Source organism: Bos mutus, chromosome 2, assembly GCF_027580195.1.
Source record: "Bos mutus isolate GX-2022 chromosome 2, NWIPB_WYAK_1.1, whole genome shotgun sequence".
In the NCBI taxonomy this organism is placed as follows: Eukaryota; Metazoa; Chordata; class Mammalia; order Artiodactyla; family Bovidae; genus Bos; species Bos mutus.
The window spans coordinates 70444153-70588331 of record NC_091618.1 but is presented as its reverse complement, the minus strand read 5'-3'; the positions used below and the strand labels follow the sequence as shown (position 1 = coordinate 70588331).

Here is a 144179-nt window from a genome sequence, read left to right as displayed (position 1 = left end):
ACTCTTTGCAACCCCATGGACTATAGCCCACCAGGCTCCCCTGTCCATGAGATTTCTCCAGGCAAGAATACTGGAGTGGGTTGTCATGCCCTCCTCCAGGGTATCTCTCTGACCCAGGGATTGGACCTGCATCTCCTGTGGCCCCTGCACTGCTGGCAGATTCTTTATAAAATAGATAACCAACAAGAACCTAATGTTGTAGCACAGAGGATGCTACTCAATATTTGTAATAACATAAAAGGGGAAAGAATCTGAAAAAGAAAAAATTATATAGATAGATAGATATTCAGCTATATATATACTGTGCTATACACTTGAAACTAACACATCATTATAAATCAACTACAATTCAATTAAAAAAATAAAAAATACTACCTCCCCCCAAAAATGGTTCAGATGGTAAATTTTATATTATATGCATTTTACCACGACTTTCAAAAGGGGAGGGACCCAAGGGGAAGCCAGCATTGGTACAGCCACTGCAGTCACCCTGTGACCGGGTGGGGATGGGGCAGGGGCAGTGCCTGGACAGAGCAGAATGCCCAGATAGCAGAATGAGAGGCTGGGAGCCAGACAGACACCCCTGGAAGACTCCAGCAGGAAGCAGCCTGGAGCCTTTCTCCCTTCAGCCTTTCTATTGTTTAAACTTGCTAAGTAAGATTTCTTGTTTAAGTGAAAGGGTCCTGGTAGACACAGCACTCAGTATGGGCTCTCCATCATGACTCTAATATGAGCTTCTCTCCTGTCCTCCTCTCCCCACAGGTTTTTTCATTCCTATTTACCTGAACTTTGGATACCCCCCTTCCAAATTTACGTGCTTTCTGATCTCATTTGAAGGCTCAGCCTTTGACCTGTGCCTTTTACAGGAAGAGAAGAGTGGTGGCTTTGTCCCCCATATCCCATTCTGAAAACCTTACCCCCACTTCCTTGCTAAAGAGTCCCTTCCACCCATGGTGTCTGACACAGCTGCGAGCACAGGATTCAGGCCCAGTCAATCAATACAGTTCCTCGGACTCAGAGTGAAACTGTCAGAGAAGAGGCATTCATCTCCTGGCATTTCGAGGGATGCACATCACATCACACCCCCACAGAAGCTTGGGGGTGGCTCTTGACCCGTCCAACTCTGCCAATCTGATGGCCAAGTGCCAGACCCTGCCACTCCTTTCACCCTCCCTGTTCATTGCAACAACGGTGTCTGTACACAAGTGAACTTGTGTGCAAAAAGAAACAGACTCTCAGACATAGAGAACAGACTTGCGGTTGCCAAGGAGAAGGGAGTTGAGGGAGGGAGGTGGGGTGGGAGGTTGGAGGTAGCAGGTGTAATCTAATATGTATGGAATGGATCAACAACAAGGTCTAACACAGAGTACTATATTCAGTGTCCTATTATCAACCATAATGGAAAAGAATATTAAAAAAGAATGTATATATGTATATCTGAATCACTTTGCTGTACAGCAGAAAGGAATACACTGTAACTCAACTATACTTCAATAAAAAACATAATAATTCTTAAAAACAAACAAACAAAACAGTGGCATCTATAAGCTGCACCAGCACAGAGCCTTAACTGATAAGAGTCATCCTAGGAGCCCACGACCCACAATCCAGTGTAATAGGACACTGAATACAGTACTCTGTGCCAGACCTTGTTGTTGATCCATTCCATATGTATTAGATTACACCTGCTAACTCCAACCTCCCACCCCACCTCCCTCCCTCAACTCCCCTCTCCTTGGCAACTGCAAGTCTGTTCTCTATGTCTGAGAGTAGGAGTAGAAGCTAGAAGAGTTCATTGCTCCGAAACTAAGTAAATGTTCCTGGGGAGGGGAAGGCAATGGGGCTGCGGTCTCTCATTTTCACCAAGTGTGTGAGGCACCTTTCTCCACTGACCCAGTGTCCCCCACGAGTGCCCTTTGAGAATGAAGTCTAGTACCAGACCTCAGGTGCCTGGCAGAGTTCTGATGCTTTCATCTGGTTTCTGTCCATCATTTTCCCCCAGAGACAAACTTTAAATCTAGTACGTATTTTTTCAGTAGGTTCTACAGAATGACAAGGAAGACAGACAAAAGCTGGGGCCATTTCTCTCTGCCCGGCCCATCCTGCTTCTTATCCCCTGGTCACCAGTCCTGGCTGGAGTCAGTCCTGAGATGGCCACACCCAGCACAGCTCCCAGGCCTCCCACCTCGCTCAAGGATATGGCCTTTCAGCACAAATGAATGGAATGAGAATTAATTTTGATTTGCAACTATGAGTTCAATATCAAAGTTCCCTAAGGAATTAGCTGCCTCTAGCCAAGAATACCTGCCAGCTCAGGAAGAAATTTCACACTTGACTGCAATTCTCTTATCAATTCCATTAAAATCAGCATAGCCATTTGCCAAGCCTGTTGATTCTACCCTTAGATAAATAAGGAGAGGATAGGAAAAGAAAAGAAAGAAATCCCAAACTTGGAGTAAAATGAGCTATATCTACTTCTCACAAAAGTCTCCTCCCTGACATCAGTCCAGGCCCTCTGTGAAGAGGTTTATTGGAGGAAAAGCTTATGAAGAATAACCTTCTTGCAGGCCTGACACCTCTACACAGCCAGAGGGAAGACAGGGCGGGGTGAAAGGAGCACGGCACTGCGGTGCAGTCCTCAGGAAACCTCATCCAGGCTGATGAGGAGGCCCTGGGGAAAATACTCCCACCAGAAGGGTCCTGTACTGGGAAGGAACGGCCCAGGTCTGGGGCTCCTGTCGTGCTCAATACTGACTGGGCGTGTGAACTAAAATATTGCCTGCCATGTCAGTAAACAAAGGATGTTACGGCCATCAAGTGGCCACATAACAGCTGCCCCAATAGACAGCAAGCCCTGAGGGAACCAGAGTGGAAACAGGATGCCCGCCATCTAGCAGTCAGTCACCGCAGCCACCCTGGATATGCACCCTGAGGAGACTCAGGATGAGGAAAGCACAGGATACTAGACCCAGAGGGCTGAAGCGCATGTCAAAGGAATGATCCCAACGAGCCCGGATGCTTGCGTCTTCCCGTACACAGAAAAGTGCTAAGCTCATTAACTTTGTGTGTGTTAGTCTCTTAGTCATGTCCGACTCTTTGTGTGATCCTGTGGACTATAGCCCGCCAGGCTCCTCTGTCCATGGGGATTCTCTAGTAAAGAATACTGAAGTGGGCTGCCATTTCCTTCTCCAAGGGATCTTCCTGACCCAGGAATCGAACCCGGGTCTCCTGCATGGCAGGAAGATTCTTTACCATCTGAGCTATAGGAACATCCCTCATTAACTTTAGATATCTGGTTTTATTTGATTAACAGCAATCTTTGATGTGCCAACCACCTGAATTTTTGCTGCAAAAACTCCTATATCCTGGCTCCAAGCTTGCCTCTTTGGAGCAGTCACTCAGAGTTCTCTGGGATGCACTGTTCTGGGTTTAAGTTCTCAGTTTTGTTCTCCAAATAAAACATAACTCTTGACTTTTTGGTCATGCTCCTTTATTCTTCAGCTGACAGGAGTAGCCTGTGGAGAACATGGCTCTAGCATGAAATCTCAAAGTACATCACCTGGTGACTATCTACCATCTACCCTCCCCACAGAAGCTTCTCTGGAATGGAGGTGAGAATGGTGTACTTCCATGGCCATCAAAGCCCCCCAACACCCCCGCCTGCCATGAATCCCAGATTGCTGCTCTGTCCCTCAACTCTACCAAGCATAACCTGCCCTGCTCCCTAGATGTCTTATTTACTAACCATTTCAATTAACACCCATCAGCAAGGAGATGCAGGGCATCATTCTGTGTGCAGCCAAAGTTGAGAACTTCTAGCCTATACTTAGAGTTTCTTGAACCAAAGACCTAGAAAAGATAAACTCATTCAAACTTCATCAACCACCTGCATACCATATAGTGATACAGTGATGAATTAGGACAGTTGTTTGAGAAACTGAAAGTTATAAGCTAGGGGTTCTCAATCTTGGCTGCACATAGGATGAGCTGGGCGCTTTAAATCAGGGGTCATTGAACTGTGACCTGCAAATCCAAAGCCAAATCCAGCCCACCACCTGTTTCTGTATGGCCCACAAGCTAAGAAAGGTGTTCACATTTTTAAATGTTTTGAAAAAGTGAAAAGACTATTTTAAACATCTGAAAATTATATGAAATGCAAATTGCAGTGTCCATAAATAAAGTTTTATTGGAACACAGCCATGCTCATTTAGTTACATATCCACTGTGGTTACTTTCACAGTACAACGGCAGAGTTGAGGAGATGCAACAGAAACCATAGGACCCATGAGCCTAGATAGAATATTTACTCTCTGGCCCTTTATGGAAGAAGTTTGCCAATCCCTGGGCTAAGGCGATAAGAATGTCCATAAGGGGACTTCCCTGGTGGTCTAGGGTGGTCTAGTGGCTATGACTCTGTGCTTCCAATGCAGGGGGCCAGGTTTAATCCCTGGTCTTGAACTTGATACCACATGTTGCAACTAAGAGTTCTCATGCAGCAACTGAAGACATTGCATACTGAAACGAAGATCCTCCGTGTCGTAAGACCCAGTGCAGCCAAATAAATAAATATTTTTTAAAAAAGAATGGCCACAGGATTTTACTATTAGAAGTATGCTGGGACTCTGGTGTGAGGAGTGTCAAAGAGACCTCAGAACAGGTCCAGAAACCAGACTACATTAGGGACCCCCAGTTACCTGATACACCAGAACCTGAGAAACACTGAATCCTACTGACCAAGAAGAGAGGACATAACAGATTCCATGTTGGCAATCCTGTTTGTGGCCTGCACTTTAAGGAAAGCCTAGCCTTTTAAGGAATTTAGGATGAAAAATACTCTGGATTGCCTCTGCAAAAGCATGTTTATACAACTCACTTTGCCAACTTCACTTTCTTCCTTGTTCCTAGATACTGTTCCTCAAGCCTCTAGCATTAACATCCTTCTCGCTGCCAAGTCTTTCACACGTATCTCCTTTTTCTATCTTTTCTGTCTTTGCTCCTCAGGTTCTATCTGATACATACATTTGGAAAGAATCTTTGACAATATGTAATGCTGACATAGGTTTGAAATCACAATGTATTACCTAAAAAGAATAAAAGGAAGAGCCTTGTTTGGTTTCAATCAGATGTGGATCAAGCCCCCAAGAGTACTGTCTATTTGGGAAAGCAAGAGATGTACAAAAATTATGGGTATGTCCAAGAGGCTTAAAATTCACTGTATGGAAATACAGGATCACTCAAGCTTGGAGAGAATGATGCTCAAGGAAGAATGTTTTCAATTCTGTCCCTTTTTTTCTGTGTTCTAAAAAAGGACTTCCAGGTTGAGCCATAATTGTCTCTAATGCTAACAGCCCATAACTACCCCTTTCATATCGTAACTGCCTGCCCTGGTTTCCTTTGTTTTCCTCAGAAAATGCTTTGGAATTCTCCCCACCTCAATCTGCATTTTCTCTTGGTGACAGTTTTTCATTTTGCAAAACTGAAAGTCTGTACCCATTAAACAAATCTCCATTGCCCCCTCCTTCCATCCCCTGGTAACTACTACTCTCAGTATCTTACGTAAGTGGACTCATATAGTATTTGTCCTTTAGTGACTGTCTTATTTAACTCAGCATAATGTCCTCAAGGTTCATCCATCCTGTAGCATGTGTTAGAATTTCTTTCCTTTTTAAGGCTGAATAATATCTCATTGTATGTATATACTCATTTTTTTCATCCATGCATTTGTTGATGAATTCTTAGGTTGCTTCCACATTTTGACTACTGGGAATAATGCTACTATGAACACAAGTGTACAAATATCTTTTGGAGATCCTGCTTTCAATTCTTTGGGGGTACATACCCAGAAGTGAAATTGCAGGTTCATGTGGTAAAACTATGTTTAATTTTTCAAGGATTCACCATACTGTTTTTCACAGCATCTGTACCATTTTACATTTCTACCAAGAGTGCACAATGGCTCCAGTTTCTCCACATTGTGTATGAATTCTTGAGGAGGTATCTGTCTTTCCTTTAGTCAAATGTGAAATGTAATAGAAAAATTCACATTTTGACATATGGATATAGGAGGTTGGAAGCACTTTTAAAAGGTACCAAGAAAACTAGAATGCTTGGCTTCCTCAAGGATTTTAAAATCTTAATTGTTGGCAGTAAATATAATGACATATCAAGAAGTCTTGGAAGAGAAAGATGAACCCTGAAAAGGCCAACCTAAGATGTCTCTTTTTTTAAAAGTCTAGATGCTCTTCATTAGCAGGTTATGGAAGGAAATTGAGGTGTTAGAGGAGACTGGAGAAGGTGGGATACAAGTTGGCAGGGCCCATCAACAAATGTTTCTCTAACCAAGCTTGAGTCAGCGTCTGGTGTCATTAGAAACCATGACATCAACAAAATCTACAGCTTGTGGGTCAGGCTGTTTTCTGTCCAAGAAATCAACGTTGAATATTCATTGGATGGACTGTCACTGAAGCTGAAGCTCCAATACTTTGGTCACCTGATGCAAAGAGCCAACACATTGGAAAAGACCTGACACATTGGAAAAGACCCTGATGCTGGGAAAGATGGAAGAGAAAAGAAGAAGGGGTCGACAAAGGACGAGATGGTTAGATAGCATCACTGACTCAATGGACATGACTTTGAGCAAACTTCAGGAGAGTGGACAGAAAAGCCTGGCATGCTGCAGTCCGTTCCATGCTTAGTCACTCAGTTGTGTCCAACTCTTTTCGACCCCATGGACTGTAGCTCACCAGGCTCTTCTGTCCATGGGGGTTTTCTAGGCAAGAATACTAGAGTGAGTTGCCATCCCGTCCTGCAGGGGATCTTCCCAACCCAGGGATCAAATCCAGGTCTCCTGCATTTGCAGGCAGATTCTTTACCATCTGAGCCACCAGGGAAGCCCATGAACACTGGAGTGGGTAGCCTATCCCTTCTACAGGGGATCTTCCCAACCCAAGGATCGAACCAGTCTCTCCTGCATTGCAGGCGGATTCTTTACCAGCTGAGCCTGCAGGGAAGCCCTGCAGTCCATGAGGTTGTAAAGAGTCGCACATTGAACAATGACAACATTTTCCATAACCAAGGGGGCCAAGCCTATAAAAAGAAGGATGCAGCGGTTCTCTTACCAAAAATAGTAAAACAGAGTAGAAAATGAGCAGTGTATAGAAGGAAAGCAAATTACTAAAGGAAAACATTTTCTGGGGCTATCTCTGTGCCATACACCATTTGAGCACTTTTAATATTCTTAATTTTATTCCTCTCACAACTGCAGGAAGTAGACACATTCTGTTCCTATTATGATGAAGAAACTAAGGCACTGATTGCTGAAGTAACTTGCTCAAGGAAAACATAGGGTCCAGGCAGTACCCAGCTGAGCCCAGGTGTTTAACATTACTGCACTGCCTCCCAGTAAAGTGCTGGTAACATATGGAGAAAAGGACCTTACTTCTTGCTGGGGCGTCAGAGTCTTCTTGGACTGTGGGCGATGAATGACTTGCAGGCTTTGTTAAGAATTAGGAAGGAAAAACAGTTTCAATGAAGGGATAAACATAAAAAAGTTAAGCCATTATCTTTCCTCTTTCTCTCCAGTTTCCTTTGGAATGGAAATGGGATCCCTTCCCCAGCGCCCACAGTTCGTTCCTCACAGCGGGCACTTGGATGACAGGTGAGGGTGCCAATAGGGACAGACATGGATAGAGAACTCATCTGAAAAGAGCTTGGGAGTCTCCCTCTGGTCTTTCCAGTTACCTAAGCCGATGTATTTTCCTTTTTGGTTAGGTATAAATAGTTTGAACTCTGTAGAACAGAAGCCTGAAAGCAAGTGGTTAGGATAGAAAAATTTCATACCAGAACCTTTGGGGCAGAAACTGAATCTTCATTCCCTTCGTGCTTCCCTCACCTTCCCTAAAACTAGAGCCCGACAAAGAAGATGCTTTGGGCATGGCAAGCAGAAAATGTCAGGATTCTTGGGACGTCCCAGTAATGGCTGGGAAGAGAACAAGCACACCATCCCTTCCTTAGGCTTCTAGTGTTGTCTTGCTGCTGCTGCTGCTGCTGCTAAGTCGCTTCAGTCGTGTCCAACTCTGTGCGACAGCATAGATGGCAGCCCACCAGGCTCCCCCATCCCTGGGATTCTCCAGGCAAGAACACTGGAGTGGGTTGCCATTTCCTTCTCCAATGCATGAAAGTGAAAAGTGAAAGTGAAGTCACTCAGTCATGCCCGACTCTGGGACTGCAGCCCACCAGGCTCCTCTGGTGGGGTCTATTTGTCAGCCATGTCCCCAGACCAGGCAATCTCAGGGCAGCCACATCCTGGCAAGCAGTCATGCAGATGTTTAATATGTGCTAAGTTGCTTCAATCGTGTCCAAATCTTTGTGACCCTAGGTACCATAGCCCACCAGGCTCTTCTGTCCATGGGATTCTCCAGGCAAGAATAGTGGAGTGATCTGCCATACCCTCCTCCAGGGGATCTTCCCAACCCAGGGATCAAACCCACATCTTTTATGTCTCCTACACTGGCACATGAGTTCTGTACTACTAGCGCTACCTGGGAAGTCCATGATGTTTAACATATTAATATTATTTTTATGTTAATGAAAGGAAAAGATATGCCCTTGGGGAATGTTTTCAGAAGCCCTTAGGAAAACAAAACATTTGATGGGTTTTGTTGAGAAAAGAAATTGAGAGGAACCTACAATCTTTTTAATGTCTTGTTCTCAAAGTGTGATCCATGAATCATAGCATCAGCAAGGCCTGGGAATCTGCTAGAAATGCAAATCCTTGGGCCTCAGCAATCTTTCTTTTAATTAGCCCTGTGCATGACTTGAGGTCCATTTTAATGCATTTGAGAACCACAAGAAAAGAGTGTAAGAATTGTAATCCACTCCATTCCTTGTTGGAGAAGGAAATGGCAACCCACTCAGGATTCTTGCCTGGAAAATCCTATGCACAGAGAAGCCTGGCGGGCTACAGTCCATGGGGTCACAAAGAGTCGGATACAACTTGGTGACTATACAACAACAACCACTCTTTCTATGAAAGCATCTTTGATTTGTGACGCTCTATGTTTTAGCATATACTAACTCTGCATCAAAAAGTTGAGCAGAATTAAATTTAACAGAAGGAAGTGATAAGGCTGTTTGGCAGCAAAGGAGTCCAGCAACTCTCTCAGTTTATTCCAATGTGACTGTTCTACAAAACAGGAGCAGCTCCAGGAATTCCAACACCTTGGGAGAACAGTTCTAAACATCTGTCTCTCTGTTCAAAGCTTCAAAAGCAGGACTATCAGTCACTTACATTTTAGAGAAAATTAAACATACCTTCTCCCTGATGGTAGAAACATTAAATAATCTCAGTGACTACATCAACAAGAAAAAGCATGATATTCTTCCAGGGGGCTGTGAAAGGAATGTGGAAGACTGGGAGGGATTGTTTGATTCTGAAATTGAAGAAATTCACTTTTTTAACTCCTTCCCTGTTATTCAATAACAACTCTCAATCCCTCAGTTAAGGGGGCATTGGAAGGGTAACCCAGGGGAGCCTAACAGGCAAGCAAAACAAAGCTGAAGTCTACCTTAGGGTATTAGACTCTCGGAGGGAGGGAAACCCAGTCAGGATGCCCCACAGCAAAATGGCAGCTCTCTCTGACATAACACTGGGTTGGGGGCTTTGCTGCCTTCTACCAGGACTATCCCCTATACCTGTTGTCTGTGATGCCCTTTCTGAATGAAACCCAAGCTCCCATTCTCATTCTGTTCACTGCCTTCCTTCCTGGGAGCAGCGCCAGCACTTTGCTATGGAGACCAGAAGGTACATCCTCAGCGTGCTCTTCGAACGTGGGGAAAACAACAGCAAGGGTAGATGGCTGTTTGGCAGGTTGGTATCCACTTATTGCCAGGTAACCTGGCACACAAATGAATAGAAATCTGATTGTAAAGAGGAAGACAATACATTTGAAATGCCTTTTTGAAAAATAACATAAGTTTAAGGATAAAAGAGGACACCTCTGATTGACTCCCAACTTCCAGCCTGTTTCCGTCACACCTAAATGCCCTTGGGCTGACTGCAGACAGAACTTTAATCAGTTAGCAAAGGTTAATGCCAGACACACATTCCCACAGCTGAGCTAACTGGGGTGGGCCCCTTAAGGGTCCTTTCCACTGATACTTCTGAATTGTGGTGCTGGAGAAGATTCTGGAGAGTCCCGTGGACAGCAAGGAGTTTAAACCAGTTAATCTTAAAGGAAATCAATCCTGAATATTCATTGGAAGGACTGAAACTCCAATACTTTGGCCACCTGATTTGAAGATCTGACTCACTGCAGAAGACCCTGATGCTGGGAAAGATAGAGGGCAGGAGAAGGGGAAGACAGAGGATGAAATGGTTGGATGGCATCACCAACTCTATGGACATGGGTATGAGAAAACTCAGGGAGATAGTGAAGGACAGGGAAGCATGGCGTGCTGCAGATCATGGGGTCACAAAGAGTCAGAAATGATTTAGCAACTGAACAACAACAAAGAGTGATCAAGGAATCCCATTCATGGAGGAGAGGAGGGGCTCCATGACACAAGCCCCACCAATGAGGTGTCATGGGAACAAGCACTCCTCCCCGAGTAAAACCGTCCCCTCCAAAATCAGATCTGGACAGCCTGCACACTCACGAACTCTAGTCTCCTCTGCTCAAATCGTCAAGCTCTCCACCTCTCAAAGCTTCTCTGAGACTTTACTGTGCACACATGGGCAGAAATTGCCACCTTTACCATCATTGTTGCTGGATCAAATGTGTGTGGTTATGACAGTCTCGGTGCCACTCACTCCCTCTTGCCTCCTACTTCCTGTCAAAATGACTGTCTCCCACTCCAGAATGAAGAGAGTTCCCTAGAGAGTTCCCTAAAGCGTTCCCAGGTCTTTCCTGCCTTGGCAGAGGCTGGGCGCACTCCCAGGGGCATGGAGGATCCAGCGTAAGGAATTCTTACGAGAAGTGAGTGGAGCCAGAGTTCACAGGTAAGGCCATATGCTGCTTCCACCAGGTTGCCTGGGTCACTATGACAGGGTAACAGCTGCCCCTCCCCACAAGATTTCCTTGTTCAGAGGTGGGATCCTGGCCCCACCAGCTTCTCCCAGCTCGCGTCCCATCTCAGGTCCAGGCCTAGACCACCAGAGGGGCACTCTCTGCCCTGTCTTCAAGGATGCAAGACATTCAGACTCCAGAATGTGAGACAAATTCTTAAGAAGAGATAAACAAAAAACAGAACGAACCCATACATGATTTTCATCCTTTGCCACCACTGAACTGTATAAAAATAAGGGGACCAAATTCCTAGACACTGTGAATTATCACAACTTGCCTTCTGCCAGGATGCTCCACTTCTAGAGTAGAGAAAGAACCATCCCAAACCCAGGCTGCTTCCTCTGCAGTGGTTCCCAGAGGAGGAGGGGGCTGTCTCCAGATGGCTCTGGGCAGGCAGTGAAGTTGATGGGTGTTGGAAGGTGCTGTTGAGAGGCCCATAATTGCCCCAACCAGATTCCTGTCTGAGCTGGCAAGGAGAGCCGCTCAGCTCCCTATTGCACTGTCATCAATCATGGACTTGGAAAAAACTTACGTTGTGAGAGTTTATTATCAACTCTTAATGAAAATATATGGGTTTCACAAATAGTCTGAAAAATACAGAGTGTCTGAGAATGTGAAATGGCAAAATTGTTTGATCAAGATACGAGGGCAGAAGTGATTGCCTGATTATAGCTGAGAGCAGAGTGAGGAGACAGGCCATGGGACCATCAACACACAGGAGATAACGATCCCTGTGCAGCTCCAGTGTGGATGGGAGAAGCCTGCTCCAGGAGGTACCAGATGCCTTTGCATAAATAAAAATCATGGAAATAAGTGGGATTTCCCTGGTGATCCAGTGGTTAAGAATATGCCTTGCAAGATGGGGGGTGCAGGTTCAATCCCTGGTCAGGGAACTAATGTCCCACATGCCACAGAGCAACTAAGTCCACACACCTCGGCTGACAAGCTCACGGGCTGCAACTAGAGCATCCACGTACCACAGTGAAGACTCAGCACAGCAAAAAAAAAAAAAAAATCGGAGATGCTTGGCTTCTATATTAGTTGTTTGAGGAGGGCCCTGCCAACCCAGTTTCATTCATCATGCCTGAGAAGCTGGAAGCATTATCCTCATTTTACAGATAAGGAAATTGAGGCTCAGAGATGTGAAGTGGGGTCTTACTAGGATTCAAACTCTGGTTCTAGAGCTTGGGCTCTTAACTAATAGTTGACAAAAAAAATTTTTTTGTATGTACTGGTGTTCATTGCACCTTTTTTTAAAAATTGTAATTGACTTCTAATGCTATATTAGTTTCAGGGGCACAGCAAAGTGATTCAGCTTTATACGTATATTCTTTTTCAGATTCTTTTCCATTACAGGTTACGACAAGATATTGAATATAGTTCCCTGTGCTATAGAGTAGGTTCTTCTTGCTCATCTACGTCATACACCATAGTGTGTATCTGTCAATCCCAAGCTCCTAATTTATCCCTCCCTCACTGTCCCCTTTGCTAACCAGCAGTTTGTTTTCTATGTCTGTGAGTCTGTTTCTGTTTTATAAATAAGTTCATTTGTATTATATTTTGGATTCTACATAAAGTGATATCACAGGATATTTATCTTTCCCTGTCTGACTTACTTCACTCAGTATGACGATCTTTAGGTCCATCCATGTTGCTGCAATGCCGTTATTTCATTCTTTTTTTTGGCTGAGTAGTATCCCATTGTGTATATGTACCACATCTTCTTTATATAGTCATCTGTCAGTGAACACTTAGGTTGCTTCCATGGCTATTGTGACTAGTGCTGCTATGAATATAGGGGTGCATGTACCTTTTTAAATTAAAGTTTTTGTCTTTTCTGGCCAATATTTTTTTTATATATATAAATGGCTGAAGAGTACCTACCTTTGGCTTTGTGACCGAATATAACCTGTGTCTTTGTGTTTTTTTTTTTCTTTTTCTTTTGGTCTTTGTAATTATTTAAAAGTGTGGAAACCACTCTTAGTTCTCTGGCAGTACCAAATCAGGTGACCAACTGTATCTGGCTATGAGCTAGAGTTTGCCAACCCTTGCTCTTCATCATTGTACCATACTTTCATCTAATTTGTGAACTTCAGCAAACATCTCCTCTCTCTGTTGCAGAAATGGGTTTAAAAGCAACACAAAAAGGGAAACAGGGAAATGGAAGGCAGCCTTAAGTCAAGTTCCCAGCACCCTAGGAATTTTAATATATACTCTAGTTACTACTCTTGGAGAAGGAAATGGTAACCCACTCCAGTTACTACTCTAGTGACTTCTCTGTGATTTTACTTTAGACAAATCCTTCCAAACTCTAACGCTGTGATAACCAAATAACAAGCTACTTCAGATCCTTTTTGGAACAAGGTGAGTGTAATTAAATAAACAAAAGAACAGTGCAAAATCACACCTAATCATTCACGGGAACTAGATGTGCAAAGGGTGACATCATTTGCTAACTTTAAAGCTTCTCCCCTTTAATGATTTTAATGGACAAGGCTAATTTTAAACACATGAAGCAGAGGATAAAGAAATAACTCTTACCACGTGCATTTTGTCTTAATTAGAGCTCTCTCTCCAACTTTGAGGGTGGTATTATTCCATTTATCCATTAGAATGTGTTGGACTTTAAGTAACAAAAGGCCAACTTCAAAGTGGCTCAAGCAATAAAGACCTGGCTCCCTTCACAACCAAAAGGTAAAACACCAGGCAGACCCCAGGGGTCGTTGGTCCAGGTCCTCTAGTCTCCTCAAGGATCCCAAGGACTCTTAGCTCTGTCTTCTAAAATATAGGCTGAATTTTTTATTTTAAGGGCGATCCCCCTTAAAATTCATAGGATTCTTTGATTTATAGAATCTGTGTTCTCAATAGATGGAATACAGATGGAGAAAGACAGAAAGAAGAGAGTCCTTCTTCCCCACCCATCAAACTCACTCTGTTCCTTTAGTCTAAAAGAGCCAATTTAGAAAAATAGGTGGTTTTGGTAGGTCCATATTCCTGAACTGGCAAGAGGGATGGAAATTCCAGGTTCCTCTGAAACCCAGGTGATTTCAGAATGTGTTGGGTTTGCTCCAATAAGAGACAGTCCCAACATATCCATGCTTTGCTCTTGTCCATTAGAGTCCACAGAGGGCTCTGCTCAATATCACCCACACTGCAGGACTCAGAGTGTAGAAGCCACCACCCTCTGGAGCACTGCTGATCACTGTAAGAGAGAGAGTTCTGTAGAGTCAAGCACTGGCAATTCAATTCCCCAGCCTGAACATAACACACACCATATCCATTCACAACATATTCTTCAGGACTGATCATACTGCTTACTCAACCACCATGTGCCCAGAAGGAGGAAGAACCAGAAATACCTGGAAACAGCATCAATAACCACCATGGGAGATGATCTGTGCCACTACACAAGTGACGGAAGAGGAAAGGAGTTTTGAAGAGAAAAGCCAAACATATACTACATTACCAGTTACAGAGAAACAAACAGAGGTTCGGAGCGAAAAGTAAAATCCCAAAAGAGAGCAGAGACAACAAAAAGACCAGTCTAGCAGATCCAACATTTGAATATCAGGAATTCCCAGAATGAAAAAAGAAAATGGAGAGAAGGAAATTATCTAAGAATTAATTCCAGAAGATTTCTAAAAATTAAAAGATATGTCTTTCTATATCAAAGGGACTTAGCAAATGCTAAGCATAAAGATTGAAAATGGTACCACAGCAAGATACTAGCATCATAAAATTCTGAAACACCAGGGACAAAAAAAGAGATCCTGCAAGTTTCCAGAAAGAAAATTTCAAAAACTAGAAAATTGTCAAAAAAAAGAAAATTGTCAAAAAAAAGAAAATTGTCAAAGTTTTCACAATTCAAAGAAAAAACTATTTCCAACCTAACACTGTATAAACAGTAAAATTCTCAGTCAAGTGGGTAAAAGAAAACATTTTCAAATGTATTCAGCAAGGATGATGAAGGGAAGCTTCAAGAGGGCAGCTTAAGAGATGGCAACCAAAGCTAGAGTGTGGCCAATCCAGAACAAAGAAGGAAAGATTCTGATTCTGAAAGAAGATTAAATTAACAGAATGTCTAATGTGTTTGAATGCATGGAAAGAGATTTACACACCTGGGGAAATGTTTAGCATTGTATTAATATTTGCATAAAATTATACTAAGTTTTTAAAGTCAGTTATTTGGTCTAGGCAACACAAGATGTTGGGCAAAAAGGAAAAATAATCGCACAGTTACTACATGAATTGGATATGATTAGCAATTACATTGGGCTTCCCTGGTGGCTCAGACGGTAAAGTCTGCCTGCAATGCGGGAGACCCGGGTTTGATTCCTGGGTCGGGAATATCCCCTGGAGAAGGAAATAGCAATCTACTCCAGCACTCTTGCCTGGAAAATCCCATGGACAGAGGAGCCTGATAGGCTACAGTCCATGGGGTCGCAGAGACTCGGACATGACTGAGCGATACCAATGCAAATCCTGCATGCAGCTTAAACATAAATCACAAAAGAATCATATCAGGAGGAAAAAGGGATGGTGGGTGTTTTGTGTGACTGGGACAAGGCAGAAAAATGATCATAAGCTAAAACTTTTTCTTATCTAACAAGAAGTCAACAATGGCTAAAACTGAAAGAAAAAAAAATCAAGAAAGTAATATAAGCATGTTACTTAGAGATACACCAGTAGATACCAAAAGAATCAACAACAGTTGAAATATTTGCTCAAGTAGCAGGAAATGGTGGCAGATACACAAAGGGTGGCTATTTTTTACAGCATGACAAACTATTTGATGGATGTGCATGTATATTTTGATAAAATAACACCAAAATTTAAAAAATAACTTGAGGAGAAATGAGAGACTATTCAATAAATAGTGTTGTAATGACTGAGCAACTGAACTGAACAACAGAGGAGAAATATAAATTATTTACAGCCTCTGCTGCAGCAGCAAAGGTTTCCATAACACCAATGAGCTCAATTAGGTTGCCATCATCTTCATTACCTTCACCATAGTCTGGCTTCATGTCAAACAACAAAGAGGGAACACAGCTCCACCCATCAACAGAAAATCAGATTAAAGATTTACTGAGCATGGCTCCCTCATCAGAATAAGACCCAATTTCCCCTCAGTCAGTCTCTCCCATCGGGAAGCATCCATAAGCTTCTTATCCTTATAAATCAGAGGGCCAACAGAATGAAAACCACAATCACATAAAACTAATCAAACTAATCACATGGACCACAGCCTTGTCTAAAAAAAACTATGAGCCATGCCATGCAGGGCCCCCCATCATGGATGGGTCATGCTGGAGAGTTCTGACAAAATGGGGTCCACTGGTGAAGGGAATGGCAAATCACTTCAGCACTCTTGCCTTGAGAACCCAATGAACTGTTCAGTTCAGTTGCTAAATCGTGTCTGACTCTTTGTGACCCCAGAGACGGCAGCACGCCAGGCCTCCCTGTCCATCACCAACTCCCGGAGCTTACTTAAACTCATGTCCACCGAGTCGGTGATGCCATCCAACCATTTCATCCTCTGTTGTCCCCTTCTCCTCCTGCCTTCAATCTTTCCCAGCATCAGGGTCTTTTACAAAGAGTCAGTTCTTCGCATGAGGTGGCCAATGTATTGAAGTTTCAGCTTCAACATCAGTCCTTCCAATGAATATTCAGGATGGATCTCCTTTAGGATGGACTTGTTGGATCTCCTTGAAGTCCAAGGGACTCTCAAGAGTCTTCTCCAACACCACAGTTCAAAAGCATCAATTCTTTGGCACTCAACTTTCTTTATAGTCCAACTCTCACATCCATACATGATTACTGGAAAAACCATAGCTTTGACTAGATGGACCTTTGTTGGCAAAGTAATGTCCCTGACTTTTTAATATGCTGGCTAGGTTGGTCATAACTTTTCTTCCAAGGAGCAAGCATCTTTTAATTTCATGGCTACAGTTACCATCTGCAGTGATTTTGGAGCCCCAAAAAATAAAGTCAGAGAGTGTTTCCACAGTTTCCCCACCTATTTGCCATGAAGTGATGGGACCAGATGCCATGATCTTAGTTTTCTGAATGTTGAGCTTTAAACCAACTTTTTCACTCTCCTCTTTCACTTTTATTGAGGCTCTTTAGTTCTTCTTCACTTTCTGCCATAAAGGTGGTGTCATCTGAGTAGCTGAGTATTGATATTTCTCCCGGCAATCTTGATTCCAGCTTGTGTTTCATTCAGGCCAGAGTTTCTCATGATGTACTCTACATATAAGTTAAATAAGCACAGTGGCAATATACAGCCTTGACATAATTCTTTCCTGGTTTGGAACCAGTCTGTTCTTCCATGTCCAGTTCTAACTGTTGCTTCTTGACTTGCATACAGATTTCTCAGGATGAAGGTCAGGTGGTCTGGTATTCCCATCTCATGAAGAATTTTCCAGTTTGTTGTGATCCACAAATCAAAGGCTTTGGCATAGTCAATAAAGCAGAAATAGATGTTTTTCTGAAACTTTCTTGCTTTTTTGATGATCCAATTGATGTTGGCAATTTGATCTCTGGTTTCTCTGCCTTTTCTAAATCCAGCTTGAACATCTGGTAGTTCACAGTTCACATACTGTTGAAGCCTGGCTTGGAGAATTTTGAGCATTACCTTGCTAGCTTGTGAGATGAGTGCAATTGTGTGGTAGTTTGAACATTCTTTGGCATTGCCTTTCTTTGGGATTGGAATGAAAATGGACCTTTTCCAGTCCTGTGGCCACTGCTGAGTTTTCCAAATTTGCTGGCATATTGAGTGCAGCACTTTTACAGCATCATGTTTGAGGATTTGAAATAGCTCAACTGGCATTCCAAAACTTGCACTAGCTTTGTCCGTGTTGATGTTTCCTAAGGTTCACTTGACTTCACATTCCAGGATGTCTGGCTCTAGGTGAGTGATTACACCACTGTAGTTATCTGGATCATGAAGATCCTTTGTGTATAATTCTTCTGTGTATTGTTGTCACCTCTTCTTAACATCTTCTGCTTCTGTTAGGTCCATACCATTTCTGTCCTTTATTGTGCCCACGTTTGCATGAAATGTTCCCTTGGTGTCTATAATTTTCTTCGGGAGATCTCTAGTCTTTCCCAGTCTATTGTTTTCCTCTATTTCTTTGCATTGATCACTGAGGAAGGCTTTCTTATGTTTCCTTACTATTTTTTGGAACTCTACATTCAAAGATATATCTTTCCTTTTCTCCTTTGCCTTTCACTTCTCTTCTTTTCTTAGCTATTTCTAAGGCCTCCTCAGACAACCATTTTACCTTTTTGCATTTCTTTTTCTTGGAGATGGTCTTGATCACTGCCTCCTGTACCCTGTCATGAACATCCGTCCATTGTTCTTCAGGCACTCTGTTAATCAGATCTAATCCCTTGAATATATTAGTCACTTCTACTGTATAAGGGATTTGATTTAGGTCATACCTGAATGGTCTCATGTTTTTGGAAGTGAGTGTTTGCTATGACCAGTGCATTCCCTTGGCAAAACTCTATTAGCCTTTGCCCTGCTTCATTCTGTACTCCAAGGCTAAGTTTGCCTGTTACTCTGGGTGTTTCTTGACTTCCAACAACACAAGAGAAGACTGTATGCATGGACATCACCAGATGCCCAACACCGAAATCAGATCGATTATATTCTTTGTAGCTGAAGAAGGAGAAACTCTATACAGTCAGCAAAAACAAGACTGGGAGCTGACCGTGGCTCAGATCATGAACTCATTGCCAAATTCAGATTTAAATTGAAGAAACTGGGGGAAACCACTAGACCATTTAGGTATGACCTAAATAAAATCCCTTATGATTATACAGTGGAAGTGACAAACAGATTTAAGGGACTAGATCTGATAGAGTGCCTGATGAACTATGCATGGAGGTTTGTGACACTGTACAGGAGACAGGGATCAAGACCATCCCCAAGAAAAAGAAATGCAAAAAAGCAAAATGGCTCTCTGAGGAGGCCTTAGAAATAGCTGAGAAAAGAAGAGAAGTGAAAAAGCAAAGGAGAAAAAGCAAGATAATCCATTTGAATGCAGAGTTCCAAAGAATAACAAGAAGAGATAAGAAAGCTTTGCTCAGCAATCAATGCAAAGAAATAGAGGAAAACAATAGAATGGGAAAGACTTCAGATTTCTTCAAGAAAATTAGAGATACCGAGGGAACATTTCATGCAAAGATGGGCTCAATAAAGGACAGAAACTGTATAGACCTAATAGAAGCAGAAGATACAAAGAAGACGTGGCAAGAATAGAGAGAAGAACTGTACGAAAAAGATCTCCATAACCCAGATCATCACAACGGTGTGATCACTCACTTAGAGCCAGACATCCTGGAATATGAAGTCAAATGGGCCTTAGGAAGCATCACTATGAACAAAGCTAGTGGAGGTGACAGAATTCCAGTTGAGCTATTTCAAATCCTGAAAGATGATGCTGTGGAAGTGCTGCACTCAATATGCCAGCAAATTTGGAAAACTCAGCAGTGGCCACAGGACTGGAAATGGTCAGTTTTCATTCCAATCCCTAAGAAAGGCAATGCCAAAGAATGTTCAAACTACTGCACAATTGCACTTAGCTCACACACTAGTAAAGTAATGATCAAAATTCTCCAAGCCAAGCTTCAGCAATACATGAACTGTGAACTTCCAGATGTTCAAGCTGGTTTTAGAAAAGGCAGAGGAACCAGAGATCAAATTGCCAACATCCATTGGATCATCAAAAAAGCAAGAAAGTTACAGAAAAACTTCTATTTCTGCTTTATTGACTATGCCAAAACTTTTGAATGTGTATATCACAATAAACTGTGGAAAATTCTGAAAGAGATGAGAATACCAGACCACCTGACCTCCCTTTTGAGAAACCTGTATGCAGTTCAGGAAGCAACAGTTAGAACTGGACATGGAACAACAGACTGGTTCCAAATAGGAAAAGGAGTACGTCAAGAGTTTATATTGTCACTGTGCTTATTTAACGTATATGTAGAGTACATCATGAGAAACTCTGGCCTGAATGAAGCACAAGCTGGAATCAAGATTGCCAGGAGAAATATCAATAACCTCAGATATACAGATGATACCACCCTTATGGAGGAAAGTGAAGAAGAACTAAAGTGCCTCTTGATGAAAGTGAAAGTGGAGAGTGAAAAAGTTGGCTTACAGCTCAACATTCAGAAAACAAAGATCATGGCATCTGGTCCCATCACTTCATGGCAAATAGATGGAGAAACAGTAGACATAGTGGCTGACTTTATTTTGGGGGGCTCCAAAATCACTGCAGATAGTGATTGCAGCCATGAAATTAAAATAAACTTACTCCTTGGAAGTAAAATTATGACCAACCTAGATAGCATATTAAAAAGCAGAGACATTACTTTGCCAACAAAGGTCCGTCCATCTTGCCAAAGCTATGGTTTTTCCAGTAGTCATGTATGGATATGACAGTTGAACTATAAAGAAAGCCGAGCACTGAAGAATTGATGCTTTTGAACTGTGGTATTGGAGAAGACTCTTGAGAATCCCTTGTACTGCAAGGAGATCCAACTAGTCCATCCTAAAGGAAATCAGTCCTGAATATTCATTGGAAGGAATGATGTTGAAGCTGAAACTCCAATACTTTGGCCACCTGATGCGAAGAGCTGACTCATTTGAAAAGACCCGGATGCTGGGAAAGATTGAAGGCTGGAGGAGAAGGGGATAACAGATGATGAGATGGTTGGACAGCATCTCTGACTCAATGGACATGAGTTTGGGTAAACTCTGGGAGTTGGTGATGGACAGGGAGGCCTGGCATGCTGCAGTTCATGGGGTCCCAAAGAGTCATACACGACTGAGTGACTGAAATGAACTGAACTGAACTGAACTGAATGATCTAGTGATTTCCCCTACTTTCTTCCATTTAAGTCTGAATTTGGCAATACGGAGTTCATGATCTGAGCCACAGTCAGATCCCGGTCTTGTTTTTGCTGACTGTATAGAGGTTGTCCATCTTTGGCTGCAAAGAATATAATCAATCTGATTTTGGTATTGACCATCTGGTGATGTCCATGTGTAGTATCTTCTCTTGTGTTAGAAAAGCATGTTTGCTATGACCATTGCATTCTCTTGGAAAAACTCTGTTAGCCTTTGCCCTCCTTCATTCTGTACTCCAAGGCCAAATTTGCCTGTTACTCCAGGTATCTCTTGACTTCCTACTTTTGCATTCCAGTCCCCTATAATGAAAAGAATATCTTTTATGGGTGTTAGTGCTAGAAGGTCTTGTAGGTCCTCATAGAACCATTCAGCTTCATCTTCTTCAGCATTACTGGTTTGGGAATAGACTTGGATTACTGTGATATTGAATGGTTTGCCTTGGAAAGGAACAGGGATCATTCTGTCATTTTTGAGATTGTATCCAAGTGCTGCATTTTGGACTCTTTTGTTGACTATGATGGCTACTGCATTTCTTCTAAGGGGTTCTTGTCCACAGTAGTAGATAAAATGAACAGTATGAAAAGACAAAAAGATAGGACACTGAAAGATGAGCTCCTCAGGACAGTAGGTGCCCGATATGTTACTGGAGAACAGTGTAGAAATAACTCTAGAAACAATAAGAGATTGACCAAAGCAAAAATAGCACCCAGCTGTGGATGTGACTGCGGATGGAAGTAAAGTCCAATGCTGTTAAGAACAATATTGAATAAGAACCAGAATATTAGGTCATGAATCAATGTAAATTGGAATTGATCAAACAGGAAATGGCAAGAGTGAACATCAACATTTTAGGAATCAGTGAACTAAAATGAGTTGGAGTCGATGAATTTTACTCAGATGACCATTGTATCTACTACTGTGGGCAAGAATCCCTTAGAAGAAATGGAGGAATCCTCAAAGTCAGCAAAAGAGTCTGAAAAGCAGTACTTGGATTCAATCTCAAAAATGACAGAGAGATCTCTGTTTCCAAGGCAATCCATTCAGTATCATGGTAATACAAGTCTATGCCCCAACCAGTAATGCTGAAGAAGCTGAAGTTGAACGGTTCTATGAAGACCTACAAGACCTTTTAGAACTAACTCCCAAAAAAGATGTCCTTTTCACTATAGGGGACTGGAATGCGAAAGTAGGAAGTCAAGAGATACCTGGAGTAACAGGCAAATTTGGCCTTGGAGTACAGAATGAAGCAGGGCTAAGGCTAACTTTTTCCAAGAGAATGCACTGGTCATAGCAAACATGCTCTTCCAACAACACGAGAGAAGATGCTACTCATGGACATCACCAGATGGTCAAAACCAAAATCAGATTGAGTATATTCTTTGCAGCTGAAGATGGAGAAGCTCTATACAGTCAGCAAAAACAAGACTGGGAGTTTACTGTGGCTCAGATCATGAACTTCTTATTGCCAAATTGAGACTTAATTTGAAGTAAGGAAAACCACTAGATTATTCAGGTATGACCTAAATCAAATCCCTTACAATTAGACTAGATTCAAGGGATTAGATCTGATAAACAGAGTGTCTGAAGAACAATGGACAGAGGTCATTACATTGTACAAGAGGCCTTGATCAATACCATCTCCAAGAAAAACAAATGAAATAGGCAAAATGGTTGTCTGAGGAGGCCTTAGAAATAGCTGAGAAAAGAGGAGAGGTGAAAGGAAAAGGAGAAAAGGAAAGATATACCCATTTAAATGCCGAGTTCCAAATAAGAAAGTCTTCTCAGTGATCAATGCAAAGAAATAGAGGAAAACAACAGAATGGGAAAGACTAGAGTTCTCCTGAAGATAATTAGAGACACCAAAGGAACATTTCATGCAAACGTGGGCACAATAAAGGATAGAAATTGTATGCACTAACAGAAGCAGAAGATGTTAAGAAGAGGTGGCAACAATACACAGAGAATTATACACAAAGGATCTTCATGATCCAGATAACTACAGTGGTGTAATCACTCACCTAGAGCCAGACGTCCTGGAATGTGAAGTCAAGTGAACCTTAGGAAACATCAACACGGACAAAGCTAGTGCAAGTTTTGGAATGCCAGTTGAGCTATTTCAAATCTTCAAACATGATGCTGTAAAAGTGCTGCACTCAATATGCCAGCAAATTTGGAAAACTCAACAATGGCCACAGGACTGGAAAAGGTCCATTTTCATTCCAATCCCAAAGAAAGGCAATGCCAAAGAATGTTCAAACTACCACACAATTGCACTCATCTCACAAGCTAGCAAGGTAATGCTCAAAATTCTCCAAGCCAGGCTTCAACAGTATGTGAACTGTGAACTACCAGATGTTCAAGCTGGATTTAGAAAAGGCAGAGAAACCAGAGATCAAATTGCCAACATCCACTGGATCATCAAAAAAGCAAGAAAGTTTCAGAAAAACATCTATTTCTGCTTTATTGACTATGCCAAAGCCTTTGATTTGTGGATCACAACAAACTGGAAAATTCTTCATGAGATGGGAATACCAGACCACCTGACCTTCATCCTGAGAAATCTGTATGCAAGTCAAGAAGCAACAGTTAGAATTGGACATGGAAGAACAGACTGGTTCCAAATTAGGAAAGGAGTACGTCATGGCTGTGTATTTTCACCGTGCTTATTTAAGTTATATGTACATCATGCAAACCAGGCTGGAAGAAGCACAAGCTGGAATCAAGATTGCTGGGAGAAATATCAATAACCTCAGATATGCAGATGATACCATCCTTATGGCAGAAAGTGAAGAACTAAAGAGCCTCTTGACGAAAGTGAAAGAGGAGAGTGAAAAATTTGGCTTAAAGCTCAACATTCAGAAAACTAAGATCATGGCATCCGGTCCCATTACTTCATGGCAAATAGATGGAGAAACAATGGAAACAGTGAGAGACTTTATTTTTGGGGGCTCCACAGTCACTGCAGATGGTAACTGCAGCCATGAAATTAAAAGACACTTGCTCCTTGGAAGAAAAGCTATGGCCAACCTAAACAGCATATTAAAAAGCAGGGACATTACTTTTCCAACAAAGGTCTGTCTAGTCAAATCTATGGTTTTTCCAGTAGTTATGTATGGGTGTTAGAGTTGGAGTATAAAGAAAGCTGAGCACCAAAGAATTGATGCTTTTGAACTGTGGTGTTGGAGAAGACTCTTGAGAGTCCCTTGGACTACAAGGAGATCCAACCAGTCAATCCTAAAGAAAATCAGTCCTGAATATTCATTGCAAGGAGTGATGCTAAAGCTGAAACTCCAATATTTTGGCCACCTGATGCGAAGAACTGATTCCTTGGAAAAGCCACTGATGCTGGGAAAGATTGAAGGCTGGAGGAGAAGGGGACGACAGAGGATGAGATGATTGGATAGCATCACCGACTCGATGGTCATGAATTTGAGTAAACTCTGGGAATTGTTGATGGACAGGGAGGCCTGGTGTGCTGCAGTCCATGGGGTCGCAAAGAGTCGGACACAACTGACTGACTGAACTGAACTGAGCTGAATTATGTTGAACACTATTGGTAAATAAAGACGTCAGGTCACTATAATGTGGAAGCCATTTTTACTGTGAATGTTTCCCAGCAAGATCAAGTTTTTGCAGTGTAAGAATGGCAGCTGATGCAAAATAGGCTAAAAGAGCTCAGTGCAAAGGAAGATAATTGTGTAACAGAGTTCAGTTCATATTTCCCTCTTGGCTTAATTTTAACATGCATGTTGTGAGGGTTCCCAGTCTTTGCACACCTTCCATTACTGCTGTACTTAGCAACCTCCATCATTTCTTGCTCCTATATTAGACAATGCTCATTTTTTTGTTTGATAGAGTTCTATATTTGTTGTAATATATCATCATTTATTGGGCATTTGAACTGCCTTTTAACTTAGGCCAGCTTTACCAGGATTCCTATTGTCTTTTTAGTGCTCTGGTAAAAAAGTATCATAGGTTTTGAGTGGTCGTCCCTTGACTTAATTTTTTTTTCCCCATGGTCCCTTTTTAGTTTATGATTTTGCAGAATACGAGGGTTTTCAGGAAAACCGTGTGTTGTAATGGAAATTCTTGTTCCTACTTACTACCATATACAAATGATTTAAACTCTAAACATTCTCTCAACAGTTAGAAAAATACAGTGTAGTAGAATGCTAAGATAACATTTAAGATTCCGGCTGCTAGTATACAAACCCTGTATAATGTACTCCCCTTGAGTGTGAGTGGGATCTGTGAATATAATGAATGTCACTCCTTTGATGAATTTATATTAAGTGGTAAAAGCAAAGGGATTTTTGCAGATATGATTGAGGACACAAATCAATGACTCTGAGTTCATCAAAATGGAAATGAGCCTGGTGGGCCTGATCTAATCAGGTATACCTCAAGAAATGAATCTAGAGGTCAGAGACTTGAAGTCTGAGAGATTATTCTGTTGGCCTTGAAGAAGCAGGCCATCATGAGTTCCACAGCTGCAAGAAAATGAACTCTGCCATGGGAGCCAAGTAGAGGATGCTAAGCTTCAGATGAGACCCTAGAAACCAGGGTTGCAATCCTGTGAAACCCTGAGTAGTTCAGTTCAGTTCAGTTGCTCAGTTGTGTCCGACTCTTTGCAACCCCATGAATTGCAGCACGCCAGGCCTCCCTGTCTATCACCAGCTCCCGGAGTTCACTCAGATTCATGTCCATCAAGTCAGTGATGCCATCCAGCCATCTCATCCTCTGTCGTCCCCTTCTCCTCCTGCCCCCAATCCCTCTCAGCATCAGAGTCTTTTCCAATGAGTCAACTCTTCGCATGAGGTGGCCAAAGTACTGGAGTTTCAGCTTCAGCATCATTCCTTCCAAAGAAATCCCAGGTCTGATCTCCTTCAGAATGGACTGGTTGGATCTCCTTGCAGTCCAAGGGACTCTCAAGAGTCTTCTCCAACACCATAGTTCAAAAGCATCAATTCTTCGGCACTTAGCTTTCTTCACAGTCCAACCCTGAGCAAAGGGCCCAGCTAAGCTTTGCTTGGAATCTAATCCAGGGAAGCTGAGTAATAAATTTATGTTCTTTATTATTTTTTGCAGAGGTATAGTTGATGGATTGGGAACTTGGGATTAGCAGATGCAAACTATTATATGACCAGCATGCATGCATAGTCATGTCTGACTCTTTTCCACTCCTGGGACTGTAGCCCAATAGGCTCCTCTGTCCATGGAATTTTCCAGGCAAGAACACTGGAGTGGGTTGCCATTTCCTACTCCAGGGGATATTCCTGATCCAGGGATCAAATCCATATCTCCTGTGTCTCCTGCAGGCGGATTCTTTCCCACTGCACTACCTGGGTTACAAACTATTGTATATGGGATGGATAAACAACAAGGTCCTACTGTATAGCACAGGGATCTATATTCAGTATCCTGTAATGAACCATAATGGGCAAATATGAAACAAGTTTAGAGCCCATTTACTGTTATTATAAAATATTGACTATGTTCTTGTGCTGTGCAATATACCCTTATAGTTTGTTTATTCTATATATATTGGATTGGTCAAAAAGTTCATTTGGATTTTTCTGTAAGATGTTATGAGAGAATCTGAATGAACTTTTTGGTCAACCCCAATAAGCAGTTTGTACCTCTTAATTCCCTTTCTCTGTCTTGTCCCCAACCCCTCTCCTCTCTCCACTGGTGACCATTTGTTTTTTCTATCTATAAATCTATGTTCTTTAAATCTACTATGTTGATGGTAATTAATTATACATCAATAGAAAACTAATACATGCAAAACTGAACAAGGAGTTTGGGACTTCTGACCATTATCTTCCTGTACTCCCAGCTTGGCGCCTGCAATAAATGCTGCACTTTCCCTCACCACAACCTGGTGTCAGTAGATTGGCTCTACGATGCACATGGACCAGAAGACCCAAGTCTGGTTTGGTGACAGGACGAGACATTGGAGCTACATAGCCATTTGACTTTTCTGGACTACCTACAACTGAGTAACACTTAAATTCACTGAAATGTACCTGATATGGGACCCTCAGTTAACCAGAGATTTGGCATTGTTTCTATTCAGAGGAGAAAGACATCTATGCTGTGCTTAGTCACTCAGCTGTGTCCGACTCTTTCTTTGCGGCCACATGGGCTGTATCCCACCAGGCTCCTCTGTTCATGGGGATCCTCCAGGCAAGAATACTGGAGTGGGTTACCATGCCCTCCTCCAGGGGATCCTCCCAACCCAGGGATCGAACCCAGGTCTCCTATATTGCAGGTGAATTCTTTACCGTCTGAGCCACCAGGGAAGCCCAAAAGAGATCTAGTAGAAAACAAAAGCTAATACGTAGGCTTGATTGCTTTAAAAGTGCCTAACAAAATCTTGCAGAGAGTATGCATTCATCCCGGTTTCCACTCCTATTCACAGTGATAGCCTGAACTGTGAGATTTAATGATCAAGCCAATGACCCTGGAAGATTGGACAAATTTAATCAGTAAAAATTAACTTCTGTCCCATGGATTATATGTATGTTGGCAGGACACCAGACATAAATATTTTGGAAAGATTTTTAACGTTAATATTTGGAACACTTTGGCATGATTGAGTTATCTTTGGGAAATAAACTTTGAGGGTGATATTTAGGAGTGAACAGTCACACTCCCACATTCTTCCATATAAAGCAGAGTCCTGGATGCATGAGAGCCTTTCCGGTGGTTTCTGAAGTCTGGGCCATTATACATGTTGAATAAAAAGGGGAAAGTAACTGCCCAAATAATTTAAGCTGTTTCCACACCTCTCACCTGAAATAACCAGATAATTACAAAAGACTTATTTTGTATTCCGGCAGCATTTAAGGTGTTTGTTTGACTCATTGCTATGAATTCTTTCATTGTCTACTTCAGTTTTCTTGTGTGGAATTATTCCAAAGCAAAGAAGATACCACCACAGATAAACACACCAATAAAGTGTGTTGGCAATGCAGCCCTGGATTACAGATCAAGGCCCCAGAGTTAGGAGGAAGCAACATCAACCAACTGGACAGCCAGTGATTCCTTCATTTAAAGACCAGGCAGATTAAATGCAGCTCTTTCTGGCCCTGTTGGGGGCACTGTTTTGTAGAGCTCAATCAAGAAATTAATGGGATTCTGTAGGATGTCTCAAGTCCAGCACTTTGCTGCACACAGGGCAATAATCATGCTCAATTACAGCCTAGCATGTGCTTTCTATTCCCATAAAAATCTCTCCCACTTCAAACCAATCTTCAAGGGAAAAAATAATGTTTTGGTATTGTTCTGCACTGCTAAATACCAGCCCCTAATTTAGTCTCTAGAGGGTTCCACCATTTCAGATCTATCAACAGCTGCCCTGATTCCTCAGGACTAACATGTTACATGATGACATCCATTTTTCCAGGGATCTTCAAGACCTATCCTGTCTCTGGGATGAACAAAGAATTCTAACTGCCCTCGTCTTATGACATGGATCCCCACTGGGGTATTAACAGAAGCAAAGCTCAAAGGCGACCACACAGAAAACAGCCCACATTCAGGGGTGGGTTCATTTCAATTTTAAGGTTTTTGCCAAGCCTGCTTATTTTCTCTTTCTTGCAAGCATGCACCCACCAGGTACTTTGGAAAACAATAGAGGAAGCCAAGCCAAAGAAATAAAAAACAAGAAACCTAGGGACAGCAAGGCAGGAGATGCCCAAAGGTGGCACTTCAGATAGCTGCAGCTTTCTCCGGGCCTGAGACTCCTGGCTGTAAGGATGAACTCCAAAGGCTGAGAGCCCTTGGAATTCATGTGAGATGGATTTTAAGAATTTGTCCATTTTTGGTGATATTAAGAATGTCTCAAAAATATCAGTTTCTTGGTTTCTGTTGTTCAAAATGCACTACTTCTCATGTATTTCAAGGGATCCCAATTTGGACTGATTATCTAGGAAGTCCTGATTTCATCCTAACACTAACACTAGAAAACAGAATTTAGCTAGATGGAGGAGAGTCTGATATGGAGGAGAGGGAGCTGGAGGGTATCATGCTTGCCAAGAAATTGATATCAATTAAATTTTATATATAATCAGCAATATATAATGAAATAGCTATAAGTGTCTATAATATTAAAAGATCAAAATTAAGCTTCTATCCTTATAAATCTATCATAAATGAATGCAACATATTGACTATCCAAAGGGCTCCAATGTTCTATAAAATGCTGTAGAGTATAACAACTCTGTTGTAAATTTGATATAAAAATAAAACATACATGCAACTTTAAGCATTAAATATTTGATTTGTCTTTGCGGAATTAAGAATCAATTGGAGGATCAATTTAGATGTCCTGAAATTAGGGGGAAAATGTCAATTTAGAATGTTCAAAACATACCTTACTTTTTCTTAACTGTCCAAAGCAGATACTTAGAAAAACCATACCATTGACACAGTAGTGTTTTCAAAAATACACCCTGCAGTTTCACTTCTCACCACTAGGTGGTGTGTGGGGGGGGGCAGTTGCTCAGAAAACTGAAAAGTCAGTCTAAATTTAAAAATGTAATTTGAGTTTGAGCCTGAAAATAATTGCTGGTGGAAATATCAACACTTCACATATTACTTGTATATAAAGTAAGGTTTGTCTATAATACAGGGCCTACTGCAGTTGGCTAGCACACCAGACATTCTATATGAGGGGTCTTCAGATGACCTCTGTTCCGGGACATCTCTGGTAGTCCAGTGGCTAAGACTCTGTGCTCCCAATGTAGGGGGCTCAGGTTCTATCCCTGGTCAAGGAGCTAGACTCCACATGCTTCAGCCAAGCATTTATATGCTGCAACTAAAGATCCTGCATGCTGCAACTGAGACTGAGCACAGTCAAAAAAAAAAAAAAAAAGACAACCTTCTGTTCAAGACTACAATCATGCAGTTAGGGAGATTGGCTGGGTCAGCCAAAATGCATCTTTGGATGCATCTGAACAAAGCTTGTTAATCAGAAAGGGCCAGAAGACAGATGACTCGGGGCAGGGAGCGGGGTGTGGACACTACACTTGATCCTGTGTAACTTGGACTCTCAAAAATCCATGTTTCTGAAGGGAAACTGACTCCAGACTGCATCAGACCAAGTTCAGAAAGGCTGGTGCTAAGTAACACAAATAGTTTCACCCCAAGCAAATCCGAAAACTGGTGAAATTGGTCTGAGTTCTCTCTTCATCTCTTTTCTATGTCCCTAAAAAGTCACCCATGCCATTTCCTTTTGGCTTCCCTAACTTATCCACATGCCCAGCTTCACCCAGGCAGAGACCATTTTCTCATCTGCTCCCATTCAAATCTAGCTGCCTCCATCCCCTTCTGCTGCTGCTGCTGCTGCTGCTAAGTCGCTTCAGTCGTGTCCGACTCTGTGCGACCCCATAGACGTCTGGCAGCCCACCAGGCTCCCCCGTCCCTGGGATTCTCCAGGCAAGAACACTGGAGTGGGTTGCCATTTTCTTCTCCAGTGCATGAAAATGAAAAGTAAAAATGAAGTCGCTCAGTCGTGTCCGACTCTCAGCGACCCCATGGACTGCAGCCCACCAGGCTCGTCCATCCATGGGATTTTCCAGGCAAGAGTACTGGAGTGGGGTGCCATTGCCATCCCCTTCTAAGAGTGCTAATTCCCTCCTTGGACAGGAGGGGCAGCCAAGGGGCAGCCAGTTGTTGGTAAGGGCTCATTGGGAAGTCCTCAGCAAATCTCATTTGCATTTTAATAGAGGTCTTTTAGGCCTTGGTGGAGAAGTTTCAGGGTTTCCTGAGAAACCAGTGAGAAAGATAAATTAGGACACCCTTTTTTTAAAATTTTATTTTTTAACTTTACAATATTGTATTGGTTTTGCCAAATATCAACATGAATCCGCCACAGGTATACACGTGTTCCCCATCCTGGACCCTCCTCCCTCCTCTCTTCCTGTACCATACCTCTGGGTCGTCCCAGTGCACCAGTCCCAAGCATCCAGTATCGTGCATCGAACCTGGACTGGCAACTCGTTTCATATATGATATTACACATGTTTCAATGCCATTCTCCCAAATCATCCCACCCTCTCCCTCTCCCACAGGATCCAAAAGACTGTTCTATACATCAGTGTCTCTTTTGCTGTCTCATATACAGGGTTATTGTTATCATCTTTCTAAATTCCATATATATGTGTTAGTATACTGTATTGGTGTTTTTCTTTCTGGCTTACTTCACTCTGTATAATAGGCTCCAGTTTCATCCACCTCACTAGAACTGATTCAAATGTATTCTTTTTAATGGCTGAGTAATACTCCTTTGTGTATATGTACCACAGCTTTCTTATCCATTCATCTGCAGATGGACATCTAGGTTGCTTCCATGTCCTGGCTATTATAAACAGTGCTGCAATGAACATTGGGGTACACGTGTCTCTTTCCCTTCTGGTTTCTTCAGTGTGTATGCCCAGCAGTGGGATTGCTGGGTCATAAGGCAGTTCTGTTTCCAGTTTTTTAAGGAATCTCCACACTGTTTTCCATAGTGGCTGTACTAGTTTGCATTCCCACCAACAGTGTAAGAGGGTTCCCTTTTTTCCACATCCTCTCCAGCATTTATTGCTTGTAGACTTCTGGATCACAGCCATTCTGACTGGCGTGAAATGATACCTCATTGTGGTTTTGATTTGCATTTCTCTGTTAATGAGTGATGTTGAGCATCTTTTCATGTGTTTGTTAGCCATCTGTATGTCTTCTTTGGAGAAATGTCTATTTAGTTCTTTGGCCCATTTTTTGATTGGGTCATTTATTTTTCTGGAATTGAGCTGTAGGAGCTGCTTGTATATTTTTGAGATTAGTTGTTTGTCAGTTGCTTCCTTTACCCTTGACATTTACAAGACAGGGTCTTCTTCCTCGCTGGTCCCATTCATGTTCTGCTCTCAAGGATTTCCAGGAGAAGACATTTGTCACCTGTGGCTCTGAGCACTTTCCTCACCATTTTGTGTGGTGCCCCCTGCAGGCATACCTGGCACACTGGCCACCTCCTCTTAAGGGTCCAGCTATAACCCCTTAAGGGTCCAGATATGGAGTTATATGGAGGTGACCACCTCCACCCCTCCCAAGAGCACCGCAGCTCAGCCCAGTCCTCTTGCAATGCCGGCACCGTCCTTCCGTGATCTAGTGCATGGAAAACATGCAAAGGAGAAGGGCATGGAGAGAAACAGTTTGCATCTTAGACTCACTGTGCCAGGAATGAATACATATCTCAGGACACCCCCAGTGCCCCTCTCCCCAGCCACAAGGCGACCTAGGCTTGGCAGCCACCCCAGAGTGGCTGATGTGATCACGTTAGCATTAGCTAGCTCTGAATCTCCCTAAACTTTGAGCAAAAGTTGCACAGTCAAGAATTTCACTTCTTGCAGAATTTTTCTCTCCTGCTTGACACATTCCTGGAAACCCCTAGGGTGCATCTTACACATGCAATGAGTGAGTCTGGTGTTTCCACAATGAGCCTGTGTCCCTGAGCAATGCATCCTCTGCAGCTCTTTCTCTCCCCACAGGGCAGCTGCCAGTCACTGGAAGAGTTCAACTGGGCCTGTTGGGAGGGAAACCCTACCCCAGGGATCATATCTTTTCTAAATCACTTAGGAAGGGTGCAGAACACTCTAAACATTGTGGGGTTCAACATGATGGGACCTTCAGGACACATGTAGCTCTCCGTCCATAGCTAGTTTCAGGGTGACTCTCAGGGTGCTATCCTTGGAATAGGGTTTGCCACGCTATGTTCTTTCTTCCCAGGGCTCACCCACCATCCCTAAATCTGGGCTTCCATCAGAGCTTTCTCTGAGACATCATGGATGTTGACCTGCAAGCTAGACTTTACAGAATATTTCTGAAAAGGATGGATTTATTTCTAGAAAGGGATGTCAGGCTTCTAGAGTGACTTTATTGGAAGTTTTGGTCCAACCCAAATGCTACAGCAGATGCCCCCAGAGCTCAGACTCACATCATCTGGTAGACAGTGGGGTAGTGATCAATAATGCTTTGTGAAGCTCCTTCATGCCAAAAACTGAGACTCGTCTCTGGGTTTCCTTTCATAAAAATGGGAAGGCTTTCATCCCTGGCTGGGGTACCATAATACATGCTGCAAGGGAGGTGGGGCCAAGGCAGAAAGATGGAGAGAGTATCTTAGAGGATCAATGTGTGGGCTTGCTAATGGTCTCAAGTTAAATGGGGCTTTTTTGATGGGGACTGAATGCCTGAGATCTGCTGAGTGCTGAGAACCACAGAGCTGTGCAATTCAGATGTACAGAGGTAGAGTTCAAAGTCTTTGATTAAATAATGCAGCTGGTGACTGTGTTACAGAAACCTCTAGACACAGGAGCCTCCAACAGATCATTCTGAGCATCCCATTATGAAGCACTGGCTATAATTCCAACGAGTCTAGTGAAAGAGGGAGAGACCTTGTGATGGCAAGAAGGATACCAAACCATCCAAGGCCATGGCTGTGACGAAGATGCTCTCCCTGGCCAAATTTTAGTTAGGCTCCTCTGAACCCTCTTTTCCACAAAGTCTAGTTGTTGGGCTCTGTCCTTGGCAGCCCTGGTAAAGAATTATGCTAAATCATCCCCACACCCTTGGTATCTGATCATCCTTAATATTTGATCAAGTTTCTCATCAACTACCTTTGTGTCTACATTCTTGGCCAGTCTTTAGCAAGAATCCTGATAGTTCAGTTTAGTAAGAATTTCCCTACCCTTTATGTCTCCTCTTAGTAACTGCCCATCCACTGGCACTTTCACTCTGCTTGTTGACTCTAAACCCCACTTGTCCTTGTTGTGTTTGGACTTGAGCTCAGTCTCTCTTTTCCGTGGCAACAGAGTTGAACTCAATTGCAATAATCTTGAATATTACCATTTTAACAAGTGTAAGAATAATGTATCTTTCACAGCTGAGACCCCTGTCCAAGCTGCGCAGGTGAAGGCAGGAAGGACTCCTCCTTGGACCTTCAGGCTCTAATGACCAGGGCTGCTTTAGGCAGGCTCTCTAGGGGTGGGGATCTAGGATTCAGGGCCTGGATACTACAACTAGAGAAGAAGCTATTCCTCCTGGTCATCTTCAACCTCCATCTTCACTGCTACCAACAGTGAGATTATAGAGACTCTCAATGAAACCCCAAGGTTCAGGGTCCCAGCATGATGAGAAAAAGGATCAGAGTTGAGAAGCAGAGGTCCTGGGGTGAACAAAGGGAAAGATGTCGGGTTATGCTCAACAGGGAAGCTGCCCATCTTCAGGTGTGTGAAGCTTGGCATCACTTAGTGTGTAGAAATATATGGTCCTGGGGAGACTTCTGAGACACAGCACCCTGCAAAAGACTCAGTGGAAAGAGTACACTCTCTTAGCTCTTGGGAACAAAAGTTTAGGTGAGGTTGATAGAGAAAAGGAGAAAGAAAGAAATGTTCTTCACACACTCTGGGAAGCTATATTATTCAAGACTCATGGTTGCAACTAACAGCAACCCAGATGATCTGAGGAGAAAAGGAACTTCTTAGTTCAAAGAACTGAAAAGTACAGGAATAGTTTCCATTTCAAGCAAAACGAAATCCAAGGGTTCAAATGAAGTTGTCTGGAAATGCTGCTCTGCCCTGCTTTCCTGTCTGTCCACTGTGTTCTCTGGCAGGCACCCTCCCACCTCGGTGGTGAAGCAGGCCATTGCCTCCTTGCTCTGGGCTTACAGTCCACAGTCTAAGGATCCCAAGGAAAACAGCAAGACCTTTTTTTTTTTTTTTTAAAGCATTTCCAGCAAAAGCCCAGGCACTGATTCCAGTTGGTGCAGGTTGGTCACAAACCAGTCCCTAAGCCAATCACTGAGCCCAGGACACATGCTCTGATAGCCCACGTCTGAGTCAGGACCTCCTCCCTGAAGCCCGCGGCGGGAGGGATGTGGATTGTACAGTAGACACATGGGCTGACAATGGGTGGGGTTAGATCTCCTAAAAAGAGATCTGCTGTTCCTCAAAAAAGTATCCTGTGCTTGCAAAACAAGTGACCACTTTGTGGCCAGCAAAGGCTTCCCTCCCTCAAAATTGTATCACAGTTAAATGCTGGAACTCTGAAGACAGATGGAGATGGGTTTTGAGTCTTTATTAGTGTGAGCTTGGCAAATGGTTTCATTCCTGTGGGCCTCAGTTTTCTCACTGTGTGACAGGGATACAAGCTACACTATGGGTATGCTGGGCAGCATTAAATGAGACAATACAAAACGCTAACTAAATGTTACTTATGAGTAGCCCCTACTACTCCCAGTTTAAGATGAAGCTGAATGAGGTTAAGAGCTTATTTACTTTTAAAAAGACTGTTTCCCCACCCTTTGTATACAGCAGGCACCCAGTCAACATTTCTGGAATAAATCAATGATGACAGAATTAATAAATGTCCTGTAAATTTCTACTCTTTAAATGTCATCTCCCTAGCCTTAGCAAACAGAAGTAGTCATTTCCTTCTCTTTACCTGTTGGTATTTTTTATCAACTCTACTTACAGCCCTTAGCAGCAAGAATGAGAGCCAGGAATGTGTTTGACTCAACTTGGGATCCCATGCTGGCCTAGTGCCTGGCACCCAGAAGAATATATGTTGATAAATAAAAAAGTAAAAAAAATTAAAAAATAAAACACTTGTTCAAAAAAAAAAGATAACCTACTCAAACTTCTCTCCTTACAGATGTTGTCACAGAGACCCAGAGAGCTTAATTTTCCCAAAGCCACACAGCTTCCCAGCTGAGCCATGACTTCTAGTTTAATACTCTTCCCTCTACTTCATACCATCCAGACCCTGGTTCCCTTGTGCTACCAAGAGCAATACCTACTGCTAAGGATAAAGTGACATTCTTGATCTTCTATAATAGAAGGTATAACAGGAAAACAAGTCAGTCAGTTATTTCAGTTGCTCAGTCTTGTCCAACTCTTTGAGACCCCATGAACTGCAGCACACCAGGCCTCCCTGTCCATCACCAACTCCCGGAGTTTACCCAAACTTGTGTCCATTGAGTCGGTGATGCCATACAAGCATCTCATCCTCTGTTGTCCCCTTCTCCTTCTGCCCTCAATATCTCCCAGCATCAGGGTCTTTTCAAATGAGTCAGCTCTTCCCATGAGGTGGCCAAAGTATTGGAGTTTCAGCTTCAACATCAGTCCTTCCAATGAACACCCAGGACTGATCTCCTTTAGGATGGACTGGTTGGATCTCCTTGCAGTCCAAGGGACTCTCAAGAGTCTTCTCCAACAGGAAAACAAACCTGACTCCATATTGGGTCTGTTCTTTGGCTATAACCCTTGTTCTCTATTGCCTGTGCTTAGTCATGCTGGTTCTATACCTCTTGTTAAAGAATGTGGCCTACAGCATGAAATATACAAGACAGTCCATACTCAAGGCTCTGACCATTAAAGGTATAACACTGTTCTATTCATATAGAGACAAAAAGTTGCAGAGCAGAGGCTAACATCTGTCTTATTTGGAGGTTTACAGAAACATTGTGACTGGACTTAGGTGGGCAGCTGTAAGAACAAAGGATTCAGGGACCAAGAAGTTTGCAAACACCAGCCACACCCCCTCCCTTTTAGTATAAAAGAAGCCTGAATTTTAACATGAGTAAGATGGTTCTTTAGGACACTAGCCCACCATCTTGTTGGTCTGTGGGCTTTCTGAATAAAGTCGCTCTTCCTTGCCCCAACACCTCACCTCGTCTTTTGATTTATTGGCTTGTTGTATGGCGAGCAATATTGGACTCGGTAACAAAGGGGCATCTTCAAGAGGAAAAGTGACCAGTATAAAGAGCAGCATCAAGTTCCAAATGAGAGGTCAAGGATCATTCATTTGCTCCATCCCACATATAGAAGCATTTTAAATCTCATATTTTTCCCTTTTGTGACTTCCACTTCTTTCCAGCCAGTTCAGCCAGTCCCACACAGCTCCCATAACCAAAACTAATACCAAACGTAGCCACCGAGTACCAAACCACGAGAAGTGACCAACAGGCCTTATTTGGACTGAAGACTTAATGCTAAATTCCACAATGGGTTGATAAGCTCTCCTCCACACTATCCCATCCTGTTCTCCTTCTGAAGGAAGAGGCCTATGCAGAGGTCAAGCCAGTTTCATCCCAACCTAACTACCCCCACACCCAGTTTCCCAAGCCCAGGTGGTCTGCCTAGTTAATTTGTATCAAAAACAGAATCTACCATTAACACACTGAGGACAGTTTATGCTATTCTTATTGGAGATCATGAGAAGATATTTTATTCCTTTATTTGATCAACAAACATTTCAAGAGCTACTAAGTGCCAGGCACTGAGCATACCAAAACAAATAAGTGAATCATAAAAAACGTCTCTGTCAGCTAAGGCATCTGAGTAATCCATTAATAGCACTTATTTCAAAATTCCCAAAACCGGAAAGCTTTCTCATTCACCACCAACTCATTTCAACTGGTATTTAATTCAAAGAAATGCTTTGAAGACCATGTCATTATCAGCTTTTTAATTAAAAGGAAAGATCCTTTTAAGGTAAACTTGATCTTCTGACCAGCAAAAAGGTGTTTTCCATAAATATATATATTTTTTTAATGAAAACAGCAGGTGGGTTCAGACTGCTCTTTAATAGATAGAAAGAAGATTGAGGTGATGTGTTCACTGCTTTCTTAACACCAGGAAGAAAGGCTGCTTCTAAATTTAAAGTATGCTGAATGTTTTGATGTGAGAAGGAAGCAAAACACGTAATACTCCATTAAAAATCTCTTTTGGAAGAGCTCAGAAGAGCCGAATGAAATTTTTTCCAGGACTCAGGAGCACAGAAAATATATCTCAGTGAATTAACCTGGCTGAGCATAAACCATTTTGCTTCCACTTTCATTTGTAACAAATTCATTCATGTGGCAAAGTTAATGACCCTAACGTGTTAGTGTTAGCTGGGCTTCTGGAATGTTCCCCAGGATCCCAAAGCTCCTTCCTTATAAGGCATTAGAAAGTATTCTTTTTAGTATAAAAAGGGACATTTTAGTTTCTTATTTACCCAAGTATCTCATTTTTGAGTGAGGAAACTGAGGCCCAGAGTGTTTTGCTCAAAAGCACATAGCCAAACAGTGGAAACAGTCAGACTTTATTTTTGGGCTCCAAAATCAGATGGAGCTGCAGATGGTGATTGCAGCCATGAAATTAAAAGACGCTTATTCCTTGGAAGGAAAGTTATGACCAACCTAGATAGCATATTGAAAAGCAGAGACATTACTTTGCCAATAAAGGTCCATCTAGTCAAGGCTATGGTTTTTCCAGTGGTCATGTATGGATGTGAGAGTTGGACTGTGAAAGAGAGCTGAGCGCTGAAGAATTGATGCTTTTGAACTGTGGTGTTGGAGAAGACTCTTGAGAGTCCCTTGGACTCCAAGGAGATCAAATAAGTCCATCCTAAAGGAGATTCGTCCTGGGTGTTCACTGGAAGGACTGAAAATGAAGCTGAAACTCCAATACTTTGGCCACCTCATGCGAAGAGTTGACTCACTGGAAAAGACCCTGATGCTGGGAGGGATTGGGGTCAGGAGGAGAAGGGGACGACAGAGGATGAGATGGCTAGATGGCATCACCGACTTGATGGACATGAGTTTGAGTGAACTCCGGGAGTTGGTGATGGACAGGGAGGTCTGATGTGCTGTGATTCATGGGGTCGCAAAGTGTCGGACACGACCGAGTGACTGAACTGACTGACTGACTGAATGACTTAACTCCTGACTGACTGAACTCTTAACTCCAAACTGAGTTACACTTAAAGGAGCCCATTAAATAATTGTATTCCTAGTAATTTACTCAAGAGTCTACCTATTGTTAAGGGTCTGTGCATGCTCAGTTGCTTTAGTCGTGTCTGACTCTGTGACCCTATGGACTGTAGCCTACGAGTCTCCTCTGTCCATGAGATTCTCCAAGAATACTGGAGTGTGTTGCCATGTTCTCCTCCAGGGGATCTTCCTGACTCAGGGAACCAACTCACGTCTCCTGTGTCTTCTATATCACAGGCAAATTCTTTACTCCTGAGCCACCAAATTCTTTACTGAAAGCCCTGTTAAGGGTATATTATGTACCAAATACTTTACAGTTATATTTTTCTTTAAATCCTCCCATAAAACCGCCGAGATAGGGGTCATTAAACTAAACACTAAAGTGTTTAAATAATGCCAGTATGTAGCACTTACAGTAAACCACATACTTCCTATATATTATCTCAGATTTTAACAAAAATTCTGCAAGGTATCATCATCCTTGTTTTACAGATGAGACTTATTTCTCTGAGAGATGAAGCTAATTGCTAAGTTCACAAAGCTAGGGAATCATGGCGCTGGATATAAATCTCCCCCTGAAAGGCCTATTTTATCCCACACAACATCTCTCAGCATTAGGTACTCGACTATAATAACAGTCCAACTAGTCAAGTTGGCTGGGGCTTCCAGGTAGGGGCCAAGCACCCTAGTGTAGTGGTGGCACATGCGGTGACCTTGTATTATGGTCTACCTGGGCCTTAGCTGACAAAATCAAAAGCCTGACCCTACCATTTCATTTAGAGATGGCTTGTGTCCTTGAAGCAAATTCACATTAGTACCATCACAAAATAATAATCACATAATAATTATTATAACAATAATATTGATAATATCATTTACTGAGTATATGTTATATAATATGCTTCATGTCATTGTCAGGCTTCCCTGGTGGCTCAGTGGTAAAGAATCTGCCTATCAATGCAGGAGACACAGCTTTGATCCCTGGGTCAGGCAGATCCTCTGCAGAAGGAAATGGCAGCCGACTCCAGTATTCTTGCCTGGGAAATCTCATGAACAGAGGAGCCTGGCTGGCTGCATTACCTGGTATCGCAAGAGAGTCAAACGCAACTGAGTGACTAACAACAACAACAAAAAAGTCCATTGTCCCTAGTTATCATGGAGATAGACTTATCTGCCTAAGAGACAAACCCCATTTCCCCCCCAGGACACATTCTCATGTTGAGTCATGGTGCTTAAGTGTATCCTTATAAATATGAACAAAGAATTGCCACAGAAGGAGGGGAGGGTTTTTAATGAAAGATCATTGCCAAAAGTTGATTTTTCCTTACATAAGTATTAATATAAAGAGCTTCCCTGATGGTCCACTGGCTAAGAATCTGCCTGCCAATACAGAGGACATGGGTTCGATCCCTGGTCCTGAAGATCCCACATGCTGAGGAGCAAGTAAGACCATGTGCCCAACTACTGAGTCCACGTTCTAGAGCCCATGAGCCACAAATACTGAGCCTACATGCTACAACTACTGAAGCCCACACACTCAATTAGGAGCCTGCACACCACAACTACAGAGCAGCCCCCGCGCGCCACAACTAGAGAAAGCCCACGTGAAGACCCAGCACGGACAAAAATAAATACATCGTTTTAAAAATTTGTAAGAATTTGACAAACTTAGTCTAAAATCAGAACTGGTGATATGATAATCAGTACTCAAATATTGACTAAATCTAAATAATTATAAAATGTCATTAATCATTTAATGACAAAAATGTGTATTATGATGTCTAAGGTAATAATCTGGTAAGATTTTGAGAAATTTGTGTCATCTGTAGCTACATTTTTACAAATCTCATCACAATATTGTTATTCCTGGGAAGACTTAAGCAGTTAGGCAGTCTTCTACTGGGACTTGATTTTGACATTTTTTTTGTCCTGGTTTTTCTTTTTTTTAAGATTTATTTTATTCATTTTTAACTGTGCTAGATCTTTGTTGCTGCACAGGGGCTACTTTTCGTTGCAGTATGAAGGCTTCTCATCGCCATTGCTTCTTTTGTTGCAGAGCACAGGCTCTGGGGCCCAAGAGCTTCAGTAGTTGCAGTGCACAGGACCAGATGCTCTGCAGCATGTTAGCTCCTCCCCAACCAGGGATGGAACCTGTGTCCCCTGCATTGGCAGATGGACTCCCAACCACTAGACCTCCAAGAAAGCCCCTGTCGTGGTATTTTTGGAATGAAACTGTGTTAGGCCAAGAGAGATACAAGTCATTCAAACTATTAGAGACAGGAACTTATTTGGGAAGTGTCTCCAAAGCTACTCACTCTTTTTCAGCCTTTGGTCTCTTCTGGATCTCTCTGTAAGGCAAGATCATGACCATAAGAATTTTCAAGGAATCAAGTAGAAACCATTGGTCCTAAAAGATGGCTAAATAAAGAAGACTGAAGCCTCCAGTGTAAGTCCATCCTCCTATCCCCTCAAGAGAAAAAAAATATTTCCAAGTACTGGCTCTATTGAAATATTTCCTATTAATATATACATGGAGACATATAACATGATGACCAAAGAGAAGATTCAATGAGCATCAGGAATAGGTTCCATCACCATCCCACCCTGTTGGTGGGATTGTAAATTTGTACTGCCATTATGGAAAACAGTATGGAGGTTCCTCAGAAAACTAAAAATAGAAATACTGTATGATCCTGCAATCCCACTCCCGGGCATACATCCATAAAAAATTGTAGCTCGAAAAGATACATGCCATGGACAGAGGAGCCTGGCAGGCTACAGTCCATGGGATCACAAAGAGTTGGACATCACTTAATCAAAAAAACAAGTGATAGGGAGACTTGTTCCAACCCCCTGCCCCATCCTTCTCTAATCCCTGATTTAGATAATTTGATAAAGCTTTCCCAACATTACTGATACATTACAAAAATTCCTAGGCCTCAATATGTAAACTTAAAACTACAATTATGTAAAGTTTAAAAATAAAATAAAATTAAAAAAAAAAAAGATACATGCACCCCAATGTTCAGTGCAACACTATTTACAAAATCCAAAATATGGAAACAACTTAAATGTCCACTGACAGATGAATGGATAAAGATGTGATATATGTACACACAATGGAATACTATACTACTCAGCCATTAAAAAGAATGATGCCATTTGTAGCAACACAGATGGACCTAGAGATTATCATACTAAGTGAAGTAAGTCAGAAAGAAAAAGACAAGTACCATATGATATCCTTATATGGGGAACCTAAAATATGAACAAATGCACTTATCTACAAAACAGAAACAGGCTCACAGACATAGAGAACAGACCTGTGATTGCTAAGAGGGATGGGGAGATAGGGGAAGATGGGTTGGGAGTTTGAGGTTAGCAGATGTAAACTATTATATATAAAATGAATAAACAACCATACAGTTCCTACTGTATATCACAGGGAACTACAGTCAATGTCCCGTGATAAACCATGGATCACATTGTTTTGCATTGTGTGAATATATATATATATATATATAACTGAATTGTATACATATGTATATATATATACATATAACTGAATTGCTTTGCTGTACAAGACAAATTAACACAACAATGCAAATCAACCATGCTCTTCAATAAATTAAAAAAAAATAGACTCCATCTCATTCCTCTTCTTGAGCCAATAACTCATAGCTAGATAGCTGAGAAGGAGCTGCTGGATTCTCATGCTAAGGACCCTGCATTGTTGTCAAAAGTATACCCAGATAATAGAAAAGCTCAAATCAAAATGTTGGACTGAAGTTCTATGCCGGAAAAGATGTAGACAATGTCTAAAATCCAAATCAGTAGAGTCATAAATGGACCAAATTCAGACATGACACAGCTCCAAATCTAGTCTAAACAGTAGTTATTTCTGGGAAGTTTTCTGCAGATTACTTTCATTTATCATATACAGATTCTTTTATCTTTTACATATTGAGTTGACTCAGTTTGAGGACTTACGTGCCATTTTCTTCCACAATTACACCAACATACACAAACTCAAAAAACATTAGTCTCATTCAAAAATTACAAAATAACCAAATGAGAGTGGGTCTGGGTTTAATCACCAAAAGTTGTTTGGAAAATTGTCTATTCATCTGGGGGGAAACAATGAACTAAGACCTCTGTCTCAAGCTATAAACAAAATTAAAATTCCAGGAGGATTAACGTTTAAACAAACAAACAAAAAAAACTATAAACATACTACAGATGATACATCTAGCTATGTGGCCTGGAAAGGTTGAAAGACTCTCCCCCAAGAAACTGAAAAGTGTTTATTCATGAAAACCTACTCAAACATAGATAGTAACAGCAGGAATCTGAGGCTTCTTGCTGGAGGAGCTCTGATCCCCTACTGAGCTCACATGGCAGTAACAGTAGGTTTTACTACCAGGGCACTGCTGGGTGAGAAAGTATATAGCCTTGCTGCAGGCGGGAAGACTTGATTTGGGGCAGAGAGTAAAAACTCTTACTAGTAGTGCATACTTAGTTCTCAGTTGTTCCAAACTAGGCTCCTCTGTCCAAGGGATTTTTCAGGCAAGAATACTGGAGTGGGCTGCCATTTCCTTCTCCAGGGGATCTTCCCAATCCAGGAATGGAAATGGTATCTCCTGAATTGCAGGTGGATTCTTTACCTGTGGGCTTGCTGGTGGTTCAGATGGTAAAGAATTTGCCTCAAATGTAGGAAACCTGGGCTCAATTCCTGGGCTGGAAGGTCCCCTGAAGAAGGGTATGTCTACCCACTCCAGTATTCTTGCCTGGAGAATTCAATGGACAGAGGAGCCTGGCAGGCTATAGTTCATGGGATCACAAAGAGTTGGACACGACTGAAGGACTGACACTTTCACTTTCCCATTCACACTTCTTTACCCGCTGAGCCATTGGGGATGCCTCCTCACTAGTAGTATTGTTAGCTAAAGTAGTGAAATGATAAGAAAAAGAAAAAAGAAAGACAGAATGGAGAAAACTTACAGATTTTCTAGTCTGCACTTGTGGTTTCATTTAGGGCAAGTGTCAGGCCAGCCAAAGAGTTTATTGGAAGATCCCAGAAATGAGAACAGAGAAGGCGATGGCACCCCACTCCAGTACTCTTGCCTGGAAAATCCCATGGACGGAGGAGCCTGATAGGCTGCAGTCCATGGGGTCGCTAAGAGTCGGACACAACTGAGCGACTTCACTTTCACTTTTCACTTTCATGCATTGGAGAAGGAAATGGCAACCCACTCCAGTGTTCTTGCCTGGAGAATCCCAGGGACAGAGAAGCCTGGTGGGCTGCCATCTATGGGGTCGCACAGAGTCAGACATGACTGAAGTGACTTAGCAGCAGCAGAAATGAGAAAGCTTTAAGAGGGCTAAGTAAATGCTCCACATATGTTTGACTAACTAGGGAACTACACGTGAGCAGGGGAGACTTGAGAGAGCTTAATGCAAAGTGAAAGGCAAGGCAGACTTGAAAACTGGCTTAGCTTTGAATGTACTCTCCAACCCACAAACAGATTGATTAGCAGAGATAGAACATTTACAGACTCAACATAGGTGAGCACAACTTCTGCCTACATCTTTGGTTGATCACTAAGCAGACACTGTGGTGACCCCAAGGAAGCAAGGCCAAAAAAATTAAATTAAAAAAAAAAAGGACATTAGTGGCCACATTCCACAAAGAGAGACTACCATTTACAGGAAAAATACGAAAAAAAAAAGAAAAGAGAATCTCATGGGTGATAATCAGAAACCTCAGGGGGAAAAATCAATGTATTACCTAAGATGTCAGATCTCAACAAAAATTATGAAACAAAGTAATAGAAAAGTGTGATCATGGTCAGGAATAAAAGCAGTCAATACAAATTAATTCTGACTGTGCCCAGATATTTAAAATACCAGACAAAGACATCAAGGCAGGTATTAAAACTATGCACAAAGAATTAAAGGGAAAAGAATTATGTTAAAAGAATTAAAGGAAAATATAATTATAACTGATAATAGAAAATCTTAAAAGAGAAATATAAACTATAAAAAGAACCAAATGAAAATTAAGAGTTAAAAAGTTTAACAAAATGAAAAATGAGCTTGAGAGTAGATGTGAGATGACAAAAGGAAAAATTCATAAATTTTAAGATAGGTTAATAGAAATTATCTTTTGAGAACAACACAGAGAAGAAAGACTGAAGGAAAATGAACAGACTCATAAAAACCCTCAGAGAAGGCAATGGCAACCCACTCCAGTACTCTTGCCTGGAAACTCCCATGGACGGAGGAGCCTGGTAGGCTTCAGTCCATGGGGTCGATAAGAGTCGAACATGACTGAAGCGACTTAGCAGCAGCAGCAGCAGCAGCATAAAAACCCTTAGGACAACAGAAAGAACTCCAACATATATGAATTAGGAGTCCTGAAAGAGAGGAGAGAGAAAAAGAGGTAAAAAGTAATTTAAAGTAATAATTATTGAAAACTTCCCAAACTTGCTGAAAATCATTGATTGGCAGGTTCAAGGAATCCAACAAACTTAAGTAAGATAAACACAGAGATCCACATATTATAGTCAAATAGCTGAAAGCCAAAGACAATGAGAAAATCTTGAGTCCAGTAAGAGAAAAATGACTATCACATATAGGAGAACAACATGTACATCAGCTGAGTTTTCACCAGAAAAAATGGAGGCCACAAGGCAGGAGAATGACATATTCAAGATGCTGAAAGAAAGACTCTGAACTGATATATCCAGCAAAAGTACCTTTCAAAATTAAAGGCAAAATAAAGTCACTCAAAGATAAACAAAAACTGAGAATTTATAGCTATCAGAACTTTCTCCTAAGAAATACTAAAGGAAGATTTTCAGGCTAAAAAAAAAATTGATGTCAGATTGTAACTTGAATTCACAGAAAGAAATGAAGAGCATTGGAAATTATAAATATTGCATAAACATAAAAGACTGTATAAACAGGTATTATTCTCTCTCCCTGAATTTCCTTTAAAAAGTGATTGTATAAAGCAATAATTATAATTCTGTACTGCTGGATTTATATACACACACACACACACACACACACATATATATATGTATCATATATACCTGGCAATAATAGCACAAAAGAGGAACAACGAAATCGAGCTATATTGGAAGCAGGTTGTTGTGTTGTACCAAAACGGTCACTAAACTGAAGCAGGTTGTAATACATTTACAAACATATTGTAACCTAGAGCACCACTAAGAAAATTAATTTTTCAAATGGTTAATAAAACACAGGAGTTAAATGACACGCTAAAAATATTTGTTTAACACAGAAGAATGCAGCCAAAGAGGAACAGAAGAACAAAATATATATAAGACAAACAGAAAGCAAAATAGCATATAAAAATCTGAGTGTATTAAACATTATATTAAGTGTGCATGAATTAAACACTTTTAACCAAAAGGCAATCATCAACAACATGGCTTAAAAAAAGCAAGTTCCAACTACACACTGTCTTCAAGAACTTTAGATTCAAAGACACAAATATATTGAAAGAAAAAGAATGGGAAAAACAATATACTATGCAAAGTTATTGCAAATACCATCATTAATATCAGACAAAATAGAATTTAAGACAAAAAATACTACTAGAGATAAAGATGTATATAACATAATGAGAAAAGGATCAAATCACCAGGAATCTATAAGAATTCTAAACATATAGGTACCTAATAAGAGTGCTGAATACATGAAACAAATATTGACAGAACGTAAATAAATAATTTGTTAATTATAGTTAGAGATTTCAAATCCTTTTTCTCAGCAATTAAACTAGAAATAAAATGAATGATGATATAGAAGATGTAAATAACTATCATCCAACTGTACCCAAGTAACAAATATAGAAGATTACACAATGGTTTCAATCCACATGGAACATTTTCCAGGGTAAATTATATGTTAAATTATAAAATTTCAAGAAAGTTAAAAGGATTAAAATCATACAAAATACATTCTTCAACCATGATAGAGCTAACTTGAAAATCAGCAACAGAAATTTGGGAAACCTTCAGAACTTTGAAAAATATATTTCTAAATAACCCATGAGTCAGAGAAGAAATCACAAGGTTAATTAGGAAATATTTCAAACAAAACCAAACATACTAAAATGTATGAGTGCAGCAATGCAATGCTTAGAACAAAATTTATACTGTTGAATGCTTAAATTAGAAGATCTATAATCAATAATCTAAGGTGCAAAAAGAAGAGTATATCAATCCTAAAGTAATTGCATGGAAGGAAACAATAAGATCAGAATAGAAATAAATAAAATAAAAATAGAAAAACAAAATCAAGTTGATTCTTTGAAAACATGAATAAAAGTGAAAACTTTCACTAGACTGACAAAGAAAAAAGATAAAATGCATATTACTAAAATCAAGGCTCAAAGAGGGATATAACTGCTGATTAACAGAAATTAAAAGAATTATAAGAGAATATTATGAACATCTGAATGCCAGCAAATTACACAATGTCAATGAAATGGATAAACTCCTAGAAAGACAAAATTACTAAAATTGACCCAATAAGAAACTAAAAATATGAAAATATCAATAACAAATTAAAAATGAATTAGTAATTTAAAATCCTCCCACAAGAAAAGCCCAGGTTTGGGTGATATTACTGGTAAATTTTATCACATCTTTAAAGAAGAAATAATACCAACCCTATACAAACTCTTTCAGAAAATATATATTAGTTTGCTAGGGCTTCTATAACAAAGTATCCCAAACTGAATGGCTTAAACAACAGAAATATCTTGTTTCACAGTCTGGAGACTGGAAGTCTAAGATCAAGATCTCAGCAGGGCTCATTCCTTTCGAGGCTGAGGGAAGAGTCTGTTTCTGGCCTCTCTCCTTAGCTTTCACATGGCTGGTTTACAGCCTGTGTCTTCACACTGTCTTCAGTTCAGTTGCTCAGTCATGTCCAACTCTTCACAACCCCATAGACTGCAGCATGCCAGGGCTCCCTGTCCATCACCAACTCCCGGAGTTTATTCAAACTCACGTCTATTGAGACAGTGATGCCATCCAACCATCTCATCCTCTGTCATCCCCTTCTCCTCCTGCCTTCAATCTTTCCCAGGACCAGGGTCTTTTCCAATGAGTCAACTCTTCACATAAGGTGGCCAAAGTATTGGAGTTTCAGCTTCAGCATCAGTCCTTCCAATGAATATTCAGGACTGATCTCCTTTAGGATTGCCTGGTTGGATCTCCTTGTAGTCCAAGGGACTCTCAAGAGTCTTCTCCAATACCACAGTTCAAAAGCATCAATTCTTAAGCGCTCAGCTTTCTTTATAGTCCAACTCTCACATCCATACATGACTGGAAAAACCATAGCTTTGACTAGATGGACCTTTGTTGGCAAAGTAATGTCTCTGTTTTTTAATATGCTGTCTAGCTTGGTTATAACTTTTCTTCCAAGGAGCAAATGTCCTTTAATTTCATGGCAGGAGTCACCATCTGTCTTCCCTCTGTCCAAATTTCCCCTTCTTATAAGGACACCAATCATACTAGATTAGGGTCCACCCTAATAATCTCCAGTATTCTTGCCTAGAGAATGCCATGGACTGAGGAGTCTGGTGGGCTACAGTCCACAGGTCGCAAAGAGTCAGACAAGACTGAAGGACTAACACCTTCTTTCTAATAATCTCACTGATTACCTCTGTGAAGACCCTATCTCCAAATCAGGTCATAATCTGAAGTATTAGTGATTGGTACTTCAGTACATGAATTTGAGGAAGGGACACACTCAACCTATAGCAATGAATGAAGAACGAATACTTCACAACTCATTCTGAGTCCAGTGTTATCATCAAGATATCAAACACAAAAACATCAGAAGCAGAGAAAACTAAAGACCAAAACCCCTCATGAAAATTGATACAAAAGTTATGAAAAGAGTATTAGGAAACTAAATACATAAATATATGTATTTTAATTACACACATGACCAAGTGGGAATTACCTCAAGAGAATAAGGTTGGTTTAACATCTAAAAATCAATTAATATTATATAGCAGATTAATAATCAATTAATATTATATAGCAGATTAATAGAATTGAAGGACAAAAAAAAAAAAAAAAAAGCACATGATCATCTCAGAAGCTATAGGAAAAACATTTGGCAAAATTTAACACCCATTCATGATTAAAATACAAGCAAACAAAAAGAAATTTCCACAAAGTAGACAGAATCTAGAACTTCTTAAATCTGACAGAGTTTCTAAAAAATCCTACTACTGTGTTATACTTAATGGTGAAAGACTGAAGTCTTCCTGCCTCCCCTCCCCAAGATCAGGAACAAGACAAGGATGTCTGTTCTTACCACTTCTATTTAAAAAGCTGCTGAAGCCTTTACCCAGGAATAGGTTTGAGCAAGGAATAAAAGGCAACCAGATTGGAAAGGGAAAAGTAAAAGTGTCCTTCTTCATAAAATATGTATGTCAAAATTTTGATAGAATGTACAATAAACCTACTAAAAGTAGTAAGTTTACTAAAGTTGAAGAATACAATCAACAATCTAAAAATGAAAAAGAAAAAATTCCAGTTGTAACAGTCATAGAAAGAATAAAACACTTCGCAAAATACTAACAAAATAAGGGTAAGACCTATACACTGAGAACTTCAAAACAATAATGCTTTTAAAAGGTTTCAATAAATGGAAACACATATCATATTCACAGGTTGGAAAACAGTATTTTTAAGATGGCAGTTCTGCCCAAATTGATTTGTATGTTCAAATGCAATCCTTACCCAAATAGACCAGGGCTGTTTTTATAGAAACTAGTAAGTTGATCCTAAACTGTATATGAAAATTTAAGGATCTAGACATGCCAATAGAAGTTTGAATAAGAAAAGCAAAATTAAAAGATTCATATTACCTCATATCAAAACTTTATGAAATGTACTAATCAAATAGTATTGGATAAAGATAGATATATTTATTAATCAATGAAACAGAATAAAGAGTACAGAAATATCACCCTACAATTTAGTTTCAAAAAAGAAAGATGCCAAGACAATTTGCTGTAGAAGAGATAGCTTTTCTCAACAAACAGTGCTAAATAATGCATAGGCATGTACAGTTATAAATAGTAAATTTAGTCCTTACCTCACAGGGGACACAGGAATTAATAGATCATAGGCTTCAGTGTAGAGGTCAAAGCATAAAATGTCTAAAAGAAAGCACAGGATAAAATTTTTGTGGTCTTGGGTTATGCATAAAACTCTTAGAATTGACACCAAAACATGATTCATAAAAGAAAATACTGACAAGTTGCACTTGAACAAAATTTAAAGCTTTCACTCTTCAAAAGGTATCAACAAGAAAACAAAAAGATAAACCACAGGAAGAATATTTGTAAATCATGTATCTGATAAAGGATCTGTATCCAGATTAAGCAAAAAGTTCTTACAGTTGAATAATTAGAAGGCAAATTTAAAATATGCAAATCACTTTAGTAGACGTATCACCCAAGAAAACATATGAATGGCTCAGTATCATTACTCATTAGGAAAATGCAAATTAAAATCACAATAAGATACTACTACTACCCACTTATGACAACTACAGTCAAGAGACTGACAATATCAAGTGTTGGCCAGATTCTAAAATGGTACACTTAGGGGAATGGTTGGAAAAGTTCTTAAAAAGTTGAAGATACACCTTATAAATAATATAGCAGTTGTATTTCTAAATATCTACTGAAAAGGAACAAAGGCAGGCATATGTCTACAGGAAGACTTACATGTGACTATTCAAAGTAGCATTATTCATAACAAGCAAAAACCGGAAATAACCCAAATGTCCATCAACTGGCAAATAGATACACTAAGTGTGGTCTATCTGTATAGTGAAATGCTAGTTAGCACTAAAAAAGAACAATCTACTGATACTGCAACATGGATTAACCTCAAAGTCATTATCCTAAATGGAAACATCCAGACACAAAAGACAACATATTGTATGGTTCCATTTACATGACATTTCTAGAAAAGGCAAATCTATAGAACTAAAGCAGATCACTGCTTGCCTGAGTCTGAGGTTAGAGTGAGAAATAACTGCAAATGGATACAAGGGAACTTTTCGAGTTGATGGAAATGTCTTAAAACTAGATAGTTGCATGACTCTCTCCATTTGCAAAAATAATTGAACAGTATACCTGGTTGAATTTTTTGCATGTGAACTGTATCTCAAGAAAACCTTACAATGAATTAAAAATTTTTTTAATGCACTAGGATAGAAACAGAAAAAGTAATGTATGTTTATTAAATGCTGAAGAAAGAAGTGATGTGGGAATGAATGCAGAAAGATAAAAATAAAATAACGTATCAGAGGTTGGTAGGCTGAGTTGTTCTCAGGGTATAAAACATCACTAGGAAGTTTGGTTGAGTTTAACAGGCAATTAGAAGTGTAACCCTGAGCTCAGAGAGATGTCAGTTTTAAGGATGTAGATTTGGAAATCATGCACAGGGTTGAAGTCATGGGATTGAATGAGATCATAAGAAAATTAACAGCAAGTAGGACAGGACAGAACCTTGTATAGAACACCCATCCCCAAGGAGCCTGAAGAGGAAGAGTTAGAAGGAATTTAAAAGAAAAAAATAGGAGATTTTTCTGGTGGTCCAGTGGTTAGACTCTGTGCTTCCAAAGCAGAGGGCACGGGTTCCATCCTTGATCAGGGAGCTAAGATAACACATACTGCCTGGCATAGTTTAAAAAAAGAGAGAGAGAAATCTTTTCTATGCCTTCATAAGACTCACCTGCCAGAAAGATGCTGCTGCTACTGCTAAGTCACTTCAGTCATGTCCGACTCTGTGCGGTCCCATAGACAGCAGCCCACCAGGCTCCCCTGTCCCTGGTACTCTCCAGGCAAGAACACTGAAGTGGTTTGCCATTTCCTTCTCCAATGCATGAAAGTGAAAAGTGAAAGTGAAGTTGCTCAGTCATGTCCGACTCTTAGCGACCCCATGGACTGCAGCCTACCGGGCTCCTCCATCTATGGGATTTTCCAGGCAAGAGTACTGGAGTGGGGTGCCATTGTCTTCTCCCCAGAAAGATGCAGTGGTGGTCAACTCTCAAAGAAACACGGGCAACAAATCCATCAAGACTGCAGTATTTTTATAAAATAAAGATAGAAAACATGATAGATTTTGCCCTTTTTATTCACTCTTTAAAGTAGGCTTATTAACAGGTAGGATGTCTGGTTTTAGTAGTTTGGTTGTTATTATATATTGTCATATATTAATTGGGATTCCCAGGTGGTTCAGTGGTAAAGAATCCACCTGCCAATGCAGGAGATACAGATTTGATCCCTGGGTCAGGAAGATCCACTGGAGAAGGAAATGGCAACCCACTCCAGTATTCTTGCCTGGAGAATCCCATGGACAGAGGAACCTAGAGTGCTACAGTTCATGGTCACAAAGAGTCAGACATGACTGAGTGACTGAGCATGCAGGCAAGATATCAATATAACTTTAAAAAATAAAGACTATATTTTAAAAAGCCATAGAGAGCAAACTTTGTTCCTCACCTTCCCACCTTTCCATAGACAACTTTTAAGAGTTCCCAGGTTTTCTTAGGGAAGAAAGTTTCAAAGAAACAGAGGAATTTAGTAAAATGGTGGGAAAGTCTGTAAAAATAAAAAGCGGGGGGTGAACCAAGTAGAGGGGTCAGGGGAAGGAGAGACAACAGTAGAAGCCGGTAGTCCATCCTCATCTGTGCTTAAGCTTTCTGCAGTTCCAGTTACCTGCAGTCAACATTACAGAGAAAATTCCAGAAACAAACAATCCAGAGGTTTTAAAGTATGGCGCTCTTCTGAGTAATGTAATGAAGTCTCCTACAGTCCTGTGGTGTCCCAGCTGGAGGCGAATTTTTGTCCCTCGAACAGAGGGTGTAAACGCTACCTGCCTGTTACTATAGGAAAAAACATAGCATATGTAGGTTTCAGCCCTATCCGTGGTTTCCAGCATCCACTGGGGGTCTTAGAACTATCTCCTGTGGATAAGGGGGAACTACAGTGTTTGGAGAAGAGAAAGCAGTGGAGATGGGGAATTTTATGCGGGGCTAAGCTGACTGAATCGACTTAGGAGCAGCAGCAGCAGCAAGCTGACATTCGCTGGGTGTTGGGGCACATTCCCTGCCCCAGGAGGATTCTCTGACACCTCATCCCTGTCTCGACCCCAGTTCCCATGCAGAGCCTGACCTTGTTTGCTGGGACAGCAACATGGTCCTCCTCTTGTATCTTCACCCCTCCAGAGCAAGCGTCCAGTGTTTAGCCTGTGGCCTCCCTCCTGGGAGGAGGGGAGAGGGGTGGGCGGCAGGGGGAGGGGAGAGAGACCTGGGCAATAGCTGCTCAGCTCTTAAAGAGGTGCAGGTTTTCAACACAGTCCTCAGAAACCCAGTGGTAAATCTAACGTGTACCTCTCTAACCACAGCTTTTGGCTATAAAGGACATTATTGGAACGACTGAAAAAACCTGAATTTGGATGGTGGTAACATGTCAGTGTTAATTTCCCAGTTTTAATGTGTGTATCATGGTTATGTGGGAGGAGGCCCTTCTCGGCATTCACTAAAATATTTGGAATGATGGAGAATCTTGTGGGTGACTTATTCTAAAATTGTTGAGAGGAAAAAATGAAAAAAAAATTGTACTATACTTGCGATTTGTTGTTGTTGTTAGCTTTGCTAGGTCTTTGTGGTGGCATGAAGGCTTTCTCTAGTTGTGATGCATGGGCTTCATTGTTCCACAGCATGTGGGATCATAGTTCCCCCACCAGGGACTGAACCCACATCCCCTGCATTGGAAGGCAGATGCTCAACCACTGGACCACCAGGTAAGTCCTGTAGCTTTTTTATAAATTTGAAATTGCTTCAGAATTTTTTTAAAGCTGTGTATTAGTGGGTGGGTTGGTTTGACATTACATTTTTGGTTTATGGGTTAGCAGGACCAAACATAATGAAATGGACAAGACAGGGAGGGAGGGAGGCAGAATCACATGTTTCCCTTCCTGGTTTTTCTAGAACTCTGGATGGAAAGACTGGAAGTAACCCTGTTTGCTTTGCAAAATGTAAACAAAGACATTACCCTTAAACTGTGTAATAATGTGCTTTCCTCATCCCAACTAACAGCAGGGACTCCAGCAATCAGACCAAATACGATTAGTCACTGGTGCTGGAAAGGTTCACTCCCACTAAGAAAGGCAATTTAAGTAATTAGCCAGTCTTTATGGCAGGATCATCTCCTGGGCTCAGCAGGGGCCAGGGAGCACATGGCTATTAGGCAGGGAAAACTATCCTTCACTTTTACACTCTCTTCTTCTAATCCAAACTTTCAAAGCATGCTCAGAAAGGACACTTTCCCTCAGTGCTTCTAAATGTCCCAGATGGAAAGAGGTTTGATGGCTAAGCCAACCAGCACATGCTGACAATCTTTTGTTTCCTCTTTGGGTTTGATTGTTTGTTTCCCAATGAAAATAGCTTTGTTGTTTTTCCCAGATAATACAAGTAATCCATGTTTGTTATTGAAACAAATTTAGACAATAACAAATAAGGGTAGCTGTAGAGACTTAAAATTATCTATAATCTTCCCAATCAGAGTGAGCTGTGGTTTATAATTTAGTGTATTATCCTTAAACTTTATATAATTATAAGTTTAAAATGTGTGTGTGCTTAGTCATGTCCAACTCTTTGCAACCCCATGGACTGTAGCTCAATATTCTCCTCTGTCCATGGGATTTCCTCAGCAAGAGTACTGGAGTGGGCTGCTATTTCCTCCTCCAGGGGCTCTTCCCGACCCAGGGATTGAACCCATGTTTCCTGCATCTCCTGTGTTAGCAGGTGGATTCTTTACCACTGTGCCACTTGAGAAGCCCAAATTAAAAATATGATTTACTAAACCAGCTGCATTATAACCATTATAATCCTTGCTTTCCTCTTACTCTATCATGGGCATCTTTACAGGTTAATAACTATATATTCTCGATGTCACACCACAAAGAATTCTTTGCCCAGACAACCCAATAAAAAAAGAGGGCAGAAGACTTCAGCAATCTTTTGGGTGCAATGCCCAATAAAGATTAAAGGAATGCTTCAGCTTCATTAGTTATCAGGAAAATTTGCATTAAAACCATGACCACCCATCAGAATAACCAAAATGAAAGAAACGGATAGAAGTACATGGTGGCAAGGATGTGAAGCAATTAGAACTCACATACACTGCTGGTCGGTTACAAATTGATACAACCACTTTGCACAACTGGCAATATCTATGAAAACCAATCATATGTACACCTAGAGTTCAGTAGTTCTATTCCTAGATAAAGGGCCAGAAGTGTATGTACTTCTTCACTGAAACATAGGTACAAGAATGTGCATAGCTTCATTATTCAAAAGAAGCCCAAACTGGGAACAACCAAATGTCCAGGTATTGTAGAATAGATGAGACCCATTGTTGCAGTGCTGGCACCTTCACAAACATCTCCTTGAGTACCAGGATACAAAGAGACTGTAAAGGACAAAAAACATGCATGCATGCCCAGCTGGGGCAAATTATGAACAAGCTATAAAAAAGACCAAAAATCCAATTGCTACTTCTAAGGAGTCAGGAGCAAAAGCAGGGTACTGCACATGCCCCCTGCATACAATACCACCAAAGGGGTGAGTGAACCACCTAAGCCACCCCTCTAGCCCAATCCCTGAACACACCCCTACCCACATCCCATGTAAGGGACCAGCTGACCTCTTTCCCCAACTCAGGGAGTGAACAAGGGTAACTGTTACTTGTATTTCCTCCCCTCTGGTTCAGCACCAGTTCCAGTAAAGCCTTGCCTAAATTTCTTGTCTGGCTTCTTATCAATTCCTATTGATTAAAGAGTCCAAGAACCCTGGTTGGTAACAAACTGTGGTATATTTATAATGGAATACTATACGATAGTAAGAATGAATGGATCTCAACTACACAGATGACTCTCACAAACATAACATAGAGAAAACAAAGCCTGCCACTGAAGATTACAGGCTATACAATCCATTTACAAATGCATCGAGAGCAAGTTTACTAACCATGGTGAGGTTGATAGAGGTTCTCCTTCTCAGTGGATGGGGACTACAGGGGTCACCTGGGGACTTCTGGGCAATGGTAAACGTGTCTTTCATGATATGGTACTGGATTGTTTAGTTGCTAAGTCATGTCCAACTCTTTTTTGTGACCCCATGGACTGTGGTTTGGGCTTCCCTGGTGGCTCTGTGGCAAAGATTCTGCCTGCTATGCAGGAGCCACAGGAGATGCAGGTTTAATCCCTGGGTCAGGAAGATCCCCTGGAGGAGAGCTGGCAACCCACTTCAGTATTCTTACCTGGAGAATCTATGGCCAGAGGAGCCTGGCATGGTACAGTCTATAGGGTTGAAAAGAGTCGGACACAACTGAAGCTACTTAACATGCACACACGGACTGTAGTTCACCAGGCTCCTCTGTCTGTGGAATTTCCCAGGCAAGAATACTGGAGTGGATAGAGGAGCGCATTCACTCAAGTTTATCAAGCTGTGCCCTTAGGATCTGTGTATTTTTTTGTATGTAGTTTGTCAATAAATATACACAGTAATACTATCAATAAAATTAAATGCATTAACTCTCCAAAGTTTGGAATCTATTGAATTTTATTCACACATTTTTTTCTTACAATCAAGTTATAGAAATTTCCTAATTTTTAAGGCAAAAAGTTCATCCACACTGCATACAATATTAATGATATTTTTAACTCTCTTTAGCTGTTATGACCCATATCTGCCAGTCTCCTCTCAGTAGGCGCTGCTATGTTAAATTATAATGAATATCCCAATCCTCGGCCCCAAGAGCCACCTCCAAAGAGCTAAACAGTAGTTCTTACCAGGGGGTGCTTTGCAGTCACCTCAACTCACGTGTATCTGGGCAAGTGCAAACTAGGATGTTATTAATTGTACATTGCAGAGATGCTATGGATTGTCACCTAAATTCTGCCTCAGGGCTGGGGCACTCATTTCCCAGTTCCTGGAGTGCTTCTTCTTGAGGACTCAGAAATCGCTTCCCAGAAATTGTTCTCAGCAGAATGAAGCTGTCTGCTTGGCTTATGATTCTTCCTGGGACAGTTTACATTCAGTGACTGGTCCAGACAGGGAAAAAAAGGTTGCCCATGCCTTGGAAGGGGGGCAGGCCCACCCCAGCTCCATGATTTGGCTGAAGCCTCTGTTGACACTGCATCACAGTTCAACTTTTCCCTCTGTCTGATCTTTCTCCCCTTACTTCCTCCCAGTCTGAGAATATTCCCCATAAACTTCCTATACACAAATCTCCATTTAAAAGTTTGTTTCCCACAGGACCTTATCTGAGATGTTCACTTACAAGAAACAATTCAAAATACATGTCACAATTGTTGTAAACCAGTGTTGTCCAGGATGGGGTTTATGGAAAAGGTAAAACCTTAAGGTCACACAGAATTATGATCTCAGTTCAGTTCAGTTCAGTTCAGTCGCTCATCTGAGAGAAGCCAATTCGAAGCTTGCTGGATAACGGACCACCAGGAAGCCTCAGGTCAGAAGCACAGATGGCAGAGTTGGGGAACCACTACTCAGGCTGGCCTCACCAGAGCAGAATAACCTTGTTAAGAGACAGAGTCAAGAGGTTTTATAGACAAATGAGGGCTGGCTGGGAAAAAAAAACCTTGGCTTGAAATTGGTTTTAATAGAATAGGGACCCTGTGCTTATTTTTCAACAAGTGATTGATAAAAGTAAAGCTGCTTTTGGATAAATCTAGAAGTAAGTGGATTCTTTACCAGCTGAGCTACCAGGGAAGCCCAGAAGCAAAGTGCAAGACTTTAACTGCAGTTAAGACTGACAACTTGAAGACCAGCATGGCAGATGGGGCCACAATCTCGAGAAAAGGACCACTTGCCTAGGCTATAAATAGCTCACAGGGTGTTCAAAAGATGAGAACTGTCTTTCCTATCTGAAGGGCCATCATGAGAAGAAGCAACTGGCCTTGCTCAGTGGGGCAACACCAAGGAAGCAAATATCAGTGAAATGCAAGGAAATGCATTGAACCAGAGTTACCCAACAATGAACTGGACTTCCTCTGGCAGAGGTGAGCTCACATCTCTGGAGATTTTTAGAAAGAGTCTAGTGGTTTACTTATGAAAGATAAGAAGAAGCCTGCACTGAGCAGGTTAAACAAGAGTCCTTCCATTTCCCTCGTAAGTCCTCTGCATAGATAAAAATAAAGGCCTAACTCCACCAAGATAAAACTGGCTACATTTTAGTGACTTATGGAGATGGGGGCTTACTCAGTGGCTCAGAGGGTAAAGAATACACCAGCAATGCAAGAGACACAGGAGATACTGCTTCAGTCCCTGGGTTGGGAAGATACCCTGGAGAAGGAAATGGCAACCCACTCCAGTATTCTTATCTAGGAAATCCATGGATGGAGAACCCTGGTGGGCTACAGTCCATGGGGTCGCAGAGTCAGACATGACTGAGAGACTAAGCACACACCCATGGAGATAGGAGGTGACAAAATGTTTTCAATTGCCTCCAAGTTTCAAACACAAAGGTTGAAATGCAGTTAGTAAAATGATACCAATCTGAAAGTATAATGAATGACCCTTTTTTAAACAATAAAGTAAAAGTCTAACTCTATGTCCAGTTGAAGTAGAAGTGATGCCTGTGAGGTCTTAAGTCAACCATAAGATGGCAACAACACAGTGGGGTTACATGCTTTGTTTCCGTCTAAAGCTCACTCCTGATTTTCAGATGGGACCTCCCAACTGCCAGCTGTTTCACAGCGGGTCTCTTTCTCTTCATAGTTCTTGCAACATTGGAGAAGAAAAGGCACTTCTAGTAATAGCAAGCCAAGACTTCAAAGTCTCCCACTAGTCCTTTCACCTCGCTGCCACCTGAGCAGGGATGAACAGTACCTAGAACTTCCAGCATGAAAAGGTCTGCATCTTTGCACTTAGCTAGACAGCTTTCCTCTCGGTTGCTGGTTACAGTTGAGCTCACTCATCCTAGGTCTTTGATAGAAGCCATTCACTTGTAGAGAGCTTTCCTGATGACTCAGGTTTATTCTGGAGTTTGTCTCTTTAAAGATGTCTCTCTATCCAGAGTTAGAAAAGAACTGTGTGGTATTTTATTATAAATATAATATTTTATATTTATAGTATATTTTTATTATAGCTCTAAGATCAGTTTCTTTCATTTTGCTGGAGTTATTTTGCTTTCTCAAGTTTGATTTTATTTTACAGATCTGCCCCTCTTTTCCCCAACCACTTCTCTGAGGACTGTGATTGTTCATCATTTCCCACTTAACATTTTTGGTTCATACTCAAAGGAGAATAAAAATGGAAGAAATTTGGCTCACCCCTTCTTTATACTATGCACTTCCAACTTTTGCATGTATGACATCTGTTCCCAGAATGCCAATCCAATTTTCAGAATCTCTCACAATCACATGAGACCACAGGCCGTCTGGTCTACTACACATTGAAAGAATTAAAAAGCACATGGGCACCACTGTGTGTTCTGAGGTCTCCTGCCTCAAGTTCATGTGTCTGAGAGCAGTTTTGCTCCTGTTGCAGTACTAACCACAAGAGTCACAAAGGGGAAATGTATTTTCAATGGAGAATTCCACATTGAGGAGGAGAGCACTCTTTCAACAAAAACAGAATATGACCACAACTGTTTTTCAAAGAGCTGAGAAAAAATTGCCAGGAGACAATTTTAGAAATGTTTAAAGACAAGAGCAAGCCCTCCAATGAATTTATGGTTGCTGGGGGAGGTGGGTGAGAGAGATAGTTGGGGAGTTTGGGATATAAAAACATATACATATACATAACATATACACACTGCTATGTTTAAAAGGTATAACCAACAAGGACTTATTGTTCAACACATGGAGTTCTGCTCAGAGTTGTGTGGTGGCCTGGATGGAAGGGGAGTTTGGGGGAGAATGGATATATGTGTATAAATGGCTGTGTCCCTTCACTGTTCACCTGAAATTGTCACAATATTGTTTGTTTATCAGGTAATCAGGTATGCTGCTGCTGCTGCTAAGTCGCTTCAGTCGTGTCCGACTCTGTGCGACCCCATAGACGGCAGCCCACCAGGCTCCCCCGTCCCTGGGATTCTCCAGGCAAGAATACTGGAGTGGGTTGCCATTTCCTTTTCCGATGCATGAAAGTAAAAAGTCAAAGTGAAGTCACTCAGTTGTACCCGACTCTTAGCGACCTCATGGACTGCAGCCTACACGGCTCCTCCACCCATGGGATTTTCCAGGCAAGAGTACTGGAGTGTGGTGCCATTGCTTTCTCCAGTAATCAGGTATACCCCAATATAAAATAATTTTTTTTTTTAAAGAGCAAGTCCTTCAAAATTGCCATTAGAATCAATCTGGGTAGAACCTCAATTTAGTTCAGTTCAGTTCAGTCTCAGTCATGTCAGACTCTTTGCCACCCCATGGACTGCAGCACGCCAGGCTTCCCTGTCCATCACCAATTCCTGGAGCTTGCTCAAACTCATGTCCATCAAGTCCGTGATTCCATCCAACCATCTCATCCTCTGTCGTCCCCTTCTCCTGCCTTCAATCTTTCCCAGCATCAGGGTCTTTTCCATGAGTCAGTTCTTCATATCCGGTGGCCAAAGTATTGGAGTCTCAGCTTTAGCATCAGTCCTTCCAATGAATATTCAGGACTGATTCCCTTTAGGATTGACTGGTTTCGTCTCCTTGCAGGCCAAGGGACTCTCAAGAGTCTTCTCCAACACCACAGTTCAAAAGCATCATCTCTTCAGCGCTCAGTTTTCTCTATAGGCCAACTCTCACATCCATACATGACTACTGGAAAAACCATAGCTTTGACTAGATGGACCTTTGTTGGTAAAGTAATGTCTCTGTTTTTTAATATGCTGTCTAGGTTGGCCATAGCTTTTTTTCCAAGGAGCAATGGTTTTTAATTTCATGGCTGGAACTTCAGGGATGAGGTTTTTATCTCTGATTTCTCCAGGCTAAAGGATAGACATGAATGTGGTAGGGAGGGTTATGCTTTTCAAGGGCACCTACCACCCATTGCCTGGTGACATGAATGTAAGTAGTTTAGTGTCAAGGGCCTTACTGGTAAAACAATGATGCTGTGTATTCATATAGGTTTGTGTTCTTTCAGTGACAGAGGTTCCAGACAGCTTTTCTCTTTGGAATTGTCGATGTGCAAACCTTTTCTGTGATGTTGGCTCATTACTGGGTAAATGAGGTCAGTTTTTAGTTCAGTATCTTGGGGACCAGTATGCTGCTCGTTTCATGGCCACAGACCACAACTCTTACCTTAATCAGCAACAGTTTGACTGTATTTAATATGTAAGTAGTCACAAAAAAACCAGGTTAGAAAATGCCTGTGTTTCAACGGCAGGAAACTATATGCAATACTTACGACAATGTGGCTTTCTCACCCCATCCCCCTTTTCTTCAGAAGGTGCTTTCTATATACTTATATGTAAATAAATATATATTTACTTATATTTATCCAATCGCCTGGCAATACATTTCCATTTTTCAACAGTAAATCCAATGTAATAGGAATAAGTCTCCCTCACTTGCCTATGGACCCAATGTCCACCTTGACTGCGGGAATCTACTATTTTTTATTTTTATAAAAACTTTCAGAGTTTCTTTCTATGTATATTAGGAATATGCATATAGATACTTATCCCAATTTTTTACACACACAAGATATTCCGTTCTAAACCTTGCCTTTTCTCAATGAATACTATTTTTTTCGGAGAACCTTCCAAATTGTCAATTAAGAGCTTCCTTCATTCTTTCATGGCCTCATAATATTCTATTTGTTCCACAATTTATATAACAGTCTCTGTTGTTGGACATTTGGGTTAGTCATGAGGCTTTGCATAGTTTTAAAAAGGTTCAATGAATAACCTTATACACATATCCTTCAGGTGTTTCTGTAGGATAAATTCCTAGAAGTAGAAGTGGGAAGGATATGCATTTGTAATAGACATTGCCAAATTGCTTTTCATAGGAATTGCCTTATTTCTTTCAGAGAAGACGATGGCACCCCACTCCAGTACTCTTGCCTTGAAAATCCCATGGATGGAGGAGCCTGGTAGGCTGCAGTCCATGGGGTTGCAAAGAGTCGGACACAACTGAGCGACTTCACTTTCACTTTTCACTTTCATACATTGGAGAAGGAAATGGCAACCCACTCCAGTGTTCTTGCCTGGAGAATCCCAGGGACGGGGGAGCCTGGTAGGCTGCTGTCTATGGGGTCGCACAGAGTCGGACACGACCGAAGCGACTTAGCAGCAGCAGCCTTATTTCTTTAATATATAACATGGAATTTTTAAAAAGTATATGTCCTCATGTCACACTATACAAAAAAAAATTAACTCAAATGTTAGAGCCTGTGCTCTGCAACAAGAGAAACCACCACAATAAGAAGCCCTCACACGCAACAAAGAGTAACCCCTGCTCACTACAACTAGAGAAAGCCAGGGCTCAGCAAAGACCAGCACAGCCATAAAGAAATAAATCTTTAAAAAAATTAACTCAAAATGTAATAAAGACCTGAACATAAGAACCAAACTATAGAACTCTTAGAATACATGGGGTAAATCTTCATGACCTTAGATTTGGCAGTGAATTCCTAGATATGATACTATAAATACAAGCCGCAAAAAAAAAAAAAAAAAAAAAAATAGATAAATCAAACTTCATTGAAATTTAAAACTCTTCTGCATCAGAGAAAACTATCATAAAGGTTACAAGAAAACTCACAGAATGGGAGACAATATTTGCCAACCACTTGGGGGGCTTCCCAGGTGGCGGTAGTGGTAAAGAACCCACCTGCCAATGCAGGAGGTGTAAGAGAGGTAGGTTGGATCCATGGGTTGGGAAGATCCTCTGGAGAAGGAAATGGCAACCTACTCCCGGGGAAATCCCATGGACAGAGGAGCCTGGCTGACTACAGTCCATGGGGTCACAGAGTAGGACATAACTGAAGCAACTTAGCACTCATATCTGATAAAAATCCATTATGCAAAATATAGAAAGAATAGTTACAATTCAGCAACAAAAGAAATAACACAATTTAAGAATGAGTAAAAAACTTATATAGGTAGTTCTCTGAAGAAAATATACAAATGACCGACAAGCACAGGGAAAGATGCTCAACATCATTGTCATTAGGGAAAGGCAAATCAAAGCCACAATCATGCACAATAACTGAATACACTTTATGGCCCTGAAATGTACACTGCAAATGGTTGATGGTAAATTTTATCTTATATATGTTTTGCCACAATAAAAAAAAAATTAAAGCATAGACCCTAAAAACAGCAAAAATGCCTCACAATAAGATAGCAGTTCAACCTAGTAACATGGCTATAATGGAGAGGAGGGGAGGAAGGAAAATAAAGGCTGTTGTGGATGTAGAGAAATTGAAACACTTACACATTCTGGTCAAAATGTAAAATGGTGCAGCCACAGTAGAAAACAGTCAGGCAGGTCCTCAAACATTAAACACAGAGTCACCACTTGACTCAACAATTCTACTTTTTAGGAATATACCCAAGAGAAATGAAAACCTATGTCCACACTAAAACTTCTACACGAATATTCATAGTAGTGTTATTCATAATAACCAAAAGATGGAAACAACCCAAATGTCCATCAATTGCTTAACAGATAAACACAATGTAGCATTTCTATACAATGGAATGTCATTTGGCCAAAGAAAGAATGAAGTACAGATACACACCATGCCAGAGATGAATCTTGAAAACATTGTTTGAAGTGAAAGAAGCCAGTCACACCACATATTATGATTCCATTTATATGAAATGCTCTGAATAGGCAAACATATAAAGATAGAAAGTGGATTTGTGATTGATTAGGATAGGGAGGTCAGGGGAATGGGAGGGTAACATCAAAGGGATGGATGAAAAATTCTAAAATTGATTATGGTGATGGTTGCACAGCTTTGTGAATAAAAACCACTCTGTGAATTGTGGACCTCAAATGAGTAGATTGGGTGGCATATGAATTATATCTCAAGATGCTATAAAATAACATAATCTAATTACGAAGGAATCTAGTTACCTAACATGGCAGGATAGCAAAAGCCAGGCTTTCATGATTATCTACTGGAGGGCCTGCTGAATCTTGACAGTCATCACCATGGGTCCAGCACATCCAAGACATTTCCTGAAAACTCTCCATTTGAAGCACTGGGAATCTGAGACCACCACCAGCCACTGGGAAATGTTCAATCAGAAAAAATGTGCCAACCAGCATTTTCATCTAATTTGTCACCATTTAACTCTTGGCTTTTCTCCATATTAAAATGAACTATAAAATGAAAGAAATGGGCCGGTCTTTAGGAAAACAATTCTACAGACTTACCCAAAGGTGCTTTAAAACAGTAGTTTTAGGACTCCCCATCAGTCCAGTGGTTAGTACTCCATGCTTTCACTACTGAGGGCCTGCCTGTATGATGCAGCCAGAAATTAAAACACAGTAGTCTTAGACACACAATTTGTTTTGTTAACAAGTTATGTGATTAGTTAATCAAGTAAGCAGGCAGGGGCAGGGAATGCCTTGAAAATCATTCATCATTATTTATGGAAAAGCACTATTTATTTTACTGTCAACTAAATCTTTTTATCTCATAAAAAGAGTTTCTACAAATCAGTAAGTGGAAGAACAGTAATACACTGGGGACAAGACATGAAAATACAGTGCATTTAAAAAATGTAAAAATAAGATTAAAATGTGAAAAATCTCTCCTCCCACAAAAGAAAAATGAATCTTAAAACTACCCCCACACTTCAAATTTCCTCTGTCAGAGTGGCAAATATTAAAAATCTTATTTATACAGCAGGTTTTCAGAGATATTAAGAAATAAGATCCTTGCACTATTAGTGAAAAAAATAAATTGGCACAGTCCCTGGAAGGCAATCAGACATCATCTAACAAAAAGTATAAAGAATCCTGTAACCCAAAGATTCCCCTTCTAGGAGTCATGCTACAGATGCACTTTTCTCTTTCCTTTGTCTTTTCTCCTCTCTCTTCTAATCTCCACTCTATGCCTCAAGTGAAGTCAATAAATGAATAATAATTCCCTTAAGCTCCACAGAATTAATTTCTTTTTGACTATGAGAATTGGCAGCTTAAACACACACACACACACATACACCCTAGATGCTTAATAATTAAAGAGAAACCTTAAAAGTTCCTTCTATGAAGGTTCATAGCTATAAAAGTAATAAATGAAGCTCCCAAAAGACTGCACTATAGGTCGGGCTAAGAATCTTATTCAAGGGAAGGGGAACTAAGGGGAGAATGGAAACATGTATATGTATGACTGACTCCCTTCGCTGTCACCAGAAACTAGCACAACACTGTTAATTGGCTATACCCTAATATAAAATAAAAAGAAATTTAAAAAGAATTCTATCCAGTAAGAACTGGTGTTGCGGGGCAGGGTGGGGGGTGGAGGGGGAGTCTAGAAAGCTGAGCCCAACTATTAATATCAAAATATGTGCTACCATAGTGACCCCTGCTGGCCTAATGCAAAAACAAATTTATGTGGAAGGTTTTAGTAGACATTTTTCTTCAACAGCTTCTTTAAAAACAGGACATTTCCTGTGACTTCCAGATTATTACCTCTGCCTTCCTCTAGCTTGCAACTCTTTCTTGCATCAGACGGGCTTCACTTTTTCTCAGCGAAGAGCTAAATCCCTTGATATCTCACCCCCTAAGGAGATTTGTTCCTTTCATGACTCTTTCCTATTTCCTCTTGGGTAGTTCTAGCTCTAGTTCTTTTAGTGTGTCTATCTGCCTCTGTACTGGCCACTTACAGTGTGTACCGTAAGTGCATCATGGCCTTGCGCCCACAGACAACCTGACATCCTCTTGCTCACTGATCCACTTCATCTGCACTTGTGCCCTCCCCACTCATTTCTCAGTCCCAGGTTTCTTACAAGGTCCATCTACGTACTATTTCCCAGATAACTTGCTTAAGATACAGATTCAGAGTGAAGTAAGTCAGAAAGAGAAAAACAAATACTATATACTAATGCATATAGCTGCTTCCCTGGTGGCTCAGATGGTTGTGTGGAATCTGAAAAAAATTGGTATAGATGATCTTATTTATACAGCAGAATAGAGACACAGATGTAGAGAGTAAATATATGAATAACAAGGGGGGAAAGGGAAGGTGGGATGAATCGGGCAAGTGGGACTGACATATATACACTAATATTACAAAATAGATAACTAAAGAGAAACTGGGGGCTTCCCAGGTGACTCAGTGATAAAGAATTCACCTGCCAATGCAGGAGACACAGGAAATAAAGTTTCAATCATTGGGCCAGGAAGATCCCCTGGAGTAGGAAATGGCAACCAACTCCAGTATTCTTGCCTGGAAAACTCCATGGCCAGAGGAGGCTGGTGGGCTACAGTCCATGAGGTAGCAAAGAGTCGGACACAACTGAGCACGCACACAATGAGAATTTACTCTATAGCACAGGAAACCCTACTCAATTCTACTCAGTGCTCCATGATGATCTAAATGGGAAGGAAATCCAAAAAAGCAGGGATATATGTATAACTGATTCACTTTGCTGTGCAACAGAAACTGACACAACCTTGTAAAGCACCTATTGTTGTTCAGTCGCATCTGATAGTTTGCAACCCCATGGACTGCAGCACACCAGGCTTCCTTGTCCTGGGAATGGCACTGTCTCCTGGAGATTGCTCAAACTCATGTCTGTTGAGTTGGTGATGCCATCCAACCATCTCATCCTCTGTCGTCCCCTTCTCCTCCTGCCCTCAATCTTTCCCAGCATCAGGGTCTTTCCCAGTGAGTTGGCTCTTCACATCAGGTGGCCAAAGTATTGGAGCTTCAGCATCAGTCCTTCCAGTGAATATTCAGGGTTGCTTTCCTTTAGGATTGACTTGTTTGATCTCCTTGCTGTCCAGGAGACTCTCAAGAGTCTTCTCCAATCAAAAATTTAAAAATAATAATAATAAATAAAAGATTAATGAGAAATGCAGATTACTGGCCCTCTGAATCAGACCTTCTGGAATCCTGGAACCCACCTTTATAACAAGTAAGTATCCAGAGAATGAATTTTTATGTGTATACACACACACACACACGTACACACATACATGTGAGAGCAATACATAAAATGCCCTGATTTTTTAAAAATCAAACTATACATTCTTATCCAGAAATTTGCCAGACCTCCTAAACATTTAAAGAATTAAGTCTAAAAAACCCATTCTTGACTTTTAAGCCTTTGGTAAATTGTTCAAAATATCTGCTGTCCCTTTCTGTAAGTGGATTATATGTCCCTGCCCCAGTGATGGGAGGCTTAGCCATATGCTGTGCTTTGGCCAATGAACATATGAAGTAACACACGCCTCTTTCAGACAGGCACTGGGCGCACTGTTTCAGAGTTCGGCCATATTCTCTTTCCCTCAGCTAGAACCAATATACTCCATATAAGGGCTGCTTTCTCAGCTGGGACCCAGCACAAAGATGCAAGGAGCAGAGCTATGGGCAACCCACAATGGAAGACTGATGTAAATGAAAAATAAGCTTGCTTCATTGCTGTGATTTGGAGTCCTTTGTTACCACAGTCTAACTTTGCTAAGCTCACTGATAAAGAATCCACCTCCCAATGCAGGAGACACAAGAAACACAGGTTCAATCACTGAATTGGGAAGATCCCCTGGAGTAGGAAATGGCAACCGACTCCAGTATTTCTTGCCTTGAAAATCCCATGGTCAGAGCCGGGTGGGCTACAGTCCATGAGGCTGCAAAGAGTCGGACAGGACTGAGCACATACACACACAAGCTGACTGATATAAATACTTCACAGTTTGCTTTCCTAGCTCTATTTCCCATTACTTTTCAACACTTATTCCATGCAATGCTTGCTAAACTTGGTGATTGGCTTTTCCTCATTCACAAATTATTCCAATTCTATGCACCATTTGTTATCTTCTGCCTACCAATCATACCTCTCAAAGACTGACTTCAACCTTCAATGTCCATCTCAAGAGCCACTTTCTGTATAAAGCTTTTTCTTATCACTTGATGGGCTTCCTTTCAATCCTACATAACTACTACTGTAACCTATTTTGTTGCTGTTGGTACTTTTCTTATCATCTCCCTTCAAAACATCATAAATTCCTTGAGATTAAAGACGATCTTACTCATACTGTGTTCACTGAAGCTTTGCCAACAGTAGGAATCCACACAAGTATTCGTTGAATTAAATGAGCACTTTCAACTACAGAACTGCTGTTTAATATATTTATGATGTTTTTAAAGGTACACTTTACAAAACACTTAACATACTCATTGAGGAAGCAAGATTAAGATGCAAGTAGAATTATTTATAATAGCAAACATTCCTGCTGAATGAAATACAGGTTAAAGTTTAATGAATTGGTGTGCACGTTTGTCTATGTGTGTCTTGTAATCATCTGCAAAACGACCAGGTCTTGACATTCATCCCCTTCCTGTCTCTTGCTAAACCCAAGAGGTTTTAAAGCAAAATTTCACCAAAGGAAAATAATGTATCATAAAGTTAGTGTTCCTATGATTGCATGCCACATGGTAATGGCAACTTTTACATTTATGGCCCAAATTAGCTAATATGTTTTCTTACATTCAGGAAGATGTATTTTCGTGCTTATGATTAAAATTTAACAAATACAATTCCAATTTCAAAATGAATACCCAATAACAAAGTGCTGCCCCTATAAATCCTCATAGCAAATAGAGTCCTATCCTTGGTGATGAGCATTTATCTCCTTTCCACTTCTCTCCAGGTTCTATTAACCTGGTGCCCTCTGAAACATTTTGGCAGTAATTGCAATGGGTCCTCAGGTTTTATAAATCTAATTTTAAAAGGATAGGAGACATTATTTTTGAACTGCTTATCAATTTCATGCTGTGTGAGGTTTGACTATAAGCTGAGGGTAAAAATACTTTGTGCTTATTAGGGACACAAAGTTGTTTGCCAGAGCACCTCAAATTGGCCATCTGTGCTAGGAAAATATGCTGTGCATTCAGTCCCTTCATTAACACAAGAGGAAAACATTTCTACTCAAAACTCAAACAACACAAAAATACATAAAGATTCCTGACTTCCCATCAGTCATTTGCTATCTTTAATATCAGCAATTCCTAAACCATATTCTGTAGAAAGGAAGTATCTCTGTATAAAGGGATAGATGTTTAGCCAAAAAGAGCAAGTGTTTATGGGGTGGGGGGTGGGGGGAATCAGTGATCAAATAAGTTTGAAGAAAACTGCAAATTGGACCTCAACTCCTTCAGGAAGTCTTTATTTACATAGGATGTTAAATCTTTCATATGATCCTGCATGAGGCAGGAACATGTAAGCACATTTCCCAGTTTATTCACCCAGTTTATTCAAACCAAAAGCTGGAATCAGCTTTTGGTTTTATGCTTTGTTTTGTTTCAGAAGACTCACTGAATTAATCTCATAGGACACTGGTATTCAGCAGGACTTGAGCTAAGAAATAGTTTCATGAGGGTATGTTTAAGTAATCTATCTAAAGTGTTAAGAAAGAAAAAGATCTGAATTGGAAATTCAGGTTTATACAAGCACATTCAAGATTGAGTGGTTTCTCAACACTATCCAGAAAAATAGGGTTAATAGTTCTGAATTAAATGTACCCAAAAGAAAAGGTCTCATAGTTGTGTCCTTAATTTGATTGTTGAAATATTTCAATACATTCTTGATTAAACTTCTGGGATTTTTCTCAGATTGGGTTTAGTGCAGCTCAGACCAATGCTCATGGTCAAGACCAGTGTTTTTTTCTCTGTGTCATATTTATAAAAGTTTAATAACTGATGTTTTTTAAAGTACCTGATCACATTCTCCACACTGTTCATGAAATACATTACTTGTAACACTAAGCCTACATAGGCTCATGGAGTTTGTCATTCTGTATCAGGCTTAACTATCTGCATTCTTTGGGGGTATATACCAGAAATGTCTCCTGGTCTAGGAAATGTTAACTGCTCCCTTATTAAAGCAAGTTTTAAATGCACTCACCAAAGTCATATATATATTTTAAGAACTCATCACCTGGATTATGGTCCAGGTCATTCTGGAATACTGTAAGACACTTAGAGATGATGTAGTAGTCTATCATTTAACAAAAGCATGATTACCTGCTTTTGGTTTGAGAGTTGTTACTTACTTGTTAAGACTTTTTTTTCTCTCTCTTACTCTGTATGAAAGCAGTACCTGTTGTATGTTTTAGATTCCTTCAGTTCTTGGGGTGATTTGGGTCTATGTAGTTAGATTTCATTCTAGATGCTTCTCCTCAAAGCCAATTTAAAACTAAATGTGTGTGGCAAGATTCAAGTGGAGATGCTCAGACAAGAGAAATGTCTGAGCAGCTCAAAGGCCCCTTAAGAATGTCACACTGTGGACATCACCAAGAAGGCTAGGTAAGAGGCTCCTAACTTTCCCTCCTCCCATGGATGCAACAAACATACAGCTACACATGGATTAATTCCCCCCAAGAGAAACGCAGAAACTAGGTGAGTGACTACAACACACTGGGAGACTAATACAACAAAATGGATAGGAAAGTTTGAAACACACTCTTGCCATAAAGGCCACCCCTGGCACAATGCCTTACAATCAGGAGAGGACCCTCAACTACCAGCTTCTCCATGAAGAGAGAAGGGTTTAGACCCATATCCAGTGCCCCGACTTTTACAGCTGCCATACCAGGACAGGTCCTTAAATCACCTATTTCTAAAAGCTGACCAAACATGGCATTCACAAGTCCCACAGGACCATGGTAAACAAAGCAGCAGTTTTAAATAGGCATGTGAGCACTTCCGGTGGCTAGACCCCCAGACTTAACACAGAGAGGTCAGGCAAAAATTCCCATCTCCCACTCTCTCCATGGAAGGAGCCTGACTGCATGCTATTCCAGCTGTTGCTACATCTTAGTGCTGGCTGGCATCCTCCCAGGAGCCTATCAGTGCCAGGGGACACTTCCCACACACACACTTCTCCCTCTGACTTGCTCAGACAATAAAACCAGGTTGCCAGCTTCTCCCCAGAAGGAGCTTGTACATACCTCTAGAGCTAAAACTTTTTTTTATGTCTGCCGAGATGGTGCCTCAAATCATCTAGCTCTGAAAGTCAGTGGAACTCATCATCCATGAGTCTCACAGGACTACATAAAACAAAACAAAACAGCAGTTTTTGAATGGGCAGCAAGCATTTTCCACAGTTATCCTCTCCAGGCTCAGTATGGAGGGAGCAGACAAGAATACTCATCTTTCAGTGTCTCCTTGAAAGGAATTTGATTGCATACTTTCCCAGCCACATGCTGTCTGAGGATCCAGCTTCTTCTATTCAGCCTGCATGAAGTCAACTAGGATCCTCCCAGGAGTCGGAGAGAGTAGCAGGTACATCCCACAGCATCTCCCCTGGCTCATTCTCCAGTAAAACCAAGTCTCTAGCTTCTTCCTGGAAGGAGTTTGTCCACACATCTAGCATCCAATTGTTATGACTGCTTGAGGAACTGGCTCCCAAGTCACCTGGTTCTGGGAACTGACAGGGCTCAGTAGTCACCAGGTCCCCAAGATCACACAAAACAAGTAGGCAGTTCTATATGGGTACACAAGCTCTTTCAGTGACTTTTCCATATGACTTAGCACAGAGTAAGCAAAGCCACCCAGCTCTTGGTTTTTTCCTGATAGGGCCTAGACTGCATAGCTAAAGTCCTAACTTTTCTAGCTGCTGCCTACACACATGAGGACTATCAAGGAGTATCAAGTACCTCCATACAACTATCAGTGGATTTTTCAGCAGAAACTTTGTAGACCAGGAGAGACTGGGATGATATATTGAAAATGCTGCCAACCAAGAATATTTTACCCAGCAAACTGATCCCTTAGAATTAAAGAAGAGATAAAGATTTCAGAGACAAAAGCTAAAGGAGCTCATTACCACTAGATTGGCCTTACAAGAAATGTTTAAGGGAGTTCTTCAAGCTGAAACAAAAGGATGCTAATTAGTAACATTGATTTTTACATATAAATTTTTGTACTCAGCAGGTTTACTGAAAGCATTTATCAATTCTAACAGTTTTTATGGAATATTTAGGGTTTTTTTCAATATATGAGACCATGTCATCTGCAAACAGAGGCAATTTTAATTCTTCCCTTTCTGATTTGGATGCCATGTCTCTTTCTTCACTAATTGCTCTGACTAGGACTTCTGGTATTATATTAAAAAGAAGTGGTAAGAATAGGCATCCTTATCTTAGAAGAAAAACCTTTAGCTTTTCACTGTTGAGCATGCAGTCAGCTGTGGGGTTGTCAAAATGGCTTTTTAAATATAAAAAACATAAAAGGAACTCATACATCTCAATAGCAAAAGAAATCAAATAATTTAATTTTAAAATGGGCAAAGGACCTGAAGAGACATTTTTCCAAAGAAGACATACAAGTGTTCAATTGGTATATGGAAAGAAACTCAGCATCACTAATCATCAGAGAAATACAAATCAAAACCACAATAAGATATCACCTCACAGCCTGATCAGATCAGATCAGATCAGATCAGTCGCTCAGTCGTGTCCGACTCTTTGGGACCCCAAGAATCGCAGCACGCCAGGCCTCCCTATCCATCACCAACTCCTGGAGTTCACTCAGACTCACGTCCATTGAGTCAGTGATGCCATCCAGCCATCTCATCCTCTGTTGTCCCCTTCTCCTCCTGCCCCCAATCCCTCCCAGCATCAGAGACTTTTCCAATGAGTCAACTCTTTGCCTGAGGTGGCCAAAGTACTGGAGTTTCAGCTTTAGCATCATTCCTTCCAAAGAAATCCCAGGGCTGATCTCCTTCAGAATGGACTGGTTGGATCTCCTTGCAGTCCAAGGGACTCTCAAGAGTCTTCTCCAACACCACAGTTCAGAAGCATCAATTCTTCGGCGCTCAGCCTTCTTCACAGTCCAACTCTCACATCCATACATGACCACTGGAAAAACCATAGCCTTGACTAGCCGGACCTTTGTTGGCAAGGTAATGTCTCTGCTTTTCAATATGCTATCTAGGTTGGTCATAACTTTCCTTCCAAGGAGTAAGCATCTTTTAATTTCATGGCTGCAGTCACCATTTGTAGTGATTTTGGAGCCCCCCCCAAATAAAGTCTGACACTGTTTCCACTGTTTCCCCATCTATTTCCCATGAAGTGGTGGGACCGGATGCCATGATCTTTGTTTTCTGAATGTTGAGCTTTAAGCCAACTTTGTCACTCTCTGCTTTCATTTTCATCAAGAGGTTTTTTAGTTCCTCTTCACTTTCTGCCATAAGGGTGGTGTCATCTGCATATCTGAGGTTACTGATATTTCTCCCAGCAATCTTGATTCCAGCTTGTGTTTCTTCCAGTCCAGCGTTTCTCATGATGTACTCTGCATATAAGTTAAATAAACAGGGTGACAATATACAGCCTTGATGAATTCCTTTTCCTATTTGGAACCAGTCTGTTGTTCCATGTCCAGTTCTAACTGTTGCTTCCTGACCTGCATACAAATTTCTCAAGAGGCAGATCGGGTGGTCTGGTATTCCCATCTCTTTCAGAATTTTCCACAGTTTATTGTGATCCACACAGTCAAAGGCTTTGGCATAGTCAATAAAGCAGAAATAGATGTTTTTCTGGAACTCTCTTGCTTTTTCCATGATCCAGCGGATGTTGGCAATTTGATCTCTGCTTCCTCTGCCTTTTCTAAAACCAGCTTGAACATCAGGAAGTTCATGGTTCACATATTGCTGAAGCCTGGCTTGGAGAATTTTGAGCATTACTTTACTAGCGTGTGAGATGAGTGCAATTGTGCGGTAGTTTGAGCATTCTTTGGCATTGCCTTTCTTTGAGATTGGAATGAAAACTGACCTTTTCCAGTCCGGTGGCCACTGCTGAGTTTTCCAAATTTGCTGGCATATTGAGTGCAGCACTTTCACAGCCTGATGGCTTTTATAAAAAAAAAGACAAGATAATAGAAGTTGGTAAATATATAGAAAAAAGGACTTGTACACTGTTAGCAGAAATGTAAAATGGTACAACAGCCACTATGGAAAATATTAAAGCAGTTTCAAAATAAATTAAAAAATAAATAAAAATTTAAAACAAATAAATAAATTAAAAAACAGAACTACCATATGACCCAACAATTCCACTTCTAGATATATATCCTAAGAAAACAAAATCACTATCTCAAAGCAATATCTGTATTCCCATGTTCGTTGCAGCATTATTCACAATAGCTGAGGTAAACTCAAATGTCTGTATATATATATGCGTGTGTGTATAATATATACATGCAATATTATTCAGACCTCGACAAGAAGGAAATCCTACTCTTTGCAACACAGATGAACCTGGAAGGCATTATGATAATTGAAATAATCCAGACAGAAGAAAGACAGATACTGCATGGTATCACTCATATGTAGAATCTAAAAAGAAAACCACAACAACAAAGAGTCGAACAGTAGTTTCCAAGGGCTGGGAGTTGAGGGAGATGGGGTGAAGTTGGTAAAGCGTACAAACTTTCAGTTATAAAATGAGTTAAGTTCTAAGGATCTAATGTACTGCTTGGTGACTATGGTTGATAACACTTTATGGTATAACTGAAGTTTGCTGAGAGTAGATCTCAAGCTTTCTCACCAAAAAATAAATAACTATGAGAGGTAACGGACGTGTTAATTAACTTTATAGTAGAAATCCTTTCACAATGTATACATGGATCAAATCCTCACACTTTAAACATACTACAACTTAGTTTTACAATTATATCTCAATCAACTTGAAAAATAAAAGTTTGCTTGTTAATTTAATAACTGGTTTATGGCCCTAGAAAGAACAATTTGGGCCAATAGCACAAGCAGATAATCAGGTTCTTCACTTACCTCCATGAAGTATCCTAGCATTCTTCTCAAAGAGGAAAACTGCTTCAAGACAGGAGTTATCTTCCTGATCAAAAGACCCAAGATCGTTGATCAATATGGCTTCTTTCACGCAAGCACACAGATCTAGAGTAATGAACACTACACTGGGAGTCAGAGAATGTGAAATCTGTCAGTAGCCTACTTGTCAGGAAACATATAGAGTACATTAGGGCAGCCATATAATTGCTGTTGTTGTTGTCTAGTCACTAAGTTGTGTCTGACTCTTTTTTGACCCCATGAACTACAGTCCACCAGCCTTCTCTGTCCATGGGATTTCCCAGGCAAGAATACTAGAGTGGGTTGCCATTTCCTTCTCTAGGGGATCTTCCCAGCTCAGGGACAGAACCTGTGTTTCCTGCATTGACGAGTAGATTCTTTACCACTGAGCCACCAGGGAAGCCCAGCATATCATTAATTGAATATAAATTATATTCTTAATTGGAGCCTTCTTAATGATTATACTAGGACAACAGATATAAACCAGGACTGTCCTCTACAAACTGGGATATATGGTCACCCCAATTCTATCACTAGATATTCTGTAGAGAAACTTCCAACTATAAAACAATGATCCTATGGTTAGTAAACCAGTTCAAAACGTTTATCTCTAATGGTGAGAACTGATAAGTGCTTAATGGGTTTTCAAAAAAATTAAGATGAAGAGTTTTAAATAGAGCGAAGTTTTGAAAACACTATCTCCTTAAGATTCTATTTTCAGTCTTTCAAGAGTCTTTCAAGAAATTAAGAAATTGTTTTAGTTCCTCTTTCCAACAATTCCATGAATGCACTATCCTGAATTCTCTAGTTCTTAAACTCTCAGTCACTAAAAAATGTTTTTCATGTTTTATATTTATGTTTGGTTTTAAAGCAGCCAGTTTTTGAGGAAGAGAGGAAACGATGGCAGTGAGAAGTGGAGGAGGAGGGATGGGAATGATGACAGATGTCCAGGGAAGGTATTTTCCCCCAATTCCTCTTTTTGGAGTGGACTTGAGATGAACAAAACCAATCCTGGTTTCAGAGTGTTTCTTGTACTCTTGTCGCAGTACATGACATCTTCACATACTGTAATTCTGTTTTTTAAAGATATATGTTTTCCACACAATTGGGCCTCCAAGTGCAAGCCAGCTACTTAGTACTTGTGCCAACTCTGGCCTGCATGACCTCTGCTCTGTAACTCAGACAAGCTGACATCCAAAGGCTCCAATTTCCAAGCTCTTGCAGCAGCTGGCTCCCAGGCAAGTCCTGCAGTGGGAGTCAGTGGCAGAAAGAAAAGGGAAAGCAGAGTCTTTGTCTTGTTTCTAGCTGTATCACATGAACAGCTCCTGCTCTTCTCTGTTGAGGTTCACCTTTCTCCTGCAGACCTGGCTGTGGGCTTTGTCCCACCAACCTAGAGAGAGGACTGGCTTCCTGCTGATGCTTATTTCCAAGCTGCTTCAGTCTTTTATTGGTTCTCTCAGCTCTTTTAACTAAAGAGCATCAATCCTGTTTTAAATTCCCTGTTTAAAATTCCCTGTTTAAAATAATTGAGTAGCTTTTGTTTTCTGGGTGGAAATGATTGTTATAATACTCAGTAAAATAGTGAGTTGTTCCATCTGGAGGAAAACTCACTGGAAGGGCCTTACTGTGAGATAGAACGTGGTTCTCCTACAGAGAACCTTCCCAAGAGTTATTATTCAAAAACGTCACCTTGTGAGTACTTCAGTTGTATCCAACTCTTTGCAACCCCATAGACTGTAGGCCGCCAGGCTCCTCTGTCCATGGGATTCTCCAGGCAAGAATACTGGGGTGGGTTGCCATGCCCTCCTTCAGGGGATCTTCCCAACCCAGGGATCAAACCTAGGTCTCCCACATTGCAGGCAGATTCTTTATCATCTGCGCCACCAGGGTTTAGACCTTGATAAGTATAATGTGCATCTCATTGTGCTTAATGTTTGGCCTCTTAAAGCTGAACCACATTGTTCTACAGGAAGACCTACTTTATCACAGGAGATATATCTTGGAGATTCAGGCATGAAAGAATAAATGCAAATGTTTCAATAAAAGGAAACTTTAGGAATCAAATAGTGGTTTGCACAAGGATATATCTGAACTTTTCACATATATTTACTGAAACAGAAACTGCAAACTGTAAGAATATACAAATGATTTTATACAAATGCATTAAAATAAATCATACATATTTTACATTAGGTTATTCAGTCTATAAAACAATTTTTCTTAAATCATATAGTATAAAAATAAGCAGTTTCAAACTGCCTCCAAAACTGGGATAATTCTGACCTTGTATTATAACAGAATTTATAACATAATAATTAGAATTAATTTTATAATTATATTTAAATTTTAAATATGCCAAGTTCTGAAAATCTGAAAATATTCGTTTTATTCAACAGATGGAAGAATAAAATTATCAAGTTTAATAACAAATCTGAGACCAAAATCTGCACTAAATTACACTTAAGAAAATCTATCTAAGATTATTCCCTTTAATTTATCATTAACATTTCATCTTTCTAAAGTACTTTTCATTACCTCTGGCCTTCTGGGTCTAGTAATTAAGGTGACTTTTATATAAAATAATCTCTACTACAGGGATGGGAGTATTTGCACTTAGCTGCTGATCACTCAATACAGAACTATCAGATAAAATTAAAATGTGGCAACTTGACCAGAACGATGCATTCTTGTCTAGTGTAAAAATACAAATCATAGTTTGCTGACACACAATTTCAGCGTTAGTTTCCTAGTCAAAGGGGATTAAGAATATACTATAAAATTTTAATACAGTTGACCCTTGAACAACTGTTCAGGTCTGAACTGGACAGCTTCACTAATACGTGGATTTTGTTCAACACTAAATACTACAGGATTATAAGGGCTTCCCAGTGGTGCTAGTGGTAAAGAACCCTCCTACCAATGCAAGAAACTTAACAGATGGTGGTTCTTAAGAGATGGATTCTATCCCTGGGTTGGGAAGATACTCTGGAGGGGGAAATGGCAACCCACTCCAGTATTCTTGCCAGGAGAATGCCATGGACAGAGGAGTCTGGCAGGCCACAGTCCATAGGGTCGCAAAGAGTCAGACATGACTGAAGCAACTAAGCACAGCACAACACAGGACTATAAGGTCTGTGGCTGGTTAATATACAGATGTGGTGGGACCATGGATACAGAAGGTAATGATAAATTATACTCAGATGAACCCCTATACTGTTCAAGAGTCAACTGCATAGAAAGTATCTTGGGTGCAAAACAAACTTTCACAAGAATGTACCAGGGTGACTACAAAGAAATACAAAATAAATACATATTCTTGGTCCCGCAAAAATACTGCTACCTAATCTCTTAACACTAATCTGAATATTAAGACCCACTTTAGATTATACTAGATGAAGTTTTATCTTACATTGCATCCTGACATTTGACTTTTTTGTTTTGCCACTATCAGATATTTCATGTTATACTAACCAAGGGAATTAGCATTCTCAATGTCCTATCTGCATTCTTACTAGCCTCTTTCTGCTCAGGTTTTTAAAAATAGTATTTCATATGCAGTTGGAGCCTACAACATAAGGGGAAAACTCTCCCACCCGAGTCTCCAATGCTCATCTTGCAGGCCCCCAGCAGTCTGCAGTTTAAGGAGACCATTCTGGATGGATCCAAATGCTTTATTCAAGTTCCACACATGTCTCCAAACTCCAACCAATTAGCCGTGTATGCTTTTTATCTGTACTCATCCCCATATTTACTCTATAGATTTAGATGGTGGATGAGAGGGGAGGCAAAAGGACCCTAGCTGTGATTATTGTCTTTATTAAGGTGGAATTAAACAGCACAACACATCTAATAGTATTTTAGCCCAGTACTTTGAGCATCCCCAAGTTTTCAGATTATAAATTCACAACAGTGAATAATACACTAGTGATTATTTTTAAAATATTGAACAATTTCATGCTGTAAAAATTATATGCTTATAGTTTTAGCTTGAATTTGTTTTGTAGCTTATTTAACACTGTCTGAAAATGAAGAAGGTAATGAAAACTAGATATTTGAGAATGCCTTATAGGAGGCAACATAGTGGAGACTCTAACAAGGCCAGTTACTTAGAAAAGTGTACCTATTTATCTGATACCCTCAGCATCCAGAAATCATCACAAGTTCAGATACAACTTCTTCAATGCTGCTTTAGAAATCTGACGGAAAACTTAAAGAGTCTATGCTAAGCTGTAACAAAGGCAAAAAACAAAACTATGGTCTACGCAATGTTACCACCACACCACTCTATAAAGCACCAAAACACTGTTTGGCATTGTCTCTTAAATCAGAGAACTTCCAGGCACATAGAATGAGAGTTGAGAGGAATTTAGAAGATGCTAAGTTTAATTCTTACTTTCCACCTGAGAATAGTAAAGGAAGAATGAACCAAAGGAATCAGCATTTATCGAGTCTCAGGCATGTCGGATGGGGCATTTCCAACTTGGCTATCTCATTTCCTACAGTCCCAAGTAAGTAGCATTAATCTCCATTTTACAGCTAAGGAAATGCAGACCTATCTGGATTAAATGCCCCCCAATAAATCCACTAATGGAGAACAAGTGGATTCTATCTTTAAAATTACTTCTCTTTCTTCAGGGTCAGTTCAGTTCAGTTCAGTCGTGTCCAACTCTTTGCAACACCAAGGACTGAAGCACACCAGGCTTCCCTGTCCATCACCAATACCTGGAGCTTGCTCAAACTCAAGTCCATTGAGTCAGTGATTCCATCAAACCATATCATCCTCTGTCATCCATCTGCAGTGTCTCCTCCAGTGCCTTCCCAGCATCACGGTCTTTTTCCAATGTCATGTTCTGGGATCAGATGCCATGATCTTTGTTTTCTGAATATTGAGTTTCAGCTTCAGCATCAGCCCTTCCAATGAATATTCCTCTTTGATTTTACTTCAGGATGGACTGGTGGGATCTCTTCTTCAGTCAAAGAGTTGGCATCAGTCTTCTCAAACACCACAGTTCAAAAGCATCAATTCATTCGCACTCAGTTTTCGGCAAGTCCAACTCTCACATCCATACATCCAGCCTGGCATTTTTGACTAGATGGACCTTTGTTGGCAAAATAAGTCTCTGCTTTTTAATATGCTATCTGGATTTGTCATAGCTTTTCTTCTATGAATTACAGTGTCTTTTAATTTCATGGTCCAGTTCACCATCTGCAGTGATTTTAAAGCCATGTAGTCTCTCCACTGTTTTCATCTGTTTCCCAATCTATTTGCCCCTTCTCCTCCTGCCCAGATGCCATGATCTTTGTTTTCTGAATGTCCAGTTGAGTCAACTTTTTTTCTCCTCTTTCATTTTCATCAAAGGCTCTTTAGTTTCCTCTTCTCTTTCTGCCATGAACAGAGTGGCATCACCTGCATAGAATGGTTATTGATATTTCAGTCCAAGGGACTCTCAAAGTCTTGTCCAACACCCAGCCTGGCATTTTGTGTGATGTTCAGTTCAGTTCAATTCCAGTCTCATATCCATGCTGTGACCACTGAAAAAACCATGGAATTACTAGACAGGCCTTTGTGCCATCACCAACTCCTGGAGTCTATTTAAACTCATGTCCATATCTAGTGATGGTCATAACTTTCCTCTCATCCTCTGTTGTCCCTTTTCTCCTCCTGCAATCACCATCTGCAGTGATCTTTTTGAGCCCAACTCTTTTGCCACTGTTTCCCATCTATTTTCAGCTTTAGCATCAGTGGGACCAGATGTCATGATATTCATTTTATGAATGTTGGAGAGTCTTTGGACCTTCAGTCAAAGGCATCTCAGTGATGAATGCCCAAGGGACTCTTCTTTCATATTCACCACTTTCACCTTCATCAAGAGGCTTTTAGTTCCTCTCCAATTTCATATCCATGGGTGGTATCATCTGCATATCTGAGGTTATTGATAGACCTCTTGTTGCCAAGTAATGTTCCACTTTTTAATATGCTTCCAGGTTGGTCATGATGTACTCCTTTCAAGTTAAGTAATAAGGGTTTTAATTTCTTGGCTGCAATCACCTCCTTTTGATTTTTAGAACCAGTCTGTTTCCATGTTTCCAGTTCTATTTTGGCTTCCTGACCTGCAAACAGATTTTTGATATTCATTTTAGGTCAGGTGGTCTGCTATTTCCATCTCTTTCAGAATTTTCCTCTTTTTATTGTGATCTTTTCAAAAGCTTCTTCATAGTCAATAAAGCAGAAGTAGATGTTTTTCTGGAGGTCTCTTGTTTTTTCTCCGGCAATCTTGATTCCAGTGGTTTTCCAGCAAGTTTTCTCTGGTTCCTCTGATATTTTCTAAATCTATCTTGAACATCTGGTAGTTCCTGGTCCATTTGGAACCAGTCTTGGAGAATTTCCAGCATTACTTTGTAGTGTGTGCAAACAGATTTTTTGAAGAGGTGGTCCTTTGGCATTCTATTGGCATCTCTTTTAGAAATTGAATGAGTTGACCTTTTCCAGTCCTACACTGCTGAGTTTTCCACATTTCCTGGAATACTGAGTGCAGCACTTAGATGTTTTCATCTCTCTTGTTTTTGAAATGATCCACTGGTTTTTGCATTTCATCTCTGTTCCCTCTGACTTTGTTATCTTGAGTGATGGTCCACGTAACGCCCTTGAGAATTTTGAGTTACATTCCAGGATGAGATGAGTCTGGTTCTTTGAGGTGATCTTCTTTCTTGATCACACCTTTTGTGGTTATCTGGTCATTTCTGGAATACTCTTTTTCACAGCATCAGCTTTTCTTCTGTGACTGGAATTTTTTCACCTCCACTAGCTTTGTTCCTTAATGCTTCTTCACCTTTCACATTAGGACTACCATTTCTGCTCACAACCATTGTGGTTATCTTTCATGATCTTTTTGAAAGGTTCTTCTCAGATTCTTCATTTTTTTTTTGTATGTTCTTTTTTTGCTTCATTGTTAGGTTCTAATTTCTTCTGTTCTTGTATCATCTTTGCATGAAATGTTCCCTTGGTATCTCTAATTTTCTTGAAGAGATATCTGGTCCTTCCCATTCCATTGTTTTCCTCTATTTCTTTGCACTGATCACTGAGGAAGGCTTTCTTATCTCTCTTTGCTATTCTTTGGAACTCTGCATTCAAATGGGTGTATCTTTCCTTTTCTCCTTTGCCTTTCACTTCTTTTCTTTTCTCAGCTGTTTCTAAGGCCTCCTCAGACAACCATTTTGCCTTTTTGCATTTCTTTTTCTTGGGGATGGTCTTGATCGCTGCCTCCTGTACTATGTCACAAACTTCTGTCCATAGTTCTTCAGGCACTCTTTCAGATCTAATCCCTTGAATCTATTTGTCACTTCCACTGTATCATAAGGGATTTGATTTAGATCCTACCTGAAAGGTCTAGCAGTTTTCCGTACTTTCTTCAATTTAAGTCTGAATTTGGCAATAAGGAGTTCATGATCTGAGCCACAGTCAGCTCCTAGTCTTGTTTTTGCTAACTGTTTAGAGCTTCTCCATCTTCGGCTGCAAAGAGTATTAATCAATCTGATTTTGATATTGACCATCTGGTGATGTCCATGTGTAGTAGGGTCTTCTCTTGTGTTGTTGGAAGAGGGTGTTTGCTATAACCAGTGAATTCTCCTGTAAAAACTCTATTAGCCTTTGCCCTGCTTCATTCTGTACTCCAAGGCCAAATTTGCCTGTTACTCCAGGTATTTCTTGCCTTCCTAGTTTTGCGTCCCAGTCCACTATAATGAAAAGGACAACTTTCTTGGGTGTTAGTTCTAGAAGGCCTTGTAGGTCTTCATAGAACCATTCAACTTCAGCTTGTTCAGCATTACTGGTCAGAGCATAAAGTTGGATTACTGTGATATTGAATGATTTTCCTTGTAAACTAGCAAAAATCATTCTGTCATTTTTGAGATTGCATCCAAGTGCTGCATTTTGGACTCTTTTGTTGACTATGAGGGCTACTCCATTTCTTCTAAGGGATTACTGCCCACAGTAGCAGATATAATAGTCATCTGAATTAAAATTCACCCATTCCAGTCCATTTTAGTTTGCTGATTCCTAAAAAGTTGATGTTCACTCTTGCCATTTCCTGTTTGACCACTTCAATTTGCCTTGATTCATGGACCTAACACTCCAGACTCCTATGCTACATTGCTCTTTACAGCATCAGACTCTACTTCCATCACCAGTCACATTCAGAACTGTTTTTCACTTTTGGCTCCATCTTTTCATTCTTTCTAACACTTATTTCTCCACATTGATCTCCAGCATCAGATGGGGCACCATCACCAGTCACATTCAGAACTGTTTTTTTTTTTGGTATTGTTTTTTTTGGTCCTTTTCATTCTTTCTTTTGCCAGTAGCATATTACCGACCTGGGGAATTTATCTTTCAGTGTCCTATCTTTTTGCCTTTTCATACTGTTCATGGGGCTCTCAAGGCAAAAATACTGAAGTGGTTTGCCATTCCCTTCTCCAGTGTAAGATGTTTTGTCAGAACTCTCCACCATGACCTGTCTGTCTTGGGTGGCCCTACATGGCATGGCTCATAGTTTCATTGAATTGGACAAGGCTGTGGTCCATGTGATCAGATTGGTTAGTTTTCTGTGATTGTGGTTATCAGTTTGTCTGCCCTCTGATGGAGAAGGATAAAAGGCTTATGGAATCTTCCTGATGGGAGAGTCTGACTGAGTGGGAAACTTGGTCTTGTTCTGATGGGCAGAGCCATGAATGGGCAGTAAACCTTGAATCCAATTTTCTCTTGATGGGTGGTGCTGTGTTCCTCCCTGTTATTTACCTGGGGCCAAACTATGGTGGAGATAATAAAGATAATTGTGACCTCCTTTAAAAGGTACCATGCAAGCACTGCTGCATTCAGTGCCCCCAATATTGCAGCAGGCCACCACCAACAACCCACACTCTGCCAGAGACTCCTGGATACTCCTGGGCAAGTCAGGGTCAGTCTCTTGTGGGGTCACTGCTCCTTTCTCCTGGGTCCTGGTACACACAATGTTTTGTTTATAACCAACAAGAGTCTGTTTCCCCAGTCCTGGGTATGTTCTGGCAGCACTATGGTGGAATTAATGGCAATGGCCTCCAAGAGGGCTTATGCAACACACCAGTCTACTGCACCCAGAGCCCTTGCCCCTGCAGCAGACCACCACTGACCCATATCTCCACAGGAGACACTCAAACACAATTATGTCACAGTCTCTGAGGAATCTCTGGGTCCTGGGCAAAGCTCAGTTCAGTTCAATTGCTTATTCATGTCCTTTCACCAACTGCCTGGAGTTGCCTCCCTGTCCATCACCAACTCCTGGAGTTTACTCAAACTCATGTCAATTGAGTTGGTGATGCCATCCAACCATCTCATCCTCTGTCATTCCATTCTCTTCCTGCCTTCAATCTTTCCTAGCATCAGGGTCTTTTCAAATGAGTCAGTTCTTCGCATCAAGTGGGCAAAGTATTGGAGTTTCAGCTTCAACATCAGTCCTTCCATGAACATTCAGGACTTATTTCCTCTAGGATGGACTGGTTGGATGTTCTTGCAGTCCAAGGGACTTTCAAGAGTCTTCTCCAACATCACAGTTCAAAAGCATCAATTCTTCAATGCTCAGCTTTCTTTATAGTCCAACTCACATCTAACATAACTACTGGAAAAACCACAGCCTTGACTAGATGGACCTTTGTTGGTAATGTCTTTGCTTTTTAGTATGCTGTCTAGGTTGGTCATAACTTTTCTTCCAAGGAGTAAGTGTCTTTTTATTTCATGGCTGCAGTCACCATCTGCAGTGATTTTGGAGCCCACTGTTTCACATTTATTTGCCATGAAGTGATGGGACCAGATGCCATGATCTTAGTTTTCTGAATGTTGAGCTTTAAGCCAACTTTTTCAGTCTCTGCTTTCGCTTTCATCAAGAGGTTCTTTAGCTCTTCTTCATTTTCTGCTATAATGGTGGTGTCATCTGCACATCTGAGGTTACTGATATTTCTCCCAGGAATCTTGATTCCAGCTTGTGCTTCTTCCAGCCCAGCATGTCTCATGATGTACTCTGCATATAAGTTAAATAAGCATGGTGACAAAATACAGCCTTGGTGTGCTCCTTTTCCTATTTGGAACCAGTCTGTTGTTCCATGTCCAGTTCTAACTGTTGCTTCCTGACCTGCATACAGATTTCTCAAGAGGCAGGTCAGGTGGTCTGCTATTACCATCTCTTTCAGAATTTTCCACAGTTTATGTGATCTACACAGTCAAAGGCTTTGGCACAGTCAATAAAGCAGAAATAGATGTTTTTTCTAGAACTCTCTTGCTTTTTCTATGATCCAGTGGATTTTGGGAATTTGATCTCTGGTTCCTCTGCCTTGTCTAAAACCAGCTTGAATATCTGAAGTTCACGGTTCAGTACTGTTGAAGCCTGGCTTGGAGAATTTTGAGCATTACTTTGCTAGCGTGTGAGATGAGTGCAATTGTACGGTAGTTTAAGCATTCTTTGGCATTGCCTTTCTTAGGGATTGGAATGAAAATTGACCTTTTGCAGTCCTGTGGCCACTGCTGAGTTTTCCAAATTTGCTGGAATACTGAGTGCAGTATTTTAATAGCATCATCTTTTAGGATTTGAAATAGCTCAACTGGAATTTCATCACCTCCACTAGCTTTGTTCCTAGTGATGCTTCAAAAGGCCCACTTGACTTCACATTCCAGGATGTCTGGCTCTAGGTGAATGATCACACCTACATGCTTATCTGTGTCATGAAGATCTTTGCATAGCTCTTCTGTGTATTCTTGCCACCTCTTCTTAATGTCTTCTGCTTCTGTTAGGCCCACACCATTTCTGTCCTTTATTGAGCCCATCTTTGCATGAAATGTTCCCTTGGTATCTCTAATTTTCTTGAAGAGATCTATAGTTTTTTTTCCATTCTATTGTTTTCCTCTATTTCTTTGCACTGATCACTGAGGAAGGCTTTCTTATCTCTCCTTGCTATTCTTTGGAACTCTAGATTCAAATGGGTATATCTTTCCTTTTCTCCTTTGCTTTTGGCTTCTCTTCTTTTCACAGCTATTTGAGAAGCCTCCTCAGACAACCATTTTGCCTTTTTGCATTTCTTTTTCTTGGGGATGGTCTTGATCCCTGTCTTCTGTACAATGTCAGGAACCTATGCTCATAGTTCGTCAGGCACTCTATCAGATCTAGTCCCTTAAATCTACTTCTCACTTCCACTGTAAAATCATAAGGGATTTGATTTAGGTCATACCTGAATGGTCTAATGGTTTTCCCTACTTTCTTCAATTTAAGTCTGAATTTGGCAATAAGGAGTTCATGATCTGAGCCACAGTCAGTTCCCAGTCTTGTTTTTGCTGACTGTATAGAGCGTCTCCATCTTTGGCTGCAAAGAATATAATCCATCTGAATTTGGTATTGACCATCTGGTGATGTCCATGTATACAGTCTTCTCTTATGTTGTTGGAAGAGGGTGTTTGCTATGACCAGTGCATTCTCTTGGCAGAAGACTCATGTTCAGTAAATCTTTAATACTCTTTTTGAAGGAGGTTGCCATTATCTTCATTACTTCCACCAGAGCTTGGCCTCAGGTCAAACAACAGGGAGGGAACACAGCTCCACCCATGGGAGACAGAAAATTGGATTAAAGATTTACTGAGCATGGCCCCACCTATCAGAACAAGACTGTTTCCTCAGGGTAATGATTCACAAATGATTCCTAGGACCATCAGCAGGAGCATTACCTGGAAACTGTTAGACATGCAAATTCCCAGGCCTTCTCTAACACTTCTCAATCAGAAACTGTGGAGTGGGGACCAGCAAGCCCTGCAAGAGATGCTGGTGAAATCCTCAAGTTTTAGAGCCACTGGTCTTTTAGTACATTGTCTCTCAAAAACTCTACTTGGAACACATATATTAAAATACATATAATTTTGCACTAAACTACTGCAGAGGTCAAAAGAACTTAGTGTATTACCCTTTATACCAGAATATCATGACACAGATAGCCTTCCACAAAATTTTGCTTTGGATGTTACATGATCTAACTGATTGACACTGAATTTTTTTGTTGAGGAAAAAAAGAAAATTGAGAGCTATTCTGAATAAACAAATACTGGCAGTAAGATTCTGAGGCTGTTTTCACCTTATGTCCAAAATAAGTAAGATTCTTGAAACAAAAATCTCTGCCTGTCTTACAAAGATCCACTGAAGTTAACAAATACCAATGCCTGACTTTATTATTATTTGCCATAATTAAAACTAGGTATAGGAAAACCAAGTAGGAATTTAGTGAATTACCTTGTTCAAAGTTTCAATTTGGAGGGTTTTCTTTTCCACCTTTAAAATATTAGTATCATGAAGGAAATCGTGTCATCATCTGAGTACTTCTCCACTCCAAACCCCCATATGAAAAATAAAATCATTTGTTACAAAAATTCAAAATGTTCTCATTGGAGATTTTGCCATTTCACTTTAGCATTTTGGCAAATATGCCTAACCAAAGAATACTAATTTCTTTTCATATGCAATTTTCCCTTAAATATATGTCAATGATTTCATTAGCTGTCATTCTAATATATATATTTCATATAGGAAATTTTATAGGAAAGCATTGTTTTATAAATGCAATGACATTAAAAGATGCTTAGTTTCTAAGATACACAAAGCACAATTTTTTCTTAGAAAACAAAAAAAAATCACAATGAAAATAAGGTAATCATTAAAATGAGTTAAAATTAAAATAGAGATTTCAATTATCATGTACTCTTGGTGCCTGATGGCAAAAATAAAAAAGTTTCATGTTAATATAACAATAAATTCTTGGTGGTCATTATTTGCTTCAAATTTATAATGAACCCCTTTTCTATCTCCAGTTTTTTAAAGGTTTCCAATATTTAAAAGGAAATCTCCTATGGAGTATATATAGAGTATGAACTATGAAATACTTAATTTTTCCACAGATGAATGAAACTAATAGTATTAAAAAGGAAATGGGGTGGGTCTAAAACCTGCAAGTCTATGTAAAAAAAGTACCTCAATTTATCTAAATGGAATCTTTGGTACATGACATACTAATAAAGTAGAACCCTACCTTCAAATTCTGCATGTATGCCTTGTCACTACTGAAGAAAAGTCAGCACACAATTATGCTAGCCATATAAATCTGCAGATGTCACAGCTAACAGTCATTTCTGTTTTTTTTCACTCTTCCTATAATATTATTTAGTAATAACTATTTCAAAAAGAAAGTAGGCAGAAATGATGCAGGATTACAACTAGAATTGCTTGATATAAAAATAACATTTCATTTATTTGCTAATACGATTCTGGGAAATATATGTTAAAATTAATTCCTACTTTATCCTTCCTTAAGGACATTTTGCTTCTTCAGCCAGCACACTGAGAATTAGTGTTACAGATCTTACCAAAGTGCCTGACGAAAAACCTTGGATTCCATAGAAGTCATACCTTGCAACCCCAAATTGGCTCTGCACGACTGACTATAAAGCAGCATTAGCATTCTTTCTGAAATAAGACTGTATAATTCTGAGAACATTCATTTTACCTTGTGAGCTCAATTCTATAGAAAAAATGAATTTTATTTGTTCCTTGCCAGTGGAAAAATCAGTTTAAGGGGTTAATCAGGCTGATAGAAGTCAATTAAAAAAATCATTTTTTTAAATCAAAATTTATTTACAGGAATAATTATAGGTATCTTATGTACCCCTAATGGCTTTTTTAAGCTTCAAAGTGTTCACCTAAGCTTTTAAGGCTGCCTCGCTTTTTGGTTTTGTTTTAGTAGAGATTCTGATGTTCGTTTAACACATAGTACAAAACAGCAGACTCCCTTTCATCAAGGTCATAATTTGAAACATTATACAATAATGGGATTTAAATTATGTATGGGAAGAAAAGTAGAAGACTGAAACAAGATATTAGAAATCTCTATTTGGGTCTTTAGATTCAGAAAAATATAATCACAGGCCAACACTGTTCCAAGAGATGAAGGACGTTAGCAAATACTTCAATGTAGCCTCTCCCAATAGTTCCAAAGGTCCACAATGTGACTGCTGTCACATTCTGACAGAGCCCTGTTAGCTAGATTTCTAGGTAATCACAGCATGGAAGTAATCTACCATAACTATTTCTTGAGAAGATGAACCCTCAACTACAAAGATGCAGGAAGGAAGTCCTCAACTGCTCATTTGCCATGGTTACAGTATTCAAATATAAAAATCATTGAAATAGATATAACTAGGAGAGAAGATAATACTGCAAAGCAGTAGTAATTCATACTTTCAGGTAAGCAATAATACTGCTTCCTTCTAAAGAGGCTGTTCATTGATAAAAAGCATAATAGCCAAGTGGAAGAAGACCTCCTCAAGATTTTTCCAATATATTAACAAGGCTTACTACTTCTGGAATCCTGAGTGACAACACATGATCTGTATGGCATATGAACACAGAGCACATGGACAACTAAAAACTTCTGACTTCAACTTCTTTTCCTACCATATTTAGAGAATAATTTAAAGTTTTAATTTCACTATCACTGTTTCAACTATTTCATCCTGTAATTGCCAAGAAGTACTGGCAATGGTCAAAACAGCAAAAATAGAAAGTAGAGAGGTATACAGATAATAAATTTCAACCAAACTTAGTCTTTGAGTAACTGAAATGTTACTTCAGTAGTTCTTCCCAGGATAAAATTTCTTAGAAGTCCACATTCTTTACACGCCTTTAACCTGTGCCAAGCTAACAAAATCAATTATGATTTTCAGCATAAGATTTATTGGTGGCACCAAATAGGAGAACAGATGTCTGTTTTTTAAAATTTAATGTTAGCAAGAAACAATCTTTTAAATTAATGTAATATAAAAATTCTCAGGACAAGCTAAACTTCACTTTAGACTTATAGTAACACCAAAGCAATTTTAAGATTGTGAATAAGACAAACTGAAGCTAAGCATTACAAAGGGAATTCTTAAAAATCATAATTCTTTGAACTGAATCATAATTCAATTCTTTAGAAATTCTAAAGAGAAATGAACTAGTCTCACAAAACTTGAGAAGGAAATGGATTCTGATTAATCAAAAGACTGAATGGATTCTGGGACATACATTAATCCTCTGAGGTCTACAGTGAGTAAAGTCCAGGAGCAGCTGCACAATAAGGATGTAAGTCTAAGAGTTAAATCAGGAGTATTTTATACTTAATTTAATCTTGGTAGAGGAAAAGTACAACTGTAATTTTTAAAGTAGAATTTCTTCTTGCCTCCCTTCTTTGGTTTTTAATCATAAAAATTTATTTAGGAAAACTAAAATTATTTTAAAAAGAGGCATCCAGTTCTAGAACAATTTTGCATATTTATATATGAAAAAATCAGAAACCAATTGGTAGATCTGTAATACACACACACATATATATAAACATTTTATTTTAATAATACTTTATCACTTCAATTTACATCATTCCATTATGAAAATGTTCAATTGAAGAGAGGATATTTCTTCAAAACTCTAAATAAGCAGAGCTTTATCAATTAAATTTACAGCATTACAGCCTTTAGAAATACATAATTCTTCATTTTACAGTAATACTTCCCCTTTAAAAATTCGTCATGGTTTGTCACAGATTTAAAGTACAAGGCACCTAATGCTATGAAAGATAATACAGTATATGCAGTGTAAATGAAACAGATCTGTCAAACATTGATTCTTTTTAAAGTCCTACCAAATTTGTGTGAACATATTTGTTGCATAAATTAAACACTTTTTGTTTTGTTAATTTGTAATATTCTACAAAACTCAAAAATATAATTCGTACCTATTATAGGCAGCTTATTTTAGCATTTTACCTGTAAGAAACACTGATCTATGTACTTAAAATGATTTCTGAAAACATTTTCCTAATATAGTCCAGCATTTAACAAATAATAAGTGAAAATAAAGTCTTCAGAACATTAAAATTTTATTCTTTGATTAGTTCAAATTATTTCATCAGTTGAATTCCTTGAGATGTATAAGGCAGGTTGGTCCTTTAGATGGACTGTAGACCGAAACTTCCTATAACTGTAGTGGTATGTACACAGCTACATAGCAAAGTACTTCATTATGAAAATGAAGACAAAAGATATGAGGAAAATATGTTTTAGAGTTCCAAAGAACTGAAACTGTTATTTTTCAGACTAGGCACTGAAACATTTTTCTACAAAAACTTGCCAGAGATTGTCTCTTCGCTGTATACTACTCCATCATCAAGCTAAAAATAAAAACAAACACATAATCATCATTAGATTACAACTGTCATTTTTAATTTTCTAATTTATATTTTAAAAAGCAAATTATCTTAACATTGAAATACATATCAAACAGTCTATATACTTAAATAACTGGATACCAGAACTTGAGGTGAGTACTAAGAACTGATGTAAGTGAGTTCTACGTGTTGACTGACATCTGAAGCTATTTTAAGATCACAAAATAACAGTTTTATTCATAATACATCCTATCATTATCCCTGTGGAGATAAAGACTCCTGCCTAACCCAGTCTACCTTATTCTACTCTATTATAGTCTATCTTCTTTAGTCTTCACTATCTTCCTTTTATCCCACTCTCACTTCCAAAAATTTCTGGGTGAGAGTGGGTATGAATGTGAATATGAAAATGATGCACAGCATACCAGGGAGGGAAAATGCATAAATTAAAGCATTAAAAAGATTTAAAGAGGGACTTCCCTGATGGTTCAGTGGTTAAGAATCCACCTTCCAATGCAGGGGATGCAGGTTCAACTCCTGGTCAAGGAACTAAGATCCCCCATGCTGTGGGGCAACTAAGCCTGTGCCCTGCAACTAGAGAGCCTGTGCACTCCAGAGCCCAGGCACCGTATCTAGAGAGAAGCACAAATGCCTCGATGATAGATTCCATGTGTAGCAACTAAGACCCAACATAGTGAAATAAATAAATAAAGTATGTTCTAAAAAAGCTTTATATAACTATTTGCATTTTAAAAAAATTTAAATACGGCAAAATACATATTTAGTTCTACTGTCTCCAAAACCTCAGGAGAAAGACAATAAAGGGATTTTTTAAGGTTTAAACCACATGGACAAAGAACAGAGACAAGAATATAGCAGCTAATTCTTAGTTAGCAATGAAGAAATACAACCAGGTATCTCTGTAGGGAGAGGTAAAAGAAACAACTAAAAATAGGTAGACTACAAACGTACAACTAAAAAACTAAAAAAATGTACAACTAAAAACGTACTAAAATTGGTACAAAGTTTATAGAAAAAGGCAATTAGATACTCAGATGCCGTCCCTTCACTTTTCACAGCTAGTCAAGTGCCTCTTCTCTATCCCAGGAGAAGATCTGAGGTTAATTCTCTAAATGCCAGGCACAATCCTACATAGTTCAGGAAAAATAACATTTATATGGTCATAACTTGGTAAACACTGATAACATATCTATCCAAACCACACGGTAACTATCCTGGATGATGAGGATGAAGGAAGGATACAGGGTTGGAAGGCAGGCAAGTGGAGTGGGAGCAGAGGAGGGGGAAGCTGAAAGTAACCTATCTTATACTGCCATAGTGGGAAAATCAACTGAAGATGCCTGAAACTGAAAAATCAAGAAATAGAAGCATAAGCATGGTACTTAGATGGAGAGGAAAATACAGAAATAATCAATGAGGAGTTTAAAGGGACTCCTCAGGGTGGGAAAAAAAGTGAGAGCAATATAGGCAGGGCAGGAGACAGCTGCACTGAACAAGAAGTCTTATAGAACTCTAACTCTTCACACTATTGCATGCATAGCCATCCTAAGAGTAAAAACTAGAAGAAAAAGGGACCAATCAGGGGTTCCCTGGTGGTCCAGTGCTTAGGAATCCGCCTGTCAATGCAGGGGACACAGGTTTGATCCCTGGTCTTGGAAGATCCTACATGCCATAGAACAACTAAGCCCATGTGTCACAACTACTAAACCTGTAGGCCTAAGAGTTCTGTGCTCCATAACAAGAGAAGCCACCACAACAAGAATCCCATACATCACAACTAGAGTAGCCCCCACTTGTGGCTACTAGAGAAAGCCCACACATAGCAGTGAAGACACAGCAGCCAAAACACAATAAAACTCTTTCTGTCATGTAAGAAATATAAAAGATACTATTTCTTAAAATTAAAAAAAAAAAACAAAAACTGTTCTTGAAACACTGTTAAGAGAAAAGCATAGTCAGAGAATCAGGATATGTTGGATGTATCATGCCAGTTATGGTAAACACACACATGCATAGACAAAGGACTGGATATACTTGGTAATCACTTATTTGGGTCAGGTACCATATTTCATGTGTTTTAAACTTACCAAGTATTCAATACTTCTAACAACTTTGTGAGGGAGGTTCTTCTGCAACCCCACTTCACAGAGAAGAAAACAGGCACAATGAGGTTACGAACCTTGCATAACGTCACACAGCTAGTACACACAGAAGCTGGAATTGGATCCCAGGCAGTTTGACTCTAGAGTTGGATTTTCTCAGCCTCTAAGCTGTATCAACTCTCAAAAAAATTAATTATAGGAAATTGATTCTGTATTTGAGCAATACAAGAATAAGAACCTGGGCTTCCCCAGTGGTTCAGTGGTAAAGAATCTGCCTGTCAATGCAGGGGACACAAGTTCGATTCCTGATCCGGGAAGATCCCACGTGCTGTGGAGCAACTAAGCCTGTGGGCCACAACTATTGAGACTGCTCTAGAGCTCAGGTGCTGCAACTAAGGAACCCAGATGCTGCAACTACTGAAGGCTGTGTGCTCTAGAGCCTGTGTTCTGCAACAAGAGAAGCCACTGTGATGAGAATCCTGCATATGGCAACCAAGTAGCCCCCACTCACAACTAAAGAAGAGCCAGCGCAACAAAGAAGACCCAGCACAGCCAAAAATAAAAATAAATAAACATTTTAAAAGAATAAGAACCTTATTCAATACTAATGCCCACTAACATACAAACCTGGAATATAGCTAACTAGCGCCATCCTCCTGAGAAACACCGTGCATAGGAATGAGACTCTCACACTGTTCACTGTCTTCTGGAACCCTTAAAAAAAAGACAATAGTTAGGAAAGCTTTAGACCTGAAAGGAACTTCTACAAATGATCTATTCCACTGGCTAATGCCTGAGGTCAGACCTAGGACTAGAGCAAGACTGCTCAACAAACTGTCCCAAGTTCTTTACAGAATGTAAGAAGTTCTTTACATTCTGTAATGTAATGTTTTAGAGAATATAAAATGCTTTCTCTCTTAAAAAAAAAAATGAAAAAGAAAATGAGGCAATGTTACCTTACCATATTTTATTATGAATTTTGTTCACATCAATAAATTTTTTCTACACTTAAATTTGTTACAGCAAAACTGTAAGCACTTTGATTTCACCTGTGAATTAAAACATTTTTTAAAAAACAGCAGTTTTGAAGAAACTATCCTATCACCCATAGATCTGAGCAGATTCTTTTATCTGGCATTGTATATATAATATTATAATCTTTTAAAAATTCTTCATAGAATCTCTAAAAGCTAGGTCAGCATGGTATGATTCCCATACTTGGCAAACGTTTGAAAAATTTATATTGGAATTTAACCTACTTCTGAATTCGATGTTTTCTGCATATAAAGGCAAAAATTCTTCTGATTCCCACCATCACAGGATCCCAATTATTGTAATGGCACAGGAGAGTTGCAATAAAAAATGAAAAAAATACAGGGATAGCGCCTGCAAAAAATAACCAAGAAAACTGCACCTAAAAATAAGAGATAGGAAAAAAGAAAAAAAAACCCCACAATTATCATTAAGACAATTTTCCCTTAAACACAACTTTTACATTTGTGATAACGTGGACAAATAAATTAAAACACCAAGAAAATAATACTAAGCACTGACAATATATTAAGAATGTTATTATTAAATATAAGGATTTACTTATACTAATCACTTGCTTCAATTACCAAAAAAATAACTTCTTACTTAGAAAATATCCTAAAGGAAAGGCAGGAAACCATGCTTTTCAGTTATTAGGCAGAGTACATCAGAAATAGAATTATGAATTTTTAAGCATCTGTCTTACATATCACACTGCCCATTTGTTCTTTACTGATTACTGACTATTCTCAAGTTGATTCTTCTCCTCTAGTTTCTGAAGTCATTTTTTTTTAAATTCCCATTTATAAAAAATTAAGTTATGCTATAGCTGTGATATTGTGTTATGTTATGGGTCTTTTCTTATGACAGTACTGAAAACAGATGAAACTCTTAAGTGAAACTTTGGCAAACAATTTACTGATGAAATACAGCTTAAAAAGAAAAAGATTCCAAAGGAAATCACAACTAAGTAAAGACTACAAAGAGAAATACTTTTACTAGGAAATGTGAGCCAAAGGAGACAGGCAAAGCCTCAGTGGTGAGGAGCTCTCAGATTGCTAATCCTGACCCTTCAAACCATCATTTTACCTGGATCATCAAGAAAATTAAAAATAATGAGATCCCATAAAGTTACCAAAAAAAAAAAAAATTATTTCCTTTACCACCTAGATTCAACTTAGGATCAAAAACAATTACCAAAAAAGCCTACACTGATTAATTATTGAGACTCAGCTGCAACACACTGGTAGTTTGCTTTCAAAATAATGATGAAAACAGTAACTCCTATCTTTAAAATAGGGAAGAAAAACTGCTTACCCTTTCTAAGTATTAAAGAAATGAGGTTTAGAAACAAAGGCAAGACTCCCTCTTGTGGGAAACATATACTATTCCATTTCATATTAGCTTTAGTCAGAGTAAAGTATTTGTGAAAATAATTATTTATTTATGAAGGACTCATAATGCATAACACAAGGAAAACCACTAATAAATTTCAGCATGCACATTCTTCTCATATGGTACATATACACAGGCTGAGTCAGCCTAACACCTAGCAGGCAGTACTAAAAAGTCTTCACATGGTTATCAAACTATTGGTGTAGCATATTCTTGGAATATTTGCAGGATATTTAATCATCTAGAAAAAACATGATGAATTTAAATGACCCAAGAACAGAAAAAATACAGCATAAAAAAACTTATGACTAATTAGAGCTAAAAACGCAAATATAGTTGACAGAATGATACCATGACTATTCAACTAAAAAAATCCTACTGAAAAAACCAAACTTCATAAAGGTAGGTGAAACTCTAGATGACTTTTACAGGCAAAGTTCACTTTTAACAATGCAGTTATTTTTATGTTGCCAAATAATAAAAAACTTCTAATTTGAATTCCAGCAAGCTATGAGGACAAATTTTTTTTTTTTAAATGAAGACATTTATTAACAATGAAAACTGCCCAACTAAACAAAAAAAGTCTAATTTCTGAATATATCTGAATATAAGTCTGAATGTAATCAGGGATGCTTCCTATTATATCAAATAGCAATAAGTTAAAAACAAAACAAAACAAAATGTATCTTAAGCACAGTAAATAAAGTTAATGAATGCAAAATTTTTCAGAAACTATTGATATCTATAAATACCTTTGACTATTAGAATAAAAAAAAACCTAAGAAAGTAAGTTACTCCCACTATGTTTCTATTGCAGTTCTGGGACACACCCTGCTACTTTTTCCAGAATGTTTCTTCTGCCCTTAATTCCCACCAAAGGCGCAGCCTACTCATTTAACTAAATGCCTGATGTGCAATCAAGAAGTGACTGTCGGTGTGTTTTTCTAATCAATTATATATACATATATTTTCCCTTCTGTTTTGCCTCCATCTTAAAATATTTGAACAAATTACAGTATCATTTACTAAAATTAAATTTGCTATTACAGGTCTTCTTAAAAATCCAAAAATAAAATTAAACTTCAATTTTTATTTTTCAAATCTGCAAAAAAGCTGATTTTTCAAAATATCAGTATGGTAAAGTTCATTTACACAGCAGCTACCAAAATCGTCTGTCTGATAAGCATCATTTCCCTAGTTTCACTAATTTTGGTTGATATTCAAGATTATGACCTGAAGATGTAGAAAGGCCTGGATATTATATGATGTATGATTTTAGTGTTATATATATTTAATAATATTCACATTCTTTGAAAATCATGGTATATGAAGCATAATTAATTCTCAATTACAGAGATTTCCATTCTCAACCACAGTAAATAAATAATATACTGAATCAGAAAACAAAATTAAATAACAAAGAATTGTTTTTTAAATAAAAAACTAAATGTGACTAAATTACAAAGATGACCATTTCTTTGGTACTTTTTATATCTCTATGTAGTAAAACAGCTTGGAAGAGAAGGCACCAAGTATTATTCATGGTCATCTTTATAATTTAGTCACAGTCCCTTAACTTTCATTATTAGCTCTGATTTAATAATATACTTAAAATATATAGTAAATAGTTTGCCTTACCTTTTGCATACACATGTCAGCTATTATGGATAGAGGTATTGTAAGGCTTAGTGCAAGTGTGCCTATCAATGATGAGGTAAGAAAGCAGCCCCTAAAAAAAAAGCAAAGAAAGAAAATATACGTTGCCATACTGAAACAACAAAAGAACCAACAAAAAACAATGACCCCAAATTATCTATCCTCGTGGGGGGGACTTCCCTGATGGTCCACTGGTTAAGACCTCACTTTCCAATGCAAGCGGTGCAGGTTTGATTTCTGGTTGGGGAGCTAAAATCCCACATGCCTTGTGTACAAAAATCCAAAGCATAAAACAGAAGCAATATTGTAACAAATTCAATAAAGATTTTAAAAATGGTTCACATCCAAAAATCTTAAAAAATAAAAATTATCCTACCATATAGGCAAGAGAGATCAGGATAAAAGCTTACGACGGATTAACATAATAAAAAATACAGTTACTAAGATAATTCTCAAAATTCATCTTTAAATATTAAAAATCCAATATATAAATATACAAATTTCAAAAGATTTTATATTATTTTCTAAATCTGCTTACAGATGATATTCAACTTTGGATGTGTAACTTATATTTTGTTAACACTTTTTATAAAACTGTCAGAAGAATTCTTAGTTTTGTGATAATGACACTTAGATAACAAAGGAAACAGCTATAATAAAAGTTCAGGACAATAACTTATAACAGTAAGAAAGTGATAACCAACAGGTGAGTCTGTCATTAAAGCAAAAATATCTTGCCCTCATTAAAAATTAAGTACTCTTTAGATGTTTGTTGCTCTTTTGGTTTGGCTTAGTATCAGAAAAAAAAAAAAATGAGTATTTTTAAAGGATCTTTCCTTGCTGTTTTTCATTTTTCTAGTAATTGATGTAACCAAAATATAAGCTCTTCATTTTATTTTCACATTGAATTATCAATGTTAGTATCAAATTCTGACATACCAACTGCATATAATTTTATATAACTGAATGAAAAAAATGAAGAAAAGCATTGTATTGAATAGATATTGAGTGTATAAAAATTAATTATAAAGCTGTAATATATATACAGTTAGGACTATAGAACTATGGAAATTATAGGTAAGTAAATTCTAGCTGTTAGGGTTAACAATATTGTCCTGAAATAAAAGAGGCTAACTCTTGATAATATCAATAACCTCAGATATGCAGATGACACTACCCTTATGGCAGAAAGTGAAGAGGAACTAAAAAGTCTCTTGATGAAAGTGAAAGAGGAGAGTGAAAAGGTGGGCTTAAAGCTCAACATTCAGAAAATCAAGATCATGGCATCTGGTTCCATCACTTCATGGGAAATAGATGGGGAAACAGTGGAAACAGCGTCAGACTTTATTTTTGGGGGCTCCAAAATCACTGCAGATGGTGACTGCAGCCATGAAATTAAAAGACGCTTACTCCTTGGAAGGAAAGTTATGACCAACTTAGATAGCATATTCAAAAGCAGAGACATTACTTTGGCAACAAAGGTCTGTCTAGTCAAGGCTATGGTTTTTTCTGTGGTCATGTATGGATGAGAGTTAGTTGGACTGTGAAGAAAGCTGAGCGCTGAAGAATTGATGCTTTTGAACTGTGGTGTTAGAGAAGACTCTTGAGATTCCCTTGGACTGCAAGGAGATCCAACCAGTCCATTCTGAAGGAGATCAGCCCTGGGATTTCTTTGGAAGGAATGACGCTAAAGCTGAAACTCCAGTACTTTGGCCACCTCATGCGAAAAGTTGACTCATTGGAAAAGACTCCGATGCTGGGAGGGATTGGGAGCAGGAGGAGAAGGGGACAACAGAGGATGAGATGGCTGGATGGCATCACCAACTCGATGGACGTGAGTTTGAGTGAACTCTGGGAGCTGGTGATGGACAGGGAGGCCTGGCATGCTGCGATTCATGGGGTCGCAAAGAGTCGGACACGACTGAGCAACTGAACTGAACTCTTGATAAAGTATGTCACTTTAAGTGTTCAACAGAGGCTGGACAATTAGTTCTTATCAATGTGGTAAAGAGAATTCAAGGGATAGCCTGCAATTCATAAGCTTCTCTGTGAAAAGAGTATTTGGGGATCAAATATTGGGTTTAAAAAATTATTATTGGTCTTTTCTTTTTTGGCCGCACAACTTACAGCATCTTAGTTCCCTAACCAGAAGCAAGGCCTGGGACTGGCAGTGAAAGCACTGAGTTCTAGCCACTGTATCACCAGGGAATTCCCTGAGGTTTTTTTTTTTTTAATTATTTATTTGGTTGTGTCAGGTCTTAGTTGTGGCATGTGGGATCTTTCTTTGTGGCTCGAAGGCTCTTCGTTGCAGCACGTGGGCTGGTCTTTAGATGTGGCATGTGGGGTTAGTTGCCCCACAACATTTGGGATCTTAGTTTGCTGACCAGGGATCCTAAACACGCACTGCCTGCATTGGAAGGTAGATTCTTAACTGTTGGACCACCAGGGAAATCCTGGGTTTTTAAAATACATTTGTTCTTAGAAATTCATAATGCAAAGTAACATCAGACTGAGTCTGAGATGAAGTATTAAAAAACCCATTTGACTTATAGCAGGTTTCCCAATTTAGCTGATGGCTGAATTCATTTGATCTATTATCCATTCAGGACACTTCAGGAAATGCTGAGACAGAGGACTAGGTGGATAACCTCACATCTACACTAGAAGTACAGTATATGGAGCTAATGGTGCACTTGAAAAATTTTTTTAAATAAACAATGAGTGACAAGTACACATCTCTAATTTCCAAAAAAATTTACAACTGCACTTTTAAATCTTTAGTATGCTACTCCGTACATGATTATATATATGCTAAAGTTAGTTGTCTATTTATAGTTAACATAATCTTGCCTTCCTAAAAGAAAAAAATCATCATACATGTAGATTATGACTTCTGATTTAATTATTTTTAAGATATAAAATTATATAAAACATATAGATATGCTTCTTATAGTTGTTTTGAGTTACAATAACACCTAGAATTTAAGGGACATGAAATTTGTTCCATTACAGATTAACTTACTGCTATTGAATTGTTACTAAAAGTATTCTTAAGTGCTTGAGTATAAAACTATATCTGAAAAATAAAACTTTTTTGAAGTCCTGAAAAATCCAGCCCAGGTAGCTTTGATCATAATATATGACTTTGAGTGTTCAGTTTTTTCAACAACAAAGATTCAAATACACAGTTGGGAATATAAACTGTGTTCCTTCTGTGGAGGATATTTTGTAACTCTTTATCAGAATCAGAAGTCCATGTGTTTGATTCAGTTTTTTTCAGTATTTATCCTATAGAATAATTACGTGTATATGCAAAAATATAAGGATGCTTAATAACATATTACTTTCAAAGCAAGAGACTACAAGCAAAAACATCTCTCAAGAAGGAAATGGTAAAACACATTATGTTCTATGCATTATGTTACATAACAGATTGGAGCATAACAGATTAGAATACTACACAGGCTTTAAAAAAATGAATCTAGTGGCTGATATGTAAGGATTTACATGACAACAATTTGTGGGAACAAAGAAAAGTAAAGAATGATATCCATAGTTTTCATGTTAAAAATAAAACAAATTGGAGGGGGGAGATCAAGAGATTGATACACACTTCTATATGTACAGATAATTTTGTATGGTAGAAGGCTAAGAAATTAACAGTGGTTGCCTTTGAGAAAAAGAAATGAAAATTTGGGGTAGAAGACAAAGATTATTTTTTCATTATAATCCATTTTGTACATTTTTTAAATTTTAAAAAAGTTAAATATAAAAAAGAATACTTCAAAACATGTTATTTTATTATTTGAGTAAAATTTTCCAAGGGTGCAAACTTAGAATGCTCACATTAGAGAGCTTACATATGTCACAACTTGTATTTATTCATCCTCAAAGCCTACATTAAAATCTGCTGGCATAATGAAACTCTATCCTATATATTTATTAAAAATAAAACTCTCAATAAGGAATGAGTATTTTAACATTTGAAAGTGGCACTGTCCATGTTTACTCTAAGTCTTAATGTAATACGAACCATGCTAAACCTTTCTCTAGTCCAATATCCAAAATTTTTTAAATTATTTCTTTCAAATATGTAAGAACTCTTTGCTTTGAAATTTTCTAATTTAAACTAAACTTAGAATAGTACAGAATATAAACTTCTATTAAAATACAGTGAGTGAATAATCATTTAAAGCATAGGGTTCACTGCATTGAACCCTCTCAAACAGCCATCAAAAATGGCTGAAAATCAACAATTCTCTATGGTTCAACCAAGAACACTCAAAACATCACCAGTAAGTAGTTTCATCAGCTCAGAACCAAGAGTGGAAGGAGGCAGGAGAAACGATATAACAAAAGAAGTGACAGGATAAAAGAACAAGACATATGATACATATTAATACATAAAAAAGGTAAGTCCTTTTGGTTTAAAAAAAAAAAAAAAAAAGCACCTAAAATAATTTGTACAAAATGAGGAAATAGATTTTGATACCAAAGGGTTCTAGATCAACAAAGGAATTTAAGATAATTACATACATTGTGTGCGTGTGTATTACTCAGTCTAACGACCTCATGCTCAGTCTTGGCAACCCCACGGACTGTATCCTGCCAGGCTCCTTTGTCTCTGGAATTCTCCAGGCAAGACTACTGGACTGGGTAACCACTCCCTTCTCCAGGGGATCTTCCTGACCCTGGAATTGAACTTGGGTCTCCTGCACTGCAGACAGATTCTTTATTGTCTGAGCTACCAGGAAAACCCAACTACATGAATTACTACAATATAAACTAAACCTTTAAGTACTACATAAAAGGGAGTGAGAGTGGAGGACATCAAGGAAAAAGATACTTCCTTAATTGGAGAGGGGAGACAAGTGCAGGTAGCATATTAAACAAGACTTCATGGAAAAGGCTATTTTTGTTGCAGTCTTTTGCAAGGGAAAACTAATCAGTAGTTTAAATGGTATGCAATAAAATTCAGTCAGGAGCTTAAGTACAATTTGTGTTTCTAAGTTTCTATTAGATGGGAATAGAACTAAGTGTTAAACTCTATATTTGAAGGTTTTCTTAAACACTATATAAGATATTATCTTCAAAATATTTTAAGATTATTACCACATATCAACATAGTTGATACTACATCAAAGTATGTTAAAACCTCAAATTAATCAAACCCTAAAGATTAGGGTTTATATATCTGCCTCACTCATATGAAAAGTCCTGAGAATAAACAAAAATCTGAACAATCAAACAGACATTTCAAAGACTCCTGAATAAGCAAAGTTCCCAGATTCTCACTTAGAACTCACGTATGCATACCTGGGATACACATCTCCTAAGTGTGAGTGTCCATTAGAAAATGATACCATTAATCTGCGTAACACTCTACTTTATAAAACAGTTCTATAAATATAGGTCATTCATATTCATCTAATCATTCAACAAAGATTTATGAACTTCTATATGCAAGCCACTAGTCTATGCAATGGGAACACAGAAATTTAAAAAAATTAAAACAGTTCCTGCTCTAATGGAGTTACTGTATTACGTTTTAAGTATATAAGCTGAGAAAGTACATAGGAAGGGCCATCAGAAGACAGAAAATATAGAAATGCTTAAACTAGCCAAAAGTCAATAAATTCATAACTAATAAATCACAGGGTAATAAACAGTACATACCACAACCACAGGAACTCTGAGAGCACTGTTCCAATAAGGCCATTAATGACAATGCACATTAACACTACTTTATTGGGGAACTCAAAGTCCTCAAATCCAGTATAATGAAGTAAAAAGAAACCTGGCCATAAGAGCAGCAGATTAAAGAGACCTACAAAACCTAAACACGTATAAAAGAGACAAAAAGTTAGTAACTGTGATTTATTTCAATCTTTCAAAATTGCAACTCTACAATCAGAAAACATTAGGTTTCCTATAATGAGCTTCATTAGGTTTCCTTAACTGAAAGTTATGTTACTTTTGTTTTTAAGTAAGTCCTATGGAGAGATGAACACAAGCAAAAACTTTATCAAGCGACTGGGGATCACAGAGTCTTCAAGGTTCAACTATCCCTACTGCATAGAGCAACTACTGAAGAAAAAACATTTACAATGATTCAAAAAGATTGGCTGTCAACATTAGATTATGATAATACAGTGTCCTGGAACGTAAAAGGAATAACTCGTGCATATCTATGTGTGCACGTGTTCAGCGCAAATTATTACGATGAACTACATACACTGTTTACTCTCTGATTCAATCTGTATTTATGTTTAAAGCACCCATGCTATGCTAGGGATAATGGAGGAAGGTTCCAAAAAAAGATAAAATTCTTGTTTCCTGCCTTCCTAGAGCTCATAAGCTAGCCTGTGAGATTACATAAATATACAAATAGCTATGTAAATATGAACTAAACATGGACTATGTGTAAAGGATGGGTATAACATTTAGTGGTTAAGTGCAGTCTGACTGCCCTGGGATCCAATCCCACTCTACCATTCACTACTACTATAATCTTTAGGCAACACGCTAACCTCTTGCAAACCTCGGTTTTCCAATCTGTAAGTATAAAATAACATTTAATTAGGTTACTAGGAAGATTAGAAAAAAATACAACACAGTACATGGCATGAATAAACAGTTAACAAATGCTAGATGTTATTTTAAATATAGAAATGTGAGCTTATATATGACTACACACATGAAAATGTAAAGACACAAATGTTATAATTTTATAGTAGTTTTTATTGGACTTTCTATACAGTTTAACTGGAGAAAGAAATGGCAACCCACTCCAGTGTTCTTGCCTGGAGAATCCCAGGGACGGGGGAGCCTGGTGGGCTACCGTCTATGGGGTCACACAGAGTCGGACATGACTAAAGTGACTTAGCATACAGTGTAACATCACAATTTCACTGTGAGATCCAAAGGTAATTATAGAGCTTTCCTAAAAGAAAATTACAGTAGATATATATTTTATATTTGCTGCTAAATAATAAACTTGTATTTAGGATGCCTAGTTAAATTGTAATAGGGAGGGAATGCCCACTCTCTATCTGCCACTAAGACTTACAGTACCTGCCTTCTCTGAAGAACTGTCTTGGAGAGTGAGTGACCAAGTCTGTCTTTCCCAAAAAGATCCCACCCTCTCCCCACTCCACACCCTCTGCAGCCAAATCCTAATAGCTCTAGGCTAGGACAATTCTGAGGACTGCCTCTGCTCTCCCTATGCTCCCTGCCCAGGGACCTATAACAAGCTGGCCAAGCCTCAGCTGCACCAGAGATCACATGGTTCTTGCCCCTTCTCTATTCTGCTTATCTCACTCGCTTGTCAGTCTTTCCTGCAGAGCACCCCTTCCATGAATCTCGCACACCAAATTACTGTCTCATATTCTGCTTCTAGGAAAACCAACTTAAGATACCTAGTGATAAAAATAAAAACAAACAACACACACAAAAGGCTTGTATAACATTAAAAAATCATTGTACTTAAAACACCAAACTTTGGGGTAAAGCATCTGCCTGCAATGCGGGAGACCAGAGTTTGATCCCTGGGTTGGGAAGATCCCCTAGAGAAGGAAATGGCAACCCACTCCAATATTCTTGCCTGGAGAATCCCATGGATGGAGGAGCCTTGTAGGCTACAGTCCATGGGGTCACTAAGAGTCAGACACGACTGAGTGACTTCACTTTCACTTTCACTTTGACATTATCAGGAAGCAGATCTCTTTTTGTTCCCTGAACTTGAAGCCTGTGAAATTCCACATGAAGTGACAACCTTTGGATCTAGAGATGAAAGGTTCAAATCACTTCACTGGTTCTGCAGATTCTCATACACCTCATATGCTTCTCCTCTTTCCTCAACTGAATGCTCCAGCACACTGGATCTACTCACTGTTTCCTGCTATGCTCTGCTCACACCGTGATGCCCAAAGAACTTTCCACATCTCAATTCTAACTACTTCTTCTCTAATTCTGTCTATTCTAAAGCCCAGGTCAAATTCATATTGCTTTACATATCGTGGCATACGTCTACACATACTCTCCAGTAAGAGTAAAGAAGCAATTTTTCTTCAAAGCTGCCAATCTTAGAAAAAAAAAAAAAAAACTGCAAAATATTAACATTTCAATCCATTCCAGATGGACTTTGCTATGACTTCAAAATAAGACGTCATTAAAATTATCTTCATATTTAAGGTATACTTAGGAATTCTCTACTTGAAAGCAACTTGAGTGATCACCCAGTCTGGTGGGTTTTCAAAGATTTTATTTTTGTTAATCATTAGGTGCAGATATTCAAACTACTTTTAGTAGAAAAATCATTTCTACAAATTAATTTATAATGCTAAAAAAACAACAAAGCAGAATTGCTTCAGTAGAAGCAGCAGAGCAGTCTGGGAACCAAACTCACACATTCAACTCCACTTCCTTCCAATCTTCCCAGGATCCTTAATAAATCAGTTACTAACCTAGTCTAATCTCATTTTCAGATGACTATGAGATAAAAGAAGTTACAACAGCTAGAGTTCAGGTCTCCTAGTTTCCTATAAGCTGTACTTTGAATTCTCATCCCTAGGCTCCATTATCTATTGATATTCAGATATCGTTTGGAACATATCATGTCAATGTACTCTTCTTTTGTAATCCTAGATATCAGACTTCTTTACTGAGCTCATTTCAGGCAAATAAGAATTTATAAATTATATTAGGCATTTACCAAAATTAAGAATTGATGCCTGAAACTGTAATTGGGTAATTTAAAAAATCTATGTCATAAAAGAGTCTGAGTCTTACAGTGCAAATGACCTACAATTTTTAGTAAAAATTAGCTCATAGACAGAAATAGTATTAGACATCATTTTGGGGCAGTTTCCCCATTTCTATGCTTCTAACAATTCAAAAATGGCAAAATGTATAATACAACAGGTAAACCCTCACATGCTTATAACAGCATAACCAGTGATATCAATGAGGAAAATATCTGATTTCCAGGTTAAAGATATTAATTTGAAAAAGGTATGTTAGAATTTCTTTTACCTCACATTGAGAGAGTGAACATTTCCTCCAGGTCCACAATTATGCAGAACAAGATAAGAGAAAAACACTGAGAGTGGACTTCATAATCTTTAAAGTCTAATGATTTTAAAGAATTACATGGGGGAGTGGGAAGGGAACCTTTCCTACTCCCTCCAAAAAACAAAAACAAAACCCTAAGTTAATCATTCAGAGTACATAGTCTCAACAAGTTAAACATATTCTTACCAAAGAACATTGGAATATCCAACTTATCTTCTCTGTCTACTTTTCTCTTAATCATAACAATATAAACAGCATAGAGCATGGCTCCAACAAGAGACCAAATGGAACCTGTAAAAGTCAATATAATAAAGTATTTGTTCACGAACTCATTCAACACATACTTAATTAAAATCTGACACAGTCAGGTCCTATTTCAAGAAATGAGTACTATTCAAATATGAAAAGATAAAGTATAACCCACCTTTTCCATGTCCTCCAGGAATATAGGAAGGACTTTAAAGTGTAAACCAACAAATACAAAATCATTCACCTTGATGATTTAACCAATCAGTTATACATGTTATAATACCAACACTTTGGTATTTAATTTTGAAGTGCATACTTCCTATCTTCCCGTACATAAACAATTTTGAGACCTGACATAGCCAACTTAACAATGTTTTCTTCCCACTCTAGGCTATTTATATTGTTCCGCCCCCCCCCCGCCATGTATCATTTTAATACACATTCTACCACCATTTTCAAGACTGTTTTAAAGTCCCACACTGTCACCAAGCATCCTCTTTCTACTCCACTAAACTTCCATCCTACTTGTCTTCTATTTTAGACAATTTAATACTTACTACAGTTGAATCTAGTATGATTTTATTCTCTAGGAGTTTCATTTTGTCAATCATATATATTGATTAAAAGAAAAAACTTCTTGACAACTGCAAACACATAATTTATACTTTTTCATGTTCTAAAATACCTAACATAATGTAGCACTAGCAGTTCCTTCCTGCGTAATGAATATTGATTCTCTTTAATATATTAACTCACTCTCAAAAACATTTAAGTAAGCCTTTAAAAACAGCTATAATAAGGTGCTATTTGCCAAGTGACCACATTCAATACTTTAAATCAATTATCCAAAAGTTCAACATTTCATTTATTTATTATTGCTATTAAAGGATAGCCTGTCAACAAAATCTCACACACAAAACACATATATTGTTTTAAACATACAGAGCTGCTCTAGGTGAGAAGAAGCTAAGACAGTTCAAGAGACACAGCTCCCTGGGCACTATCCAGGAATAGCTTAGAAAGCATTATTCTATTCAATGGACTTTAAATATCTAAAGAAAGTATACAGAAGGAAACCAAGGAAACTGGATTCTTCTGTTAAATCTAAACAATGGATCAAAAACTAAATGTTTACCATAGTAGTAATTGTTTCAGGTAAGAATCAGAAGAGAATAACAAAATTAGTGGCTGCAAGCATGATGGGCAGGATATATGTATAGTCTCCATATCTCTAACAAGATGCTTATCACTTACAAACGGAAAAACTAGGAGCTACACTGGAGCAACCTGACAGACATCACTTTAAAATTAATGTCATTAGTAATAGAACAAATAAATATCATGAGCCTTCTTGATATGATGGATTTGTCAGGACACAGTATCACTCCCATGGTATTCTTGCCAAAAATGCACAATATTCATTTAACCATAAAGAAATACCAGAAAAATAAATTGAAGGACATTCTACAAAAAAAAGCAGACAGTATTCTCCAAAAATATTAAAGTTATGAAAGACAAAAAATGACAGTGGGATAGTCACAGATTAAAGAAAACCCAGGAGACATGATACCTAAACACAACAAATGATCTTGGACCAGAAGAAGAACATTAGTGGGGAAAAATGGTGAAATTTGAAAAGAACCTACAGACTAAATAAAAATGACTGTAATCGCTGTTAATTCCTGATTTTTAAACCTATACTGTAGTTATGTATGTTATAAACAGTTAAGAGAATCTGGGTGAAGGTTATATGAGAGTTCTGTGTTCTATTTTTTAATTTTCTTACATTATTTCCAAAGGAAAAACTTTTTTAATAAAAGCCTTATTAGTGCCCACCCTCTGCATGTATATCTGTGTGCACATGTGTGCATATGCATGCACGTGTGTGTATGTGCACACGCACAATGATATGCACAGGTCTTTCTTGTATACTCTAACAGGAAGAATTCAGAGTCAGATACTTACCTATTGTGTTTCTTCCAGGAGACTTTTCAGATCCTGACAGATTTACCAGCACAACACCTCCAATGCTATGAGAAATAACCGTCATTACTGATGAGTAACATAATAAATTCCTTTAAAAGACTAATCATAAAGATCAAAGTTATTTACAAGTAATAAAGACTAATCTTAACTTTAGGTCAAACCATCAAAGAATTCATGATTTAATTAATACTGAATAATATCAGTATCGGAGAAGGCAATGGCACCCCACTCCAGTACTCTTGCCTGGAAAATCCCATGGACGGAGGAGCCTGGTGGGCTGCAGTCCACGGGGTCGTGAAGAGTCGGACATGACTGAGCGACTTCACTTTCACTTTTCACTTTTATGCATTGGAGAAGGAAATGGCAACCCACTCCAGTGTTCTTGCCTGGAGAATCCCAGGGATGGGGGAGCCTGGTGGGCTGCTGTCTGTGGGGTTGCACAGAGTTGGACACGACTGAAGCGACTTAGCAGCAGCAATATCAGTATACTATAAGTGCTGTATTTGTATTAATTCATTTAATCCACATAAAATGACTGACATTACCTTATAAGGAAGGTATTATTAATCATTACCATTCCCATTTTACACATGAGAAAACTAACGCACAAAAAAATGAAGTAACTTGACCAAAATCACATAGCTGGGATTGAAACGCAGGCAGTCTACTTCCGGAGTCTAGTGTTCTTAACTTGCTATGCTTATCTTCTGCCTTTCAATTAGGAAAAAGTCAATTTGTCATCCCTCCTTCAATCTTTTTTTTGAAATGTACATGTATTAAACCCATATAAACCTAGCAATAGTAATAACTCTTGATATTGTTATGGTTGTTTAGTCACTAAGTTGTCTGACTGTACAACCCCATGGATTGCAGCCCACCAGGCTCCTCTGTCCATGGTATTTCCTAGGCAAGAATATTGGAGTGGGTTGCTCTTTCTTACTCTAGGGGATCTTCCTTACCCAGGGATCAAACCTGCATCTCCTGCATTGGCAGGTAGGTTCTTTATCACTAACCCACCAGGTAAAATCAAAATTAACAGTAAAATTATTCTTAAATATTTAAATAAATAATTCCATCATTTTAATGGATAAAATAAGACCAAATAAAGGAGGCAGAGAAATCAGAGGTTATTTCTTCATTCAACTGTTGCTTATTGAGCAATAGTTTGGGTTAAGCAATGAACAAGAGAGATGTGATTCCCATCCTCACGGAGCCTTATATTGTCTTTCTATTTCTGTGCATCTTTCTACTTTTATTAAGACAACACAAAGAACAGTTAGAAATAGGCATGAATTGTGAACAAAGCTGGATAAACCTCATTACTTCCCTAATATAAATATACTGTATTTTCCTAGTGTAAAAATTCGTCTGGCTAAATCATGGGCCAGTCATGTAAAAGAATAAATTCCTAGCATCCATGAAGTCTAAATGGTAAATCAGTTGGCTCAACCAGACTGCCCATGAAAACTACCACTGTCAATCTACCCTTGTATCTAAAAGAGAGAAACACCACTTTGTGACTGCCAAGAACCAGTCTCTATTATAATCACTTTTCCTATACATCCTTCCAAACTTTAAAACAAAACTGTAAATTAGATGATACTATCATCATTTTGCCATCAAGGAAATCCTCTCAGAGAGTTAAGGGGAAATGGCCAGGGGCAAACAGAGCTCTGATTCAAAGCCAGCTCTGATAGCTCAAAAACACTAATCTTTCTGGTAAATTATTCTGGTACCTTCTCTGATTTCTGATTTTCTCTTACAAAAACAAGAGTTTCATCAAATCAATATATCTATTTGAATACTGACTGTAAGCAAAGCCCTATGCTAGGCCTTTGATAACACAAAGAAGCAGAAAACAAGGATTTAGTCTTCAATGGTTTAAAATCTCCTAGGGAAGACAAGACAAATAAATACAAAGCTAAATAAAAATAAAAGATTTAAATTAGTTACTACTGGTACTTATGTATTATATTACAAATAGTAATACAAAATTGCCAGATGGCTTATACAGAAAATAACTAAAAGATTAAGGCTGAGACAATCAGAGACAACTGCATGTGAATGTCAGTACAATACTTAGTTAAGTTCACAGTCTCATGAATGGGAACCAAAGATCCTCCCTTCAGTTATGCTCCCTAGGAAGGTTTTAAAAACTAAAACTAGCCAAGGATGTGATGCAGAGCTGATGTTCATTTAAAACCTTCTTTTATCTTCCTCTTTCTCTGCCTATATATGATATTATAATATAAACCCTCCTCTATCACTACCAGAAATGCTTTAAACACTGCATTTTTAAGAAGAACAAACTAGCTATTATACTATATTCTTACCTTAAGATTACAGCTAAAAGTTTAGAAAGAGTGAATCTATCTCCACTGTTACTTGGAAACATTGCAGCAAGGATTAAGGTAAAAAGTCCTGTGGAAAGAAAAAGATTTAAAGAAAGATACATTCGCTTAAATAAATACTGTTAAAATTATTTATTATCAACTTGATTGTTTAAATAAGTAAATTACTTATTACCTAACTTTTAAATCTTGTCATTTTTAAATGACTAAGAATACGACTACAGTTACCTAGGCTGAAATGTTCAAAGACCATACAAGGAAACAGTCTCCAAATTAAACTGTTTATCTCACCAATACAGATCAAGTACAGTCCTATTTATTTTAAAACTACTAAGAGAGTTAATCTCAGCATTCACAGTAATATTCTGACCTCATCATAATCAAGTATGTGTGCTATAGTTATTTTTACAGCTCAAAAATACTTTTTTTATCTTCTAGACCTGGAAGTTGATTCAATTTTAAAAATAAAACACCTTTCATAGAGCAAATTATAGATCTGAAATAAGCAACCACATTTAGCCAAAGGGTCGAAAAAAATATCCTTAGAAAGAATATGTGAAAGGAAAGACAGCTACAATACAAAGGGTCAGCCTATAAAACTTTATATACAATGTATTTTTGTTGCATAGAAAATACTGTAAAGCATTAGAAGGAATATAAACAGTACAAGGCTATGGTACTAAACTTTAAGATTAAGTAATAGTTATAATACATTAATATATGTTAAAAAGAATGAAATAATTTATAACAAGATAAAAATATTTATATGTACACATATATATCAGAAATAGGCCTCAAGTTATAATACAGATAAGACAAATTTCTTACCAGAAGTTGAGGACAAAATATTAACTATAGCAACTTGTGTGTCTGAAAGTGCTTCTTGATATGAGAAATTTGCCAAAAACCACTGAAGAAACAGAAAATAATGAAACCTAATAAATTACTTATTTGTATTTGTTATTATAATTTATAGTTCCCTCCTTCTTTTCTCCTGCTAAATACTATTATAAGAAGTTTTAAATTTTGTTTTGCATTGAAAAATCACAGGCCTAAAAAGAAGACACACATTTATATCAGACCAAAAATCTTTGCTATCCAATTTTCTTAAGAAATGAACAAATTGGTTAAAAATTAGCACTCTTCAGGCTTCTTTTTAAAAATTAGGATAAATTTAATATCAAATCAACATTGAAATTTGATTTATCTAAGCACTGATAGTATTAAATTTATCTAAATCAAATTTAAGAGAAATCAATTGAACAGGTGATGCTTAAGGAGATGGAACTGGCCAGACTAATACAGACAAAGGCTGTATTCACTTTGGAAATTTTAGAATGTCCAAGAATACTGTGAATTTACTGGCTAACTGTGATTGTTTCTGTGATTCTCAGTTTTGAGACATAACACCAAAACTGGAGGTTTTCCAGTTATGGGAATTTTTTTCCCCTTCTTTCTTCCCTTTTGCTCATCTAAGCTAGGGTATCTTTATATTCCCAACCCTGGGCCCACTTTGATTTAGAGAATAAGAAATAAGGCCTCTTTTGACGAAGCCTGATGTTTGTGTGTATGTGCATACAAAGTTATTTTCACTGCCATCAGATATTCTAATGCAATTTACAACAACTTATCTATTTTCTGTTGGTGGACATTTTTTTGACTATTCCAAACAATGCCACCAAGAACATTTTAGCATATGCCTCCTGGGACACATGTGCATGAGTGTCCCTAACGTAGCATACATTAAGAAGCAGATTGTTGGTCTAAGTAAATTAACTGCTTGTCTACCTGTTTTCTGTTGCTTAAACAGATGGACTGGATAATCATGTTCTGCTGGAGAATGATTTGTCTCTGTTAAGGGAGGGACATCTCCTGATCTCTTTCAGAACTTTTAGTTAAGTGAGTGGTATGATTATCAGCGTTTATATTTCAAAGAAGCAGTATAGACACATGATTTTAGCACACTGCTAGGAAGCAGCAGATGGTTGAGAGCCTAGAAGTCTCCATTCAGTCTACACTGTAAGCTAAAGCCAGACTGAAAGCACAGCAGAGACTCTGATTCCATCTGTAGTCTTCTGACATCCTAATTTCACTTGACTATCTAAATAAAAAATGAGGTTAGCAAATGGCAGGATGAGCAATATCAAATATATATTGCAATAGGAGCCACAACTGCTTGCAGTTGATGCACTAAACAAGAAGCAGAAGATTCTGCCCTTTAATTATCTTTTGGAGATTTTCTGCAAGAATAGGTAATGCTTATCAGGTGATAATTAGCTTTCTTGACCTACTTTCCTTACCATTTTAATACTTAAATACTGTGCTCACTTTCCAAACAATCTCACTGCTCTCTGCTAATGCAAGATAAAGAAATAAAATAAGACCATTTAGATGGTAGGAATGCAAAGATTCTAACTACTCATCATTAGCTATGAACTCTTTCCAGAAAAATCTTCCCACTCTCCAGTTCTCCCCAAATTCCATTCTCTGGCTCTCAAACTCAAGGCAGCCTCATCACAAAGTCAGACCATCTCAATTACCCTCAGTAAAAATTATTTTTACAATGTTTCTCTTCATTATTTCAGAGTTGAGGACAACCACTTACTAATAATTGAGCTATCACAAATAATTTATATAATACTTCATTATTTCATGAGTGGTAATTGATTTTAAAACTAGCGTAAAAGCCTGTGAGACCTAAATTGTACTTTACAGAAAAAAACTGTAACACCATAAGCCCTAATGAGACAAAATAATTAAAGGAGGGCTGGCAAATACAGTAATTATTAACTCCTTTTGAACTGCAATGTCCAATACACTAGCCACTAGCCACATGTCACTATTAAGCAAATGAAATATGGCTAGCTTGAATTGAAATGTTTAGAAATTGAAATAAAAACAGAAAATGAAATGAAATAGAAAAAAATATTTAAAAACTGAAATGTTTAGAAGATTTTAGTACAAAAAAAAGAATGCAAACTATCTCTATCATCTTTATATCATCTTTATATCAAGAGTATGTTCAAGTGTTTTATATACATAAAGTGGATTAAATAAAAATATAGTATTAAAATTAACTTTACTTATGTGGTATGGATGGACCTAGAGTCTGTCACACAGAGTGAAGTAACTCACAAAGAGAAAAAGAAGTATCATATATTAACGAATATATATGGAATTTAGAAAAATGGTACCAATGAACCTATTTGCAGGGTAGAAACTGAGATGCAGACTTAGAGAGAGGACCTGAGGACACAGTGGGGAGGGGAGAGTGGGACGAAGTGGGAGGTTAGGATTGACATACATACACTACCATGTGGAAAACATAGCTAGTGGGAAGTTGCTATATAGCACACGGATCTCAGCTCAGTGCTGTGATGACCTAAAGAAGTGGGATGGAGCGGGTGGGAGGGAGGCTCAAGAGAGAAGGGATATATGTATACATATAGCTGATTCACTCTGCACAGCAGAAACTAACACAATGTTGTAAAATAATTATACTCCAAAAAAAGAAAAACAAAGAATTAATTAAGGCCTATAAAGTGTTTCAAAGGCCAAAGATGAAAGACATCATACTAAGTACAAAGCCTCATTATGGGCCCTGCAGTTGATGGAATACAAAAACTCATTTATGGTTGGCAAAATTCTAAAACAGCTAAATTTTCAAATAATTCTCAAATAAAGATACAAGAAAAAAAATAACTTTCTCTTTTTTTAATGTGGCTACTAGAAAATTTAAAAATACATATATGACCTATATTTGAGGCTCACATTATATTTCTACTGAATAGCACTGCTCTAGACCTCAACTAAGCTTATCACTCTATTGAGTCAGGTTTCTAAAAAGTTGAATTCCTGGACTGTACTACTCTGACTTCCTATAGAAATGCCTTTACTAAAGATTAACATAGCTCCCTGCTCTTATATTAATAATGTACTTAATACTGATTTTTCTTTTTTTTTTAATTTTATTTTATTTTTAAACTTTACATAATTGTATTAGTTTTGCCAAATATCAAAATGAATCCGCCACAGGTATACATGTGTTCCCCATCCTAAACCCTACTCCCTCCTCCCTCCCCATACCATCCCTCTGGGTCGTCCCACTGCACTAGCCCCAAGCATCCAGTATCGTGCATCGAACCTGGACTGGCTTCTCATTTCATACATGATATTTTACATGTTTCAAAGACTATTAAAAGTGGAAGCAATCCAAGTGTATATCAGTGGATGAACAGATAAACAAAATGTGGTATATACACAGAATGGACTATTATACAGCCTTAAAAAGAAAAATATTCTGAACATGATACAAATATAAACCCTGAAGAACAAGAATAATTTATTAAATTATGAAGTGAAATAAGTCAGTCACAAGAGGAAAAATGTTGTATAATTCTATCTAAATAAAGTACTCAGAGCAGTTAAGCTCACAGAGACAAAAAATAAAATGGTAGCTGTCAGCAGCTAAGGCAGGTGGGAAAGGGAAATTATCATTTAATGGGTATAGAGTTTCAGTTTTGCAACATGAAAAAAGTTCTCCTGACAGGCACTGGAGATGTTTGCAAAACAGTGTGAATGTATTTAATGCCACTGACTTGTACACTTAAAAATAATTAAAACAGTAAGCTTTGTGATATGTATATTTTACTTCAATCTTTCTAAAAGGTTATTATCTGCACATATCTACCTGTAAATCTGCTATACAGAACAATACCTTGCTGCTGCTGCTAAGTCGCTTCAGTCGTGTCCGACTCTGTGCAACCCCATAGACGGCAGCCCACCAGGCTCCCCCGTCCCTGGGATTCTCCAGGCAAGAACACTGGAGTGGGTTACCGTTTCCTTCTCCAATGCATGAAAGTGGAAAGTGAAAGTGAAGTCGCTCAATCATGTCCGACTCTGTGTCACCCTGTAGACGGCAGCCTACCAGGCTCCTCTGTCCATGGGATTTTCCAGGCAAAAGTCTGGAGTGGGGTCCTATTGCCTTCTCGAACAATGTCTTACTGCCTATGAAATTTATTCTCTCAGTTTTGAGTTGGGAAAAGTTAACTTTATCAATAAAGAGAAGTACTTCTTTTTAATAGACAAAAAGCTACGTACATCAGAAAGGTCTCCATCTTTCCTTCCTGTCAAACTGCCTAGAGATAAATTGTGTGCTTTCTTTTAGTGGAAGTTCCTGACATAATCAACGCATTCCACAGTCAGTTTGCCCCCTATACAGACATTATATGTTTAATCTGGTTCTTATCTCTCGCCTCCTTTTAAACTTTTACTATATAGATTCTTTGCGTTTCACCTCATGTCTCCTTTAAAAGTTAAAGAGATAAAATTAATTAATTTTAGTCTTGCTTTACACATTTAAAACAAGGTAATGGAAATCATAATAGCATAATCTAAATACATGAGCCTTTAAGTTAACCTTATTACATATGTAGTTACCATATTACAACTCCCAAAGATTCTTTGATTTTCATTCCTGAATATATTAATCAAGGTATCACTAAAACAGAGGTTATTCAGGCAGAGGATGGTGAAAAATTGGCTATGCCGTATATATGAAGCAAAACTGTAATGTAAAAAAAAAAATCTAATAATCAGGCTAATAATATTGACATTAGCACTGCATCATTACCTAATTTTTTTAAATGCTCAGTATATATTTAAATCCTAAAGGTTCATACAAAACAACCTTGGAATAGGTTGAGTATTAAAATTCATTTTTAAATTGTAAATCAGAGTTTTTACTTACTCAGACAAGTTGTCTAATCCAAGATTAGCCTAAAATAATATTTTATTTGCTAAATGAATTTTTTATGTGAAACACTAAGCATATTTTTTGGTTTCTAAATCAAAATAATTGAGAAGCTATAATAAAATATTCTGAAAAAATGTTTACTATAAATACTAGTAATATTTTGACCACATTTATATGGCTTCCCAGGTGACACTAGTGGTAAAGAACCTGCCTGTCAATGCGGTAGATATAAAAGACCCGGGTTCAATCCTGGGTTGGGAAGATCCCCTGGAGGAGGAAATAGCAACCCACTCCAGTATTCTTGCCTGGAGAATCCCATGGACAGAGGAGCCTGGTGGGCTATAGTCCATAAGTTCGCAAAGAATCAGACACAACTGACATGACAGCACACATACGAATTTTAAGTAAAACTACAAAAGCAATTATTTGAAGAAATCAATGCAGTCAATGCAAACTCTTATCTGGATATTTACTAGCATTTGTATTAATATATATCATAGTATAAAATAACTATTTATTATCCAAATTCTAAATATATATGAGTAGTTGTAGTGTACAGTATTTATTACATTCTTTCACATATGACTAGTAATTATTAACTTTAATACTCTAATTTCCCTCTGATGACAGATAACAGAGTTTAGAGTCATGATTAAGCAACCTAAATTGTCTTACACTTCCATAGTATATTGTTGGTATGTATACTGTCTTAAAATTCAAATTCCAAACATATAATAAAGAGAAGACTTACCACAAAGCAAAAAAAAAAGCTAATTTTTGCTACTTGAGTTGCCGTAAGTTTCCCCACAGTTTTGAGTAAGGATTCTTGTTCTTTCACAGTAGGATATGACATGCGAGACAACTTAGCTTCCAATGCATGGCTTGATGGAAGTTGTCGAATCTCCATAATATTACTAAATCTTACACGAGACTTTTTGGGAACTTAAAAGGAAAAATATAGTACAAAATCATTAAACATTTCCCCTCACACCCAACAAAAGTTAAAAGTTTTAATATAATGATAAATGCATATAATTTATCTATGATCACGTTTGAATAGTCAAAAAAAAAGTTACATTATTATATGGGACAGCTCTGCTTATTGAAAAGAGTTTGCAAGAAAAAATGTTTCCATTTATGAAACATTTTGATGATTTTAAAATGAGACCAATATTCAAATAAAGTTTCTTCAACTGTATACATGCACAACTGCCTGATTCAGGATATAGTATGAATATTATTTTAGCATTTATATTGTTCAGTCGCAAAGTCATGTCCAATTCTGTGCAACCCCATGGACTGCAGCATGCCAGGCCTGCCTGTTCCTCACCATCTCCCAGAGTTTGCTCAAGTTCATGTCCAGTGAATCGGTGATGCCATCCAACCATCTTGTCCTCTGTGGCCCTCTCCTCCTGCCTTCAACCTTGCCCAGCATCAAGGTCTTTTCCAATGAGTTGGTTCTTCACATCAGGTGGCCAGAGTATTGGAGTTTCAGCTTCATCATCAGTCCTTCCAATGAATACTCAGGACTGATTCCCTTTAGGATTAACTGGTTTGATCTCCTTGCAGTCCAAAGGATTCTCAAGAGTCTTCTCCAACACCACAGTTCAAAAGCTTCAATTCTTTCACACGCAGCCTTCTTTTTGGCCCAACTCTCACATCCATACATGACTACTGGAAAAAACATAGCTTTGACTAGGACCTTTGTCAGTAAAGTAATGAGTTTAGAGCTCAAAAAAAAGGAAATCTGTCACTGCTTCCATCTTTTCCCCTTCTATTTGCCGTGAAGTGATGGGACAAGATGCCATGATCTTAACATTTTTAATACTGAGTTTTAAGCCAGCTTTTTCACTCTCCTCTTTCACCCTCACCAAGAGGTTCTTCAGTTCCTCTTCGCTTTCTGCCATTGGAGTGGTATCATCTGCATATCTGAGTTTGTTATTTCTCCCAGCAATCTTGATTTCAGCTTGTAACTCATCCAGCCCGGCATTTATAGTAAAAGCTTATTTGGATTTTTTCTCATAGATATTCAATTTATGAGAATTATTTTCCTAGTCAAGCATGCAGAACATTCTTCTACAGTTCCACTACTTGCAAGAGAATATCATAGATAAGTTCTTCACTTTACACTGAAGCTGGCTTTCCTTATCACATTCACAACTAGCAAAACTCCTGTAATTCGCTATCAACGTCTTTGATGGCCTGGTTGCAGAAAACATTGTTGATTAAAAAATAAATCTATGTTTACAGTAACACCATAGAGATTTCTGGTATTTGGAAGCTATTTCCATTGAATTAATGAAAACTTCCAGTCAAACTACCAGACAACTACAGGTTGAACCAATACCACATGGAATAGGCAACCCACAGAACCACTTAATTTTGGAATGGCTTGAATGAAAAGCTAAAATTTTCATCCATTTCTAAGTTATGAAATTCTAAGTTTTGCTTACTTTTTTCAGTATCAATGTTTGTGTTCTCAGGTTTTTCACTTGGAAGATCATGAAATTTCACAGGAACATATAGAGGCTCACTCTGGAATGCAGCAAAAACAGAAACAAATATAAACAGCAAGTATAATATCTGATACACTGGCTAAATTTAAGTGAATGGTTTATAGACACAGATACCACCCAAAGAGAGCCTTTCACCACAATGCTTATACAGCATAATTTTCCCAAAATGCATTTTCAAGACTTAAAAAGGAAACTCAAATGATCCACTCAGGTACAAAGACAGAAAGAATAAGTTTAAAGTTTAGAAATGTAATCGGAGAGCACTGGCACATTATGATATTTAACATTTAAAAATCATAAAAACAGACCTCTCTCAGCTAATAGATTATCTCCCATTCCTTTTCATTCATTCTTTTAAGATATATATATTGAGTGTCTACTATGTCAGGTACTGTTCTAGGTCCTGGGGATGTAACAGTGAATAGAAACAAAATCTCTGTTCTTAATGATCAGTCAGTCTAATGGGGAAGGCAGACAATGAACAGATAATCACATGTATAATATGTATACAAATTTGCCAAATTGTTTCCCCTTACTACTTGAGTCACCTAAAACCAAAAATTCCTAAAAATCTGAACTAGATTAACAGATAGAAAAATAGCTTCCTCTTATCAGTTCTTACTTCTCATGTCCAGAGCAGGTAAACTTACATTTCTCATTAGTCCTCACAACAACTTTATAAAATGGAATTTTAAAGGAACTTTTCTAGAAGTTGAGATATAAAATAATTGAGTGGTAGACAACAGAATTAAATTCAGGTTTGTCTAACCATGCTCTAAAGATCTACATTTTTCAGTTCAGTTCAATTCAGTCGCTCAGTCGTATCCGACTCATTGCGACCCCATGAATTGCAGCAGGCCAGGCCTCCCTGTCCATCACCAACTCCCAGAGTTCACCCAAACTCATGTCCATTGAGTCGGTGATGCCATCCAACCATCTCATCCTCTGTCGTCCCCTTCTGCTCCTGCCCCCAATACCTCCCAGCATCAGGGTCTTTTCCAATGAGTCAGCTCTTCGCATCAGGTGGCCAAAGGATTGGAGTCTCAGCTTCAACATCAGTCCTTCCAATGAACACCCAGGACTGATCTCCTTTAGGATGGACTGGTTGGATCTCCTTGCAGTCCAAGGGACTCTCAAGAGTCCTCTCCAACACCACAGTTCAAAAGCATCAATTCTTCAGCACTCAGCTTTCTTTCTACATTTTAAGTGGTTCTAAACACCTCAACTGTTTTTGCAAATGTTTCTCAGATGATCTGTATTCAAGGTACAATTCTCCAAAGACAGTTTCTTAAATCAACATAAAATATTTTTTATTTTTATTTAACTCCTGATACAGATTCTGTCAATTAAAACTATTCAGTAAATGAAGAGATAACAGGATTTGGAAATAGAGTCTCTTTGTTGCATTACAGCATTTGACCTAAAACAATTTGACATGTACATCTTACAGATAACAGCAAAACTTAGCAAAATAGTAGGGCTTCCCAGGTGGCACAGTGGTAAAGAATTCATCTGCAATATTGCAATGCAAGAGACGCAAGAGACGGGGTTTGATCCCTTGGTCGGGAAGACCAATTCACTCCAGTATTCTTGCCTGGAAAATCCCATGGACAGAGGAGCCTGGAGGGCTCTACAATTCATGGGTCCTATAGTTCATGGGGTCCCAAGAGTCAGATGTGACTGAGCACAGCACAGCAGCAGTAGAAGAGTAGGTTGCCATTTCAACTCTTGTCTTCTACACTGACAGAGACAACTGATATTAGTCTTGTGTTTTCTTCCCCTAGTTTTCTTTTTGCTGTTATTTTGTGTTTTGTTTTGTTTTTTGCTGCGCTGCACAGCTTTGTGATATCTTAGTTCCCTGATCATGGATCAAACACATACCCTCAGTAGTAAAAGCACAGGATCCTAACCACTCGACCATCAGGGAATTCCCAATGACTAGTCTTGTTGACACTAAAGATCCGAGAGAGAAAAGACATGACACTTTCTCTAAGTTTAACAAAGCCTACACTGTGCCGAATAACCTATCTTGCAAGCAACCGTAGTTCTAAGAGCCAGATGAACTAAAAAACAGTCAATAAGGTCACCTATAGTGCTTCATTAATTGGTACTAAATTTTAGAGTAACTTTAAAATCTTTCTCAAATAGAATACCACACTTGGAATGATACATTTTAAATACATAACTTAGTAATGATCTAAAAAGAGTATTCTTACATACTGTCTCCAACAAGATTAAATAGAGTGACTATGTTAATTCCTTTGTAAGCTTGTTTATTATCTGTCTCTCTCCCTTCCTCAAACACACACTGGAGCATAAGCTATATTTCAAGAGTCTAGAAGAAGTATTTAATATATTAAGTGCTCTTAAAAATTTGTGAAATGAATACACAATCTGCTTATAGAGTCTGTTTCAAGTAAATGCATTTGCTTCTAAGTGATAAAATATAACAAACATGATGTGACAAAGCTGGTAAGAAACAAAGGACTTCCTTTTCTCTTTTCACTCCTTAACTAATTTCCTCTTCCCTTCTCCCCTTAGAGGTGGCTGAATTGCTTGCTTCTAGGCCCCAGGTACCGCTAAGGAGAGAAAGTACCAAAAAAAAAAAAGAAAGTACCAAATTACAACTCTTGTGGAGAGCACCTAACATGGAGATACAACTATCTTAACATAGCTGTGGTGCTATCAAAGCTATTTCAGTCCTTCCCACCACGGTCAACTCCACCCAGTCTCTCCCTGAGGAGAAAAGAAACACTTACCAAAGAACTATTCATAGTTGTATCTGTTGTGCAAGCAGCAAAGTACCCTTCAGCATCTGCAAACTACAAATTATGAGACATAAAGTTCGATTAAACTCATGTTACAAACTAGAACTGATGTGAGTCACAGCTCAAATCAGTAAGGAAGAGTCAATGTAGAAAAATGGACAAGATATGGACAACTCACAGAAAAATTCTACTATGCAACAAATACATGAAAAAAGTAACCAAAAACATGCAAATTAAACAAGATACCACTGCCTACCTACCCTACTGGCAAATGATTAGGGTTCTGCTGACAGTTCAATCTTATACACTGCTACCAGACATCAATCAGGTGAAACTACTACAGATGCTAATTTAGTGAAAGGAATCAAAAGCCATAAAATGACACTGGTGTTTTACCCAGCAATTATGCTTTTAGGAATTCAGCCTAACTAAATAACTACATATGAATACAAAGGCATTCCTATTTATTCACAACAAAAGAGAAGGTGAAAACACTCTAAAAATTGTTAGTTAAATAAAATAGGAAACAATGATAACAAATGTTTATTTGTCTGGAAAAATATTCACGATATGGTAAATGAAAAATCAAGTCAGGTTAGAAAGCAATATATATAGACCAAACCTATTTCTGCTATAAATCTTTTTTAATATATATACATATAAATAGATATCTACGGATAGTATCAAATATTTATAGTGGTCTTAGAATGGTAAGAGTACGAATAGATTATTCTTATTCTTCCTGTTAACATAATTTGTCTCCAACAATGAACTTTACTACTGCAATTAAAAAATACTTAACACTGAAAAATGTTCCAACAATGTTAAGTTTCATAAAAAGTTGTTTGTGATATACTATCAAGCACAAAAAGCAAGTAATAAAACAGGATGTAACAGAATAATTTCATTCTTATAAAAAGTGAAACAAAAATACACACATGTAAAAGAATGGTAGTACATATGCCAAAATAGTGTCAGAGATTATTCCTTGAATGGTAGAATTTATTATTTTCTTTGTTTTGTTCCTCTATATCTTTAAAATTTTCAACAATGTACATGTATTAATACACATGTAACATATTCCTACATGTAATACTACAATGAATGTGCATTTCTATAATGTATACATCTTAACTTTTACAAAGTAAAAACTACTCATATTCATAATTTTGGTAAGTTTTTGTGCACAGGAGTATAATTTCCAGTCTTTACCTCAAAAATTACTGAAAAGCCCGATAAAAATCTAAAAAGTTCATTTCTCAGGAATGCATTCATTAGCTAAGACAAGAAATAATATTGTTTTAATTCACAAAAAGTAGTACACATAAAAGAAAAGGATTTATGGAAACAGAAAATAAAACATAGGTTACCAGAAGCTGGGGGAAGGAAAGAATGGGCATTCAAGCAGAGTTTCTGCTTGGGATGACAAAAAAGTTCTGGAGATGGATAGTGGTAATGGTTATACAGAAAAACAAATGTACTTAATTCCACTGAACTACACATTTTAAAATGGTTAAAATAGTAAATTTTATGTTATATATATTTGAATACAATAAAAATAGGGTAAAAGAAAAAAATGATTAAAATGGTAAATATGATGTTATGTATATGTTACCAAAATTTTAAAAAGAAAGAGAGGGATAGAGAATCTAAAAACAAAAGAAAAAGAAAAGAATTAATGTAAGAGATAGTTTTATATTCTTTATTATCAAAAATTGAGTTTCCACTACAAGGAAGATATAACACTATATAAACTGTCATTTTTTCCCAACACTTAAAAAGAAGCATGTATGTCACATTAATGAAAGAATATAATTTGATTAGCCAAACATCTGAAAAATGCTCTGAAATATGTTATTTTCATTTTAACATACAAACTTTGAATTATTTTCTTCTATAATCAACTAATTAGATGATATTCATCTGGTCTGCAAATGACCAAAACTCTAGATACTTTTCTTATCCCTTCTCTTCCATTATTTTCTCCACATGTTCTGAACTGAACTGAAATAATATTTAACAACTCAGAGGATATCACAAGGTAAGCGAAAGAAACTGATTATGTACCTTTGATCTTTCACAAAATATTCTGATGCCAAGCTGATTAGAAAAAATTTTAAAGTATCAACAAAAGTAGGTTTTTCATATATCATACTATTTTCATTCATTTAACTGAACAACTTAAAATCTGACATCTTTCAAGAAACTGGTACTTTGAAAAATTGAAAACCCCCTCTCCAACAAACACTTGAAATTTAAAACTTACAAAAGTAGCATGCTTTCCTCGAAATCCTCTTGTGCACTGTTGTCTCCAAGGCTTCCAAACTATAAAGCCCAAAAGGTACAGAACGAACATAGACGTTTTTGCAAAGGTGCTGAAGAATGGTTTGTTGTACTGAGTAAAAACATACTGTGGAGGAAAACAGTTACACAAACTGAGACAAACCTCATTACTCATTTCCAATAAAATAAGATTATTACATGATTTTTAACTCTTTGGAAAGATTTTTAACTTTTGGAAAGATCAAAAGAGACTACAAAAATATTTTTAATTCATTTCTGAATATTGTCTTTTTCTTATATGCCAAGCATAATATTTCTAAACAACTTGCAAAAAAAAGTTTTTAGTTTGCACTGAAAACCTACTATGCAACAGTATCTATATTAGGGACTAAGGCAAAGTAAGACAGGCTTTCCTGAGAGGAGATAAAAAGATCCAGATTTTATATATAGATAGATATAGATAAGAAGAATACACAGTGTAATATGCTAATACCATGACAGTGGGGTACAGGGTACCCAGGGAATACCAAAGAAAGATCATTCTGAAGGTTATAGAAATTTTCCAAAAGAAGCTATTCTTGATCCATATCTGAAAGGCTAAATAATAGCCCAAACAGAGGAAATAGCACAAAGAAAGCCAATGAAAAAGTATGGGCTATTAAGAAAACTGCATGAAGTTTAAAATTATTAGGAAGTTATAAAAAAAAAACCTGCAATTATCATTTTTGTTTGATTTTTTTAAAAGTATAGTTGATTTACAATGCTGTCTTAGTTTCAGGTGTACAGCAAGATGATTCAGTTGTATGTGTGTGTGTGTGTGTGTGTGTGTGTGTGTGTATAAACTACCTATTTTTTCAGATTCTTTTCCATTTTAAGTTATTACATGGTATTGAATATAGTTCCCTGCACTACATAGGATATCCTTGTTATCATCATTTAAATTGAAAATATCAGCAAGAACTCATAATTTTTATTTCAAAAAAAAAAATCTTAAAGACAATCTCTTTAACAAGTGGTGCTAGGAAAACGGGTCAACCACTTGTAAAAGAATGAAACTAGAACACTTTCTAACACCATACACAAAAATAAACTCAAAATGGAGTAAAGATCTAAACATAAGACCAGAAACTATAAAACTCCTAGAGGAAAACATAGACAAAACACTCTCCAACATACATCACAGCAGGATCCCCCATGACCCACCTCCCAGAATATTGGAAATAAAAGCAAAAATAAACAAATGGGACCTAATTAAACTTAAAAGCTTCTCCACAACAAAGGAAACTATAAGCAAGGAGAAAAGACAGCCTTCAGACTGGGAGAAAATAATAGCAAATGAAGCAACTGACAAACAACTTTTCTCAAAAATATACAAGCAACTCCTGCAGCTCAATTCCAGAAAAATAAATGACCCGATCAAAAAATGGGCCAAAGAACTAAATAGACATTTCTCCAAAGAAGACATACAGATGGCTAACAAACACATGAAAAGATGCTCAACATCACTCATTATCAGAGAAATGCAAATCAAAACCACAATGAGGTACCATTTCACGCCAGTCAGAATGGCTGCTATCCAAAAGTCTACAAGCAATAAATGCTGGAGAGGGTGTGGAGAAAAGGGAACCCTCTTACACTGTTGGTGGGAATGCAAACTAGTATGGCCACTATGGAAAACAGTGTGGAGATTCCTTAAAAAACCGGAAATAGAACTGCCTTATGACCGAACAATCCCACTGCTGGGCATACACACTGAGGAAACCAGAAGGCAAAGAGACACGTGTACCCCACTGTTCATCGCAGCACTGTTTATAATAGCCAGGACATGGAAGCAACCTAGATATCCATCAGCAGATGAATGGATAAGAAAGCTGTGGTACATATACACAATGGAGTATTAGTCAGCCATTAAAAAGAATACATTTGAATCAGTTCTAATGAGGTGGATGAAACTGGAGCTGATTATACAGAGTGAAGTAAGCCAGAAAGAAAAACACCAATACAGTATACTAATGCATATATATGGAATTTAGAAAGATGGTAACAATAACCCTGTATACAAGACAGCAAAAGAGACACTGATGTATAGAAGTCTTTTGGACTCTGTGGGAGAGGGAGAGGGTGGGATGATTTGGGAGAATGGCACTGAAACATGTATAATACCATATATGAAACAAGTCACCAGTCCAGGTTCGATGCATGATACTGGATGCTTGGGGCTGGTGCACTGGGACGACCCAGAGGGATGGTACGGGGAGGGAGGAGGGAGGAGGGTTCAGGATGGTGAACACATGTATACCTGTGGCGGATTCATGCTGGTATATGGCAAAACCAATACAATATTGTAAAGTTAAAAAATAAAAAAAAAGGAATAAAAACAAATGAACAAAAAAAAATCCTAGTTATGTGCATTGAAAGCCCTAGAAAAAAATAACCCATAAGGAATGAGCACCACAAGAATCCAGATGATAATCTGTACCACTTTGAAAACAAAAAAACCATTGATCCTTGAAGAAAGGGTCAAATCCAAGGCAGGAATGTATGACATAAGTCTAGGACATTTTGTGTCAAAAGGCAAACAGGATGGGGTCCTACTGAAAAAAGACACTAGAGACAATTTAAAGGTGCTCTCACTGGCCAAAGATAGGGCAGTTTAAGCATCAAAGGGATAATAAGCACAATCCTATTTCTTTTTTAAAATTTAAATTTATTTATTTTTAATTGGAGGATAATTGCTTTACAATATTGTAATGGTTTCTGCCATATATTAACATGAATCAGCCATAGGTACATATGTATGTACCCACCCCCTTGAGCCTCCCTCCCACCTCTCACCCCATCCAATCCATTAAGTTGTCACAAAGCAGTGGATTTGAGCTCCCTGTGTCATATAGCAAATACAGCAAATTTCCATTGGCTATCTAATTTTACATAAAATAATTAATAACCACAATTGTTTAAAACACATCAAACATACAAAAATCCCTAAATGTATAATGATATACAAAAAATGCTCAATGATTATTTCTGGAAGTTGCTAGGTAACATTAATTTAAAATGAATAAAGAAAAGGAATAAAGATGTATCCAAACTTTCCCATATGAACCATGTTTCAGGATAACCAAACAGTAGTTGCAGAAAAGTTCTCCTTAAAGAATTTCAACTAATAAATGCAGAAGGAATGATCCTTAGAAAAATCAACATTTTATAACCTCTAGTGAAATACTCTCTCCAGTACTCTTGCCTGGAAAATCCCATGGACGGAGGAGCCTGGTAGGCAGTCCGTGGGGTCGCTAGGAGTCGGACACGACTGAGTGACCTCACTTTCACTTTCACGCACTGGAGAAGGAAATGGCAACCCACTCCAGTGTTCTTGCCTGGAGAATCCCAGGGACGGGGGAGCCCGGTGGGCTGCCATCTATGGGGTCACACAGGGTCAGACACGACTGAAGTGACTTAGCAGCAGCAGCAGCAGCAGCAGAAGGGGATGGAGGCAGCTAGATTTGAATGGGAGCAGATGAGAAAATGGTCTCTGCCTGGGTGAAGCTGGGCATGTGGATAAGTTAGGGAAGCCAAAAGGAAATGGCGTGGGTGACTTTTTAGGGACATAGAAAAGAGATGAAGAGAGAACTCAGACCAATTTCACCAGTTTTCGGATTTGCTTGGGGTGAAACTATTTGTGTTACACTGCTTCCTTTGACATTTAAATTCATTTTATAAATGCTAGTCTTCCTTTTGCCTTAATATAGCAACATGTAAGTTGAAACAGTAATTTCTGAAAATGAATTTTTGCAGGGATCGTTAACTAAAGTGAATTAAGTACCTATACAAGTTGAAAGAAAAACTAGCTTGTGAACTCAAAATACCACATTACTACCAACAGGTCATCAATAAAAACAAAATAAAATTTAATTAAAGGCAATCACCCTATACATGTATTTCACAAGAACGTTTAAATCAGCAAACACATAAATGTCCATGCACCAATGTATGTGTACAATAGTGACCATACATGAAAACTCGGATCACTTTCACTCATTTGTCCAAAAGTATTTTCACTTTCTACTAAATGGTGACTCCTGTATGGCTGTTCCACTAGAAAATAGTATTTATAAAAAAAGAAATAAATTTAGAGAAAAAAAAACACCAAAAACCCACAAATATTAAGAAAATAGGCATGTATCTCATTTTCTACATAACCTCCTTCTAGGGATTTAAGAAAACTGAATGAAACAATAAAAACAGTATCCTTTCAGCTTCAACTTGAATTGATACTCGTTTGTTATAAAAGAAAATTTAACAATATTCAAAATACCACTTAAGTGGGCATGAGAGACAGTAATGGCTACAGATAAATATAACGATATTTCAATAACACAGCATCATTCCTAGATAAGGCTTACATACCGAAGTAAGTTCTGAGGATGCAACCCATATCACATCAACAAGTAGGAGAATAACAATCCCAAGAGCCATTCGCTTCCGCTGAGTGAAACCACTGCTCTGGGAATTCATTCGGTTCATGATAAACACACACACCATTTGCAGTCTGTTTTTAGAAAAACACAGATTACATTAGAAAGGATCTTTAAAAAATAACCATATAAAAATGAGAATATAAGTACAACAGAAGTATGACATTTGTTAAGCTAATGTTCAAAGTCACACAGTTTTTGTTTTTTTAAAGTGTTGAATTTACCTTATTTTAAAGGCCTTTCTGAGATCTTGAAGAGCAATGCCTGAAAACTTAGAAGATCTGAGTCTAAACGGAGGTGAAGAACTCAGTGCACCTAAAAATCACCACAGAATAATGCTTGTGAAAACATCAACCACTCAAAATAAGACTCATAAGCTCTTTTTCACTCTTCACCTTTAAAATGAAAGCAAATGAAAGAATATCGAGTATGTGAAATATAACTGACATTTTTCTCTACACTTCTGTTATCTACTATACATTTCAAATTATACTCAAAGAATACGATACAAAGAAAAAAAGCAAAATTCAACAATCAGCATATTTAAGAATACTTCACTAGTGAAGAACAGCTTCATAATAGTTTCATAAAGACAGAACTGGATTCGCCGCTCTTGCTACTCTCTTCAGAGGCACCCAACCCCCGGACAGTGTCTAGACACGCGCCTGTTTCTAAGTGTCTTCTCCGTCCCAGATCTTGAGTGGACTTGGCAGATTTGAGAGGAAGCGATTTGTTTTGTGTATTGAGGGCACGTTTCCAAGCACCTCACATGGTCAAGGGAAAGGATCCTCCACGCTTCCCCCACCCACCCTTCAGTGTGTCTACTATTTCGATCCGAAATAGTCATTCAGGAGGTGGGTGGGGAAACAGCTGTTCAAGGGAATCTTCCTTTTTTCGAGGAGGGAAAAAAAGCAAGTTAAGGCAGTGACGTCTCCCCGGAGAAAGAGATTAAAGCCCTGAGGCGGCGGCGCCGGGAAGCTTCCTCAACTACCAGAGTCTAGACTGGGCTCGCGCGCCCCTGTCAGCCTCCCCCTCAATAGGTCCCCAGACACTGTGGCCATTTCGATCAGAGCACCTCGGCTGCTACCAGAGGCTCAAGAGTGGGGCTGTTCGGGGCCCTCGGTCCCCGGCTTCGGTTCCGAGTGATTTCGCGGCCATCCTGTGCCTACTTACCTGGCCTTCCTGCCCCGGGATGGTGTCGTGGCGGCACCATGAGCGGACCCGGCCCGGACCCGCCGCCGCCCAGGGCCACGGCCGCGGCCTCGGACTCACAGAGCTCTCGCACCGCCTGTCATTGCGCTGCGCGCAGGCCTAGCCCCTGAAGCCGCGGTGGGCCTCGGGGCGACACTGCCGACGGCAACCGGCTCCACTCGGTTCGGGAGGGCTGGGGGCGGGCGAAGGTAAGGAACCGCGCAGGCAGCGATGGCCGCGGAGGCCCTGAGCTGGACCCTGGCCCCGGCCCCGCCCCCGGCCGGCCAGCCTGCCAGCCCGGCCTGCGGCCCCGCCCCTCTCTCCGGCGCAAGGGCGGTGGCGCACGGGTTTCGTCACGACTGCGCGACTGCAGGCGGCAGGAGGGTGTACGTCTAGGTTGGTTTGTCTATTGACGGGCGCTGGGCACAGAGCGAGAAGACGCCGCTGGGACGGCAGAGAGGAGATGGGAAGAAGGGAAGCAGGGCGCGGTGGAATGAGAAGAGGGAAGAAGGCGTGGGTGGTTGAAATGGAGCGAAGGACGAGAGTGGTGCCTGAGCCTCCAGATGGCCCCGCACCAAAACAAGAGCAAACAACTGCATTTATTACAAAATTCGGTCAGGAAACTCTCAGTAGTTCTTTTCTCGAGAAGAGGACGGAAGAGCAGAATGGCCTGGGAGAACTTTTGCTTTTTGGAAACTTGTATGTAAAATAGATCCCAGGTTCGGGAATTAGAAGTTCTGTCAGTAAGGCCAAACTATTTCACCTCCCTGGCCCTCAGATTACTGAAAATTAGGCATAATAATAGTACCTGCCTCGTCTATTAATTTGTATATATGCTAGGATTACTTGAGCATACAAATGTGAAGGGTTTAGATAGTTCATACAGGTAGAACACAAATGTTAATAATTATTAAATTATACAGATTTTTTAAATTAGCTTTTGAGTAGCCCATAAGAAAAAGCCTTGACCAGCGTCCTGATATGTATTTAGAAAACGAAAATGAGACCAGAAGTTTCTTCACTGGAGTTGTCTACTACCAGCGCATTTGTAACATCTTTATGAGGTGGTGTGAAGAAATTTAAGTTTTCTTTTGTAATCACAATGAAGTGCATTTCTTACCTTCTAAATTTCTCCTGTTTTATAGAAATTGAATATATTGAATTTGTTCCGTTAACTAGTAAAGCAATACCATTGAACATTTTTTGTTGACCCCGTCAATTTCTAATAAACTATCAGCATTAAGCTCCTCTAATAAATATTTAGAAAGGTATCATGCAGAATAAAAAAATCTTAACCATTTAAATTACTTAGGGGAAATTTGTTTGCAGACATTGATCAAATTATTCCAGTAGATGCTTTATTCTTGTTTCTTTAGAGTGGCAGACCCATAGTAGACTGAAAAAAAATAATAGCATTATGAATACCTTCCAGGATCTAAGAACCAGGAAAATTAGGTTGTACTTTTTTTTTTTTCTGTTTTGAGATTTATTTTTTTAAATTTTATTTTATTTTTAAACTTTACAATATTGTATTAGTTTTGCCAAATATCGAAATGAATCTGCCACAGGTATACATGTGTTCCCCATCCTGAACCCTCCTCCCTCCTCCCTCCCCATACCATCCCTCTGGGTCGTCCCAGTGCACCAGCCCCAAGCATCCAGTATCCTGTCTGACCACTCTTTATTCTGTGATCTTGAGGACTATTATTCTCTCTACCTCAATTCATTAGAAATATGCTGATACTGTTACCTATTTCTTAAATAAATAATGCAAATGTAAGTACTTTGTAAATGTATATAAATTACCATTATTACCACTTATTTCCAGAGCATCTGTTAAAGGACAGTGCCTCTAGTCCTAGGTTAATCTTCCATTAACATGTTTTCCCAGCACACTCTGAGGAAAATTCCACTGGACTACTCTGAGTCAACAGACCCTGGTGTGATTTCTGTGGTGTGGCATTCTGAACTCAGGCATTTCTTTCTTGTGTCCCCACATCTTGTCCAAGGCCAAGCCCTTAGTAACTTCGAAGTCTTAGAAAGCTGCTTTCTGGTATAACTTTCACTCTTATTTCTGTGATTAATTCTTAGATGCAAGAACTTTACATTTCCCTCCCTACAAAATCCCAACTGTCTACATTTTCAAATATAAATTCCACAAGAACAAGAATTTTTGCCTTTATTATCCTCCACTATACCCTCAGCATCTAGACTAGGGCCCAACACAGAAGAGTGGTCAATGTCTTGAATGAACTGGAACATGTCGCTGTCTCTTGACATTTTAAAGCCTATTTTCTTCCTCATATCTTCATTTTTGTTGGTACCACTATTTTTGTAGTCTCACAGTCTTAAAAGATTGATTTTTCATTTTTATTAAATTCCTTTTTACTCTTCAAAGTTGATCACTCTTTAAGTCCTTTTGAAATCTCTCAGTAGTAGACCCTTAAAATTCATGTTATTAAGTCCGATATCTTAAAAAAAAGTTACCTAAAATATAGAGAATATAATTTCCTCAGTAATTACATGTGTCACAATATGAATATGAAGGTAAGATCATGTGTGAGTGTACAGGGCAGTCAGTAGTTCACTCCTGTACACCAGTATCAAAGATTACATTTCAAATTCAAGCCTTAGTAAAATCACAAATGGCTATGTCATGAGTCTTTGGAGCTTCCAGTTAATAGTTGAAACCACTTATAATAGTTCTGTGAATTCCAAGCGTGGAAATAAAGAACACTCAAATGAGAACAAGCAGAAAACATTTATTCAGAGCTTGCTATAGCAAGGCAGTCAGCCCACATCATTTGCTTTTGGCAGAGATTCAAAGACGGGGAAGTGTAAAAGTTTTCCAGTAGAAACAGGGATAGGCTTCAGGTATACCCTGACGGTTGGCATGGGGAAACAAGGAAAGCTAACCAGAAACAAGGCATCCTTTGTGGTTGGAGGGATACATATTTACCTTGCTCTGGTTCTAAGTTGGAAACAAGACAGAAACTTAGGAAGCTGGCAGTTATTGATCAAGTGCTGACCAACAGTCTACTCTTGTCTCTTATATTTCATCATATTTTCTACTAGAATGCTGGGCACAAAAGCTCAATAAATAATTGATTTGATTTGTATCTAACACATGGTCTAATGGATTGGCGTTCACGATTTAGTTTTCATTACTGTACACAAGAGACTGCTTTTGAATTTGAATTACTGCATTTTACGGGGTAAGTCAGAACCTTGAGAGGTTCTGAGATTTAAATCTAAGGTCCTAAGGGTTTATTGTGTACAATCAAGTCCTGCATTTTCAAGGGTTTACAGGCAGTTTGGAGGAGCAAAATATCAACAGAGAATTGAATAAAAGTTCTAAACACCCATAAAATAGGCATCTTAAGACAATGCTTGATTCATGGCCACTCATTGCCATGCCCTTGAGGGTATGGACCAGAGTTCTGCAGGCATGATCTCTTCAGGTAAATATAAAGAAAGCTTTAGAAAACAGGTGGATCTGAACTTCATTTTAATAATGGGTAGAATTTTGATGGGGATGGAATAGAGGAATGATTTTTTTTTTCTAAGAATAAAAGAATATGAGTGTAGGGGAGGAAAAGTTCTTTTTTCCTTTTACCCTCCTGGTTTTCCAGCTGGGGTCCTACAAAATTAGACTGACAAAAGCCACGTGAACAAGGGAAAAACAAGCAGTTTCTTAACCCATAGAGGGCATATCACTGGGGAGGAATCTAAAAGAAGAGTAACTCAAATTGGTGGTCAGAAGGTGGGCTAATACAGCATCTTTAATAAAACAAGAATAATTCGTAGAGATGTGATAAAGAAAAAGAGTTTCAGACTTTCAGGTGTGGCAAACCATGGGAAGGTAAATATTAATATGTGGGGCTGCTAATAGAATTAGGTTTGTTTGTGCAGCTCCATCTTGGCTTTCTGTCATCTTCATGGCTGTAAAACTTCCCAAGGAGGGCTTCCCCCATTCCATCCCTGGTCTGGGAAGATCCCACGTGCTGTGGAGCAACTAAGTCTATGTGCCACAACTGCTGAGCTTGCACTCGAGCCCATGAGCCACAACTACTGAAGCCCGCATGCCCGGAGCCTGTGCTCCACAACAAGAGAAACCACAACAATGAGAAGCCCGTGTACCTCAACTAGAAAGTAGCCCCCACTCGCTGCAGCTAGAGAAAGCCCTCTTGAGCAGCGATGAAGACCCACCGTAGCAAAAAAATTAATTTTTTTTTTTAAACTTACCAAGGAGAGGGAATGTATGTATGGCAGTCCTTTTCAGAAGTTTCTGCTTTTAGTCAGGAACTTAGTCCGCATCTATTGATTTTAATTTGCCTCCAACTTAAAATATTCCTTACTGCATGGCCACGGTACCCACTGGAGGATGGCGAACGGTGGCCAGTTGGAGGGTCTCTTAAGTATAATACTGTTCCACAATTAGACTGGTTTCGTAAGGAACAAGGGAAATGGGTAGAAGTAGCATATGTGTTGCCCTTTTTCTCTCTGCGAAATATGCCAGACTTATGTCCTAAGGATGTAGATTTGGGGGTGAAACCTTCAGCTCCCTCCTGTCCTCTTTGCCCCCGTACCTGGGGCTCCAAGCTGAGCAAACTGAAAGCCAGAGAACCCCCCTCAGAAGGGTTGCCTTGGTCTCAGAGGAAATCCAAACTGAGATTCAAACTGCCCACGTGGAGGTCCAAACAACTCCTGTCTCAGTACAACCTCAGACTACTCTGGTTTCAGTAGAAACTCAGACATTGAAGTAAGAGCTGAGATGGAGGACAGGAGACAAAGAGAAGAAGAAAAACAGGTTTCTCCAATCTACCCCTGGGATCATATGCAGAGCAGCCAGAGACTGAGGAACAGCCACACAAGCTGTTGCCTCTTTATGAAACACCCACCCGGAGAAATAATCAGTCTGTGAGAGTTAATAAGCCTTTTTCTTATCAAGAAATACAAAGAATCAAGGAGGATCTGGGAGACTATTTAGAGGACCCAGAAAAATATATTAGAGCTTTTAAAGGTGTTACTCTGCTTTATGACCTCACTTGGAAGGATGTTATGTATATCTCGGGACAAACGCTGACTCCCGACTCAAAGACTCGAGTTTTGGGAAAAGTGGTTGCTTATGGAGATGAATGGAGAAGGCAATGGCACCCCACTCCAGTACTCTTGCCTGGAAAATCCCATGGGCCGAGGAGCCTGGTAGGCTGCAGTCCATGGGGTCGCTGAGGGCCGGACACGACTGAGAGACTTCACTTTCACTTAAAATATTACTTATGCCAAAGTGACATATTCTTGTTCTCAACATGAGCAAGAGAAAAAGACGTGTCCAGAGGCAACTTATAAAACACTTGGCAGGGAACTTGCATGGTGGGCCAGTGGCTAAGACTCTGCATTCACAATGCAGTGAACCAGTGAAGCTGCTCAGTCGTGTCTGATTCTTTGCAAGCCCATGGACTGTCATGTACCAGGCTTCTCCCTCCATAGAATTTTCCAGGCAAGAGTACTGGAGTGGGTTGCCATTTCCTTCTCCAGGGGATCTTCCTGACCCAGGGATCAAACCCAGGTCTCCCACATTACAGGCAGATGCTTTACCATCTGAGCCACCAGGGAAGCCCTTAACATATTCCTTATATCAAAGTGACATATTCTGGTCCTCAACATGAGCAAGAGAAAAAGACATGTCCAGAGGCAACTTATAAAACTTGGCTGGGAACTTGCCTGGTGGGCCAGTAGCTAAGACTCTGCACTCACAATGCAGGTGGCCCCAGTTTGATCCGTGGTAAGGGAACTTATGCGAACAGTTGACTCATTGGAAAAGACTCTGATGCTGGGAGGGATTGGGGACAGGAGGAAAAGGGGACGACAGAGGATAAAATGGCTGGATGGCATCACCGACTCGATGGACGTGAGTTTGAGTGAGCTGCGGGAGTTGGTGATGGACAGGGAGGCCTGGTGTGTTGCAATTCATGGGGTCGCAAAGAATCAGACACGACTGAGTGACTGAACTGAACTGAACTGAAGGGAACTAGATCCCACATGCCACAACTGCAAGTTCACATGTTGCAACTAAGGAGCTCATGTGCCACAATTAAGACCTGGCGCGCGCGCGCGCGCACACACACACACACACACACACACACACACACACACAGACCTGGCACAGCCAAATAAAAACTAAAACACTTGGCAGAACACAGCATGTATGTAGAGAAGCAATAGGAATTAAAATTTTGTCAAGGTTGCAGATATCATGGCAAGGTTCTACTAGCTGCAGAAACTAATTCAGAGAGTTTGGACTTTGAGAAACTAAGAGCTTTTAAATAAGAGAGCACTACATAAGACATCACACTTGAGGAAACCATGTTATAGACAAAACTGATTATCAAATTAAGGCAGGTATTTTCTAAGCTAGAAAATACTGAATCTAAACATATATGTCTAGTATCCTCTTAGCACTCTGCACCATGCCAGACACCAGATTGACACTGATGCTCTTTTTCTGAAAATGGTCTCACTTGAGTATGACTTCATTTTATATCTTACTGTTGAAGGCATACTTGGTAAGGATGTAGATAAGGAAATAAGGGCCCCATCTGACTGGTGCTGAGGAATCTAATGTGGCACTGTGCATGCTCACCCTGTGCTTTCAGCCAGCTGATCAGCTTCCTGCCAACTGAGTCGCCCATGCCAGCAGGTTGTGGTTGTGGTTGTTAGTCACTCAGTCATGCCTGACTCTGTGACCCCATGGACTGTAGCCCACCAGGCTCCTTGGTCCGTGGAACTCCAAGAATACTGGAGTGGGTAGCCATTCCCTTCTCCAGGGCATCTTCCCAACTCAGAGATTGAACCTGAGTCTCCAGCACTGCAGGCAGATTCTTTACCGTCTGAGCCACCAGGGTTAGAGCAGCAGGTTAGAGCATAGTAATGAGGAGCTCGTTGACAGCTGCATCCCCTTCCCAACATGATCCTGACCTCCTCAGCTTCTCTCTTCTTCTCCCATTTTGGTCTTATGCTCTGATTCTGATACTTGATATCAACAACTTGATATCTGATACCACTCTACCAGTACAACCTTGGGTCTTTCTTATCATTTCACCGACACCTGCACTCCCATCTGCTGCCAGGCCATAAGCAAACCAAACAGCCTGTGCCTCACAGTACCTGGAACACTTTCACAGCCCATGTGGCCCCTGAATAGCCCAGGTTCCCTCAATGTTCAAATGAGAAAATTTACAAAAAGCAAACTAAGGCTGTGATATATATAATAGGTTCTTAGATGTGACTCTTTGTATTGTCTCCTGCTTTGAGCAGAGGCCCCAAAACACAGAATAAAAATAAGTAGCAGAGACAGTCATGTTCTAAGGTGAGATATTAGACTGCAAAGAGGGTGTCCTAACCCAGTTTTACTGTCAGCACACCGCTTGTATCCAGGCTGTATGTGTACACTATGAATCCATGAGAAGGATCTAAAGATGGGGAAATATGCATTTGTTTCAAGAGGTTTGCCACATGATCTGAATATTCCCATCAGCATCCCTGTATAGATTTGGGAGGTGTGTTTCTCCCCATCTCAAGAAAAGCAAGGGAGGAGGCAGGCACTTCAAGAGAGTATTCCAGAGTCTTGGCACACGTTCTCTTAATTTAAGGAACACAAAGTATGGTGCCCAAGTTCAGGGGCAAGAGGATGTAACTAGGGCCTGTAGGAGCCTTGCTGCTTGGTCTGCAGGACAAGGAAAGAGAATTCTGATGGGAATGGCCTATATTTCCAGGCACAAAAATTAAGATGAACTTCTCCTGGGCCAAAAGTGGACCACATAGGAAGGAAACATACTGGGTTTCTTTTTCTTCTCTTTTTCTTTCAGTTTTATTGGCGTATAATTGACATATGACACTGTATAAGTTTAAGCATAATGATTTGATTTACATACATCATAAAATTACTACCACAATAAGTTTCGTGAACATCCGTTGTCTCACATAGAAAGAATATTAAAGAAACAGAAAAACAGTTTCTTCCTTGTGATGAGGACTAAGGATTTGCTCTCAACAATTTTCATATATAACATTCAGCCATGTTAATTGTATTTATCATGTTGTTACATCACATCCCTATTACTTATTTTTTTAATATATTATCAACAGCAGGAAATGAGTTTTTATTGCATACTGGGCTTCTTAAGAGTGACTCTACCAACTAGGTCTGCCTAGAGAGATGAGGTCTGTAACAGAGCACTACTTGGGGGGTGGGGGGAATTGTAAGCGGTCGTGTAAATGAAACAGGGTTGTGCCTAGGGAACAAAAGGAAAATATTTCCCAGCAGCAGCATTCCACGAGATCAAGGTCTGCATTTGGAGTAGACCATGCCAGTGGTGTTCCAGTAAAGGTTTACCACCTGATCTCCAGGAAGAGTCCAGATTTGTAGCATTTCTGCCTTCCATGGTGTGATTGGTGGCTCCTGTCTCCTGCCACAGCCAACTTATGTGGGAAAGTTGCATGGTAGGACACCATTATAAAGTGTCTTTACCATGCAGATACAGTAGATGTAAATAAACTCAAGACAAGAACAGAGATAAAGTGTGTGCTCAGTTGCTCAGTCATGTCCAGCTAGCTCTTTGTGACCACGTGAACTGTAGCCTGCCAGGCTCCTCTGTCCATGGCATTGTCCAGGCAAGAATACTGGAGTGGGTTGCCAAGCCATCCTCCAAGGGATCTTCCTGACCTAAGGATTGAACTTGCATCTTCGGCATCGCAGGCAGACTCTTTATCACCAAGCCACTGGGGAAGCCCCAGACATAATAGAAAAATGTAATCAAGTAGCTAGGAGCTATTGCATATTATCCCTGATTTTTAAAAATTTATTTAACTGTAAGTATATATATATATATATAAATGGAGTAGGAAATGGCAGTCCACTCTAGAATTCTTGACTGGAAAATCCCATGGACAGAGGAGCCTGACAGGCTACAGTCCATGGGGTCACAAAGAGTTGGACATGACTGAACGACTAAGCACATTATGTATAATTTAGTTTTTTTTAAAGTCTTTCATTTTATTTATTGTTGGCTGTGATGAGTCGTCAATGCTGAACACACACTTTCTCTAGTTGCAGCAAGCAGGGATTACTCTCTAATTGTTGTGCAGAGGCTTCTCATTGTAGCAGCTTCAGTAGTTGTGGATTATAGTCTCTAGAGTGCAGGCTCAATAGCTGTGGTGCATGGGCTTAATTGCACCATGGCATGTGGAATCCTCCTGGACCAAGGATCAAACCCACGTCTCCTGCATTGGCAGGTGGATTCTTAACCACTGAAAAACCAGGGAAGTCCATAATTTAGTTTTTAATGATGACTGGATTTAACAACCATACAAAATTCCTAATAACTGAACAATTAGTGCTTGAGACATGACATAGGCAAACTTCAGCATGGGTCACTGTACTATTCTCAGAAGTCACAGATGTCATATTACAGCCAAGACCTTTTCTGTCCCTTCCCTGGTACCCTTGCTCTGCCTTATCCTTTATCCATGGAGGCTTCAGAAACAGGATAACAATATACAGCCTTGCTGTACTCCTTTCCCAATTTGGAACTGGTCAGTTATTCGAGATCATTCTATTGTTTTTGAGATTGCACCCAAGTACTGCATTGCAGGACTCTTTTGTTGACTATGAGGGCTATTCCATTTTTATTAAGGGATTCTTGCTCACAGTAGGATATAATGGTCATCTGAATTAAATTTGCCCGTTCCCATCCATTTTAGGTCACTGATACCTAAAATGTCAATGTTACACTCTTGCCATCTCCTGCTTGACCACATCCAGTTTACTTTGATTCATGTACCTAACATTCCAGGTTCATAGACAATATTGTTCTTTACAGCATCGGACTTTCACCACCAGATGCATCCACAACTGAGGGCTGTTTCTACTTTGGCCCAGCTGCCATTCTCTCTGGAGCTAATTGCTATTAGTAATATGCTCTTTTCCAGTAGCATATTGGACACCTTCTGACCTGAGGGCCTCATCTTCTGGTGTCATATCTTTTTGCCTTTTCATACTGTTCATGGAGTTCTTGCAGCAGGAATACTTAAGTGGTTTACCATTCCCTCCTCCAGTGGACTATGTTTTGTCAGAACTTTCCACCATGATCCATCCATCTTGGGTGGCCCTGCACAGCATGGCTCATTGCTTCATTCAGATACACAGGCCCCTTCACCATGACAAGGCTGTGATCCAAGAAGGGGTTTGATTTTTAAATTTTTAACATTTTTAAATATTTAAAAGTACCTTTTTATGCACAGAATATCCTTTAGAAAGTGTGCAATACAAGTATGTACAAATGTATGTATGTATATATTATTTACTATACTAAATATTTTACACCATAAGTTTATAACACTATAATTCTTGGTAAGGAAGAAAATATTCTAGAATTATAACTTAAAACATATTGTAAGTCTGAAAAGATACTGTTTCCTACCATAGGTCCTCATATGACCATTGATCAAAAATTATTTATTAATGCTCTCTTTTATGACCATTGCTAGACAATGTGGGGAATATATTCATTGACTCACAAATATTTATTGAGAGCCTGTTATATTCCACCCTCTATTTAAGACAATAGACTATCTGAAAATGACCTTAACTTCAAAGCACTGGAGACCTAACAGTAAATAAAATAAACAAACCCCTGGGGACTTCCCTGGTAGTACAGTGGCTAGGACTCTGTGCTTACAACACCAAGGACCCAGGTTCAGTCCCTGGTCAGAAAAGTAGATCCCACATGGCCCTACTAAGACCAGCACAGCCAAATCAGTCAAGCAATAAATAAATAAATATTTAAAAATAAATAAATAAAGCCCTTATATTCTGGAATTTATTTTCTAGAGGTAGACAATAAATAAACAAAACCAAAAACAAGTAAACACAGACCGTGATAAGTGCTCTGAAGAAAATAAAGATGGAGATGTGATAGTAAGTAGAAGAGACCAGTTTCCAGTGGACCTGTTAGGGAAGGCCTGTCTAAAGAGGTGACTTGTGTTCAGAAGACTGAGATTGAACCATAAATGTGAATAGCTGTGGGGAGAGCAATCAATGGAGGAAATAACAGGTGGTTTAAGAAGACCAGGTGTGGCTGAGGCCTCAGTGGGCAAGATGAGGTATGCTGCTGCTGCTGCTGCTAAGTCGCTTCAGTCGTGTCTGACTCTGTGCGACCCCATAGACGGCAGCCCACCAGGCTCCTTTGTCCATGGGATTTTCCAGGCAAGAGTACTGGACCATTGCCTTCTCCCAAGAAGAGGTATAAGATGGGTTAACTGGTAAGCACTGGCCAAGACAAAATTAAAAAAAACAAACAAACAAACCTCTGGCTGCCATATGAAGAATGAATAGGAGAGTGGATACAGGGAAAAGGGAGAAATTAAAAGATTATTTTCCGAGTTCTGAGGAAGATGACAGTCTTGGATTTGATAAGGAGTTCCTATGGCTCATCGGGTAAAGAATCCTCCTGCAGTGCAGAGACACAGGAGACACGGTTTTGATCTCTGGGTCTGGAAGATCCCACGGAGGAGGAAGTGGCAACCCACTCCAGCATTCTTGCCTGGAAAACTTCCAGGTCACAAAGAGTCGGACACAACTGAGTGACTGAGGGCACACATACACAGCAACCAAGACATGCCTTGCAAGAGGTAGGGAATGTAAATCCTATAGAAAATGTCCTTAATTTGCCTTCTAAAAGAATCTCTAGGTTGAAATTTTTTATGCACTGAGCAGTTTGCTTTCATGGATATTGTTAGGTTAGATTTTAAAAGTTAAACCTTGCAAAATCTAAATTACCCACAGTCCCGCTTCACCTTCCCAAGTCCTCTGTATTGTGATTTCCAGAATTGTTAATTGCAGTTCAGTTATGCATTAAGATATAAAATAGTTACTTTTAAAATCGAGAATTTGTGGGTGGTGAGAAGACCAGGCAGCCAAAATTCTCAGAAAATCCTCATCTTAGAATGACCTTAACTTCAGATTCTCCCCCTGCCAGGAATTTGTCTCATTAATGGCTCCTTGAAGCAGCTGTTGTCACTGAAATAGACTTTTGAGGTCATTAGGTATGAGAAGGACACATAAACTAGGAAAATTTGAAAAATGTGGTTAGAGTCCACTAAATTTAGAATTAACATCTTAGCAAAGGTTAATTTTTTTCTTTTTTAGAGCAGTTTTATTTTCACAATCAGATTAAGTAGAAAATACAAAGAATTTCTCTGTAATCCTTCCAACTCAACTTCTCCCCTCTACCAACATCCCTAAACAGATCAACAGTATTTTAAATTCTACATGAACACAATTTTTCATGCCTTTCTTGTCTGACAAAGATAAACAAGTGAAGATTTGTTTTTCACAACATGCATTTATTGCAGCTAAGATAAGTCTCTGATATTTCATCATGATTACCCTTCGATTTTCCTCATAGACCAAGTCAATCACTGCCCCTTGGTCACTAAAGCAGCTCCTATGCTATTTCACAGACTTTCCTGTTATCAGTAGGATATATCAGCTGCCTTCATTCCCCCACCTTCCCAGCCAGACTTACACTGTCAATGGTCTTTTTTCCTTAAATAAGTGAAAGGAATACATTTTCTGAAACTAATCACATACCATGCTGGATGTATCTGCCTGTGCCTTATTGGTCAACTAAAGCCTTGAACTTTAATCAAAATGTACCATCATAGGGTAAAGTAATTCAGAAAGAGAAAAACAAAGATTGTATGATATCATTTATATATGGAATCTAGAAAAATGGTACAGATTAATTTATTTGCAAAGCAGAAACTGAGACACAGATGTAGAGAATAAATGTATGGAAACCAAGGGGGAGAAGGGGTGGGTGAACTGATTTAGGAGATTGGGATTGACATATATATACTGCTGCTGCTGCTGCTAAGTCGCTTCAGTCGTGTCCGCCTCTGTGCGACCTCAGACGGCAGCCCACCAGGCTCACCCGTCCCTGGGATTCTCCAGGCAAGAATACTGGAGTGGGTTGCCATTTCCTTCTCCAAATATATATATATACTATGTATAAAATAGATAACTAATGAGAACTTACTGTATAGCACAGGGAACCCTACTCAGTTCTCTGTGGTGACCTAAATGGGAAGGAAATTTAAAAAGTGGATATACTTACAGCTGATTCACTTTGCCATACAGCAAAAACTAACAAAACATTGTAAAGCAATTATACTCCAATAAAAAATTAGTAAAATGAAAAGAGAAAGATTACTTGAATTCGACCCAACCCTTTCTCACACAGTTCTTGGAAAAAAAACTGTTGTGGAGACAATTCAGTACAAACAAAGTGGGATTAATTAAACAAATTAGCAGGAATCTAGTGCTTTGATTCATTACCTTGCTCTTTATCCTGTACTTACTTTGTGCCAGGTGTGGTGCTTGCCACATAATAGTAAATAAATCAGCAATGGCCCCCATTCTTGCAGAGCTCCATCTAAGGTGCTTGTTCTCAGTGGGCTAATTTTATCTACCTCCCCTCCCACCCCCCCAACCCAAGAACAATTGGCAACATCTGGACACAATTTTTGGTTGTTACAACAGAAAGGCACTACTAACCTCTAGCAGGTAGAGGCAAGAAAGGCTTCTCAACACCTCTAATACACAGGACAGCTCCATAATAATGCCATTGGTGCCCCCAAATAGCCACTGCCCCAAATGTCAATAGTGCTGAGGTTGAGACGCTTTGGTCTAATGAATGGAAATATATTACAGATTTACTGAACAGTAAACTAAATCCTCTGTGGAGGATTCCCAGCAGGAAATCATCACTTAGAATGAAGTGTTTGGGATTTATATAGACATCTCAAACTTACAAACAGAAATAAGTCCAGCCTACATCAGAAGAAGGTATAAGAATATATAGGAGGTTTTGCTCACTGTGATGTTTTCCGATTCTAGTACAATGATTCTCAACCTAAGGACTGATGTAGAATTCCAAAGAGAGTTTTAAAAACTTCTGGTGACCAGTTTGTACCTCTACTAGGTATACAGTAGGGAAATGTGAAACCTAACACAGAGTTGAGAGCTATCTCAGATCCTACCCACAGGGAACAACTGTAGTGGAGACAGTTCAGTAAACCTTTAGGGATATTTAAACTTTCTTTCCTTCTTTTCCTTTCTTTCTTTCTC

The 144179-nt window shown here is 39.0% G+C and overlaps 1 protein-coding gene across 1 annotated transcript; it reads right to left on the bottom strand.

Moving 5' to 3' along the window:
* Positions 1 to 90298: 90298 nt before the first annotated feature.
* SLC35F5 (solute carrier family 35 member F5) lies at positions 90299 to 130276 on the bottom strand. Its single transcript, XM_005898079.3, has 16 exons — positions 129971 to 130276; positions 129022 to 129112; positions 128730 to 128871; positions 124306 to 124449; positions 122031 to 122093; positions 119209 to 119290; positions 117507 to 117697; positions 111829 to 111910; positions 110983 to 111070; positions 108629 to 108693; positions 106601 to 106705; positions 103019 to 103178; positions 97325 to 97415; positions 94519 to 94673; positions 93887 to 93973; positions 90299 to 91139 (listed from the first exon to the last, which is right to left on the bottom strand). Exons 1-15 carry the CDS (start codon positions 130008 to 130010, stop codon positions 93898 to 93900), a joined length of 1575 nt encoding a protein of 524 aa, XP_005898141.1. The 5' UTR covers positions 130011 to 130276; the 3' UTR covers positions 90299 to 91139; positions 93887 to 93897.
* Positions 130277 to 144179: the final 13903 nt, after the last annotated feature.

What these genes read in the sequence shown, in the direction of transcription:
- SLC35F5 (XM_005898079.3), bottom strand. Translation starts at nt 130,010, where the DNA reads ATGGTGCCGCCACGACACCATCCCGGGGCAGGAAGGCCAG. An exon ending in TATTTTGTCCTCAACTTCTG is followed by an intron (nt 111,071 to 111,828) that starts GTAAGAAATTTG and finishes TTCTTTCCACAG; the next exon opens with GACTTTTTACCTTAATCCTT. An exon ending in CTTTTAGCTGTAATCTTAAG is followed by an intron (nt 108,694 to 110,982) that starts GTAAGAATATAG and finishes TATTTCTCATAG; the next exon opens with CATTGGAGGTGTTGTGCTGG.